This window comes from Ahaetulla prasina, chromosome 7 (assembly GCF_028640845.1).
Source record: "Ahaetulla prasina isolate Xishuangbanna chromosome 7, ASM2864084v1, whole genome shotgun sequence".
Lineage (NCBI taxonomy): Eukaryota > Metazoa > Chordata > Lepidosauria > Squamata > Colubridae > Ahaetulla > Ahaetulla prasina.
The window spans coordinates 82,984,201-83,109,815 of NC_080545.1; the positions used below are offsets into that span (position 1 = coordinate 82,984,201).

The following is a 125,615-nucleotide window of genomic DNA, read 5'->3' on the forward strand; positions in this document are numbered from 1 at the left end:
TTATTCCAAAACCTAATGGAACGACTCCTACAAGGTCTACCGGGAGTAGTTCCATATTTCGACGATGTACTAGTATCAGCAGAAAACTTGGAAGAATTAAGGGTCAAATTGCGGAAGGTTTTGGGCATTTTCAGGTCTGCGGGGTTTAAGGTTAAACTCAACAAATGCCAGATAGGAGTTGAATCTGTAGAATTCTTGGGTTACCGAATAGATAAGGAAGGCATCCACCCAACTGAGAGCAAAGTGCGAGCCATTAGAAAGGCCCCAACCCCAAAAAACAAAACGGAATTACAAGCATTTTTGGGGCTTGTAAACTTCTATGCGGTATTTTTAAAAAATAAGGCAATGGTAGCCGAACCGCTACATAAACTGCTAGCGAAAAAATCTGTTTGGACTTGGGGCAGGGTTGAGGCTAAGGCATTCGAAGGCGTTAAGAATCTCTTATCTAGCGATAGCCTTCTAATTCAGTACAATGGGACGTTGCCATTAGTACTAGTTTGTGATGCATCACCCTACGGGGTAGGGGCTGTCCTCAGCCACAGGTTACCGAACGGTTCAGAAGCCCCTATCGCATATTTTTCCCGCACGATGTCCGCAGCGGAAAGGAACTATAGCCAACTAGACCGGGAAGCCCTGGCTATAGTTTCTGGGGTTAAAAAATTCCACGAGTACCTGTTTGGGTGGCAATTTGAAATAGTCACAGACCACAGACCTTTATTGGGACTCTTGGCGGGGGACCGTCCAACACCGGTTGCATTATCACCCAGGCTGACCCATTGGACTATTTTCCTGGCAGCATATTCGTACAAACTGTCTCACCAACCGGGCAAAGATTTGGGACATGCGGACGCTTTAAGTAGATGCCCGTTGCCAGAGACTATCGAAGACCCGACCCCAGGGACGCCCGTCTTGTTAATTGACTCTTTGGACTCTGGCCCAGTCATATCTACGGAAGTGACTAGGGCATCTTACAAAGACATTGTCGTAAGAACTGTGATCGGTTGGGTGCAGAGGGGATGGCCCACTGCACCAAGGGATCGTTTCAAAGAATTTACAAAAAAGCGTTCGGAACTGTCGGTACAAGGGGGTTGTCTGTTATCCGGAGAAATTACGAGGGCATGTGTTGGAACTATTGCATGTGGGCCACCCGGGGATTGTGAGGATGAAGAGCCTAGCGAGAAGTTACGTGTGGTGGCCACAAATGGATAAAGACATTAGCGACCGGGTAGGGAAATGCCAAGCATGTCAAGAATCAAGGCCACTACCCCCAACAGCCCCCATAAGGGATTGGGAGAAACCCCAGGGTCCTTGGTCCAGGATCCATATAGATTTTGCCGGGCCATTCCATGGGCAGACCTTCTTAATTGTGGTAGATGCCTACTCGAAGTGGTTAGAAATTTTACTCATGAAAACCACAACAGCGGAAGCTGTAATCACAGTATTGAGGCATCTATTTATGACACACGGGTTGCCCAACACTCTAGTGTCCGATAATGGCCCACAATTCACGGCCACCCAGTTTGAGGGGTACTTGGCAGAAGAGGGCATCCGACATGTCCTCTCGGTGCCTTTCCGGCGACGAACGGACTTGCAGAACGTTTCATATGCAGTGCCAAGGAAGCGCTATCTAGAATTAGCCCAGGAGATTGGCAATCCAAAATTGATACCTTCCTGGCAGTCCAACATAGAACTCCCTGTGTGACCACCGGCCGCAGCCCATCGGAGTTACTAATGGGTAGAAGACTCCGGTGCCCCCTAGATCGGTTAAACCCAACATACTCCCCTGATGGGTACCAAAACACAAAGGGAAGAACCAGAACAATGTCAACAGGTGACCCGGTATGGGCACATAACTATAGTGAGGGCCCAGCGTGGCTAAAGGGAACAATTGTAGGAGTGACGGGCCCAAAGTCATACATAGTGGACACGGGGGATGGCCACATAGATCAATTACGAAAAAGAATACAAAACAATCCAGAAACCAAACAGCCAGACCCTGACTACCCAATATTTGAACCAACAGCTAACTCAACCCTGAGGCGATCGGAGGACTTAGCTGAGTCTGAAGAAGTCCAGCGATGCCAACCGGCTCCTCCAGAGGACAGCAGGGACGACTCTGCCAATAATCCAGGGCCGGATGGCCCAGAGGAGGAGCTGGGAGGAACAAACAGTCCCTCCAACCAGCTCGACTCACTTCCAGGGAATGAATTGAGCAGGTCAGAAAGAGTTAGGAGACCTGTCTACCTGCGTGACTACATGGAAAAATAACATGCAAATGTTATGCAAAAAAAACTATGTAAATATGGTACAATGTGTTCTGGGAGGGGAAGAGTGTAATGTATTTGAATTTCAGGAGGGAAATTTGGGCGGGAAATTGCACGTTGCTGATTGGCTGATGCCTCAGCCAAAATACTATTTAAAGAGGGGTTTTGCCTGTTGGCTTTTGCTGGGATCACAATAAACCAAAGAGCTGTTGTCACTTGTATCGTCTCCTGCCTCTTTATTGCCCGAACTTAACAGTTCTCATCGGTTTGGGCAAACTGGTTGTTAAATTACGCACTCTCCGCTATCAAAGTGGAACAATGTGGTGTGCTGCAATGGAGAAACAGACAATGGAGCGGCTGACTCAAGGAGAGCAGAAGGCCGCTTTCTCTCCTCCTTCTTTTGTGCCGGCCGCTCTGCTCCCCATTTCTCCATTGCAGTGCAGTGCCCAGGATCCACTTTGATTTGGGGGGGAGTAATTTAACAACCAGTTCACCCAGGGTCAGGTTGGCCATCGCGGTAGACTCGTCCTGCATGTGCAGCCAAACTGGAGGACAGGGATGGACCATGCCTCCCACGACAGCCAACCTGATCCTGGGTGAACTGGTTGTTAAATTATTCGAATCCCACCACTGATTCAAATATTAGGTAGGCTGAAGTATGTGTGAATGCAGCCAATCAACAGATGTTTCCTTCTCTTCCCATTATTTGTTTTTTATATTTTACTAGCTGGACGCCTGTGCTTCGCTATGAAACTATGTGCTTGGGCTTGATAAACTGACACTTGCAGCCTGAAGCTTAATGTAGAATGTGTAACTCCGTAGTATCAGAGTGTGCTAATATAATGCAACTGGCAGATGGAACAGAGGGGAAGGGGGAGTAGAATGTCCCAGCCCACAACATCCACCGGTATTTATCTGGCTAGCATCCTGTCAGTGTGTGAGAGAGTTGAGGGGTGTTGGGAAACTCGAACTATGTTTGCTGTGTGAGCAAGAAGGAGACAGGAAGGAGGCTGGGCGTGGCTTAGCTCAACTATTCTGTAGTAAAGCTGCTTGCTGCTGTGAAAGTAAAACTGAAAGTGAAACTCCTCTGCTTGTGTTCTGCATTTCAAACAGATTTCTTTTGAGGAGGGGAGGGGGAGTAGAACTCCTTAGCATCAGAGTGTGTTAATAATAAAATAGGAAATACTAATGCTCTGATGGTCATTTCGAAAAACACTTTCTTAGTGAGCACCTAGAAGCCAAGAGGAACATATGTAGCAAATTTCAAGTTTGTAGGCTTTACGGTTCTGTAGATTTCGTGATAAATGCATCAGTGCTTTTCACTTTTACATATATAGATTTATTTGTATCCTGCCTTTATCATTTTTACAAATGACTCAAGGCAGCGGAGGCAGATATCCACACCGTCCTCCTCCTATTTATTTATTTATTTTATTTATTATATTTGTATACCGCCCATCTCCCGAAGGACTCAGGGCGGTTCACAGCCAATAAAACAACAGAAAATATATAATACATATAAAACAGCAAAAAGAATAGAAAATTAATTCAATTATGGCCTAAAACTTTTAAATACAAATTTAAAACCCCGTTTAAAACCCCTGATTTAAAACCCAATTTAAAACTACGTTCACGCTAGTCCTGCTCTTCGAAACAGCAACGTCTTCAGCTCGCGGCGGAAGGACCTGAGGTCAGGGAGTTGATGAAGCCCCAGAGGGAGCTCGTTCCAGAGGGTAGGAGCCCCCACAGAGAAGGCCCTCCCCCTGGAGGTCGCCAGCCGACATTGTTTAGCTGACGATATCCGAAGGAGGCCCTCTCTGTGAGAGTGCACTGGTCGGTGAGAGGCTAATGGTGGCAGTAGGCGGTCCCATAAATATCCCGGCCCTAAGCCATGGAGCGCTTTAAAGGTGATAACAAGTACCTTGAAGTGAACCCGGAAGACCACCGGGAGCCAGTGCAGATTATGCAGGAGGGGTGTTATATGGGAGCCACAAGGAGCTCCCTCTATTACAATCTATTTGCCCCACAACAACAACCCTTTGAAATGGATTGGGTTGAGAGAGAGAGTCACTGGCCCAAAATCATCCAGCTGGCTTTCATGGCTAACGCACAACTAGAAATCACAGTCTCCCAGTTTCTAGCCTGGTGCCTTAACCACTAGAAGCAACTGGCTCTATTATAACCTATTGCTATTGATATAAACTATGACATTCATCCAGGATTGATAGAACTGTAGTGCCTATTGTTGATTTTTCATTAATTTGTATTTCTTTTCTAAAGTAGCAGTTGAAGAGGCCTTGTTAATTCACAACTTGGTTGTTATGTATTCTAGCATTTTCCAATGTTGTATGATTTTTAATTTGGCTGTTAAGATTAAATAAATAATGAGTACTTTATTTTTAAGCTCATGATTTGATCTTGTAAATAAATAAAGTAAACCTAGCTCTGGAGACATTATGCCCCTTTTTTGACAACCTCTTCAACACTTAGATATTAGAATAGAATAGAATAGAATAGAATAGAATAGAATAGAATAGAATAGAATAGAATAGAATAGAATAGAATTTTTTATTGGCCAAGTGTGATTGGACACACAAGGAATTTGTCTTTGGTGCATATGGTCTCAGTGTACAGAAAAGAAAAGATACATTCATCAAGAATCGTAAGGTACAACACTTAATGATAGTGATAGGGTACAAATAAGCAATCAGGAAACAATCAATGTCAATATAAATCATAACGATACAAGCCACAGTCATAAGTGGGAGGAGATGGGTGATGGGAACGATGAGAAGATTAATAGTAGTGCAGACTTATAAATAGTCTGACAATGTTGAGGGAATTATTTGTTTAACAGAAAAACTGGGGAAAAACTGTTCTTGTGTCTAGTTCTTCTGCTGTGCAGTGTTCTATAGCGTCATTTTGAGGGTAGGAGTTGAAACAGTTTATGTCCAGGATGTGAGGGCTCATATATTTATTTCACATAAATAATCTATAAAAGCCTGTAACTTATACAAGAAGGAAGAAATATATTTCTATGGCTTCATTGATTTGATTGTTAAGGCTGTTCGTTGGCCAAATTTTCCTATATGCAATCATTTTTTTTCATGCTAGCTCCCCATAATCATACATTGAAGACATCTGCTTAGTGTCCAGAATTTAAAGGACAGACAGATAATGAAATATTTAAAATGTCTAGTTCATTATTAGAAATAGGAAAGGAAGCTATATGTAATGTAGATAAGAAGACTCCGGTCAAATCCGTTTGTAAGAAAATATGCTTACAAAACACTTTCTTTGACAGCATTGTTAAGCGGGTGGGAGGCTGATCTGGATTAATTTTGTAAACCAAAGAAACTGCAAAACAAGGCAAGTTATATAATGCATTATTTGTGTCGATATTTTACTGAAAAATACTACCATCTTTTTAAGTGATCCATACTGGCACAATGGTTAGAACGCAGTATTGCAGGCTGACTCTGCCTGATGCAAGGAGCTTGATCCTGACTGACTCAAAATTGACTCAGCCTTCCATCATTCTGAGGTCGGTAAAATAAGGACCCAGATTGTTGGGGGCACCGCTTAGAGAATGCTGTATAAGTCTAAGTGCTATTGCTTAAAAAAAAATCTAGTATACTTTGTTAATTTACTACCATCAGATTTCCAGAATTAATGATAGCATTTGGAATTAATGTCATTAAATTTAATAGGTTTTAAGTTAGCCAACACGGATTCTAATTGTACTGCTCATGAGTCACTTAACCTGAATGTTTCTACCATATAACATAATAATACTAAAGTACAACATTAAAACCAGGGATGTCCACAAATATGGTCAAAACATCCAGATGATGGTCCCAATCAAACAATCAAAGGCCCACTAGTTTTTATGTATATTGTGGCAAGCTTCAATCACACTGTTGAGGCTCCTATTTTGATCACACTCTGCAGCCCTTTCCCCAATTAAAATAAAATTAAAATGAATACCCTTGATTAGAATAAAACAGTAAAGCTGGATAGTGATAAATTATCTAACAATTCTAAAAGCACAAATGCAAGTTTCTTTGTATTTGCAGTGCATGTCCATCAAAAGAACAACCACATTCTTTATTAACTTTTGAAAAAATGAACACTATCCCTTGATCCTAATTAAGAAATTATTCCTCGGAAACAAAATGGCAGGCAGCCTAATCTGCATCAACTATGATGGGAAGGGAGGGGATCTTATTTGTTTCTCATGGAAAACCCCCTCTGTGTTTTGCTCCAAAGCTGCTAATACTTAAGAAGTGGGGGGAAGGTAGCAGGCATGAATTCCCAGCAGAAAAAAATGGTATTGTGTATTAAAACTCCCATGAAACATTTCCAGGTTGTTTATGTGAAATTGGATAGAATGGCTGCTTTTGATATAATAGTCTGCAGGCAGTTTTAGGAATGGGTGTAAAAACACATCTTGTATTCAGAAGGGAACTTGGAGGAAAACCAAGTGTTGGAATACATGTTAGAATGTATTTTGTATTGCAGTAACTACAGAATCATTCAGCCAGTAGATGGCAGTGTTTAGTTTGCATCTATAGTTATAATCTATGGTTCTGTTTGTTCTGAGGAGAGTTTCCTGTTTCCTGTTACAGTTATATACTTGAGCAGTAAAGGACATGGTGACTGTATTCTTTGTTTGCTCTGTGGTGCTTTATAGAAACAGCAAGAACAAGATATGTGCACAAATACCTGACCAATTTAGACAGGATCTAAAGCAGGGGTGTCAAACTCGCATCGTCACGGCAGTGTCACATGATGTATTGGGACTTCCCTCCCCCCTTTGCTAAACTGGGTGGGGGTGGGGCCAGCATGTGACACATCCGGCCCGCGGGCTGCGAGTTTGACACTCCTGATCTAAAGAAATGCTTTCCTAAATTGAAGAGCCCCTGTTTGGGATTTACCTGACAGGCCTTACAAAATAGAAAACCACCATGTTCCGAGACAACCAAGGACCCACCTTGCAATTCAATCCTGAACTACAAATATTCTCTTTTATCAGTAGCACAAGCTGCATTGTTAGATTTCCTGCAATGCCCAACACAGCATCTCTGTGGGCATTATGGGAAATTTGAATGGTTTCTTAGTGGCTGTCCACTCTCTGTGGATGGGTCTCTATGCCATTGCATGTTGTTGGAACTCTATAACTCTAATTGGTGGTAACTAAATCAAGAAATAAAAATGAAACACAGGAGCGGCTGAAAGATAATTCCAGTTGTAGTACCCATGGAGGAAGTTAATTTTTTTATCGCAATATAATTTTCTTAATCTGAAAGAAAGAATTTCCTTCCTGTGCTCTGGGATTGAAGCAGAGGTCTTTATTGTTGTGTCTATGGAGATTCTCAATTATCCAGGTCATGGCTTTTCCAAAGGTGGTTTTTCCAAAAGGCAACTGGATTTTCTTGTCTTTTTTTTTTCTTTGAAAATGTTTCTCTTCTCACCTAAGAAGCTTCTTCAGTTCAGTTCTGAAGACGCTTCTTGGATGAGAAGTGAAACATTTTCAAAGGAGGGGGGGGAGTAAGTTGCCTTTTGGAAAAACCACCTTTGGGACAGTTGTGTTAAGGTTTGTGGTTTATGTGTACGAAGTTGGAAGACTTCCCAAGTTACGGGCGCATCAATTCTTAGATAGACCCCCTCTGGTGTTGACAATGGGGAAATCCTGATTCAATTCACTTGTCCGCACGGATGAATTTGTCTCAGTTACTGTTACTTAATCCAATCTACTTTACAGAGATTAGGTTATGAGGATAAATGAAAGAAGACACCAGGTGTGCTCTGAAAAGAAAGGTGGTGTGTTATATTTATGCTGATGGATGATGCTTAGATGGGATGTTTGCAATTACGGCTTTATGACTATATAATTGTTCTTATAGTATTGTTTACTATGAGTATTATATTTTCCTATGTCTTTTATTACTGTAAACTGCTGATTGCTTTGGGATTCTCAATAGAATTGCAATCAATCTATGAAGAAGGTACAATGTAGTAATATTTTTCATTAGCAAATTATATTTACAGATTAATTTTGAAGGAACAGAGACCCTTCCCCAACTTTGGTATCTCCAAACACATGGATTTTAGCTCCCAAAATTTTCAGCAAGCATTGCCATAGAACTGCACAGGTGGAGCGGCCCTAGATTTGGAAAGGAGAAGTAGATTGCAGTGGTTAAGACACCAAGTGGTACCAAAGATCAGGTTTTACTCCATGGAAGTTCCCAGGGTAAATGTTGACTAGTTATAGGGTACTTGAGCTGTTGTTCCAGGAATTAAAGAAAGGAATCTTATGCCCAATAGAAAAATGAATAATAAATGGGGCACTGGATTTGGATAGGAAACTGAGTAGGCTTATATAAGTTCCTCTTTTTCATCCCGACTTACCTTATGAGCAGGAATGGTTTTAACATGAATTGTTGGCGTGTTTGATATTGATAGCATTTATCGTTTCTCTGAATTAAATGGGACTGCAGAGTATAAATCAGAATGTAAGAGCTGAAGACTTCAGTTTCAAGCAGACATCATGGCTATAACATCTCACCTAATGCTGGGTTTTGCTTCCTTCTCACCCTTTTCCCTGCTTTTTGTAAGTATTTGCTCGGTGAAACATTCGAGAGAATTCGAGATCCTTCGTAATCCTATGCATCATTTTGATTGGTCCTCATAAAAGTTTTGCTGAACTGCATCTTCTGCGTTTGAATCACGAAGAGGCATATAGTCAAGATCACACGCCAATGTAAATAGAACAAAAGTTGAACTTACCACCACCATTTTTGTAACAGAGATAAGGGAACCGCCAAACATTCCCCAAACCAATGATTTCTCCTGCCACAGACAGCACGTATTCCAGCTTGTTGTTCCAGTGATCCCGATCTAGTGTTTGATTCCCTGCTTCTTTTTTCTTTGTTTCTCCAGTGAGTTGTGCGTGTATTTCTCCATTGATCACTGCCCCGGGAACTGTGTAATCCATTCCACCTTCAAAAGACCAGTGCTGTTTTTTGCCCTCCCGCTGTTATGCTTACAACAATCAAATTCAAGCTGGAAGAAAAAGTGAGAAACAAACTCAGGGGTTTGCTCAAGAGTTCACAGCCCAGTTGACTTGCTGACAGCAGCTGGAAATGTTGATGTTCCTTGTGCACAAGATGTACCCACCATCTTCACCGAGGTAGGAGGTGTTTACTTTGGATTCAAAGAACACTGACAGCTTAATTTTTAAGAGACTTCTTTCAAAATGTTCTGGTTCCTCACAGCGCATCTTTTCAGCCAACGAAATTTTGTACACCACTGGTATTTTTATTTACTCTCTTAATTTATTTCACTTGAACCAACAATCCAGTGAAAACACTGCAAACACTGTTTACTTTAGTTTAGTCATCCCAAAAGTTGATAAGTTCAGATGCAGTTTTGGACCATAATGTGTCACTAGTATTGGACCTTCCTTACTTTCTCAGATCCATTTTGTAGTCATCAAATGCCCTCACTTGGGGTTTACCCTAATGTTTGTTATATTATGATTAAAGGTTAAATCTTTTAGCCCAATTATCCATATTAGCTTTTGTTTTATATTAAGGACCTCTCTGGAAGCCCAGCTGCTTTAAAAGGAGTTAAATAAGGAGAGGTCTTTTCAGTGGTGGCACCCTAGTTATGAGTCAAATACCTTCTTCAATTGGTTTCAGTGCACTCATTTTGGGGTTTTTTTCAACATTAGACAATTTCTACATTTCCCGGTCTTAGCAGAAACCCTTCCAGTTTTGGTTTTCAAATGCTTTTCAATGATATTTTAATAGTATTTTTGATAGTTTTTGCTTTCTATATACCAATAGTATTTTTTGTTTCTTTGTTTCAGGATGTTGGAAAGTATCCTTGGGAAAAGACTTAAAATGAATGAAAGTTAACATTACTTTTTCAACACGTATGAGCCTGTGAAATGAACTGACCATCACAGGAACTACCTAGGAGTTCTTATGTGTTCATTCACAAAGCAGAGTCCATTTTTATCCTGTTTAAGATGCTTTACTTTAAAATTAAAATAATTCCATCTATAGACAATATGCCATCCCAATCCTCCATCTAATTAAAATGAGACACATGCCAAGTTTGCTTTCTTTGAGTATAGCTATCTGAGAAGGACAAATATATTTACCTAACTTTTCTGGAAAGCTGAATCCCTGATTATACAAGAAGCAATGGGTGGAAACTAATCAAGGAGAGAAGCAATTTAGGACTAAGGAGAAATTTCCTGACAGTTAGAACAATTAATCAGTGGAACAACTTGCCTCCAGAAGTTGCAAATGCTCCAACACTGGAAGTTTTTAAGAAGATGTTGGATAAACGTTTGTCTGAAGTGGTGTAGGATTTCCTGCCTAATCAAGGGGTTGGACTAGAAGACCTCCAAGGTCCCTTCCAACTCTGTCATTCTATTCTATTTATAGAAGAGTGTACCATTTTCATTTCATTTAAGGTCACAGACCAATGAAGATCCTATCTTAGATGCATGAAGTTTCTTTGACTCAGATATGCATATTCAGCATATGGACTTTATGACCAGAATGCTGCATCTTCCAACTGCACTTTTAATGTGTTTTTTTTAACTGTAGAGATTAGAATCAGCTTGATTAGAATCAGTTTATCAAAAAGGTTTTGGTGACAGCCCATTGTTTACATAGTAATTTATATCATCACCTTATGTTTAAAAAGGCCATTTATAATAGTCCTAAACCGTGGTCAAGATTTTCATTTCACACTTCTATTATTTCTGGTTGAATGTTCAGCTAGCACATATATTAAAAGCTGTCTTATGTTAGTTGCAAAACTCCAGATGACCACTGCATGGCACCGAAGAGTGAGTTTTCTAGAAATCTTTGCTAGAGGTTTGTCAGGGTGGTGGTGGTATCAGAGGTGGTATTCAGGAGGTTCTGACCAGTTCTGGAGAACCAGTTGAGAAATTTTGAGTAGTTTGGAGAATCGGTAAATACCACCTCTGACTGGCCCCACCCCATCTATTCTCTGCCTCCCGACTCCCAGCTGATCAGGAGGAAATGGGGATTTTGCAGTGACTTTCCCCTGGAGTGGGGTGGGAATGGAGATTTTACAGTATTCCCCTGCCATGCCCATCAAGCCATCCCCACCAAGCCATGCCTATAGAACTGGTATTAAAAAAAAATTGATCCCACCACTGGTGTGTGAGTGTGTGTGTGTTTCTTTTAGAGCCTAATGGGGAAAGAAGCGGGATTGTTCAAAACCCTCAAAGGAAGGTTTTGAAATCATAATGCTTCAATATGTCATGTCAGTTAGCATCTATATGGTAAATTCTATTGAATATGCTTGTTTTATATATTGATAAACTGATATTGGCTCCTCTTGCAGACAGTGAAAGAAAGAACACAATAAATTGTGTATTTTTGTAGAAGCCAGAAAGGCAGTGATGTGTGAATGCTATGGGTCCTGAGGGCACAAAGATAACCATCAAGTACCTAATAAGATTTAAGGCAGGGATCTCCAACCTTGGTCCCTTTAAGACTTGTGGACTTCAAGTTTTATATTACTTAGTTTTTAATTTTGGCCACTATTTATATACATTTTAGTTTTGTTTTTATTGTATATTTATTGTATCTTTTAAATTGGCTGTTAACCGCCCTGAGTCCTTCGGGAGAAGGGCGGTATACAAATGCAATAAATAAATAAATAAATAAATAAATAAATAAATAAATAAATAAATAAATGAATAAATGAATGAATAAATAAATAAATAAATAAATAAATAAATAAATAAACAAACAAACAAACTCCCCAAGTCCCTCAGCCAGCAAAGCTGGCTGAGGAACTCTGGGAGTTGAAGTCCACAAGTCTTAAAGGGACCAAGGTTGGAGACCCCTGATCTAGGGGGTTTCAGACTGATTGGTTTTAAGCAGAATAACTAATAAGTGATGGGAGCTGCAGATTAGTCTAAAGTACTGGGACTGTGTACTTGGTTTTATAAACTATACAAATCAGGCAGAAGTCCATTGTAGGTGCTACCCAGCAGGTCAGACTGATGTATGCAAATTCAGATTATATTCATTTTGCATGACATTCTTGTGTTGTCAAAGGTTGAAGACCCAGATAGGATTGGATATTTACGGTCAAACAGGATTGAGCTGCATGTACATATTTTTTCCATACCTAACCTTCACATACATGCCAAAATTGAGCAGAATATATATGTCCATTTGCTGCCTTTCCAGTGGTGGTTTCAGAAGGTTTTATGTGGTTCATTAAGGCGAAGTAGAAGCTTCCAATATGATTATGTGCCCCGTTTAGAGGAAGAGGATAATAGTAAAAATCAGCAAGTTGACCAATGGTCAATTTGCTTTTTTCACTAAGATATTGTGATTTCTTGATTTTGATACAGCATGACGCATGGACCTAGAAACTCAAGTTCACTAGAAACTTGGTGTCAAGCTTCCATTCAGGCTGCTATTTTTGGAATGTAACATAACACTAATGTACTTAATTTTTTTTAAATCTCTTTTGAAATTTTCTCATCAATTTCTCTTTTACCAAAAAATATTAGTTCTCAGGTTCTCAGAAGCTGTTTTTGCGGATAGATGCATTGATCTTTTATGAAAACCAGCATCTTATAAACTCACCAAGAGACAGGAAGGTAGAAGTGATGGGAATCTGTTCTACAATGCTCCCAACTTGGTGACCTTCTATAGTAGACCTCAATTTCTATCTTGCTATCTGGCATTGCTGATTTATAAGGTTTCACGGGGATATTGGAAATCGTATTTCAGCAACAGTACTGTTTTAGCCCAGTACAGCTTGGCGGTTGTATCCGATTGGGGGACATCATTTAAACATTACACACAATCTCTTCAGAAGTTTTTAGAGGTTCCTCTCCACTTTTGAACCATATTCCAAGGTTTAAGTATAAATATATTGAAAATGTTAATTAAGTTCTCCCTAAATCTTAAATTTTCCTATATCATATTGTCTGCCTTTCTATATGCAGGTAACTTTAGAAGTACATCAAAGTCTGGTTTGCATCCATGCCTTGACAGGTTCATCAGATGCCAAGCAATAAATCATGGGTAAGGAGTTCCATTAATCTATCCCTTCTGGAAATCTGGTTAAGAATAAAGATATCAGTCTAAAACAGAAATTAAACAGCATGCCATTGGCTGAGCACCCCCACCCCATCAGGACCAAAACCCTTTCAATTAATGTATTCTGTCAGACCAACAATCTTTGTGTACTTTGTGAAGAAAATCAAGATGCCTATGCCTACATCTTAAACAAATGCTACAGTTCAAACAGCTGCAAAAGTTGAGAAATACTTAGCCGAAGGAAGCATAGAGAAATACACTTACTTTACCAAGTGAAAATAGTTCAGCAACACCACACAAACACACCTGTCACTTCATGATTACATACATGTATGCCACAAAAGGTAAAAGTATGGAATTCTTTTGTTACCTTAAAAATGAGCTTCAGGGATCTAGCTGACTGGGGAAATGTGAAAGCAATCATAAAAAAAAAGGTGCTGGCTATTTAAAGCATTGAAGGTGGGGGGGACCAATTCTGCAATAGTGTAATTCTAGACTCTGCCCAACCCACATTCCTTCCTCCAAACACCCCCCCCCCAAAAGGGCTGTTCACTAAACTGCACAGGACTTTGGATGCTCCTTAATAGAAAAGTTGCTCTCGTCTTGTGGCTGCAATGTGTTTTTTGTGGTTTTTTGTTTTTTTTTGAAAACCCTATGCAGGAATGCAGGAACGTCCATCCTAATTTCTTTTCTCCTCTTCAGCCCTGGAAGTAACGTTCTTATGTCCCTGATTTCTAATCACCCAATTATGTATTAAGTATCGATCACAACATATTTAATGGGGAATCGTATTGTGAAAGCAAATACAGAAAGCTGAGGGTCACCCAAAAGAAATCAAAGGTTGTCCATGTGGCAATAGAGATTTGAGAGGAGACAAGCCATTTGTTACTGGCATTCTAAGAAAGCCTATAATAGTTTTAACCTTCATTCTCAAGGTCGGCATGTACAGGTAGTCCTCAATTTATGACAATTGAGCACAACATTTCTGTTATAACCAACATGTCTTAAGTGATTTTTGCCCCGTTTTATGACCTTGCTTGCCACAATTGTCAAGTGAATCACTGCAGTGTATCAAGGTTCCCACGGATACCCTAATTAAATCATGAATCTTGAGCCAAGCTTCAAAAGAAATCCAGTTATTTATTAGGAGCTTCATGTCTGCACGTTCCCAGGTGAAGCCAGCTCTGACCCAACTCTGACCTGACGTAATTTATGCTCCAATTATGACCCTGTCCCCCCACCGCCCCCAAGGTATGTCATCAATCACATTCACCAAGGGAGCAATTTCACAGGTTGTAGAAGTCACTCCCCTTCTACTGCTGTAGGTATCCCTCAGATACAGCCTTGAGGGAGATAAGTATGAAATGTGCATCTGTTTTTGGCTGCTGTGCAGTTTTGCCAGTTTCCCATCCCACCTGGCCTGTGGCAACTTGAGAGCAGGCCAGGGATGCTTTGCAAGTTGACACAGTGACAAAGTTACGAGCATGATTAAGTGAATCTGGCTTCCCCATTGACTTTGCTTGTCAGAAGGTTGCAAAAGGGGATCATATGTCCCTGGAACCTTGCAACTGTCATAAATATGAATCAGTTGCTACAAGTCTCAATTTTGATCATGTTATCATGGGCTGCTACAAAGGTTGTAATTGTGAAAAATGGTCATGAGTCATTTTGTTCAGTAGCTTTGCAACTTTGAAAGTCACTAAATGAACTGCTGTAAGTCAAGGACTACCTGTAGCTCAATCTTTAAGAAGACTTTAGCATTTGCACACAGGAAGATGGAGTATAAATTGACAAATATTTGTATGTAAAGATTGTCTGGCTTTTTATGAATTTATGACTATCCTTTGGAATATGGAGCCACATTGATGGTGGTCTTAAAATAAGCCATAGCTTTCCAAAATTACATAGGCATTTTATTTTCAGTCAATGCTGTCAGGCATAAGGGTTGGGCCCTTAGAATTTCATGATCATATTTTATGATAAATCACCTTCCTTTATCACAAATTAATATGGCTTCACATATTCAGACCTTAACCATAAGTTTCCAGAATACCTACTGTTTGAGAAATGAATGTAAGATGCATATAATTGGAAATAGATTATGTGTCTGAATATTTTCTGTAAAACCCGTATCTTTTATAGAATTAATATTTTAGTTGAGGTTTTCTAAATGATTAATCTAAATGACTGAGAATTGGTTACATATATTTTCATCTCTTAAAAAAATACCTAGTGGTATCCAAAACCTTCAGGAAATCTATTTTAGCAAATGTAACAGACTACCTGTTTTCCCCCGAAAATAAGACTGGGTCTTATATTCATTTTTGCTCCAAAAGACACAGTAGGGCTTATTTTCCAGTTATGTCTTAGTTTGGGGATCTATGGTACTAAATGTGTCCGCTTGGCTGACAATCTTAACTGGGGCTTATTTTGGGGGTTTGGCTTAATTACAAGCATCCTGAAAAATGATGCTAGCACTTATTTTTTGGTTGGGTCTTATTTTCGGGGAAACACGCTATTATTGAACATTCACTTAATGAATGGTTTATAAGTTGAGGATTTTCATGATCTCTTTTCAACTTATTTCATTTTCTTGAAGTAATATATTGACTTTAACAAGAAAAACTAGAGGAAAATCAGCTGAATAATAAAAAGCACGTTAAAGTTCTTTAAGTGAAATCAATGAAAATTGGATGGAATTCAGAAAGTGCAAAGGAAACATTTTTAGAAGTTGCAGTGTAGCATTTCATCTACACTGACCTCTGGTTACAGGTGGATCTGGGCTGTTGAAAAAATGTAGCTAGCAACAGTTCTGCAAGAAAGTGAGACATGAAAATAAATGAGAATCTTAAATATAAGAATATAAGCAGTGCCCACCAGTATCTTCATGGTCTTAGAGCCAGTCACATTGCCATCAAGGCCGTGATCTCCATGATTTACATGAATTGGTCCAACTTTTTAAAAAAGACAAAAAAATCAGCCAGGTCGACATCCAGCACATTTCATCAATGAGGTTCTACAAGAAACTACAGTCTATTTCAACAATAAGGTATTAAACCAGCCCTTCTAATTTTGCAAAATTAAGAAGTCTCATTGCCAGCTAACCCACCAGAATTAAAAGATCAAGAACTAAAATTTCTGAGCTGTATGAAAACATTGCATGCTGTATTGTGGTTATGGGGATGTCAGGACCTGCTTGATACCAATTCTACATTACATTGTTATGCTTTTAGATATGCCTATTGCTTAAGACAGTCAAGCAATTACTCTGTTAGGCACAATACAATAACCTATGATCTGTACAGTTTACCTTCCACATCTCAAAAATTCCAAATTCTGAATAAATAAATGTTGTTTCACTTGGGTGGATGTCAGGTAGTGCACCATAAGCCATAAGCTTACAGTAGTTTCACTCCCTAAATTCAACTAAAGCAATAACCCATCTGGTTTCAGTAGACAGTAGCCTTAGAATACTATGTCCAATAATTAACATTGCCGAGATGCTGCTAAATATTTCAATTTTTTCCTCTTCTGTTCAATAATATTCAATTCTTGGAGTCTGCCTAAACAAGCCCTGCAGTTCTCTTGCCAAAGTTTGTTCAGAAGTGGTTTGCCATTGCCTCCTTCCTAGGGCCGAAAGAAGCTGACTGGCCCAAGGATACCCAGCTGGCATTGTGCTTAAGAGACCTCATGGTCTCCCACTATCTAGCCTAATGCCTTAAGCATGTCACTAAGCTGGCTCTCATATTTCAAAAACGAATTATTTTTCTGTCCAACATGAATTCTGTACAACTTACAAAATTCATGGAATTCTTTGCCCAAAGCAGGCAAGAAATGGAGAGTAATATTTGTGTTTTCAGACTTTTATTGTGGATCTTTATTCTTCCTGTATGTTGAGCGTAATTACCTCCTAGCACAACCAGCTAATATACCCATCTATCATCTCCACTTTCTGACTTTATTTTTTTTTATTTGCATTTATATCCTTCGCCTTTCTCCGAAGACTCAGGGCGACTTACACTATGTCAAGCAATAGTCTTCATCCATTTGTATATTATATACAAAGTCAACTTATTGCCCCCAACAATCTGGGTCCTCATTTTACCTACCTTATAAAGGATGGAAGGCTGAGTCAACCTTGGGCCTGGTGGGGCTTGAACCTGCAGTAATTGCAAGCAGCTGCTGTTAATAACAGACTGTCTTACCAGTCTGAGCCACAGAGGCCCGTTAGCTCTACAGAGAAGATTGAAACATTGAATTTCTCTATTTTCCAAATTCTATTTCTGTAACTTTTTTTCTTGATGAAGATTATTCATAATTCATTTACCTCAGTACTGAAAGAATTGTAAGGATTATTTGTGCATAGATGCAATTTATGGACGTGAAACCTGCAATGCGAACGATCTCTTGGTTGCTCCTAAACTAGAAATGTGTGCTTTAAACACCAAACACAGGTAAAAAGAAAAGTAAGTGTTGTTTATGTGATACAGATGTTTGGTATGTGCTGGTTATGAGCAAAATAAGATATATTATTGTAATTAAAAGATAAGTGCAAAATATGCAAATTAATTGCATTTTAAATTCTTGGCTACTATCTCATTCGATGTTTAAAATCAAATATTAAAATATAGCTACAAAACTCCTTGTTCCATAGGTTAGTCTGTCAGTGAGAGAGAACAAGATAGAATCAGTATTCTTATATCCATTTCTACTGACCTGGTTAGACACAAACCGTAACAATCTTGGCACATTAAAACCTAGTAAGCAACAGCACTTGAATTTGTCTTATCTTTCTCCCCCATCATCTTTCACTTATTCCTTAATCACTAAAGTGCTCCTGTAGACACCTTGGGGCGTAAAGGGTGCATTTTGCACAACTTGCCATTTCTTTACTCCACCAGCCCTTTTAAGTTGTACAACCATTGCTTCCTCTTCCACACCTGAGCACTAGGACCAAAAATGTCAGATGCAAACTACCCCGTTCTATTTACAATGTTTAATATGTAAGCTTTGTGAAACGACTATCCATGTATGCTTGGCCATTATAGAATATCATGTAACAACAACCACCACCCCCCTTTACCTTCCTGGGTGCATCTGTGATCTTATCATATAAAATGACTAGTTTTGTCATCCCAACGGTATTTTATGGCATTCTTTATTCAACAGCAAGCAGGAAGCTCCGTGTTTCAGGGCAAGGAGGCACCGGTTAAACTTCACTGCTACTGCCAAATGTATGCATCCATCCAGCTTAGCTAAATTACTCTTTCCAAATCCTTTTAAAAGCAACTGCTTCTTGGAATATATCCAGTCAAAGGGAGCCCATGGGATCTGGCCCCATGGGTGATCTGTTCTGCTGGAAGGCCTTTTCCAATACTGAAGCAGAAACTGCCTTTTTGCAATTTAGTTTCATGTCCTATACTTTGGAATGAGAGCAAATAGATTGCAAGGGTCCCCCCACTCCCCGCATAACAATGCACAAAGTTCAATAGTAATATCGTATCCTTTTATCAAGACTAATATACCAAGTTTATATCATCTCCCTTCGCAGGACTCTTCAATTCATTCTCATTGTTTTCTTGAATCTCTTCCAAATGCTATTTTCCCCACTCTTTTGATGAAGCCATAGAAAAGAATTATCATCTCTCACCCCAGAATCAATTTTAACAGGACATATGGATTATGCAACAATCCTAAAAGTATTCGTGTGTGATATACACTCAAAAGGGTTTCTTGTACAGCTTTACAACCAATTCTAGAAAGCAGACTGCTATAGAGAAAAGAAAAGAGTACATGCAACACAATGGACCACCTAAGACCAAGCCAGTAAATCCATGGTCCGTGGGAATCCCACGGCTGGAGAGCAATTCCCTTGTGCTGATTACAGAAGATTGAAGGGACTGGCAGGCTGGTGCCGAAAGGATAGTTGGGGATTGGGGCGGGGAGGGACTAGCAGATGGACGAGAACTTAAGATTCTGTGTTCGCATTTCGCAGAATTTTTTTCCTTTCCGTTTCATAAGACACCGTAAGTGGCCTGCAAAATGTGAATAAGGTACAATTTCTCCAGTTCCCACAGTACTAGCAGAGTATATATCAGAGCTGCTGATTCAGTTCTACAGAGAAATTATTGAGTCTATCATTTGCACCTCTATAACTGTCTGGTTCGGTTCTGCAACCCAACAAGAAAAACACAGACTTCAGAGGATAATTAGAACTGCAGAAAAAAGAATTGCTACCAACCTGCCTTCCATTGAGGACCTGTATACTGCACGAATCAAGAAGAGGGCCGTGAAAATATTTACAGACCCCTCGCATCCTGGATATAAACTGTTTCAACTCCTACCCTCAAAATGACGCTATAGAGCACTGCACACCAGAACAACTAGACACAAGAATAGTTTTTTCCCGAAGGCCATCACTCTGCTAAACAAATAATTCCATCAACACTGTCAAACTATGTACTGAATCTGCACTATTAATCTTCTCATAGTTCCCATCACCAATCTCTTTCCACTTATGACTGTATGACTGTAACTTGTTGCTGGCAATCCTTATGATTTATATTGATATACTGACCATCAATTGTGTTGTAAATGTTGTACCTTGATGAAGGTATCTTTTCTTTTATGTACACTGAGAACATATGCACCAAGCCAAATTCCTTGTGTGTCCAATCACACTTGGCCAATAAAATTCTATTCTATTCTATTCTATTCTATTCTATTCTATTCTATTCTATTTTCATCTAAATGCAGAGAACTTCAGGATTGATAAATCCTGGTGGATGAAAGTCATCAATGATTGCTGGGGCCAATCGTGGAAAAGGAACACCACTCATGAGCTTCTTGGGGCATCCAAATAACCACTGCATGCCACAGGACCTTGTGAATAGAAAATTCACAAGGTCCTGTGGCATGCAGTGGCCACTTGAATGCCCCTCCACTCAATTCAGCCAAACACTTCTTTTCATGGTGGCTCACAAGATTGCAACACTCAGCTGACGATCAGCAGGCCTGCATTCAGGACTCGCTGCTGCAGGCCAGGATGAGTTCCCATCACGTGCTCCAGCTCCTGCAGACCCAGCAGTTTGAAAGCAGGTGACCAGTAGATTAATGGGTACCACTTCGGTGGGCAACTTCATGGGGACACAAAAGAGCTCCCAACTGGGTGTCCCCCAGGCAATAGCAAATCCTTTCACCATCGAAGTACTTCGGTGCTTCTGACATGAATGTATTAGTATCTTTCTTAGGTATTATGTGCATAAATATATTACAGTGGTGGCCAAAATTGTGGAAATCCTTTGGGAAAAGTGTATTTTTGAGGTTTGATGGCTAATAACACCACTTTTTTTTTTTTTTGAGTTTCAAGATAATCATATTCCACTGCTGGAATGGCCTGGGAGTAACCCAGACCTTAACCCAATTGAAAATCTATGGAGCCGACTAAAAAAACTTGTTAGTCAGCAATAAAACCCAGTTAATAGAAGCAATCATTCAATCAATCAATCTTGATTTCACATTACAACAGCTGCAGAACTAAGACTTGGTTCACTCCGTGGGAAGACATTGTAAGGCCATAATTCATGCTAAAGGTTACCCAATTAAGGATTAACTGACGTGATAATTTTTGTATCTCATTTTTTCTATGGTGATAATTTTGGTATATCTCGTTTTCTTCTATGTGTTTCACTTTTCTTCTTTATATTGTAACTGCTATTCTAATACCAAATCCTTCATAAAAGTTATTGCATTACATTCTTGATTAAATTATCTTTTAAGAAACCCAACAGATGATCATCATTAAGCATTGTTGGAGAACAGATTTCTTGCGCTACCTTGGTCACTTAAAGGAGGTCTAATACAATTCAAAGTCCTATTTTTAACAGAAACTTTAAAAAACAAAGCACAAAGATGAGGATGGGTTGGATAAATCAAACTATGTAAAAATGGTAAGAATCCAGCTCTGAAACAGACTGAAAAAGATTTTCAATGTCAAAAGGCTGTTGGACAAGGAAAGTAAGGAAAAGTAAAGGAAATTTGTAAATCTATATCCGTATTTGTTTTTGATGAGAGAAAAAGATAAATTCACCTTAATTTCTGTTGGCAAATGAAGACTATTTAACAAAGACTGGACAAGTAAATACTCAACCTCCTTCACTCAAATCTTCTGAATGCTTTTTTAAACATCAAATTGCCTATCTGGAATATCCCGGCATCAGGTCAAAATATGTTAGCTGGAGATCCCAATTATAATTTGGTACTTTTAACGTGTTGTTAAAAGGTATGGTGATATTGAAAATTAGTATTCTTTTTCTTTGTTCCCTTGTAAACCATTGTGTTTTCTTACCTTACAGCCACTGCCAGGAACATGTGAATTAAAGTTCAATTTGCATTAAAAAAGAAAAAAGAAAGACTACCAGGATTAATGCAGTAGAGGAACCTTGCAAATCTCTTTTCTTTTTTTCAAAATGTCAGCTGTAACCACTGACCTGCTGAATAGGTAAGCTATTTTTCAGTTTAATTTTAAAACAGAAGCACAAGTAACTTGCCTCTTTAGCATGTAATCAAAATATACAAGAAATGTGGCAGCAATTTTCCTTTTTTCAGAAGCCGCATGATCAAATGAAGGCACCCAGTAAAAACCACGAGCCTTACAACTGTAGGCCATTAGTGCAACTCCAAGCTTTGAAAATCTTCCTCTTGATCCCAGGTTTTGATTCTATTTATCGGAATCCTACGGAGGCTGAGGTCTACGCAGTGCCTCGTGACAGTGATGTTTACCAATGAACTCTGTAAATTCCAGGTGTAACAGAAGGGACACAAAACAGGCAAGGCAGAACACTACCATTTTTATATTTTAGAAAATCCCAACCCTTGCAGCTAAGAAGACTGGACGCTATAGTTACAACACATCTAGAGCTGTAGAAGAATGGAAACACAATAGATAAATGGGGGTGGGGGAGACACCACTATGGCTATTTTCAGCCATTTACTTACAGAAAACCCAGCATAAACTGGAACACAGCAAGGACGAAGAGGCCTTGCTAACCAAACATACCCCAATAGGAAAGTAGCACATGATTTCTTCTTTTTTTTTTACCTATTTAAAACACAGGTAGCAGGGGGAACAAGGATGTGGGGAGTAACTGCTAAGTTCCTTGTACTACAAGGAAGGAATGAAGTAAAAAAACCCAAGCCTGCAGGCAGGTTTTTGTTTAGTGAGCCTCTTTCTCTTTCTTTCTGTGCTGCTGGTAACCGTGGTAAGTATAAAAACAAAGAAAAATAATCTATTTATTTTGTAGAACAAGTCAGTAGTCCGAGACATAGAAAAAAGTAAAAACCAGTCCTTAAAAAAATGGGTTTACTAAAACAATTATTTGGGAATACTCTCCCCTCCCCCGCTTCCTCGGCCACCTATCTTCCAGAAAACAGAGGGGCAGGGAAGTTAAAGTGGATTTGTGGCCAAGTGAAGGCCTTTAAATTCATCAACAACTAAAGGCGAGGAAGCAAACCGCATCTTATGGACAGCCTATTGGTACTGCAAGACTAACTTGATGATGCTGGGGATACTGTGACTTAAGATTTTCACAGAAGACGTATCAGTGCAGAATCAAGAAAAAGCTGGGCTGCTTGCAACCCATTAGAAAAATCTCATGCACTCATGATATCCATGACCAGCTGCACCTTGCTTTAAACAATTTAGTGACAGTGTGTTGGTAAAGCTTAAGACAAGAGAAAAATAGCTACCAAAGCAGGAAGGAGTGCTTTGCCAAGGTAACATGCCTTAGCTCCGAATTCATTAATATGTGAGCTTTCCCCCAGAAGGATTATGATCCAAATTTCTTTGGGGTAAATACAAAGCCAACGTTTTTGAGATCTACATTTCTTCTGCTTCTAAAGAGCAGAAGAGAAAGGAGTTTTCTATCCTCCTGGGGTGTGGTGTTTAAAGCAGGTTCCGTAACATTGCCCCAATGACCTGAACAGGCTGAAGGAAAACCATCTCCTCTCAACCAACATGCCATTATGGGGCAACTCAGAGGGCTCAAGATTCTCCAGAGTGCTCTCAATTTAAACTGTCGAGGCAAAATATATATATACATATATATCCATGGGCCTCGTATCTGCTTAGTCTGAAGGCAGCAGCTACACTCAGCCTTCCGCAGGAAACATGGGGAGTAAAAATACTGACTGGGCCTTTGAACAAGATGATATCTGCATAGCTGGGCCAGTACCCCATTGCCTGTGACATCCGCTTCATGTAATGGAAGCCAGCTACGTATGGCCAGCTCCACCATAGGGCTGTATGTCTGCCAGAAGTGCAGCTTTCCAAGCGGTCGTGTTAGCTTCACACCTTCTTAGTGTTCCTTTTCCCTCAAGTCCTATCAAGACCAAGTAGCTGCTAACTTGTCTTCTTGAGGTCTTCCATGGGTAGCTTGTAGCTCAGCAGGAAGTGAGGTGGTGTTGGACTACCTCCTCCTTGCTTCTGTTTCTTTGCACAGTTAATACAGATATAATCTTCGCTTTCTGCCATTTCTGGTGAGACACCAACACAAACTTGATGAAACCATTCATCACAACCACCATCGCACTGCACCCAGTCTACCTGTAAGACACAATACACGCATGTTAGTTAAATTGCATGAGTTCATCATTTAGCAAACACCTTGGTTAGAGGTTGAGTGGATATTATTCAAGAATGAGCATGTAACAAAAAAAAAAAAAAGTATTAGATAACTGTCTATAGAGATTCTCAGTCATTCAGGTCTTGGTTGTCCCAAAGGTGCTTTTTCAAGGGGCAACAGAACTTTCTTGTTTTTCTTTGAAGCCGTTTCGTTTCTCATCCAAGAAGCTTCTTCAGAGCTTCTTGAATGAGAAGTGAAACGTCTTCAAAGAAAAACAAGAAAGCCCCATCACCTCTTGAAAAAGCACCTTCAGTATTGTATTAGATAACCTAAATATTAAGGGGAAAGTATCATGTATATATTTTATGTTTTCAGCATCAAAACTGTATTCCAAATCACTCATATACAAGTAAGTTTTAGAAAACATGAAAAATCCAGAGGAATACAAGATCCATACAAATATCAACTCTCTTACATTATAATGTATATTACCTGTGTCTTTAAATACATTTACGTATGTGCAGAATATCTGATGCTTTTAACAAATAATCTATGAATGAAAATTGTACCATTCTCAGCGAGATCTGACAAGTCATAATAGCAATGCTAGATATAGATACCCATTTAACAATGGGGGTAGCAGTACCTAAACCAGAGGTCTTCAAACTTGGCAGCTTTAAGACTTGTGGACTTCAACTCCCAGAATTCCGGGAGTTGAAGTCCACAAGTCTTAAAGCTGCCAAGTTTGAAGACCTCTGACCTAGACAAACATGTGTAGGACTTGGAAGCCATACGAGATTAATAGTTGGATGGAAGATCAAGAAATCCCAGGGTCAGAAGGGTAAAGTAGGCAGAGAGAACAGCTGGAAGAATGGAGTGACATTCCATATTATACATAATTTCGACATTTCCAGAGTCAATAGAAGTTGAGTGAGAGCCGGATGAGTTTAAGAAACATCAGATATATTTTAGATGGGAGGTTCCAGCTGGTTTAACAGTGAATTATAAAGGAAGAAAGTATTTTCTTAATACAATTTGTAAAGCACGAGATTTTTACACTAATGTATTAAAGATTGGGAATTCTTTATTAATAGATGTTAAGTTGAATGGTGAATAGATGGCGGAAAATGTGTAAGACAGAAGAAGGGGAGGGAGAATGTTTAGCTCTATTATATATGATTATGGTTAATTTTTGTAAATGATTTATTTTGCATATAAATGTGTAATTTTAGGGGTACTATTTGATATATTTGAGGTATAAAGGAATAGGAAGATGGAATATTGTTTAACTTTGGAGGATAGATAGTAAAATTTAGAAATTTGGATTAAATATTATATTTAAGAGATGGATGTAATGTTGTTATATGGCTAATTAGAATGTAATTGTTATAATAGATATATTTTGGATAAGTTATAGGTGTAATTTTAATAATGTTATTTGATATAAGTAAGGTAAAGTGAAGATTTTAATTATTACAATTGATATATTGGATATTTGTAATATTATTTGTTGTATATAAATGTTAAAGATGTGAAAAGATGGACTATTGTTTACCCTTGAAGGTTGGACAGAAAAATTAAAGAAATTAAGTTGGAAATATGAACTATTCTTGAGAGACTGCTTAAGGAAGAAAGACATTTTAGAAGAACCCTTGGTGAATATTGGAAGATGGAACGTTGTTTTGATATTGATTGATGAAGGTTGGATATTAAAAACTATGTACTTTATTCAAGAACAAACACTAACTCAATCAGAAATTTCTGAGAACTCTAGGAGTGGAATGGTCTGATATATAATGGATTGGAAGAAAAGTATCTTCTTTGTCTCTGGAAGGGGAGTGGAGGTTTTAAGGAGTGATTATGGATTATGATTTGTGCTATATTTTAATTTTTGTTGTTAGTTTTATACCCTGTATTCGGTTCTCGGAAGTCTCGGGGGGTGGGGGGAGGAAGGGGGAGGGGGGATGAGGGTAGAAAATGGATTGATAGTTAATGTACAAAGATGATTGAAGATGTATAATTAATGTAAGATCGGAGCTGCCTGGCTACCACTTCAGAATGATGGGAAAGAAGGAAGTAGAAGAGAGAAGGAGGTAGGAAAGAGAAGAGGAGGAAGAGGAAAGGAAGGAAGAGGGATAGAAGAGGGAGAAGAAAGGAGTAGGGAGGAAGGAGGAGAGGATGTAGATAAGAGAGGGGGAGGATGGTTGTGGAAAGTAGAAGAAGGTAGAGAAGGGAAGAGAGTTAAAGGAAGGGGGTGGTGACCGGGCAGGTCCGATTAATTGTATATGATGGTACATTAAATATGTTATTGGATATGTTATTGGATAAGAATGTTAAAATAAAACTTTTTTAAATAAAAAAAAAGAAGTTGAGTGAGAGCCAAAGCTATTTTACTCAAACACTTTTTTAAAAAAAAATTACATTGTTCATTTCCTATTTATCCTCACAACCTCAGAAAGAATCTGGGAGATAAAATGATCAGCCTTCTCTGTTCAAAGTGAAATCTATATTTTAACTGTAAACTGGAAAGAAATATAACACCTGAGGGGAAAATCTAGAGTTCAGGAAAGATCTAGATTCGGGAATAGATCAAAAAATTTGAGTTCCGTATCCAACAACTATAGGCCCTATCTAGGAATAAAGCTTAGCTGCTCCCAACCTGAAGAGACAATATGAGGCTACCTAGGCAAAAAACATGACTCATTGTAAAGTAATTTCATATAATGCTGATACAATCATGAATCCCTGCCAACGTGAACTCAAGAGAAATTAGCTTCATCATTAACCCACAGTGGTTGTAGGCCTACTGTAAAATTCTCATCCATGCTGAAAACAGTTTTTTTCCCCTTTTGCAGCTCTAATCTCAGGGTGTTTTTATTTCAACAAGTGCTTATAAGTCACTACTCAAAGGATACCTGGTTTTTTTTTTCTGTTTTAGTTTTTGTTTGCAAAAAGGTAGTAGATTAATGGCCACTATACATTGGCAGAACTGGGACAGAGAAGGAAATTCAAGTAGGTGGAAGTGTTAAAATGATAGCAGTTTGGGAAATATTCCAACAGATATCCAATTCCATTTTTTTTTTAAATTACATTTATATCCCGCCCTTCTCCGAAGACTCAGGGCGGCTTACAGTGTATAAGGCAATAGTCTCATTCTATTTCGAGACTTCTCATTCTATATTCGAGACAATGACGAATCCGCATATAGACGAGAGGTCGAACGACTAGCCTTGTGGTGCAACCAAAACAATCTGGAACTGAACACACTCAAAACTGTAGAAATGGTGGTAGACTTTAGGAAAAACCCTTCCATACTTCCACCTCTCACAATACTTGACAACACAGTATCAACAGTAGAAACCTTCAAATTTCTGGGTTCTATCATATCGCAAGATCTCAAATGGACAGCTAACATCAAAAACATCATTAAAAAAGGACAACAAAGAATGTTCTTTCTGCGCCAACTCAGTAAGCTCAAACTGCCCAAGGAGCTGCTGATCCAATTCTACAGAGGAATTATTGAGTCTGTCATTTGCACCTCTATAACTGTCTGGTTCGGTTCTGCAACCCAACAAGAAAAACACAGACTTCAGAGGATAATTAGAACTGCAGAAAAAATAATTGCTACCAACCTGCCTTCCATTGAGGACCTGTATACTGCACGAATCAAGAAGAGGGCCGTGAAAATATTTGCAGATCCCTCGCATCCTGGACATAAACTGTTTCAACTCCTACCCTCAAAATGACGCTATAGAGCACTGCACACCAGAACAACTAGACACAAGAACAGTTTTTTCCCGAAGGCCATCACTCTGCTAAACAAATAATTCCCTCAACACTGTCAGACTATTTACTGAATCTGCACTACTATTAATCGTTTCATAGTTCCCATCACCAATCTCTTTCCACTTATGACTGTATGACTATAACTTGTTGCTGGCAATCCTTATGATTTATATTGATATATTGACCATCAATTGTGTTGTAAATGTTGTACCTTGATGAACGTATCTTTTCTTTTATGTACACTGAGAGCATATGCACCAAGCGAAATTCCTTGTGTGTCCAATCACACTTGGCCAATAAAAAATTCTATTTGTATATTTACAAAGTCAACTTATTGCCCCCCCAACAATCTGGGTCCTCATTTTACCTACCTTATAAAGGATGGAAGGCTGAGTCAACCTTGGGCCGGGCTTGAACCTGCAGTAATTGCAGGCTGCTGTGTTTTAATAACAGGCTTCTTACAGCCTGAGCTACCACGGCTCAAATCAATTTTCTTGATTTCCTTGTGTGTCCAATCACACTTGGCCAATAAAAAATTCTATTCTATTCTATTCTATTCTATTCTATTCTATTCTATTCTATTCTATTCTATTCTATTCTATCCTATCCTATCCTATCCTATCCTATGATAATATGTTTTTAGCTCATTTGTAATATTGTACACCACTCAGAGTTGCTATGATGTTTTATAATCTTACAAATTTGATGGATGTGTGGATGCGTGTGCCTGCACATGTACACACAAGCTTTATAGGATAACTGCAGAGTTAGCATTCATAAAATTACTTTAGACATTTTGTTCATTATGACAAGTGAAAGCTCAAAGGCTTGCAAAATGAGGCCAGTTGTGCCTTTCCATTAGATAATCTTTTCAGGACAGACTGCACTCTCACTCCTAAAAGAAATTAGAGCAAAACATGTCACCAAATATCATTGATAAGCATACAAATTGGTACTTGATATTATGCATGTACAGATGAGACAGCTGTGCTTTTTATTCAATACATATGATATAGAGTTATGTTTGGAGACAAGGACTGAAGGGAAAAATGCAACTAAAAGTCAAGTATGGCCAAGGTGGTCATGATTAACAGATCCTTCGATGACTACCAAGTCAGATAAAACAACTCCTTTAATAAAGAACTTTAGAGCAGACAACTTCTCGAGCTCATTTCGGCTTAAATTTGGAGCATTGCTTGTTGCGGCTATCAAGAGCTACTTTTTTAACATCTTACTTTTTAAAGCACCTAGAACTTTTCCTTATTAAAAATTAGGGCATTAAATATCTTCATAATCTGGGTGAGAGAAACAGATTTAGACTCAGCCCCGGCAAGACTGAATACCTATGGGTACATACCCCCTCCTGGATCCAAAGATTCCACATCTTTAGCCTTGCTCATTGAGCCTCTAGCCCATTCAAAGCTGGCATGCAGTTTAGGGGTCTTCCTGTACCCCATTTCCTGTTTCATGCAGACCCATCTCGTGTACGAAGTACACTAATTTCTGAATCAGAAGCGCCTTGGCACAGTCACTCATGGTCTGGTCGCTTTGTGTGGATTACCATAACGCACTGTATATGAAGTCACCCTTGAAAACCATTTGGAAGCTACAGATAGTCCATAATGTGGCAACCCAGGTGGTTCTATATGCCCGTGTAACACATCTGCTTCCTGGCTATGCTGGTTGCCAGTATATGCCAAGTTTTTCTGCATAGCTAATCTTATCTGCATTTAGTATCGTACACTGCCCAGAGTCATTTTGAATTGGATGTCATTACAAATTTAATACTTTAAATTAAATTAAACCTTGAAGCTGGAGTACTAAGCAGTAAACTCCAATGACTGTTTTAAATTTATCATTCCAGGTCATCTCCTGAAATGAGTCATTCGGCATATATTATTATGCTTCCTTAGGGCTACGATTAAAGGGAGGACAAATTAAGCAATATGATTTCTTAAGTATAATAATAATATAGTTAGGACATAAGTATACATAACTGTCTTCTGCCATCTTTCCTGTGATTTGTAAAAAAAAAATCTACCAATCTCTTGGCGGTTGACAGCTTTGAATTGGACAAGCATTTAATAAAAAGGCATAAACTGGCAGTATATTTTAAATTAATTTCTACCACTATTTACAAAGTTTATACAAAATGAAATAACCAGTGCATTGTATATATTAATCTATCGTGTATGTGATTAGTTCATACAACAAAATGATTTAATTTCTTCAGAAAGTGCTTCTTAGTTTTCTGCAGTTAAGCCCTGCAGCAAAGTTCTGTCTTTTGCAGCATATGGAAATTTTTGCAGCAGCTTCAGTCCTTACGCAGGATTTACATTTCCCACAAAGGAACAGCTTTTGTTATTTGCTCACTTAAAAACAAAACTCTTCTCTTATTGGACAGTACACTTTTAATCTCCCTCATTCCCAAGCATGATAAAATATTATATTGCACATATGCATTAGCTATCTTTAAGGCATCGCCGATATAGAAGTAAATATATATCCAAAACTGATTTGTGGGAAGTTCCCTAAACAAAATCACAAAACTCCTGAGAGTACTGCTCTAAGCAGACTGTTTCTGACTGGAATCCATCGTTGTCACTATGCAAGCAGACCTGCAAAAATTTTCCAAAGAGGGGAAAATAATGAAATGTACTATAATCGAATCCGATCACTTCAAAAAACCTATGCAGGCTTACTACCAGGGAATAGAATAGAACAAGGCGTGTGGTTTCCTTCAACTGACTTAAAAGCTTTTGTGCAAGAATCTTTGGAAGATTAATTTTCTTTCATAAAGATAGCCATCTTAGGGATTTCAGTACGAAGGAATAGTATTGTAATAGAGAATTCTGGATTATCAGTAGGTTTCTTACAGCATCATCAGGGAAGCAGATGAGGCAATGGGAAAAAAAACTTATAAATGGAAGGGCAACAGACAAACTCACGATTTCTTTACTAATTGTCTACTGATGAGCAAAATCCAGTGGCCATGACCGAATCTGCTTTAGCAAAGTCTCATCAAATAGACATACTGAAACAGTAGACATTATCACTTAGGGGTGTACTTGCTTTTGTTGCCAGCAGTTTAGATATTAATGGCTGTGTGTTGCATTATTTTGAGGGGACAGCACATTTGTACTGTTATACAACCTGTATACTCACTACTTTACATTGTAGCCAAGTGTCATTTCTTCAGTGTTGTCACATGAAAAGATATACTTAAATATTTACAAAATATGAGGGGGTGTACTCACTTCTGTGACATACTGTATATACCAGCATCATCACAGCAGAGTGATCAGTTACGTGTGCTTCTAGTCTGTACTGGTTGCCAAGTTTGCTTCGGGCCCCAATTTCAAGTTGCTGGTTTTAATCTTTAAAAACTTTCACAGCCTGGGGCTGGGTTATCTGAATGAATACCACTCCCTAACTGTATTTCCCCATCTCAACGGGCTTGATAAAAGAAGGCATGCTTTGGTATCTGCTAGTAGGGATCTATGCTTAGCAGGTTCCAGGAGGCAGGCCTTCTCTAGCATGGCGCCTACCGTTTGTAACATCTCCACCCCCTGAAGTTAGGTTAGATGTTCATGAAGTCCCTCAAGGCCTGGCTTTGTAATTAGGCCTAGATTCCAGGAGAACAGTGAAATCTTAACAATGGTTCCATCACTGTAGTTGATGTTCATTCTCTCCTGGTAGTGTGTGTATTTTTTTTAATAGCACTTAGCAATAGCACTTAGACTTATATACCGCTTCACAGTGCTTTTACAGCCTTCTCTAAGCCGTTTACAGAATCTTCATATTGCCCCCAACAATCTGGGTCCCCATTTTACGCACCTCAGAAGGATGGAAGGCTGAGTCCACCTTGAGCCTGCTGAGATTCGATCTGCCAAACTGCTGGCAGCCGGCTAACCACCGCAGCACCGTGGCACATAATGACTGTTTTATGTTTTTAAATAATGATTCTTCCTGTGTATTTATTATTTTAATTGTGTTGCATGCTCCCCAGAGGCATATTTTGTGAGACAGGGAGCCATATAAATTTGATGGATAAATAAATCATAAATTCCCTTGTCAAAGAACAGACATGTTATTGGGTTTGTATTTTGACCTTTTAAATAAAGCACGGCAAAAACTTTCAAAGATACAGCCCTGGAGTCTGAAGCAATGATCTCTGAAAACATCAATCAAGGTGACCCACCTTGTCCTTGCACGGCCTCTGACAGTTTTGTGCGGCACACACTGCATTTTCATCATCTGACTCTTCTGCTCCTGACCAGTCGTACTTGGAGGGGATGTCCAAAACTTTCTTCTCCCTCTTTTTTTCAGTGCACTCTTTCACCAGCTCTACCTTCGTTGCAGCCACTTTCTCACGCTTCTTCTTTCGTTCTTCTTCTTTAGCCAGCTTTTTGGCTAGTTTGTTCAGCTCCTTTGTCTTGTCCATTGTTAGTTTTAACTTCTTTTTCTTTGGTTTCTCCAACTTCTTCAGCTCTTTAGACTTCTGCTTCATGTCGCCAAAGAATTGCTCTGCTTTCTCTAGTTTGCGCTTCCTTTTTCTCTCCGAAGCATCTCTTCCCCGGGTTTTTAATGGCTTCTCATCCATGCTCTCATCCTTCAAGAAATAAAAGATGTTGATAATTGCCAGATTATCCCCTTGTGTATCATAAAAGCAATATGAAGAAGCTAGTTTCCATAAGCACACAGCACTTCACTTCCAGTGAGTGAATAAACTCATTAACAGGAGAAAAGAGGCAAAAGTAAATAATAATCACAATGCTAATTTAAAGTCTAAGGTGGCAGGCTCTATTTTGGAACCAAATGGGTGTTAAATAACTTGTAAGATAATATATATATATATATATATCCCAAGCTAGTAATCTGCTTTCTTGGAAAGAGCCAATCAGAAGGATTGGAATGTAAAGCAAGTCATCATTTGCAAAAAGGAGTTCTAGACATATTTCTTCTTCCTCTGTCTCAAAAATGAATTATTTTCAGGAGGCTGAATTTGACCATTTCACTTTCAATATCTAGGAGATCATGAGTTCAAGTCCTTCCCTAGCCATGAAAGTCAGCTAGGTGACGTTGGGCCAGTCACTTTCTCTCAGCCCAAATGCCATACAGGGTTATTGTTGGAGGAAAAATAGGAGGAGGAAGGTTTGCTGAATATGTTTGACACCATATATTTGTAAAAATAATAAAGGCAGGATATACATATATGTACATCTTACAATAACAGAGCCTTAGACCTTGGGTTTCCTCTGCAAATGGCAATCAACAAGCTTTTTGCTGCATTTGAGTAGGAATGACCCCACATTCCTGGCACTTGAAATAGGGACAGGATATTTTTGCATCAAATTATAAGATGCTTACCCAGGATGCTCCTGATTTTCAAGCAAAAATATGTGGTACAATGTTCCATTGTATGGATTCAGTGAGAATTTTTTTTAAAAAAGGAGTAAATAAGAGTGGAAGGGCAGATGCAATGAGCTGATAGGGGCTTTAAGGAAGACCTTGGTAAGGAAACAAATCCTGAACAGTAAATTAGAAGGAGGCAGTCCAAGAAAGAGATGAAATAGCAGCAGTGCTCTCTGCAATACCATTTTGCAAAAATTAATTTTACATGTGACTTTGCTATTTTATGATAGAAAAAGCCTATCTTTACCTCCATGATATGAAGAAATCTATCTTCAGAGGGTGGATGCGTGGCCTGCAAAATCCGCCAGATGTGCTGAGTTTCATCAAGGGATACTTCTAAGATATCTCCTATCATCATTAGATCTTCTAGCTGTGATTTGGCTCCAGAAGAGAGTTCAAGCACAGGAGGTTCTAAACTGCGAGGAACTAAAGGGCTTTTACGGGGTTGCTTTCTTGGGGTATTGGAACCTTTCAAAAAGAAGCACAAAGGAAAAAAAACATGTTTAAGACTAAAGGGTAGAAAACAAACAAATAACATGAAATGTAAAAAAGACTAAAGTTTTGATTTCTTAAAAAATTCAATTACCCAATTTCCCAGTAGTTGATGGTCTCTTTGTCATTAATTATAGAAAGGCATGACATAAGTCGTTTGGATGGTTTAAGACTCTAAAGTAACTCAGAATCTATAGTTAATTGTTACCCAGGTGCCACTAAGCACTTATTTGGAGTACACAACCTAAGACCCCAGAGATACATACTATTTCTGAAATCTTCGAAAGTTGCAGTTACAGTTACAGAAATAGAACAGTGATTAAATACTAGTTCTAATCATGTTTCAAAAATGATTTGAAAGAAGCTTGGGCAATCACCTATTATTCATTAATAGCCACACTGTTTTTCAGATTTTAATGTCAGTTTTAAAAAAAAGATACCATTGCTTTAAGAATCATTTTAACTCATCAAGAAAGCTACATTTTTTGCAGGTTTATGTAGAAGCCTGAGAAAATACACAACTGTAGTACTTAATAATAGAGAGCATTGTGCTCATATGGCCTCCAAAATATACTACAAAGCAAATGTCTGGAATATTACATCCTGTCTGTCTGTCTACCTATCTGCAAATGAAGTTAACCAAATCTAGTTTTCATTTTGGCCTCACCAAATTTTTTTATTTATTTTTTTTAGAATAGAATTCTTTATTGGCCAAGTGTGATTGGACACACAAGGAATTTGTCTTGGTGCATATGCTCTCGGTGTACATAAAAGAAAAGATACATTTGTCAAGAATCATAAGGTACAACACTTAATGATAGTCATAGGGAACAAACAAGTAAGTAAATCTTAAGAATACCAGCAACAAGGTTACAGTCATATAGTCATAAGTGGGAGGAAATGGGTGATAGGAACGATGAGAAGATTAATAGTAATGCAGTAATAGTAATAGTAATGCAGACAGTGTTGAGGGAATTATTTGTTTAGAAGCGATGGCATTCGGGGGAAAACTGTCCTTGTGTCTAGTTGTTCTGGTGTGCAATGCCATATAGCGTCGTTTTGAGAGTAGGAGTTGAAACAGTTTATGTCCAGGCAGGTTGGTAGTAATTGTTTTTGGCCCCAGAGTGCTTTATTTATTAATTTAATTTATAAACTGCTTAGAGAATTTTTGGTGAATTGAGCAGCTTATAAATTGCAGTAACAAATAAACAGCACGTAGATATAATTGCAGGGGGGGAAAGAATTACCTTGAGAACAGCTTTTTGAAGCTGATGAATATGCATGTTCAGCACAGAAAGAGGGAGCCGTCCACATATGTGTTACTACTTCTTCAGATTTGATTGGAATTTCCTCATCACAGAAGAGGTTAGGCTCCAGACTGCTAGAAGACTTTACACTGGCATTGTCCTAAAGAAAAGTACAGCAGAAACATAAGATTATGGAACGGGATCTAATCATTTTAATACAACCTGCCACAGATATGTGAACAGAATTACATTGAATGCGGGTAAAACCAGTTATTTTCTTTCAGTTCCTACAGTAATACATGGGCAAAGATAGTTATAGCGGAATGAAAAAGATTATGCATTTTGCTTTTCTAAAAATGTAAAGTCTGCACTAACTTTTTTTTTTTTTTTAAAAATCAAAATTTCCCAAGAGGCTCTTGATCATCTCATTGTATCAAACAACTTTACAATATATGATTGTAAAGTTTGTTACTGGTGAAGTCTCACTGAGGGAATAAAACAATTATTAACAATAGTGAACACAGAAATGTTATTGCAAGACTTACCTTTATATCATAGCCATATGCTTCCCTAATGTCTTCATCTGAATCCGTCTCCTCATCATCATAATCCATAGTCTGTCGAGGAGATGAAGATACACTACTCGTAGCCCGATTAAACCCAGATTGCTGAAAACTAGTCAAATGACCCTTTGTGAAGAAAAACACTGAGTTAAAAAAGCATCCGGTAAAACTTGTACAATGCAATAAAAGTTACTTCAGCTGATTAACAGAGTTGCAAATCAGATTACAAGAAACTTATTATTTGCTTTAAAATTATATTTCTAACAATAAAAGTTGAAATTTCATTTCTAAGCATCTAAGACACAACTATAAATACTCTCTCCTTTGTTCAGATGCTGAGAACACCATCATTGCTTCTTCACTTTTATAATCATTGTCTGTAATATATGTGGATGCTGGTAATTGATACAGTACCTGAAAATATTAGCATTTTCTAGACACCGAAGGCATCAAACAAAAACAAACATGTATCATCAGTAAGAACGTTTAATAATCATTTGGGATTTATTTATTTATATTTATTAGATGCTAATAAATAACTTCCAACAAAGAAAAACAATTAAATCCTTTTGAAAGTATCTTTTTACATAATTTTTGCTAGGAAGCAAGCAGAAATCTCAAAATAAGATGTATTCTCTGCAATACATAGCAAAGGAAAGCATACAGAAGAAATTGGCAATATGTCGCTACTCTATAATTGCTGGGACTGCATATTCTAACAGCTCTAACCAAGGAAATTAATGGCAAAAAATGCTAGGAGCTGCATTCAGTACCTGAAAGGTCACAGATCACTGGAACAAAAATGAATGTAAGTGTAAAGAGATGCAAGTCCCAAAGAGATAGTTACAGTAGGAAAAAAGAATACCCAATAAGAAAACAATGTCACTTAACTCCTAGAAGTACAATTCCCGAGTGATAAAAATCTACTGTATTCATGTTTGAAAAGCTGTGCTTGTAAGATTTTGGAATTTCCTGCATTGGAATATAACTATTTGTTCCTAAGTCTTTGTAAAGTGCAACGCCCCTGCTAATTAATGTGTATTCAGTTATGTTCTAAAAAACAACAACTGTGTTTTGGTCATTTGGACTGGTTTAAGAACTCAATACAAAACATTAACTTTTAAGTTTCAGAAGGGGAGCATTCAAATCAAACTGGGGTGACAGGGTTCAAGCAATAAGATCATTATCCACAGGGGCGAATTGTTACATGCACCCAAGAAATGAACGAATACCTGTAAATCAGGATTGGCAGCCGCCTTCTGGAGCTCCGCGCTGATTATCTTCTCTGTTTTCTCACGTGCCGCCTGTTCTACCATACGCTGACTCAACACAGAAAGTTTGGCCAATGCAGAAGATAGTTCATCAGTGGCCAGGGCTTGCCGTGCTCGGTCTTGCCAGCTCATAGCTCGCTCTGTCAGGCACTGCAATGCTTCCCCCTCTGGCAACCGTACCGGGAGTTTTTGCAAGGACACTAGTAGGGATAAAATAGTCTCAAGACGAGGCCTTCGAGATCGCATGCAAAGTGGACACAAGAACTTGACTTCTTTGGCAGGCCAGCTGGAGCCCTTCTTTTGGGAGCTTGTTTTGGGAAGGGTCACGCAAGTGCTATGAAACCAGTCTTTGCAGAGTTCACACTGTAGCATGAATCCACTGGCCGTCTTGCGGCAGATGCAGAACTTGATTTCTTCTATGCGATCCACCATCGTCATCTTGGCCAGGTTGGCCTCCCTGAGGGCGTGCATGGCTTCAACCTCTTTCTGTTCCCGGTCTTTGAAGACAGCCACCTTTTCAGAGGGGGGAATAGTAGAGAACCACTCAATGAGTTTCATTGGCAAGATTCACATTCCTAGACTAGTCCAGCATTGTTTTTATATATACATGGTATAAATGAATGAACAGAATACTTCTTCCAAGCTGCAACCTTTTAAAATATCTAATATAGCAATAGCAATGGCACTTAGGCTTATATACCGCTTCACAGTGCTTTACAGCCCTCTCTAAGCAGTTTATGGAGTCAGCCTATTCCCCCCAACAATCTGGGTCCTTAATTTACCGACCTTGGAAGGATGCAAGGCTGAGTTAACCTTGAGCCTGCTGAGGCTCAAATTTAAAAAATGACTTGTGAAAAATGATCATATGTGGAATCTAAAATCATTAACATTTTCAATAGAATACAGGTAGTACTCAACTTACAACAGTTCATTCAGTGACCATTTGAAATTATGGCACTGAAAAAAGTGACTTATGTCCATTTCTCACACTTATGACCATTGTAGCATCCCCATAGTCACATTATTTACATTTGGATGCTTGGCAACTGGTTCGTATTTATGACGGTTGCAGTGTCTTGGGGTCATGTGATCACCTTTAGGGACCTTCTGACAAGCAAAGTCAATGGGGAAGCCAAATTCACTTAACAACATGTTACTAAGTTAACCACTGCAGTGACTCACTTAACAAATGTGGCAAGAAAAGATGTAAAATGGAGCAAAACTCACTTAACAATTTTCTCACTTAGCAACATAAATTTTGGGCTCAACTGTGGTCATAAATTGAGGACTACCTGTATCATCTTTAATTACCACCTGAAACTTACTTAACATAACATAACATAACAACAGAGTTGGAAGGGACCTTGGAGGCCTTCTAGCCCAACCCCCTGCCCAGGCAGGAAACCCTACACCATCTCATCTACTTATGAAGGTTTAATCTGGCTTCCATATTTAAAAGGTTCATAAACAGAATTCTGCTGCAGAAAAAAGTCTTTTCCATCAACCTAACTTCATCCATCATGAGTCAAGAAACGTAAGGGGGCTTTCAGAGATGGTTGTACAGTACTAGCAGTTTCATACCACTTGATGTGAATGACAACTTACAAGTTGATAATCACAACCTGCCAATCTACCTGCCAGACAGATACAGACCTAAAATCAATACCTTCAGGAGAAAAAGATGCTGCTTGTCATATTGACACACAGAGAAATAACCTAGTAATTCCCTCAGAGACAGACTGCTTGAATTATTCTTTCTCAACAAAAAAAAGGAAACAGATGGAGAGAAACTGGAGAAAGAAGCAGGAGAAAATCAGGAGGGTCTCTTCGGCTTCCCAGGAGCCTCAGAATTACTGGGAGTTCCAGGAAATCCAAACGTAATTGGGAAAAAAAGGAAATATCTGGTTTGGGAAACCGCAGGATGCGTTGCATTAGGTTTAATCTTTGAATTATTGTTCGGTGATAAACTCCCCTGGTTCTATTTTCTGCATAAAATAGGGAAAGTTTTACTCGTGTAACTACTATATTTCTGTAGAATGTATTCTCCAATCTCTGTCTCTTTTTTAAAGGTTTTTTTTTCCCAAATATTTTTTAGCATTTGTAGCAGACTGCTGCCATCTTGTGATATGCCTGGGACATACCTTTTCCATTTTAGTTTGGATTGTCTCTTCTTTAATAGGGAAGCTTTGCATCTTAATATCTAAACCTACCAAGAGTTATCAGTTACAGAGCCAGGAACTTCCATTATTATATATAATACCATATATGATATGATATAAATATATATAGAGAGAGGTGGCTATGAAGACCCAGAGGGCTTCTTAGAGTGTCCACCATTTTTGCCTATGGGCTCAACCCTTCTATTATATCAGTTTTATGTAAAGTAGGACTATAAGAGCTGTTTTAGAATGCATAAGACTATGAATGATCCTCAAACCATTTGAGCCTTTAAAAAAAGGATGTGGCTTTTTGAATTAATTTCTTGAAAAATGAAGCTACATTATTTCTGGGATCTTTGCAAATTTCAGAACACTCTCCCAAACCATTTTCAAAATTTAGCCCTACATGTTAGATGTACCTTAAATAATAACCTGGCTAAGCTATTCTGCAGCATCTATAACTGCTCACACAGTGCCAGATCCCAAAGCATTTTCAGATGACACATTTGTTCACAGTGGTACTCCAGCAAGAACATGTGATAATTCCAAATCTCAGACTTCAATTGACCATCAAGGCTTTCACCTTCTCTAGACTATAGGTCAGTTAACACAGTAATATGTAACTGCTCATTGTGTCCAAACAGATTTAGGATTTCCAAAAGCTTCTTGGTATTGACTGAAAAAGATACAGAGCTCTGTGTCATCAGTATGATCATCTCTCCAGTTGAGTTTTGCCTACTAATTAAATTATGGTGCTATAAATCTTAATGTCCCCATTTTTAATCTCTTTTGCTGAGTCCTATAGGTGGGCTTTGGTGAGTTGTCAGATATTTCACAATTATGCTAGCTATAAATTTAAAGCTACAAAGAAAAATCAATTTGTGGTCAGTAGATTCTGTAATTATTCCAAAATGATCTGCACAACTGCAATGTTTATTCTGTGCTCAAGAGTAAAGGTTTAGCAGGATGTTCAGCAAAGAATGACATTTTGAAAACTGAAGAAAGTATAAAATAGGTTTTAGGGTTCAAAAATATGGTCTATTATAATATCAATAAACTATGCAGGTAGTCCTCAAGTTATGAATGTAATGGAGCCTGTCCATTCCATTCATACCTCGATGATTCGTGGGAGTGAATTTCATATCTCGAATGAGATCACTCCCTGCTTTTGGCCACGCATTAATGCATGGGCGAATGTGTGAACAAATGCACATGAGGTATCTCAGGGTGGGGAAGGCCCCGGGGGGCCTAGTGATGGAACAGGCTCCCAAGGCCTCCCCAATCCACTAACATACTTCATGCTTCCCCTTCCCTGCTGTGCTGGACTCACTTACCTTGCAAAGATCTGTCTCCTCTCTGCTGCAGTTTCTTTCCCTTTGAGTCAATGGAAGCTCCTGGACACAAAAACTGTTTGTGGTGCATGTCTCTTACTCCTCCCCTCCCCCAACTCCTTTCCATCACCACCAGGACACTTTTCACACAGATGGAGACTTGACAGAGACTGGAAGCTTCATCTGTGTAAAAATGGGATTTTTGAAAACAGAAGAATTTGGCCCATTTTGAAATGCCCCACAGGCACCTATGAGATATTTGAAAAAAGAGGAATTTGTCCCGTTTTCAAAGGCCTCATAAGCACCTATGGGGCATTTCAAAACAGAATGAATCCCTCCATTTTCAAAGGCCCCTTTCAGTCCACGTCAGGGCGAAAACAGGCACCGCAAACACTTTTCGCACTGAGAATGAAAATTTCTGGGGTCCGTGAAACTCTTTTGCAGTCTGCAAACGAGGATGGGTACCTGAACTTGCACGATAGGAGCTTCCATCAACTCTCCTCTCCCTCAAAAGCAAAGAAAATGCTGCAGAGAAGAGACAGATCTTATAAGGTAAGTGAGTCTGGCGTGGCAGGATGGAAGGGGGAAGCAATTGTGGAGACTGAGGGCAGGGGGAATAGGGCACGGGCGAACAACTGCCGTGGTACTGCAACATTCGTAATTTTGGGACTTGCTCATAAACACTAGGGGATGTCTATCTCGTAACTTCAAACGGGCGCTAAATGAATGCTCGGAACTTGGGGATTACCAATACTAGTCACATATAAATCAGTAACTAGAATGACGGCATGGATGGGCAATTCCAAATGTTATCTTGAAGGATGAGATGTTATCTCTAATATCCAATTTAAAAGTATAATACCACTGAATATTCAAAGTATGAAAATGCTAATAACTAAATAAAGTATAGGATGCTTACTTTTAATAATGGTTGCAAACCTAAGAGATGCGTTGTTAGTTGCCTCTAGGAGCTGACTACAACTTGATGACACATAAACAAAAATCAAACTTTAAAAATTTGCATGTGTAAAATGCAATTCTTAGCAGTTTCTTATCAATAAGAATTCAAAAATTATAATTGATAGTTATAAAAAATTAAGACTAATAATTATAGCATAAGCACACATGGGTCCCATTTTTTAAAAAAAAATAGAACTTATGACAAGGTAAACCCTGAAAATTCTGTCTTTTTACCAATAGAATTATCACCAAATAGTTAACTCCAATCGAACTCTAGTGAATACCTTTCAATGGCTCCATCTTCCCAACAGAGTGGGGAAAAAAATCACTCTGACATCTAATGGGGCTTCTATTACAATACATGCATTCTAATAGCTATTAGTTCATCCTGTAAAATCTGGATTCTCTGGTCTGGACCTCCAACGAGTTGACAAAATTTTACTTCAGATTCCCCAAATAATGGACCAAATCTGTTGCTTCAGAAACTTCTACATATATAATTGATATTAATTGTTTAAGTCCAGAGTTATGTTATCTGCATCAATTTACTATAAACTAACAGCAAATATATAGAAGCATCACTTCGTCATTACATAAATGAAGTAATTACATCAATGCAATTCTGCTTTAATAGATGTTTGTATTTAATAGAAAGCCTATCCTCCAAGAGGTCCATTAAATCAAGATTTAATGCCTGTTCTAGAAGTAACAGGCTTTTAGATTCACAGTAAAGTAAAATATACCGGAGCTTCCTACTGGAAAAAAAGAGTAACCAAAAGAATATAGGCCCTCACCACAGCTGCAGTATCCCTGTATTCTTCTACTCCATCTTCTAATTCACTCAAGGATTCCATGTCAAGATCTTTTTCCTTTTCCTTCTCTATCAACTCCTTTACTCTTTTCCGTCTGTTCTTACTGTTTCCATATACACCAATGTCAGTTCGTGGGCTAAGAACCTATTAATAACAACAACAAAAACAAAAAAGATCAGGCATAAAAGTGTTTTTACAAAACCTTAAAATTCTGTAAGGCAATTTTTGTTAGAACTCAGGCATAGCCACAATTCAATGGGATCTGGGTTACACTAATTTTAGAAGGATTTTTACAGACTGTTTATCAGATGAATTCAAACTGAGACGGTTTTGGTTTCAGTCAAAACAGCAAGCCTTCCTAAAAGCAATCTGCTTATACAATAATGAAATTCTATACAGGTAATTCTCAACTTACAAACCTAATTGGGACCAGAACTTCCACTGCTAAGCAAGGAAATTGACTTGCGCCTGATCTTACAATCTCTTTTTTCTGCAGTTGTTAAGCGAATCATTGCAGCTAAGTGAATCACACGGTGTAAAGCAAATCCAGCTTCTTACTTTGCCTGTGGGAAGTTGGCTGGGAAGGCCACATGACCCTGGGATGCTGCAGCCATTGTAAACACATGCCAGTTTGCCAATTGCCTGAATTTTGATCATGTAACTGTGGGGATGCTGCAAATGATTGCTCATAAGTCACTTTTTTCTCTGTTTTACGAACTTTGAACAGTTGCTAAAAGAATGGTTGTAGGATGAGGACTACCTGTATCCCTATGCAAAACTGCTGTTTTTTTTAAACTCTTAACTTACGTTTTAAGGCTACATCAATCACTTGCACACACAAAAAAGATCATCAGCAACCATTAAAATATTATAACTTGCTTCTCTGGATCCCAGTACCTGTTTTCCCAACTAACCTGTAAAAGTGTGTAGCTTGAATTCTTCTTCAGAAAAGTTCGGCCTGTGCGTTCCCTCCATGCACGGGCTGCTGCTACCTGTGAGTCAACTTGGGGCAGTGCATCAAGACGGACAGGTATGAGGCGACCTTTTGCAGACAGATTCTCAAGTTGCTCTAGATACGCATAATTACTTCCATTCTGCGTGGATTAAAAAAAAATCATTTTCATCTATGCTCTCTCATAGTAGATCAAAAGTAAATGATCACAACTTACAACGTGATTTTAATCGCTGCATTATTTTAAACCATATGTTGGTCTTCAATGTAGCTACTACCCAGACAGCCAATGATAAAATATGTTAACATGGTAAAACATCCCAATAAACACGAATGCAAGAATAGAGCAAGAGAATACAATTACTGCAGAAGAAAACTTTCTATTTTAACAAAGGGCATGGGAAATTAATGAGGGGTTTTATCCAAAATACATTTTTAAATGGAGTTGTGTGTTATTAGAGAAGTCTCTTAATTAGTAGATGGCTTTATTTTAAAAAAATTCAGATTCAGCAGTTATCCCCACTATGAGTACCTGTAATTAAATTTTAAGTTTAACTACAATCTGAGCCAGAACCCTCACTTTATGCGAAACAAGTAAATTTTGCAGCAAGAAGCAGCAAGAGAGTATCACAATGTTATTATTTCTTTATAATGGAAGGCAGTATCTGAACACTTGCTGAACTGTTTGGAATTAAACATACTTGAATGGCCTCCACTTTGGCTGTCCAATCTCGAGCACGCTGCAAGGCTTCTCTCAATGCCAGAATGTTGGGCAAGTAAGCTGGAATATTCTTTGCTTCGTTCACAATACTTTCCAGAGCGGCAATACTTTGTCGAGGTCTAAGAGCAGAGAGGAAAAAAGCCATTACAATCTTATTTCCTGGTCCAAATCAAAAATAAAAATTCAGTTATAAAACAGGATTAATACCATGCAGCGAACACCTCAGCTACATCAGGAATAATGCTAATCTCGTATATCATTTTATTTAATGACTTTGTGGCATATAATCAAAAGGAATTAAGCTAAAGCTAAAAATTTCACAAATAATTCAACTGGGCTGAAGCACTCATGGTAAGAGTCACTGGGATTATTCAGTTTTCAAAAGCTGAGGAAGGCCAAAACAGGAAGGTCAGATGTTTCTAATTTTAGGGGGAGACTGGAATAGAAGAATGTCACAACTGATAGTATTTCCAAAGATGTAAGAGTTGAGCAAATTGACTCCAGATGGAAAAACTGGTCCTGCATATATCTAGATATCAAGCAATACAGGACTTTATAGATCATGATTACAATCTGGAATTAGTTTTGGGAGCCAGGTTGTGTCCAGAGTACCAGTGTAATACGATCCAAACATTGGTGACAAATGCTACTCCTGCTAAAGAAGGCAGAGCATTTAGGATTGGTTTCATCTTATGAGTAGTCTAAAAAGCGAACGCCACATACAGCACATTGCATTGATCCAGATAAGTGGTAAAAAAAAAAAGGCATGACCCGTTAAGAAGTCATCAATATGAATTTATTTTACAGACATCTATGAGGCTGCCCTATTCTACCCTCAGAGGCACTCCATCAAGGCTGAAAATAATTTGCTCAATTGGATCAATAAGTTTAAGACAGATAAGAACTTCTCAAGCAAATATTCTATCCAATCTACAGTAACTCAAGAGTCTGGAATGAAAACATATGAACTTGATTGCAAAAGACTTTCCTAACACCATATTCAGAAAGGCTCAGCAATGTAAGCTTTTCAAAGATGCTGATTTCATTAATAAACAAAATATCCATTAGATTCCCCTCCCTTTATGGATTTTATCCAAAGAAAATTGTGGGCCATATTTTTTGGCAGGAGGCCTTTGAAATACCCTCAACTCTTGACAGACCCATAAAGACAGTGAACAAAACACCCCTCACCTTGCTTGAAGGCAGACTTTGGCTTTTTCCTCCCACCTCTCTGAAACTGTAAGCACCTCCTGCAATTCAGCCATGGCTTTCTCCACTGCATGGTGTGGTGCCAGGCCCACTCCTGAGTCTATCAGTTTCTTCATCAAATCCAAGGTGACTCTCTGAGGGTCTGAAAGGGTCACCCGCACTTCATCCAGCCAACGTGCCTGTTGCAGCTCTTGCTTCAGACGAGGTAATTCTGGAAGTTCCACATAGAGCCCGGAGCCCATGTCTAGCAGCATCTGCAGCTTGGATGAGTCTGGGACCTCATCCATCATGGCCTCTTGGGCACGCTCATGAAACTCTTCCACATCATCCAACAGGTTCTTTAAAAGGATTTAGAACAAAGCCGCCATTCAGGACAGTGATGGAGGTAGTTAACAGACATTAAAGGAATACCTGAATGTTAAGCTAGGCTTGTTGGAGGCGGACAAATTTTTTTTTAGCATTCTTTAAACAATTCTTGCAGCAAATAATATCAAATCAACTATTCACAGTAATGGAAATCGCTTTCTTGATGGTTTTGAAGGGACCTAGAAACAAAATATTCACTTGCTTCAAAGTACTTCAAAATCTTAAAATGTTTTACTGAAATTAAAACTAAAATGTTGTCAAGAGTTTTGAATGGACTAATTTATAAAATTTCATTTGAAGAAGTATTTCTATAGCAATTTTTATCTCTATCCAAATGCAGCCTTCTTCAGAAACTCACCTTTACTTGTCGAGCCTGAGTGATAACACACGGAAGACTGAACAACTGTTGAACAAAAGCCTTCAGTTCTTCTACAGTCAGTTTAGTCCGTGTCCTTCCACTGTCTGAACTCAGTCTATTATATAAAAGAGAATAGTGTAAATAAAATAGTAACATTTCCTGTTACTAATTTTATATTTTTTTTACTTTAAAGCTTCAATAAGATTCATAAACTTTTAAAAAAATACTAGTTTCAGAAGTATCCATCAAAATTGATGCTGAAAAGATTTAACAATTTTTAGTAGAAAAAAATTAAGAAAGCTTAATCAAAGTTGACATTCGTCTTAATGGCCAGAATGGCTTAGAGGTAATAGTTAAAGAAACGTTCTTCCCATAGAGAGACAGTCCTTGGGTTATGGCCATTTATTTATTAACTATTCAAAAGTTGTCATAGCATTGAACAAATGGTACTTTCGATGTAGCATCCCCAGCTGGCTCCTGATAACAACATCACAAGCTGGCTGCAGACATGTGATTGTGATTTCCAACATTTTCTGCCGGCTTCCAACAATCAAGGTCAATGGAGAAGCAGGCAGGAAGTTGGAAGTCGAGGTCACATGAGATCCTCACTTGACGATGGTAACTAGGGTGTCGGCAATTGATGTTGCTAAGCACCGTGGTCATGTGACAATTTACCTAGTGATGGAAATTCCATTCCAAATTGCCCTCATAAACTGAGGACTACTTGTATATTTGACTGGACATTTCTGTTATTGTTAGAAGCTCTTCTCTGGATGGACCATTCAGTGAAGTTAGACAAGTGTCATGAAAGAAAAGATTTCTTAATTGAAAAACTCTTATTACAGATTTTCATCTTGATTAATGCCTTTGTCGAATAGGCTGTGTTATTCCTCTCTCACACAAATGTTTATAATTTAATACTTTAGTTTTGTTATTAATTCTCTATTGCAGTACAACATTAATACTAAATATATGAGAAGAGATAAAAATGTACAGAAAGATTAATCAGTTTTAGCTTAAATCAGCACCATGTTCGCATATTGAAGGTATTTCAAGTCAAGGCATCATGTAGGAGAAGTCGCTTGAAGTTCTGATGGTGAGATATTAGGTTTCCCTAAATAATCTTGACAAGGGGCAGATTCAATAATAGGAAATCCACCTTCCCTTTAGTTGCATGTTAAAAACTGGCTAAAAATAATTAATACTGCAACTCCCAAATACCAATACTGCAATAAATTTCTTAATTAAATACATTTGTATTTTAAATAGGCACACATTAAAACATTGCACAAGTTCTTCAATTTGCTCACTCTTATTTTTTTTTTCAGAGCACAACTCAGACAATTGTAAATAGCTCTTCAATTTTTTTTAAACTTCTGGCAATGTATCAGCTGATGTGTTCCACTTGAAAAGAGTCCATTTGGCAAAGTGCAATTTATTATTTTATGAAAGGGCCGTGAACATTTCACGTGGCTGGTCTTAAAATTACGTGCCTGCTCATACCTGTGCTTTTGTTTTTTGCTCAAAAGCAGCTGGGCTACTGAAGCACAAGTCTCTGCCTCCTTCACGGCATCCCTAAGCTTACGGAAGAGGTCATTCTCTGGATATTTCCTGTCTTCAGCATCTTCTAACATTACTTTAAGCTCAATCACATCTGAAAAAAAATTGGCTGTAAAGTCATTTGCTCTAATACAGATTTTATAGAATGCCCTAAAGACAAGTGCTATTTTAAAAAAAAAAACATATATTACGGTAATCTCCCTCAAAGAACCAAACATTAATATGGGGGGGGGGCGCTATGTATCTCCTTCTTTACTGATTCTAGAGTACTGTATAGAGGTTTTCTGATTAAGACTTTTTTTGAGATTTTAATATCTGTGCATATGGCTTTGCTTAACGTAAATTTGAACTACATTGGACTGTTGGACACCACTTAGCCTAACATTCTTGAAATTCATGTATGATTATAAGTTTGAAATAAACCTTTTATTTCATCAATATTTAAGACTTAAAAGGATCGTATGCATGCTAAATTTATTTAATTTTTCATCTTTCCCATCTTCCAAGGAACTCAGGATAGCATTTATCAATGTAATTTTAATAATGTTAAATTTAGCTTTCTTAAACATTGTGTATAATAAAAATACACACAGACCATATATTATATTTTTATTATATATCAAAGGTAAAGATTTCCCCTGTACAATCGTGTCTCACTCGGGGGAGGGGGAGTTGCTCATCTCCATTTCTTAGTTGAAGGAGCCGGCATTGTCTGAAGACATTTCTGTGGTCATGTGGCCAGGGTGACTATATGCAGAGGGGCACAGAATGCTGTTATTATATATTATTATCTATTAAATGAAAACTGTTATACAGGTAGTCCTCAGTCGGTGAACACTTGTTCAATGACAGCTTAAAGTTGTAACAGCACTGAACAAGGATACTTATTCCTCATAGTAGTAGCTTTTACAGTCTCCCCATGGTCATGCAATCATAATTCAGGCACTTGGCAACCAGCTTGGAATTACAAAGTGAACTGGTGGTTCACTTTCATGTTTCTTTGCCTTCCAAATTTGGGTTTGGAACAGTGGAATCCTTATGCCAAAACATTTCAATCTACCATCCAAAACTTTCCTGAATAAGTCCCATGGTCATGTGATCGCTATTTGCTAGCTTCACTACCAGCTACCAACAAGCAGCCAGTAGGCAGTTTGCAACTGGTGATCAGGCAGAATTCACCTAATGAGAGCAAGTTGAATTCCCACAACTGTTACTATAAGTCAGTGGGCTCACGGGATGTTCTGCTTTACAACTGCATCAACTTAAGTGTTGGAGCTGCTGGTCTCACTTGCCACTGTTAAGTGAGGATTACTTGCATTTTATTATGTATGTTGTAATCTGTCTAGATTTCAGATGGATGAGGTGATAAAATTTCACAGATTTCTACTGTACATGACTGGTTTTTTTCCATGCCTCCGTATTTTATATACTCATCTGCATGCTTCTTTATGGTTGGGTTAGAACAGGGGTGTCAAACTCGATTTCATTGAGGGCCGCATCAGAGTTGTGTTTGACCTTGGGGGTGGCCAGAGGGGCGTGGCCAGCTCAATGTCACTCATCTTGGGGGCACCTGTGGTGGCCAAGTGCTAAGGCAGGACTTTGCTCAGACCCTCCCTCCCTCCCTCCCTCTCCCAATGGAAAATAGGAAACATTTCTTCTTTTGTTTTGCTTTTAGTTTGTTTTGCTAGCCCTCTGCCAGTGAAAATGGGGCCCAGGAGGGCTGTGCATGGCCCTCCTAAGCTTCATTTTCGCTGGCAGAGGCACAGCGGGCCGATCCTTTGCTGTTTCCAGATCTGGCCCATGGGCCAGATCTAAGCATCCCACGGGCCGGATCCGGGCCACGGGCCTTGAGTTTGACACCCCTGGTTAGAACAAACTGACTGAGCACTGAACAGCTATTCAATACAGAATACAAGTGTTTCTGCTCCTTAAGTAACATTCTAGATATTATATCACATGAACACTGAGGAAATAATTTTCTTAAATAATTGGTTCAACTTCCATGTTTCACCTTCCAAATTTGGGGGTTGGAAACGCGATATCGTTAAGCTGCAACATTTTAATTTACTATCCAGGATTTCCCTGAACAAGTTTTTCCAGGAAACAAAACTGCATCTCACCTTTTTTGTGGTTGAGATTGGCAGAAAGCGCATCTGTCACCCTGCTGACCCAAGTATCGTACGATTGTGCTCTGACTTTCACTCCGTATAGCAAAGAAGGGAAGTCTTCCAGTGGATATCGGTATCTAGAAGGAAACAAGAGCTTTCAAACAACTTGCAATGCTCAGTCAGGAAGAAGTGGGACAGATGTGTTACCGTTCTGAAGTTGGTCACAATCAAACAAAAAAAGGATTCTTTGATTTTAATAGAAAAGTGTGTCCTATTTTAAAGACAGGGAGTGTTTTAAGAGCAACACAGGGAAATCATACCTTAGACACTTCTTCTGCATAGGGCACGAACACAAATCATTTGGATGATACAAGCAAACAAGTCGCTCGGGATTACAGGAACATGTAAGGGCAGACAAGAAACAGGTGGTCCTGCAGGCTGCGCACTGCCGCTCATCATCTGGTACCAGCTCGAACACTTCCTCTTCTGACATCAGCACTCCCTGTAGTAACAATAGGCAAGATCTGATAAAGATCTTAAACCAAGAATTGCGAATCTTCCCTAACATCTTCTTTGCTCAGCCCCAACCCCTTCAGAATCCCCCTAAACTCACCATCTGCATAACACACTCCCTTAAGCGCGCCTCCTCTTCTGTCATGAGAGTCATTTCCTTGCAGACCATGGCAGCCAGCCCAACATCCAAACACTCGGGATCTGCGGCCATCTTGAAGATTAGTTCCTCGTGAGAGAACACACAATGACGTCTCAGGCGTCGATAATGGTTTACGCACTGCCGTCCAATTGGAAGCTAGAAAAGCAAGGAACACAAGAGCTTTTGATTTAGAACCATGTTCCAGTTAGATTGCCGACCTATTTTTCTTCCTGGCCTGAGAAACAGGAAATTAAAAAGACAAACAGAAAAACAGATAAAATGGTACTAACTAAAGAAGTGGGACATTACGTCAGGCACCGTGCAGTGCAATATCCAAGGATAATGTTTCTAGAGGTCATGCCGACTAAAACCCTTAAATGAAATGAAAAATAATGACAAGGAAAATGGTTGAGGGATTGGGTGCAGGAAATGGATTTCAAGAGTAATTTCATCTTAACAAGTCTGAAATTGCCAATCTCCAATCAACCTTTCCTGACTGTAGCTATATTCTTTCTTTATCAGTTCAGCAAAAAAAGCTACACTGCAGTAAGCAAGAATAAATGCAACAAGACCCCAGCTCTTTATATTATCCTAAGGAACCTAATCCAAAATTAATGGATTATAGTAATTTCAAAATTAAGTACACAATTATTTAAATATTTTAAATATTAAAATAAATAAAAAAATTGAAATAAAAAAATAAAAATTTTTAAAGTGGCTCCTACCTACATCTTGGCTCAGGAGACAAGAAACCCCACCCCAGCCCCTTGCTCTGTTTTAGCCTTCTGGAAAAGACTTAAAACCTTCTTCTTCTTCTTCTTGTGCCATATCTGTCATCAGACGTTGGCGATCCTGTTGGCGATCCTATTTTATCAACAGCTGTACGAAAAAGTGCTACTCAGTTTTGTCCAAACCCGTCCCTTAAGAGTTTGAAGCAATGATGTTCTTCTTCTGCCTGGACTTAAAACCTGGCTATGCCAAATGGCATTGGGTCTTAAAGGACATACTGCTGCCTGAAGATGGTTAGTGCACTAACAGAAAAGATTTGCTACCTCTCTCCTCCAAACCCTTGTTTTTAAGTTTATTTTAATTTTTATAATTTAATCTATTTTATATTTATAATCACTGAATATTTGTTTTATCTTGATGTAAGGCGCTCAAAGTCACCTGAGCCATGAAATGAATGGCAAATAAATCTGATGCATATAAAGGCCAATACCAGCTAAAGACTGGCAGCTATGATTTCATATTGTTGTATATATAATAATACCCTACACAAAAATCTAAAAGCCACTGAAGTAATAGATTTCATTTTTAAATCAGTGATATAGTAATACGGTATTGTTTTAATAAACATGCAGGGCAACAAGTTTGTTCATTCAGTAACATACCTACAGACTGCATATTATTTAATAGATAGTCAATGTTACATCTTAAAAATGATTTCATAAAATGAGAACTTTATTCATCATAATTAGAAATAAACTCATTCTGCAAGCTATTTCATATTTTATTTCTGCACACTTGTCAAATGCAAGGATAGTGCATAAGATGCCTCTTCTGTACATTATTTTGGTGAATATAGTATATCTTTCTCACTTCAAGCAGCACAAAAGTAGAACTATTTGTTCCAACTCTGTTAATCTGTTAATCAGAATAACTAATTCATATATTCTATAATAAAATGCATGAACTTCAGTTTAGAACCAATAAATTATTAGTGAACATATCTCTATTTATCCAAAGTGCATAGGATTTAACTTTCAAATGGATGGTGTAATCTCCACATACCCGTCCCAATATTACACCTCACAGCTGCTAGAAATGTTGCAAGATTTCAAATTCCTAGGTTTTGGACTGAAGAGAATATTACTTTAAAACTGCTTTTGATCATTCCATCACCTGTAAATATTTATGAGAATATTATGACTGGGAAGTATGAAGAGTGTGAGGTGTACAAAGGAGCCAAATGAGTACCACAAAGATGTAAAACTTTTCATAAATTTTCATGTCGAATTATTATTATAATTGGCTGCCTAGTTCACACTAGCATCAAAAAACTAAATGGAAACTAATTAACAAACCAATTAACAAATTGTTAAAATACTATCCAATGCAATCTATTTACAGACTAGTTTGTTGTTTTAAGTTTGGCCAAAGTATCTTTCCGATGAGCTCTATTTAATTTCCCTTTACTAAAGTATCATCAATATGACATCATTTTTTATTGTCCAGGAAAATTATTAGTAATAATCTAGGTTATGCCAGGTGCATACAAACCCAGTCAGCAGTGCAAAAGTTCACAGCTTCAGCAAAATTGTAGCCTTGATTAAATCCAGAATGATAGGCACGGGGAAAAGTCACAACAAATTCACCAGCACACTGATTGGTCCGGTACACCTAAATACAAGAAATTTTAAAAAATGAAGCGTATGTATATGTATATGTATATAAACATTGCACAATTAACAATCTTCCAAAGCAGAATAAAACAACCAGCTAAACTGTCCTTGGTTCTTAGAAAAAGGAAATGGTAGTTGACTACACGTCACTACTTTTATAATTATACTCATTTACCCAGAAAGAAGATAAAAATAAGCTGGGAATTGCATATCTTGGGTGGCAACAGGCCACCAGAAGCAAATCACCAGTTTGTCTGATGACAAACTGATGAATCGGCGCTTTGGGAGTGGTACTAACTACTGCAGCATTCATGTTACCAGCAGGCAAGACTTACCTTTTGGCAGCTCTTTATTCTGAATGACTGTAAGATGTTTTCTAAATGTTAGATTTAGCATTTAACCTGTGCTTGAACTTTTCCTATATCACATGCACATCATCCCTTCCTGTACTTCCTCAAGGACTTCAGAGACTTTATTCAACAAGCAACTACTTCAACTGGCACAGAATATAAAAGAGATTCCATTTCATTTTTACATGTAGTTTGAATCCCATCCTACAGTTTTCTTTAAAAAAAAATCTTCTATCTAGAAGTTAAATCCTACTTAAAAGGTTAAAAGCTTTTAGAATGCAGCATATGTTATTTTGTCTTAACAAAGAGCAGAGAAACTGTTGATAAAATGCAAAATAGATTTGAATACCATTTAGCAACACTTTTTAATTCCAGAATATGCCCATTTTAAAACAAGACTGATGCTCATATATCTGTTATGTGCCCATGTTTCTGAAATATTAAACACATTGTTTTTTAAAAGACTTCAATTATAGCAATTTACTGTACAGTGCAGGATACTGAGCCAATTTATAAACGAATCAGCATCACTTGTGTGAATTGTAACTTCTACAAAACTGAACTGCAACTTTTATGTAGAATACTGCATGATCACAACAGCCACACTTACATAATTGAAAATGAAAGGTAACACCTCAGCTACAAGCGTTCCTTTAAATATTTATACCCTACATTTCTGCTAAAAAGATTCACAGTAGGTAACTAATCTCCAACATGCAGCCATACAAAAAAAAATCTAGTCACGAGAGGTACAAAACTCAAGAATATTTTCCATCATCTAGGCAAACCTAAACTGATTTTAAAAATCTTAATGAGCAAGCAGTCTTATATGGAGTGAGATGATTCCTCAATTACAGTGGTACTTAAAACATTTGAAATCTTTTGAATTTTCCATATTCTTGCATAAATATGACTTAAAATATCTCTTTTCCACACACGATAAAATTTGGTAAGAGAAACCAATTAAACAAATGAATCAAATACATGCTTGTTCATTTATTCATGGAATGGTCCAAAGCTTTATCTAGTTTTAGGAACCAAGTAAAGTGTACCATGCCAATTCAGTCTTTATATAAAGGAAGCATGCAGAATAAACCCTCAATATACTAATTGGGGAAATGGGTAACTGCCAAAGTAGAATCTAGAATATATTTTAGACTTAGGCAGGATGACAAATGCAATTTTAGGCACACATTGGAAGCATGTATGAACCAATTTTGCCTGTTGCATGGAAAATCTACTATATTTAGAGTTCACTTTAGTATTATGGCCAGGTCCATCCACTCTAAAGACAGGTGACCTATTATTTTTCAAAGAGGAATGAACAAAGTGTATTTAGATTCTGACCATTAAGGGCACTACAGATAACAGCACTGAAAGGCAGAATGGCTCAGAAAACCAACAATTAAGAATATCCATGGGTGGATCTACAAAGACGCTATCTGATACACGGAATGTGAAAATAAACTGAAATGTTTTAAGAATTTATCTTCTAACTTATTCTGCAAGGTATAAATTGTTAAACTTACAAAAAGAGAAAGAATCTGCAATGCATTTACTTACAGGCACACCATGTTCCATGAGAATATTGGGGTTCATGATAGTGACTAACTGATGCAAAAGGTCAGGCTGTGTCTCAAACAGCTCCGGAGCCAGTTCTCGCATAACCTCCTCTAGTTGTTCTGCTGCATGGGAAGGCACTCCATACCAGGTCTTTGGTTCCCCCCTATGATCCATTATCCAAAACAAAACATATGGTATAAAATATGTTCTATTGAAACTTCCAATTATAATCAACAAATGCAAGCAAATATATTTCAAAAGCAGTGCTGCAACCTGGCCAAAAACAAGATACTTCAGGCCAAGAGTTGACAACTTGCTCATTAGCTTCCTGCATGGACAATAGTTTTCCGTAACTCAACTACACAGCAACCAAATTACATAAAACAATAAAAAGTAATTATTCAATTTACAGTATTTACTCTGCACATCTAAAAGTGGAAAAGAAACTTTATCATTCCAATGTATTTGAAATATTTCCCAGCATGTTTTATTATTTATTTTTATAGACCATCAATAGCTTTAATATAAAGCATAATCCGATGTATCCCCTCTTTTGTGTTAGATTGGACTAAATGCCAGTGATGAGCAAACTGTGGAGATCTTGGAGGTTATAATTAAACTACAAATAGAAGGTCAGAGGCCACCCTTCCTGGCATATAGGAAGCTGTGGGACATAGGAATATATGTAAGACCTATCTACTATTCCTAGCCATTTTCACAAATCATACTTAAGAATATGAACATTTGCAAATCAGTTATAAGATGGGAGCCCAACTGTGGATCAAATTTAATTTCTAATCTAATTTCCTTTCTTACTGATTTTTCTACAACATACATTTTTAAGCGCTAGCTTAAAAATGAACTTCCCCCAGGACTTCGCCAACTTCTGGACCTTCGAACCTTTCGCCGTGAGCTGAAGACATATTTATTCATCCGTGCAGGACTGGCATAGGATTTTAGATTTTATCTGGTTTTAATTTTAGTGGTTTCATTGTTTTAAAGATATTTTAATTTGGGCCAAATTGAATAAGTTTTTTAAATATTATTTTATTCTGTATTTATTTTGTTGTTCTGTTTTTATCTGGCTGTAAACCGCCCTGAGTCCTTCGGGAGAAGGTCGGTATAAAAATTTGATTACATAAATAAATTGATTAAATAAATAAATATAACTATATATGTTTTTTGAGAACACATGTCCACTCCCACACTATATTCATACCCTTGAGGCAAATGCCTATTCTTCAATGCTATGCAAAGAACTGATTTACACTTTGCTGGAAAAAAGAAGAAACAATGCCAATCCTCATCACTGTTATTATGAGAAGCATATCACACACTCCATACCAATGCAGGTAATTGATGGAATAGCTCCAGTGATCTTCAATGTGCCAACAGAAAGAAGAAAAGCACATTCCCACATAAAGCCAAGGCACTTTCATGCCAGAAATGTCAGCATTGATGTGTGCAAGGACAGACTGGTCCAGGACTGGCATGTTATTAAGATTCCAACCAGAAAGAGCATATTCCTGTCAACAAAACAAAATCCATAAAAGAAGTGACCAGGAAGAAATCAGCATGCTGCTCAAAATCACAAATATTTTTAGCATTTATACTTTGTGGCTATGCCACAATGTACTGCCTCACTCCAAATCACGGGTGTCAAACTCGCTGCGTCACATTGCTGTCACGTGACATATGTTTTTTTCCCTTCACGGAGCTGGGGCGGGTCTGGCCTGCATGTGACACATCTGGCTGCCAGTTTGACATCCCTGCTCTAAATTTTCTCTTCTGCGTTTAGTACCCAACTCCATATTATTGAATATGGCATTCAATAAGCCATATAAGTACAGTATATCCTGTTTGAACTTTCTATCCTCCACCACGTAGTGGCACTATCAGTCTAACACTACTTACTTGGCCACAGTATGGAATCCAAAGCAAAATTACCACTTCCAACATCCTTGCATGTTAATTACATTGAATTTATCCCCAATAAGTGAGTACCCCTAAAAGCCCACATCTATGGTCTGAAAATTCTGCTCAGCACTCAGCACTATGCAATATAGGACAGGCACATCATTCAATCCTCATAGGATCCCAGCATGCTAAGGACAGATGCAATTACAGCTGACAGAATAATAGGGAGAACATTAAACATCTTATCTCTTCTCAATTTTGGGGAAAAATTAAATGCATTAAAATAGTGCCTTCTAGCATGCAAACTACATCAAAGTTATATATCCTGGCCACACCTCCTCTTCTGGCATTAGCTTGTGCCTCCCATCCTTTACAGGAAAGCCACTTCCAAAATCTTTGGATGAGATATCAGCTCCGTATTCCACAATTACATCCTCTTCAATGCTGCTCACAAGTCGCCAAAATTCCTTCTCCACCAATTCTGTAGGAACCATCTAAAAAGCCCAAGAGAAAACTATCAACAGGAGCTCAGGTTTTGAAGTCTGCAAGATATAGTAGGTCTGCAAGTGCGTATAACTTAACTGGTATAAGTTTTCTTAGCACACATTTAAATTGTTTACATTTTAATGCAGGGATAGTATTCATAACTGATAAAAAGAGATGTAAAGAAAGCATCAGTATATTTTCTTTGGGCTTTAGGCAATCTTAATGAAATTTGTCCTATTGTAATTTGGCCTATTTTTCACACAGGGCAATTGAAAATACAAGTTGAATTCTATGCTGTTATTTTAACTTTAAAATTGGAGCAACAGTTTGATTCAATGCTTAAGTTACTGGACTACAAATTATGACTTCCTTAGGCAAAAGAGCTGGCTGGTTGACTTTGGGCGAGTTACTCTCTTTCAGGTTAACCGACCTTAAAAAGTTATGGTTGCTATGGCAAAAAGAAGGGGAAAGAAGTTTTACATACGCTGTTTCAACTTGAACAAAATAAAGGTGGGATATGAATCTCGTGATAACACCAACAACAAGTTCATAAGATAGATAAGTAGGAGTTAGGAAGAACTCGGCTGGGACAAGTTTTCTTAAGGTGGTCACATTCAAAGTTTGATGACGCTACGGTAATGCTGATTGGAATTTAAAGAAAAAGGTTTTGTGCATACTGTATAAAAATATGTCAATTGGAGAGAACTACAGTACCTCAAATTTTATTTTACATGACCACACCAATGAGCTCTGATACTCCTGGCCATTAACAATATATAATCCACACTGCTCTGAAAAACTCAATTTCCCTTTTCTAATTTCTATAAAACTAATATAATTCTAAAAGATAACTAAAAGCATTTTAAGTTATAAAAATACATTCAATTGTCAAATAAATTATTCATAAAACTTTCTACAATCTGCAGAATTTGAGGGAGTCACTTGCAAGAAAGTTGGACCACATCATGCCAAATGTTAACATACCTCTCAGTACAAAAGGACACACACATATATAACCTGCTGTCATGAAGATATTAACAATGACCCACTTACATGGACTGGCATATTGAAATAATCCGACTTGAAATTGTCTGCCATCTCACCAAAGCTTTGGAGGCTGTACTCTCGAACAGCTTGTTCAAATCCAAAGGCTTCCCGTGGTTTGCTACACTCCTAGAAGAAAAAAGTAGCATTTATTATGGAATCAATCAATTACGGCAGACAATCAATCTTTTCCTCACCAAGTTTTGAGAAAAAGAAAGTTTTCAGTTACTTTCTACAGATGAAATAGTTCTAGACTGGGATTTAAGGAAGAGGGGCCAACTAGAATATCTAAGAGATAGGCGTGTTTTTCAAAATCTGAAGCTTGCATTTACTGTGGTGCATTATAGAAAGAATATGAAAATTAAGAAACAAACTGAGTTGGATTGTGAGTTTTAAAAAGACACAAAGATCTGCCATAGTCATTCATCAACATGAGTTGCAGCTTCCTTAGCATAATCTATATCTAAACTAAGCTCAAAAGTTTTTTTCAGCTACAAGATCTCTAAGTCTTATTACTTACTATTTTGCATTCTGCAAATTATTTTGCAGAAGCCCCTTCTAATAGAAAAAAACATAAAAATAATCCAGCAAATGCTACATATAGCCATAATTAGCAGAGATTTCCTTGTGTACATGTGTGTACATGCATTGTGCTATGTTGCATATGTTAGAAAAACTGTACCTCAGCAACACATTTGGGACATCTCCAGTCACCTTTGGGAACATCAGGCAAAGGAGGTATTAAGCAAAAAGTGTGGTAGCTGTCATCACACCCATCACACAGCAGCAATTTATCCTCATTGTTTCCCCGACCACAAAACAAGCAGACGTATAAATCAACCTGGAGAAAAGTAAAGTTCTTGTAATCTCATGACACTTATATATAATCCGACAGTTGTTACGTAAACATATTTCTATCCTTCATGCCACAGGACAGTTTCCAAAACTTAAAGGGGAAAACATCTGGTTCTCTACAGTGGACAATGAGGGATGGAGTTGTACATCTGCACCAACTCCCATACCAATTCTAAATAAATCACAAATCTACTTCCTAGGCAAACAGAAGAAAATAGGTGCAGAAAATGGAGAGTTGCTACTGAGATCAGAGACAGAAAGATACACAATAGAGTTTTAGTCTGAGTAAAAATTGGACTTCAAAAACTATAGGCTGAGCTACAAATCTTAATAATGGACTACTATTCACAAACACAGCAATGGATATTACTTCCCTAATTTTCAAACAACTATAATAAAATGTAGGCATTTTATTTTCTTATTCCTTTACCTATATCTTCATAGCCTAGACAAGCAGCAACATATCTGCTCTGTCCCCCCACGTCAATCCGGGAGGCATGTGAAATGACTCAATTAGCCAGCAATTTAGTCCACGGCAGCCATCAGCTCTGGCAGCAAACCAGCGGGCATCTGCCAAGGTTTTCTTTTATCTTTCTGGATGCTGGCGTGTCAGAAGCTCGTTACTGGAGCAAACCAGGAAGTAGGAACAAAACAGCAATCCAAGCCAATAGTTTAGCTCAAGTTTTCTCCATTCAATTGATTTGTTTGTCACGAAGTAGTATAGCAGCCCCTCCTGCTTTTATACCCTGTGGGGTGTGGCTCCGTGACTCAGCACTTTCTAGGCCTGCCCCACCCCTGCTTCTGTTGTTCCCGCCTCTCTTGTCTACGAAACCTGGGATCTAACCAGGACTAATTGTCCACAGCTGGGTCTGGGAGCATTGCCTGGGGGGGGGGGGAGATACAGGAGACAGAGGCCTCGTTACTTCCTCCACCTGGCCTTCCTCTGGCTCCTGGAACTGAGCCAGAGAGGCCGGCTCTATGGAGGAGAGCCCTGACGGCCCTTCCCCCTCACTCTCTGAGTCACTCTCTGGCAGGGGGCCAGGCCCAGGGTGGGGTGGGGGCTGGAGCCACAACAATATCTGACATGTTGTAAAGCAAACTTACAAAGTTGACAGATAGTGCTCCTTTCCGCTGCCTCATCTGCATACCAAAAGCTTCAGATCTGGTACCTTTGCGTCTCCGAGGAACATCATCTGAAAAAGAGAATGCATAAATCATAAACCACAAAAGAATTCAGAAATCGGGAATACAGCAGGCAACAGAAGCAAAACATTAGATGTATTGTTTGACTATATGAAGCAATAGACATAAGACACATTAGTCACATGACTGCAAGAAAGGGCTACAGCACAGCTGTTCACAAAACATTTTGCCAAGGGAATCTAAAACAGTTTCTCAAAGATTCATGTCTTTCATCTTACAAAATTCATATATTTTTAAAAAATGGAAGTCAGAAGAATATGAGTAGGACAGAACTCTAGGTTTTTTTTCCATTGTATTATTTAATGTGGGGGTAACTGCACAAACCAGACCTATTTTTTATTGCAAAGCTGGAAATCAGACCAAAGCATACAAATCTATTCCCAGAAACGTGTTTCTAAAATGGATTGAGAAAAGCCAATCCAGATATACAATTGCAGAAGTTCTTTTTGGTCAGCAGTTGCTAGATTCACAAGTAGAATATCCTAAGCACCCACAACCCTACATCAGGAGAATACTTTTTACCTAATCCTTCCCAACTAAATTTAACTTGAATGTACAGTAATGTATCTTTTCCAACTCCAATTAACTCTTAAATTACTAGTTCATTCACAATTTTATGCCTATAGAGTGGTGTGGTGGCTTAGAGGAGGAGCTCTTGCCTCACAATCAGGAGGCTGTGAGTTCTATCCTACGTAGAGGCAGATATTTCTCTCTCTGGCTCCGATGAGAATATATCTGCTGAATATAACTCCGCACTGGCGACAGGAAAGACATCCGGCCAGTAAACACTCAGCTCCATTCAATTGCCCAGACTGAATGCCTGAATTGCCCACACCAAGGGACTATGGGGTCATTAAAAGGAGATGATGATTCACAATTTTATGCCTATGTAATGCCATTCTATGCATATGTAAATGCTTATTTTAACAGATACCCCATTATTTTGTTAAACCAAGAATACGGAATTTATCAGAGGCCACAACACTATTTGGGTAGGTTAAAAGTCTCACAATAATTCATTTTGCATTTGCTCCAAATGACAACTAATTACATACACACAACTGTGTAATATCCAGTATTTACAACACTAAATGAAGCTAAGCAGACAAACATTTTACATTATTAAGACTGAAAATAACAATCATTTTGTTCACTTGTTTCTTTATTAAATTTATTGGCTGCCCATCTTACCATAGAGTAACTCTGGACAGCTTACATAATTAAAGTATGTCTTTACATTAAAACATAAATAAATTAAAATAAAACATTAAAATCTAAGGACTTGTGAGAAGGGTGGGGAAGAGGTGGGATCTGTTGTTACTCGATCAACTACCTCCACTGTGCTGTTTCCCCATTTGGAGCCCTAGGCCAAGTGCCAAAGCCACATCTTGAGCACTTACAAAAGGACAGAAGGGTTGGGGCTAACCTCATATTGTTCCAGAGGGCAAGAGCAATAGCAGAGAAGGCCCTCCTCCTGGATCCTGCCAGTCGGAATGACTGGGCTGATGGGATCTGCAGCATGCGTCCTCTACCGGCACAAGTGGGAGGAGCCACTCATAACATTACACCAGTTGTTAAGAATTAAATGAATGGTGGTAAAATTCTGCATTACCAATAATAAAAAGTCAACGGTTAATTTGAATTGCAATCTTACCTTCCTTTTCCTTTGTCCCCAACGTCAATCCCATCATCTTTGGTCCTGCTCCAAATATCTGAAGCTTCTTCAATTCAGTATTTCTACTCACCTCTCCTCCCTCTGCCTAAAGACAAGATTACATAAATTCACCATTACTATTTAGGCTGAAAGTAATTACTTTCTATGCTGGATGACTAAAAATTATGAGCTGGATCAAATTCAACTTTCACAGATATCTTTCTCAAGAACAAGGCTAGGCCCTTCAAAGGATAAACATTTTAATTTCTACCACTATCTTCAACATGTTTCAGACTAATGATACAAATTACCCTTCTTGGAATGGCATCCAAACTTTAGATAATTAAATGGCATACTTCTATATAGAGAGACCATTTACTATGCATTTTAAAATGAACTTTCCCCAACCAGTTAGGAAAAAAGATATGGTATTTATTAAAAGAAAAAGTTGAAACAAATAAGAATACATTTTTTAATATTGCATTTACTGTCATTTGTATCCTACTAATTTGCTTTAGACCCAAAAGTATTTATATTCTATTATGTACCTCATCAGCAAATATACAATTATCTACAGCCCATAATAAGAATCAGCTGTTCTACTTCTTCTCACTGATAAGATATTCTAACATACAATGCTTTATACTTCCAATAACTGCTCTCTTCTGCACAAGTTAAATATTTTAAACAGACTGTCTAAATAAATGTTTAACATATCATATTCTTTAAAAAAATGCTGAAAATCTTGGTGGTGAAAATATCATGTAACATGTGGAGTACTGGAAGACAATAGAAACTGAGACTCAGAAAAATCAGATTAAAATGATTTCCTTTTACCTTATCTATTTATTATTTATTTATTTATTAATTAGATTTTTATACCGCCCTTCTCCCGAAGGACTCAGGGCAGTTCACAGCCAGATAAAATAGACAATAATATAAATACAATATAAAATACTAATTAAAAAACTTATTTAATTTGGCCTAAATTAAACTAAATTTAAAATCATAAAAACCATTTAAAAATTAAAAACCATAAAAAATCTAAAATCCTATGCCAGTCCTGCGCGAGTGAACAAATAGGTCTTCAGCTCGCGGCGAAAGGTTCTGATTTTTTTAAACTAGTAACTATTTAAAAGAAAAAGATTCAAAGCCTGTTTTGATGAAAACCAAAGAAAGAATTCTATTAGGAACTACAAATTTCACATCCAGATATTACAAACAGAAATTCTCAAACATAGACAGAATTGTTTGCCTGGTTCTTAACATTTTGAAATGATTTTATAATTCTATCCATTCCACAAGCCAAGTATTTCTGAAAACATTTGTTTAATTTTGTTCTGAATATTCAAATCACATGAAATATAACAAAAGAGCTAGTAACTAGGTCATTTTTTGTTGTGGCTAGGGCTGCCTCTCCAAGTTTTCTATCTACACAATTCAATGTTAACTGATGATAGCAAGGTCACAACCTGACTACTTCTGTTCTACAACAATCCCAATTAAAGCTAATTAGTGACAGCAACTGTGTTTTAAGGAGGAGATGGAAAAAATGGTACAAAGATTACTGGGGAAGTATCCTGTTATTTTAATTATACTCTTCCCAGTAGGGGGTGGGGTTACTGATGCTTATTTTGACTGCTTGTTTGAATTGTCTGTAAAGGTACAAGGGCAGATGTCCCTTAAAACTATCAACATTTTACTATTAAAGCTACATAAATACAACTGAAATTATTTTGGATGTTTCATACACTTTTCCAATTTGGGGAAAATGGCCATTCAAATGCTAGAACAAAAATGATCTCTTTCAGCCTTAACCAACACAATGTAAAGGGCGCACAGCTTTAAAGGACATTTCTCAAAACAAACACATTATAAAATTCAGATTTAAAGAATTGAAAAGATTTTTAAAAATATATTTTTAGCCTTAACCTCAAAGGAAAACTTAAGCAGAATCTGGGGAAAACCACTCTAATCTACAAAAGTATGCCAAGGGGAATTGTCTACCTAATTTAAATATCCAATTCCAAAAACAGCTGCAAAACAAGATGAACCTTGAGAATTGGATAGGAAGCAAACAGACCTATAATGAAAGAGTTTTGCCCTTCTCAAGGAAGTAAACAAGGGAAAAATACAAAACATCAAAATCAGTTCTTCTTAGAAATTTGAATGAAATATTGCCAATAATTGTAGGACTCTTAAAGCATTAAGTTCATAGTTTGTGGTTTGCCCAACTTTATTCCCTTTTTGTCTGATCCTTCTATTGTTCCTACACATACAACTGTTGTGTTTGAGTAACTCAGCTGCACATCAGTTTTTAGTTTTAAGAATTGTAGGAAAGGGACCTTGTGGCCAAAGCTACACACAACTTTTCTCTTGGGCTTCTTTGAGTCAAATAGGAAGAGAATGGAATTTAAATAATTATTGGTAGCACATAATTCTGATGAAAAGTCTCCTAACTCACATGGGAGAAAATAGTTATTTTACTAAAGTCTGGGGAAATTATATAGAAGAGTCAGACACTGTCTAGAAAATACTTCTTGCTGCCAGCATTTTCCTACTTTAATTGACAAAATGTTCTACTACTATTCAAACTAAAAATTTGAATAGTCTGAATAGAGTCGGAGTAGAACCCCAAACTTGTCTTTTATTTATGCTGATATTGCATAAGCATACACACATACACGTTTGTGTATATACAGATTATACACACACACACACACACACACAGAGCAAACTTAGAAATAACACAGTTGTGTATGTGTTTTGATGCCATTCAAATGTTTTGATGCCATTCAAAAAACATATTGTTATAAGGTACCAGTAGATATCTCATAACACAGTATGTTTAGACTAAGTTTGAGATGTCTAACTTGCCTAAGCCCCCTAAGTTTATTTTAAAGGAGAAAATCAAACTTCCCAGCTTATAGTTTGAACCGCATGCTATACCAGATTATGCTCATGCAAAGTTCAACAGCTATCACAAATAAAATCTGTTGGTTTTTTTTTTAATAGGTTTATCAACTGAAGAACTATTAATTAGATTATACTGCATTTTTATCTAACATACTCTCACTTTGAAAAGTCTCACTGTGGTCTCCTTGCACAAATCTTACGACCAGATAAAAGCCACAGCATTTTTAATGCTTCTGTACTACACTAAACTTAAAGGCAGTCTATCTACGGTGGCCAATAGCCTGAGTACCTGGGACTTCACACGTCTGGTTCTTTTCAGCACAACATTCATTCTTGCACCCTGTTTTGGAGGAGACTGAGCATCAACAGCAACTTCCTCAACTTCCACTTTTTCTTTAAGATCCAAGTTTGGCTTTTGGATGCCCTACAGAACCACAACACAAAAGGACAACAAATTGATTGGATCTGGGATGTCACCCTGGTTTCAAACTGTACATAGCTACTGGGAGAAAAAGGCCTGCCAATAGTGACACATTACATATGTCGTTTGGACAGATTCACCCATAAAATAAGCAGATTTTCCAAATGCTTTTATTTAGCCAAAAAAAGAGAACACCTTCAAGTTTGACTTTCTTTCAACAGTGTTTTCATCTTATCTAGCTAAAGAGATACAAACAGAGACCAAAAAACCCAGATAATATGGTTCTCATTAACAAGACATTTTAAGTAAGGTAAATGCACATTAGACATTTCAACCTAGTACAGGTAGTCCATGACCTATGACCACAATTGAGCCCAAAATTTCTGTTGCTAATGAGTCATTTGTTAAGTGAGTTTTGCCTCATTTTCCAACCTTTCTTGCCACTTTAAGTGACTCGCTACAGTTGTTAAGTTAGTAATACGGCTGTTAATTGAATCTGGCTTCCCCATTGAATTTGCTTGTCGGAAGGTTGCGAAAAGTGATCATGTGAATGTGACCGTCATAAATATGAGTCAGTTGTCAAGCACCTGGGATTTGGATCACATGGACATAGGGATGCTACAGTGATCGTGTGAAAAACGGTTGTGTCACTTTTCAGTGCCACTTTAACTTTGAACGGTCCCTAAATGAACTGTTGTAAGACAAGGATACTTAAAAAAGTGTATAACTCTCACCATAAGGCTGATACCAGACTGGAAAAGTTCATAAGGATATAAGATCCGTTCATAGTGTGCCTTCAACAGTGAACCTGTTGCTTTTCCTGGTAAATAACCCAATCGGCTTGCCACTTTAGACCATTTCTTCTCTTTAGTGACAATTTCAAATCCTCCTTTGCTGGCAACAATCTAAAACAAAGGTTAAACACAATGTGGCTGCAGATTTCTACAGATCAAGATTGGATACAAAGAAAGCATCTGTGATATAAAACAACAAACATTATTTAAGCAATCTAGACATTTTCTTCCTCCAAAATGTTTCTTATATGCATATGTAAATAACTAGCTAAGCAGTTTGCACATCTGCCATTTAGCCACACAAGAACCTGAAACTTCAGTTTGATTAGTCATGTTCTGAAACACATTAATTTGACTCGCAATTATCTAATTCAGAAAATCTGGAATTCGTACGAAAGTTTATGTCAAGAGCCTTAAAGCAGCAAAGTAGAGCACATATATAGATCTTTCAAGATGAAGTTTGTCATCATTATTTGGTAAAAATAATGAGTTGGGGTTTTTTGTTCCCTTCCACTCACTCTTTCTGGTTTAAACAACCAAAAGATTGTGAAGGCAGACCTTGAAAAAAGTGAAAACATAGCTAATTACAAAGAAACTAATTTTAAAATAGAGGACTTATTTAAAACTTTTTTAAACAAGTAGAAGGTGCAACAGTAACAATGTATCATGTACTAGGCAGGGAATAGAAGACCTTTATAGGAGCAGGAAGGTGAAATGTTGCTTTAGGACAGTGCTTCTCAATTATTTTCTGTCATGCCCCCCTAGGAAGAAGAAAACATTTTTCGCGCCCCCCCCCCGCACAACTGTAAATAGTATCATTAGCTTGTTATGACAGTGTTTGCCGAGGTCAAATGCGCCCCCCTTTACGGAGCCTCGCGCCCCCCCTGGGGGGCCCACCCCACTATTTGAGAAGCACTGCTTTAGGAGAATCTTGGACAAAGATTTGATCAATAATAAACAGTACTAATTAACTTAGGCAGACTATTGCACTATAATGAAGATTTAACACTTTTAAAAGGAATCCTAAAGAAGTTAATTATTTTGGAAAGTTTTCGATATATTAATTTCACAGTAAACTAACAAAAATGACTTCTCAAAAATCTCAACATATCTCTTACTCTTCCCATCCAGTCATTCCTTAATTTCTCAAATGAATTACAATGGTGTATCACTTATTTGAAGACTGCTTGAAATATTATTATATAATGATTTAAAGATTAAAACAATGTTTTATAGCTTGATGATACAGAATATTACATGCACAAAAAATCTTTGCTGCTTTAGATAAAAATAATGTAGTTCTTATTACAAGAATGCTCTGGTGTATGTTTCAGACTATATCTTGGCCTAACATGAATACTTTTTTTACAAAAGAGTTATGCACCCTTTACAGTGGAAAAGCTAGTTCAAATATCTATCATTTGGCTACCAAACCGCTACAGATTCCCCACTTACCTTGCTCAGTGAATAAAGATCTAATATTTTTCTTTCTACTACTGGAATTTTCAGTGCAGACCCTTGAAGTTCCCAGAATTTTGCTAGGTGATCTAAGAAATCCAGCTTCACTCTAGTCATTGCCTATTAATCAAACCAGCAAAAGGTATCATATAAATTTGCAAAAGTTCTCTGTCCACAAAAACAAATGGAAACAACAGAACAGAGCCCATTTCAGCTGTTTCAGGCAAACTTTTGAATATCATACTTATGGAGTTGCTATGAATTCTGCAAGGGGGGTGTCTTAAAATATAATAAATGAATACATTCCATACTTTAATGAAGGCTGAAAACAGCAGGGGAAATCATTAAAGAATTATAGAAACAGACAGGTATATCCAGGTATACCAAAAATTGTATAACATTCTCATACTTCAAGTTCCTCTTGATGTTGCTTCCTTTTGCCTGGGGGAGGGGGATGATTAAGGGCAATTATTCAAATTATCTTAAATCAAAGCTGTGATTAATCCTAATAATGATTAGCTGGAAATCTACTTTAAAGGACGCTTGTTTAAAACAAGTCATAGTTGTAATAAATCCATGTTTATTGATCCCAAATAAGACAAAATAAAAATAAAAGCAAATACTGGCAAGACTGGAAGAAGAGCAAAATAATACATTATAACCTCTCAATCTTAAACTATATTTTAATATTAAGTCTGAACCAGCTTCATCTTCCATAGATACTCATTAGTATGGAATTAGTCATTACCAATATTAAGTTCTACCAAAATCCATGAAACATGAGTGCTGATCAGCTCTTCCCTCCTGTGATCTCTACTGCATAATGCAGAAGAGATAAGATACACTAATTAGCTACACTACCTCAACTGCTTTAGGTTAATATATTCCTGTAGATTCCCCCTGCAGTATAAAAAATCATAACCAGGCCCTTGTGTTATATTCTAAACCATGAAGGGCTGCAAAGCAAAACTATCAAGAATGCAATGGTTAAATAATGAATACTTTTATGCTTTCCTCCTGTCATAATAAGGAGTTTCCAAGAGAGCCACTGGCACTGACAAAAGAACCCGGATAGAAATTAGTTCTAGTAAACTGTTATTTTTACTAGAGCATCAGAAAGTTATTGAATTTGTGTACTTATAAAACAAAATTTCTACCAAATAAATATTGGGAGAGTTATTTTATGTAATTATATCAATACAATATAAGAAACTGTGTGGGCTTTTCAGGTCATTCATCGAACCATCTAACCAAAAAATTCTAATACTGATGACTAGACACTTACCTCCAGTTCATTCAAGCGCTGCACCCGTGGAGTAAAACGAAAGTTTTGCACATCACATGCAAAAGGAGGCTGCCAATCCTAAGCGGGTAAAGGAAAGCCACATTTGAAATATAAGCCTTCAATAAAACAACAAACACAACTCATGTATTCTTTTTTTTTACTTTTTACTTTTGAATAATTTACAAGCATTCCATGAAAAACTGAAAATATTTCAGGTAGAAAGAGTATTACAAAATGAGTAAGTTTTCATACAATTTATTATATATGCCTTAATCCTAGCAACTCCAGAACTCATAGACAGTAGATTAATACAACACAGAAAAGAATACAAAATTATTAGAACAAAGCTAGGATTCACTATGTTGCAATTTAGAATCTGACTTTCTTGAACTTTAACTTGATTGTTTTGGGCATGATACAGTTTGGCCAAAAATAAAGTATTTGTATTGTTCTGGATTTTGATGGAGAGAATTTTCAGAGGAATTTTTCATGATAAGTAGAACAAGGGTAGTGTATTTTACCCTCTCCAACTCCTCTTCCACATGACCAGCGCACCAATACACCACACTTCAAACACGGCACACTCCACTGGTTCATCTGTCCCCTCACCACTTCCCCAGGCCCTTCCTTTGCTGCTGCCTTGTTTGATCAAAAATATTTGACTTCCTGTTTCCCATCCTGGAACACCTATCCCCCAGAAAATGTTTTTCAGGTCCATGTCTAGACAGAATAATGTACCTCTCTCCATACCTGAACTTTGCAAATTTGCCCATTCTATACATAGATCAGTGCACTGAATTGTTTGCATGTCCCTAATCAAAAAAGTGTTACAAATGTTGACCCAAATTACAAATCTATAAATATTCTAAAAATGGCACATCACTCAGCAGCTGCTCACTTCTTTGTAAACCCACTTTCTCTCATACAACTAAAGAAGCGATTGCTACTTTTCATTACTGTTTTTAAAAAAGCATTGTATTTCTCTCCAACTAAATGTATTTGTAATTATGCAATGAGTTAGAATGCAGCCAGCTATACTGAATATAGAATGACAGTTTATGTTAAACGTTTAATATGAATCAGAACATCTGTTATTCATCACTAGTTACTACTTTTTAAGCTGTTATTTGACAATGTAATCTATTCATTATGCAGGTGTTAAATAAGTTAAAATGAGACATTTAAACTGAATAAGACTGGGAATGATAATGTTTCATTCCAACAGATACTTTAATCTGATGTACTTGACATGATCCAAAAATAAGCATTCCTTCAAGTAATATGTCACAAGGCCAAATACATGACTTCCATAGCTTTGAACACAAAGCTAATGAAAAAAACCCACCAGAGATACAGATGTAATGGCTGTTTTTTCCTGCATGGCTTAGACCTCATTCCAAAGATTTTTTCACTTGTTATTGTAGCTGATCTATGTTAAATATCTTTTTATACCTTAAAAGCAATCTGCTTTGCAAACTGAAGCCTAAAACTCTTCTATCAACATCAATTAAATTCCTGGTTATGACAACTCTTAATAACTAAGTGACAAAGAAAAAAGCTGGCAAGTGCGATGACTTATAATTGTTTTTCCCATTATCCTTTGGATTCTTGGAGTAGAAGACAGAAAAGAGGGGGAAAGGAGCTGATCACATCGCTTTGGAGTTAAAAAGAGCCAGGTGAATAAAACTGCTACTGCACAGAAAAGGAAGCAAAGATGGAAGCCTTGATCTAGACTGACCTTGGGTGATGAAGGGGAGTGTATTAGGTACTAGAAAAGAGTTATTCAGGACTATGCATTCTAATCTCTTTTAAGGAGATTTTCTTCAAATTAACAGTTTAACCTACAAGAGCCCTTTAAACATACACCAGAAAAAGAATCAGGAGTATTTTTAAATATTTACAACCAAGAAAACCAGTACAGAGAGAGAGAGAGACACACACAGAGAGAGAGAGAGAGAAAGCTACTGGGGCTGTACACGAACACAGTACAATAGGGACTATGTAGTTCTAGACAAAGAGATACAAAGCAAAATTATTTCCATGGAGAACCCAGGGCGATACAAGAGACAAATGCGGTGTTGTTGTTTTTTTCATGGAGGCCAGGATACAGTTTAAAAGCCAGAGCTTTCTACCCTGGATTGACAGAATTTTAGCTCTCCCACACCACTTCATAAGACCAACACCGACTGCAACTCAAAATCCCTGCCCTCCCGATAAATTTAAGCCATCTGGTTAGACTTGATCACAAGAGACGGTATTTTAAACATCACCCATTAAGTCTCTCTCTCTCTCTCTCTCTCTCTCCTTCCCCTTCTCTGCCTCCTTCGCCTGCCTTACATTGTTCCTCCGTTCTCACTTCGTTCTCGCTTCTCCGAAAAAACCGTTTCAAAGGAGGCTTATTATTAGCGGGGCTTGTAAGCGAAGTTAACCCTGAAATCAACAGAAGGGTGGTGGTTGTTTTTTTTCCCCCTCCCCTCTTTCAGCGTCGGCCCATCGTGACAGAGACGCCATTGCTGCAAAAGATCAAAGACCTTCGGAAAAAGTCCGGGGGGGAAAAAAAAAACCTTAGAGAAAAAGGCCCCGATCTCCTTTCGCTCAGCCCCATCCGAATTAAAGAGGAGAGCGGCCATTTGGGGAGGGGGGGAGCAGGGAGGGAAGAAGGGGAAGCAACTTCTTCAAAGAGCGAAGCCCGAGGATACCCCGAGACCTTCTCCATCCCTCCCCCGCAGGCCCGGCGGTACCTTGGGCGGCCTGATCTTGCAGATGCCCGTTTTCTCAGCCAAGGGTCGGATGCGGCCGATGAAGCCGAGGGGGTTGCTGAACTCCTCCCAGCTGGGCTCGAAGACGGGGCACTCGGGCGGAGGCACGAATTCCGCCACGTAGTGCGGCCCATCGAGGCCGTCGTCGTCCCCCGACATGGCGTCGGCGCCGTCGTCCCTGCCGCCGCTGCCTCAGGACCCGGACGAGAAAGGAGCTCGGCTGGCGGGGAGGGGAGTGGAGAGAGAGGGGAAGGAGAAGGCGAAACCGCTCAAAGATGGACCAGGGGGCGGAGGGACATCCCGGTACCCAGCGAGGAGCAAAGGCGATCCCGACCGACGGGCAACCGAATCCTTCGAAGGCGAGGCCGCAGCTCCCTCAAGGCCGGTCCAGGCCTTTCTCTCTCTCCCGTTTGTTTTTGTTCGCCGCCCCCCCGCAAGGATTTGTGCTGCTTTGCGTGTGTGTATGTTTTTTTTTTCTCCTTTTCCTTTTCCTCCCCTTCTTGAGGCTCAGCGGAAGTGACGCGTCTCAATTAAATCCCCCCCCTCCTTTCTCGCGGAAGCGACTAAATCATATCCTTCCGCTGATCTTGTTTTAAAATATAAACACAGACAGAGAGAGGTAGATATAGTCCCGGCTCTGTTGTTGTTTTTAACCGCTCTCGGTCTTGAAGCGCTCCTTTCTTTCTCTCGCTCGGCGTTATCCGCTTTAGCGCCTCATCCGACCAAGCTGAGGGGGAGCCCCGGCAAAACGCTACGAAGATAACCGAGGGCGCTGAGGGACTTAGTCGCCGAGCGAGGGTGGGTGTGGGAGTAAGTAGTGAGGTGGGGAGGGATGGGGGAGGAAAGTATGTATGCGTGCGCGCAGGTCTTTCTTTCGGAGGAGTCGTTCTACCACAAGAACTTCCGGTGCCGAAAGCTCGTTTTCCCCCTCACCCCGCCTTTCGGGCTCTGTGTGAATAGATTGTGCCCCGCCCCTTTCCGTGCAATCTTTGCAGGCCGCGAGCTGACCGTCGCGCGCTCCTCTCTCACAAGACTATCCCTTCAGTTAAGCCTCGCATTCCGCTCCCATCCGGCCGACAAAGAGAAAATCCGGACTCCGCCCACTTAACAAGTCCCACCAGCCTCGCCAAAGTACAGTACCGAAGTCCCCCATAGGCCCCGCCCATCCTGTCTCCACAGTAACCGTCCGCCCCTCCTTTCCCCCCCCACCCCCATTAAAAAAAACACGGCCACCGTAGAGGCCTGGCCCCCCTCACAGTCCCTCAACGTACTTCCTCGGGAGATCTGCTGTTGTCGGGTCCCCGAGAGAAGAGGGGGCTGTTTTTTTTTTCTTTTGCAAAACTGTAATTAGCATTCCCTCAGCATCTTGGAACTTCATGCCATAAAACAACTTGTACAGCTGAAGAGAATATTCGTGCAAGATAATTGGTTAATTGTATCCTGGGATGGTTACCTTTGTTTTCCTCTCTGCTGCTGAAAAAATGGGGTGTCTGTGGCTCACCTGTTTTCTTTTGGTGGCTCAAAAAGTAGGGCCAGACCTGGACCTTCTAGCTGCTGTTCTGTTGTAGTTACATTATATTATAAAATGACGTTATAAACGACATTCATTATAAATGATGGTCCTTTATTTCACAATAAAGTGCAGTTTGGTTCAATATAATTGTCTTGGTTTTTCCTTTGTGGGGAAAAAAATTAGCCTTATGAACCCCTTTCACATTTGCCCTTTATTTTTTATAATATATTTATTTTTATGAACCCTTCAGATTTGTGCTTTGGGGGTTTTTTCCCAATAAAATATGGTTACTTGTAGCCACAATACTATTTACCTGCATCTTAAATAGTAGAAAACTACATTAATGTGAAATTGGTGCCCCTGTTAACTGATCTCTATCCTGCCTCGATTCCAAGTCACTGCCAGTCACCTGCCAGCTCTTTTAAGGTCATGGATATACCTCTTGGGACATCCTCAAATGTATTGGAATAAGGGGGAAAAGTTGCTTGTAACTTTAAGACAACTGAGGATTACTTTTCTCTATATTACTCGTGGTAAGAAAACATTGTGCAGACACAAGGAAAAAAAACATGCCCTTGACTTGCAAGTGAGGAAAAGATTTTGGTCACTACTTAGTTGGAAGAACAACAGGACTGCAGGCTACACCAGGAAAGGAAAACAACAGAAGCAACAGCAAACCCTTTTGTATTGTAGGAAGTGAGCATCCACCCCTCTCCTAGAAGAATTAAATATTTTCAGAAATATTAAAAAGGCAGAATATATTTCCCTGGATGAGAAATGAAGAAACATGTTTTAAAGACAGCAGCTCCCACCTTCCTGCCTCCCCCACTACCTTTGTCAAAAGGCCAGAGGCAGAAACCCAATTCCCCCCCCCACCTTTGTCAATGGACCATCATCTGCAACACAATAGGACCCATCTAGCAATAGAAACTCACCATATGGCACCTGGGAAGATTACATCAGCCAGCAAGGCTAGCTAAGACGCCCACCCCCTGGGAGTCTGAAGACCAGTCAGGATACTCTTCCTGTGCCCAGGAAGTTCAAATCCATAAAACCAAGGCATGTTCAGCATCTCACCCTTTTCTATTCAGGAACTCAAACCATGTGATCCTGTCCACCATTAAACAATCTTTCCAAGCAGTCTCCATGTTTCCAGTGTCTTTTTCCCCACTTGGAACTGAACCCAGATGGACATTTCTTCCAACAGTATCTTTGGCCCAAAATCTGTATAGATGTGTCCATGAAGGAGTTGAGCTTCATTCAAAGGAGATTTCATTTCTATCCTGAAAAGGATTCTTTGAGGGAGAAATGCCAAATTCTTTCTTATGTTGAGTGCCTTCAAATCTAGAAGGGGTACTATTGTTTCAAATAATGTAAAACACTTTTGAGGTGCTTTCTTGAAGTAATCTCTAAATCCGTGAAACAAAGCCTAAATTTCCTGCCATTTCATATCAGCTTCAGACAGATGGAGACATTGCAATGACTTTCATTTCTTAAACAACAATAAAGGAAATTTTCAAGCAACTGATTGCTCTATTTATTGTTATGCTTTTTTCTACTAAGAAGATCGGGCTAAGTTAAAACCAAATTTTCAGAAATCAAGCCCTTTCTTCTGGAAGCTGGTATCACTTCCAGGAAGGGTCCATTCCATAGTACTACAATTTGGCTTTGGGCAATGAAATAAAAATATTTTCTACATGATTATTAAAAATTTATTTAAGGATTTATAAACTGCCAACATTGCTTATAGAACAATTAGCAGAAAAATAGTATTACAGTATAATACTGTATATTACAATATTACAAAGTAGAAGTAATGTCAATTACAAAATCTAAAATGCAGGTAATAAATATGGAATAATAAAATCTGTGTTTACTTATACAGAATTTCTCTGCTTTATAGGAGAAGTAATACTACTAACATAATTGCTAAAAATCTTTAGTTACAAGTAACCTTGACTACTTAACCTGTTGCCAATTTGACAAACCTGTTTAGGACACTAATTGGTTAATGTGTTCAAAGATAGTTACACAACCTATAAGATTTCATATTAAGCACATGCCTGCCCAGTGGTTCTTAATATCTATTTTTAATCAAAAGGGTTAAACTATATAGTTGACAAACAAAAATTTGTCAAACTCATGAACTGGTACATATTACTTCTCATATTTTGGTGGAGTCCTGGAAATACATGTAAATTATATTATAATTGAGCCTATCTAGATGGCTCAGTGGCTAAGACGCTGAGCTTGTTGATTAGGAAGGTCAGTTCAGCAGTTCGAAACCCTAGTATAGGTCCCCTGCATGAGCAGGGGGTTGGACTAGACCTCCAGGGTCCCTTCCAACTGTGTTACCATTATTATATAAATACGTCAAATCTGATCTTCAAGGGATTCCCACATGAAAATAAACTGTGATAACTAGTAATATTAAAATAGCACAATACATCTCATAATTTAGTATTTTTAAAAGGTTTTAATCTGATCCCTGCACCAGGAAGAATTTAACTTCTGCATGGAAACACAAAATTAAATTCTATTTACTACTCCTAAATCACAGGATAAAAAGCAATTGGTGGGTAGTCCACTGTTGCTTATCTTTAGATAATATTGTGCCACGAGCTTTTTGTTAGTGCAACAAAGCGAATAAGGGTCTTTTTCAGGAAATAAGTAATACACCAAATATGTACTAGTTGGTACAGAGGAATGGTAGGCAGCCTTAAGGAGACCTCGTGTTTTCGACTATGTGACTGCACTAAAACCACCCGTGCTTTCCGTTCATCCAACCGGTTTAGGTCTTTCATCCCGTTGCCAAAATGATCCAAGGAAATTCTTCACATGTGTATCGACTCTAATTACTCTTTAGCTTTCATTATTGTACCAGCAGAGGTGTAGTAGAAAAGCCACGATGAGTAGAGAGTTGTGATTGGCCAAAATATCGGGCCTCGTTTATTTCTTTCCTCCTGATTGGAGAACTTTCAGAGCCTGTTGTTTGATTTTGGGCTTTCCGTTGAGAGCAGCAGGAGCAGCGGCGGCAGCTTGAACGGCAGAGTTAGCGGCGCGTAGAAGAGGCGTACAAACTTCTGGTTCCGAATGGGATCGAGAAGGGTGTGTGTTACGGGTTTGCACGGCGTTCTGGTAGGATAAGGGAGAAAACAGCGTAGCTTCTGGTTGCTTTCGTCCTTTTCTTTTTTTGACGTTAAACCAGAAGTATCCCGTTCAAGGGGTTGGAAGACCCAGACACTCTCTCCACCAAGTAGACCTCCAGGCTATATGCGTGCTTCGTTTTTTATTTCCAGTTCTTATTAAAAATGACGGTTTTGATGTTGGGTTTGAGCTAGGGGTCAGATTCCTTTTCAGTAAGTAACCTTCAGTAACCTTCCCTCAATAGCCAAACTCACAAAAGTATTGGGTGAAACTGCACATTTTATCACTTTTCAGAAGCAATTTACTAGCAATGAATCTTCCATTACTTGTTGGACTTACACATCCTTTCAGCCCCCTACCTCACTCTAGCTTATCTTGAATATAACTGCCCCCCTTAACTTTGTTTATACTATGCATTGGATAGCCATACTTTTGGCATGTGACACAAGCCTCTTCCACACTATTAGCTGTAATAATTATTCTAGTACGTGGTAAGAGCCCAAAAAATTAGGTTGAGAAACCATGGTTCAATTCAGGTTACAGTGTTGCCTAAGCATAGCCATTGTCAGGGGGTTTTTCCCTAAAAGTAAACCCTTTAACATTGTGGGCTGTCTGTTCTCCAGTACTGTTACTAATACCTTGCTAGTTTGAATGGAATAGATTATAGAAGATGATTAGGGAGGTTATAGTTATGGGCCCTCTATTTAGGCAGACTACAGGTGTATGTGAGTTCTTAAGGGTTAGGAAACTGCGTATTTGATAGGATTTAAATATGAAATGGACACTCTTTATCTTTGTGAAACGGCAAACTCTACAGGACTGTAGGGAATAACTTGCTTTGGGTCTTCTGACCCATCCAGTTCAATATCGTCCTTAATTTTCAAAAGCACAAGAGGTGGGGCTAAACTTTGCAAAGAATGTGTGTGCCCTTTATGCAGAAACAAACTACATTACCCTCTGCTTATACTAGAAAGTAGGGATTGCTTCCTACAAAGATTGATATACCAACATATAAAGCACTGCTGCAATTATCCTCCATTTTATTTTCTAAGAATGTCTCCAAGATATCTCTGGGTTTCAAGCGCATTGTTGAACGGGTTAGGGTTTGCAGCATATTAGTTTCTCACACTTAAAAAAGGAACCTGAAGGGAATGCAAATTGTAATTCTAGAATAAGACAACTGGATGCAGTAAGCACCAACAAATATGCTGGGAACACGCTAACTTGTAAATGCTGTCTTGGAGGTCCAGAGATAGAACAATAGATGCATATGGTTATTAACATGGACTGGTGAGAGATTCTGGTTGTTTAATTTGAGTAAAAATTAAATTTGTGTATAGTTTGTTTAATTTTACGGTGATTGATGTGCACATGTGATTGATGTGAAACCATATGTTACAATATATGAAGTTTCTTGTGAGTATAGCTTTGGAATATATTGTGTTCATTGAAAAGCTGTATTGATGAGGAATTGGCTTTATGTACCAAGGTATTCTTATTGAATATATTCCAGACCTGAAATTTTGCATTTAAAAGTGGGCTAAATAAATCTGCCAGAAACCATTAAGTGGATTATGGGAAGGTGGTGGAAATGTATGTTGAATAATTGAGGTTCACTGGAGAATTAATGAAGCTGAAAAGAGGAACTAAATTTAATTGGAATACAAACAATTTTTTTCCATACAATTTGAACAGTAAATATGAATTGAACTTTGCTTGCGTGAGTGAAGTTCTTAAATTAAAGATTTCAGTGGATTGTTTGTTTTAATAGATTGGAACATTTTAATAAAGTTAAATGTTAATGGAAGAGCTGCAATAATACAAACATTATTGTCATATCCATATTGTTTCAATCATTGTTGCTTAACTACAAGTAAGCCGCATTTGATTCTGTCCACAAAAGACTTTCATCCATAAACCATGCCTTTCAAACCACAATACTTCATAGAGCATGCTAAGACAAACCAAAGAAACCACATAGCTGCATTATATGAACCAAGCCATAATTCTACAGCAGGTGTTACAAATAAACCTAAGATAACTTAAATGACCAGCTTTTAGAGCTGTTACAGATCAGAGCTGAATTGGACTAATTTATTTTGAATCTACAGTATTCCGTGAGCTATCCCATTTTTATTGAGGTGGATTACACCTGCCATTGGTATAAATCATCTGCTTAAGTTCTTTATTGTGGCATAAAGGGACAGATTGTGAAAAAAGGTCTAAGAAATGTTTTCGTTTTCTGATCTTTTTGGATAAAGGCCAAATGGTGAGAGATGTTTTATGGCTCAGTAATTCAATATATTAAATGCATTGCAGATGGTGAGAAGACGCGCCATGGCTACTTCTCCAAGAACACCTTGCAAAAAGTAAGTCAAAGAATTAGATGCTGATTTCAAATGTTTTTTGTTGTTTTCCTTTTCATTTATCTCAAGAGTAAGAACCTTGCAAAGCATGATTCATAGACCTCCCAGCATCCCATTTTTAGTTTTCAAAGCAACATACTCGGGAATAGGCAAAACTGAAAATTTGGGCCTTTGTTGGGAGTTTATGAATTTGTTGTTTTAGACGTGATACCCTTTTCAATGTCAGACCATTGTTTCTCTTTGGGTGCTTAAAACTGCATATAATATAATTAACAAAATAATTAATTAATAATTAATTAAAACAAATTACAGTAGAGTTTAATCATGGCCCATTGAAGAGATGTCATGATGTATTTGTTGTCCCTATAGACCAAGGCCAGAAACATTCTTGCCCCAATATAGCTTTTGGATCAGTGCAGGGGTGAAATGTAAAATTTGTTACTGTGGGCGTGGCTTGGTGGGGAGGGGGATGTGACTGGGTGGGCGTGGCCAATTTTTTTTTTTTACTTTGAAAATCTTTTTTTTTTTTTTTTGGCAACCTCTTCGACTGAAGAGCTTGTAGAAAAAATGTTTTTAAAAGGCTCCTCGGACGATCTCAGCTGAGTTGCCTGATCATCAGAGGCTTTTCTTTTCTTTTAAAGGCTTTTTTTTTTTTTTTTTTGCCTTTAAAAGAAAACAAAAGCCTCTGACGATCAGGGAACTCAGCTGGGATCGTCCGAGGAGCCTTTTAAAAGAATTTTTTCTACAACCTCTTCCGGTTGAAGAGGTTTTAAAAGCCTCTGACGATCCCAGCTGAGCCACGCGATCATTAGAGGCTTTTTTTTTTTTTTTTACTTTTAAAAGCATTTTTTCTGGCCGAAGAAATAATGCTTTTAAAAGTTAAAAAAACAAAACCCTCTGATGATTGCGTGGCTCAGCTGGGCATGGGAGGGGGCAGGGATTTTTGCTACCAGTTCTCCGAACCATCCACTGCTATTGCTACCGGATCGGGCAATCCGGTCCAAACCGAGAGCATTTCACCCCTGGATCAGTGTAAGTAAAACCTACAACTACCACCCAGAGAAATGTTTTGAATACAGAGGTTTGTACTCTGTATATAAATGTCAGCTGTGCCTGGTAGCAACCAGCAATGGACTCACAAGAGTAAACAGATTGCATTCTTTCATTAAGGTGCATAGTTTACCTAATTTCTACCCTTTTCAAAATTAAATGAAAATAAATGCTCTCAAAAGTCCTTATTGAACAGAACAATCCTAATCTGGATTGTAGGCAGGAATCCTGTTTCAGGGACCACTCCCAGTTTTATAATACCTTTCCACTCAGTGTCCCACATGGGTCTAAGATCACATGCAAGTATAGGGCTAAAAGGCTTTTAGTAATGTTAACTCTTCTTTTGGCATTTAATAATGTTTTCCAGATCAAGCACTCCATGTGCTGCTTCCAAGGGGGCTCTGCTTCCTTCACCTCAGCAAAATGATTCTACCCCTCTTCCTTCAATCAATGAGCGTCTGGCCTACCTTCGTCCCTCTCGGGAGCTGCTGGAGTACTATCGAAAGAAGGTTGCAGAATTCGATGAAGAGCATGAAGGGCTGGTCAAACGGTTGGAGACATACAAAGCATCTTATGATGAACAGGTAAGAAAAAGGGAGTGATAATCTACCAAGTGATGAATGATCTGGAAAGCCACATAAGGAAGCCTCAAGGCTTACTCCTTTGTCCTTTTCTGTAATGCCGTCGTGATACTTTTATGGATTTGAATTTTCTGCCAAAGCTACATAGAAGGCATTTTCGCTGAAAAGTATTAAAGAGAAATATGAATTATCTGGAGCTTGGTTCCATACATTATATTTATCTGAATCCTCATACTTTTTTAAAAAAAAACTTTTAAATCACTGATAGTGAAAGAAACCTTTATCCACCTTAGTTTTTATAATAATCAATAATCATTCTCCTGCTTCCACCTTTCTTTTTCATGCAGAGTCTTAACAGGAGAATGCATTCTAGTCTGACCTAAATTAAGCCAAAACTGTATTTCACTTTTTAAAATATCTAATTTTGGGTGGTGTGGAGGTGGCTTTAAAAAGCAAGCAGGATGAAAAGAATGGTTTTCATTGCATAATTATGCTTTTTCTCAATAGATGTGGTATCAAAAAGGTTCAAAGTGCTCTGTACGTGCGTGTGTGTACACATGCTTACATGTGTGCATTGTGTTAGTAAATTCTAAGATACTATGGAACATTAAGTAATTGATAACTTCCGAGCTGAGGTAGTGCAGTGGTCAGAGAAGCAGGCTACTTCAACTGACTGCAAGCTGCAGTTTGGCAGTTCATATCTCACTGGGTCAAAGTTGACTCAGCTTTCCATCCTTCCGAGGTGGGTAAAATAAGGACCCAAATTGATGGGGACAATATGCTGACTTTGTAAACCACTTAGAGAGGGCTGTAAAACCACTATATTATGTAAGTGCTATTGCTATTGTTGCTGCTCTATTATTCCCTATTTTATGACTCTCTACTCACATTGGGAGAAAAAGGAAAAAACAGATAATTCTGGGAGGTGCAAGGAAGTGTTGCTTTTCTTTAGGATGCTGACTTTCCCAGGAAGAAAAGGAGGCCCCCAGAAAAGTGAGAGGCCAGTTGAACAAGTTTCTCCATACAAGTAAGGAAAGAATATGAAGCAAGATTTCATGGCCCAGTCCCTCCCTGGCATATCCTGCTAGGAAGGGTATCCATGTGGGGATAGGATAGGATAGGATAGGATAGGATAGGATAGGATAGGATAGGATAGAATAGAATAGAATAGAATAGAATAGAATAGAATAGAATAGAATAACAGAGTTGAAAGGGACCTTGGAGGTCTTTTAGTCCAACCCCCTGCTTAGGCAGGAAACCCTACACCATTTCAGACAAATGGTTATCCAACATCTTCTTAAAAACTTCCAGTGTTGGAGCACCCACAACTTCTGGAGGCAAGTTGTTCTATTGATTAATTGTTCTAACTGTCGGGAAATTTCTCCTTAGTTCTAAGAAGAACTAAGCATATTCACATATGCTTCTCTCCTTGATTAGTTTCCACCCATTGCTTGTTGTCCTGCCCTCGGGTGCTTTGGAGAATAGCTTGACTCCCTCTTATATATATTTTAGTTGTAGAGTATACTCCTTAAGAATGGGAGACAGCAGTTGTGTTCCGAGGACCATGGCAGTTCTATAGTCATATTCAAAGCATTTTTATCATCTCTTTATTCATTTACTGATCTTTGATTCAACTAAGCCAATATCATAGCTATTATTCTGGCTCGCAGTAGTTCTGTTAGGTCTAAGTAGAGCTATTCCCTAGTCTATTCCTTAAAAGTGTTTTTATTGAAGAAGCCGAATGTAGATAAGAGAATAAACCAGCCAATTTATAGTTCGAGAGTTTGATGTGATATGCTAAGAGAAAAGAAAGTGGAACTAAATTAGAAAATAGGACAAACATTAGAAACGTGGAGGAAAGTAATTATTGTAATAGGGCTAAGAGAGGCTTGGACAGTTTGCTTAAAAGCTACTTGAACTTCCATTGACGCTTGAAGTCTCGAAGACCATTCTCAGCATACAGAAAAGATGGTAAGCATGAAGAAAACACTTGTTACAATTTGCAGAACTTGATTAAGCAGTTTCTTGACAGGCTAAATGCTAGCATTCTGCCAAGAAGTTGCCTTGGGTATGAGATGGAACGTGGTCTTGAGAAAACTTGTGTTCTACTTTTGTTTCGGCTGCCAGGGGATTGATAATATTTTTCTCTCTGCAGCACAAGTTACAATGGGAAGTGCGTCAGCGAGAAGAAGAAATTGCAGAACTGCAGAAGGCTTTGAGTGACGTGCAAATGTTCCTTTTTCAAGAAAGGGAGCATGTGCTGCGCCTTTATTCTGAAAACGATCGACTGAAAATCAGGTTTGTGGCCTGGTCTGGAAGACTGAAAAATGGCAAGAGATTGATGGGATTTATAGATTTGAAATATATTGGAATTTTGCAAAAAATAAGATGTATGTGAATGGAATGCAGATGAGAGCAATTTGCTTCTTCCATACTTTTTTATTTTATGACATAGGAATATAACTGGTACTTGCTTCTTTTAGGGGAAAAGTTCTATGACAAAGATGGAGACTGTCAATGAGCGAGTGAACTTACAAAACCTTTCATCCCTCTGCTGTTTCCTTGTGAAAAACTGCAAATAAAGCTTCTCTTGTTTCACTGTAATATAATTTGAACTACAGTACAGATAGTCCTTGACTTACAAGCAATTCATTTAGTGACCATTCAAAATTAGAACGGCACTGAAAAAAGTGACTTATAACCGTTTTTCACAGTTACAATTTTTGCAGCATCCTCATGATCACATGTATTCAGATATTTGGCAACTGGTTCATATTTATGACCGTTGCTGTGTTTCAATCGTGTGATCCCCTTTGGCAACCTTCTGGGAAGCAAAATCAATGCAGAAGCCGGATTCATTTAACAACCGGGTAACTAATTTATCAACTGCAGTGATTCACTTAACAGTAGGGGCAAGAAAGGCTGTAAAATAATGCAAAACTCACATAACAAATGTCTCACTTAACAACCGAAATTTTGGACTCCGTTGTGGTCTTAGGTTGGGGACTACCTGTACAGTATATATCGGTGTAGGATCCCAAATATATTATTTTTCTCTTGCCTAAAATATTCGATAGAAATGTTGAAAATAAATACATCTAATTGAGCAAGAGAGGTATCTGTTTTGTTCAATTTTTTTTAAAAAAATTTTTTATTTGCATTTATATCCCGCCCTTCTCCGAAGACTCAGGGCGGCTTACACTATGTTAAGCAGTAGTCTTCATCCATTTGTATATTATATACAAAGTCAACTTATTGCCCCCAACAATCTGGGTCCTCATTTTACCTACCTTATAAAGGATGGAAGGCTGAGTCAACCTTGGGCCTGGTGGGACTTGAACCTGCAGTAATTGCAAGCAGCTGTGTTAATAACAGACTGTCTTACCAGTCTGAGCCACCAGAGGCCCTGTTAATTAATAGACTATTAATCAAAAATCCCCCACCCCCCCAAAAAAAGGGCCAGGGAATCCATTTCATAAAAATAATTTCCAAGAAATTGTATCAGATCCTCAAAATTCTTTCTTGCCTTTGTGTTTGAACAAAAAAACCCAAACCCCAATAACCTCATTTACATATGAACAGTTCAAATTTATCAACTTTACACTGTTGCAAGTCAAGCACAGAGGACTTCTTCCATTGTTGTGGGATGTTACTTTTTTCAGTCCCCTGATAGGAATTTTAGAATTACCATATCTGGACTGATACGGGTCTCAGGAGTTATGCTGGTACATTTCTACTTATATACATGTCTTGGTACTAAAATAGAACTTCCTCTTCTAAAGCATAATAATTTAAGAGTCTAGTTTTAAGCAGCCTCTATTTTATAAAATAATTTGCTAACATTGCCTCCTGGTGGCTAAAGATTCAAGTTCACATTCTTAGTAATAAGATGCTACTCAAATTTCTATTCATTCTTTCTGAAATAGAAGACATTTAGAGAAATTTAGAGTGCAGAGAAGAGCAACAGAGATGATTAGGGGACTGGAGGCTAGAACATATGAAGAACTGTTACAGGAACTGGGTATGTCTAGTTTAATAAAAAGAAGGACTAGGGGAGACATGATAGCTGTGTTCCAATATCTCAGGGGCTGCTACAAAAAAGAGGGAGTCGGGCTGTTCTCCAAAGCACCTGAGGGTAGAACAAGAAGCAATGGGTGGAAACTGATCAAGGAAAGAAGCAACTTAGAACTAAGGAGAAATTTCCTGACAGAACAATTAATAAGTGGAATGACTTGCCTGCAGAAGTTGTGAATGCTCCAACACTGGAAATTTTTAAGAAAATGTTGGATAACCATCTGTCTGAGATGGTGTAGGTTTCCTGTCTGGGCAGGGGGTTGGACTAGAAGGCCTCCAAGGTCCCTTCCAACTCTGTTGTTGTTGTTGTTGTTGTTATTAAATAATATCTTCAGTAGGGGAAATATTACATTTAAAACACAGTGTTTCCAACCATTAGTTTGCCATAAAGTTTTTGTGAAGACTTAAAAGTGGTTAGATTCTACAAGAAAGAAAACTTCTAGAGTATGTAAAATGGTTTTCAGAGATTTAGGTGAACTTCGAAGTCAACAGAAATAAATTGCATTATTTTCAGTGCACAGGGATTTAGAGGACAGAAAATTAATTGCTTTATTTTCAATCTACAGAGAATTAGATGACAGAAAGAAGATTCAACATCTTTTGGCTTTATTAGGAACAGATGAGGGTGAAATTACCTATTTTCACCAAGAACCCCCAAATAAGGTAAGAACCATCAATTAACCTAGATATTTTTACTGCATTTGTTTTATTTTATAAAATACATTACTTGCATTACTGATTATGGTTTATTAAAAAGATTTAAATAATTGTATAAAATGTAACTGCAGCAAGGTATATTTTTTAAAAGGCAGCAAAATATATTCAAGGAATTGCAATATATTTTTGGAATGAAAAGTACCTTTTAGTTCTCAGAAAAAGAGCCGGATATATATTTTATATATAGCAGTTTTTCTGCGCATGCGCAAAATGGAGGCTTTGTGATTTCTCGGAGAAATGGTGGCTTAGAAATCCTGTGAAATGAGGCGCCTGGACTTGTCGCCAGGTCAGTTCTGCCCCCTGACCCGATGTTCGAGTGTCTCAGCGACCGAATGAGACCTTTGGGTCTCGGGAAAAACCTTCGGTCGCTGAGAATTGAGTCGGGGAGGCGAGCGGCGTATGGCGGCATCCATTTTGGGCGCGTGGGGCGGCGTCTTAGCCTAGCCAGTCCCGTCCTAGCCAGTTCCGGTCCACCCCGGCTGCAACGAAAGGCCGGGGGCTTAAGTCCGCAACGTAAGGTCTGCTGTTGGCTGGGGGCTTCCTGGTTGTGGGCTTCCTGGCTGGGGGCTTCCTGGCGACGGCGGTTCTCATCAGGCTTTTCCATCGGCGCGTGGAGGCGGCGTTTTCGATCTGGCCTGCCCCAGCGTCCCGGCCTGCATCGGCGTTCCGGCTTAGCATCCTGGCCCGGCCTGTTCCAGCTTGCCCCAGCCTGCCTTAGCTGTTTCGGCTTGGATTTTGTCTGCTGCCGGGTGGCTTTTTGGCGGAGGCAGCTGTCCATTGTGACTGGTATCTTCCCAGCTGAGTAGTCACCTATCGGTGGGGGGTGGTGGTTTCTCCTACAGTCGATAAGGTCTTCCATCACCAGCTGGGATTTTCCAATGGCGGCGGCTACGATTTTCCAGCGACGACAGTTCCTTCTGCGGCGTTTCTAGCCGCCTTGGCCGTTTTCTGTTGACTTCTGGAATTCTTGGCTGCCCGGACAATTTTGACCTTGCCTGAGGACGTTGGTGGGGAGGATAGAGATGGATGTAATCTCGGGGACGAAATCTGGCTGAAATGTGCCGGAATGCCTAAGATGGGGCTGCGCCATGTGGAGGGATGGATTGATGGAGGTGACAACGGAACTGGAGGGACGAGGGAGATACATTCTGTGGGCTACGTCAACTCCTATTATGGTCCGGGTCATAGAGGTCCTGTGTGCTTTGAAGTGGTCTGCGATTGTCATCTATCAGACTATTTATTTTATTCGACTATTGCCAGGGCTTTGCCTTGGAAGACTGATTGTCGAACTTTTTTCCATCTTGCACCAGGCCCTAAATGGACTTAATTAAGCTGAGATAGTTTTTTGTCATCTTTACTGAGCAGGGTCAATGCCACCTTTTGCCGCCGATTTTCTATGAGATATTCACCTTCCGAACTTCTTTGCTTGCGAGATTCCCCCACCTCGCAAGAATGGCCCTCCACGTTATCGAGGGCCTGCCTTAATGAAGGGTCTTGGGACCCAGAGAGGTGGCATGCGTCTAAGAAGAATCTTTGGGGGTTTTTAAATAAGTTTTTAACTAAGGGTTTTTTAAAGGGCGGGAGGGTAAGGACGGGTGGGGGGGGATACCCGTCGGGGAGGGTGCCAGGTCCAATGTGTGTTCGCAGTGTTACGGTAACAGGCCCGAAGGTGACGGGGGAGGTTTCTGTTCCAGTCTATCAGGGTTGTTCTATCAATACGGTAAGCGGGAGAGGCAGATATGGCAGAAGGGGGGGGTCAAATCAGGTTTCGGGGGTACGCCCTCGCTATTTGAGAGCGATCGCGTGCTCCGGCCCCCCAGACTTTTTCCGTTCCCCGAGTGGCCAGAGTACTCAGGACTTGGGCCTCCGGCCGATGTTATGCAATGCAAGGTCCGTGGTTAACAAAGCCCCCCTGATTTCAGATCTAATTCAGGAGGGGACCACGGACGTTATGGGCATTACGGAGACCTGGTTGGGCACGGAAGGGGGGGTCCCCCTAGTGGAGATGTGCCCACCAGGTTTCCGAGCATTCCATCAGCCAAGGCCCAAGGTAGGGGTGGGGGGGTGGCGGTCATTATCAAGGAAAGCCTGGAACCGAGGGAGACCACTGTGCCTCATATAGCTGGTTGTGAATCCCTCTATGTTAAGTGGGATCGTAGGACTCAGGTGGGCTTGTACCTGGTTCCGTGCTGCGTGACAACAGCCCTGCCCGAGCTGTTAGAGCTGCTGGCCGGGTTGGCAGTTGAAACCCCTAGACTGTTAGTCATGGGGGATTTCAACCTGCCATCAACTGGCGCGGCATCCTCGACGGCTTGGGAGTTCATGGCTTCCATGACGGCCATGGACCTGACTCAATTTGTGGATGGCCCTACTCACATCGGGGGAGGCACTCTAGATCTGATTTTTGTCTCTGGCCAGTGGGCGAATGATCTGATTTCAAAAGATTTAGTTATCGAACCTTTGTCATCAGATCATTCTCTTCTTCGTCTGGACTTTCAAACCGCTACTCACCACCGCAGGGAGACCGAACCAATGCGTTGGTTCTGTCCCAGGCGCCTGATGGACCCAGAGAGGTTCCTGACGGAGCTTGGGCCATTTCCTGAGAACCTGGCCTGACTGAAGAACTAGTCGCGGCCTGGGAACAGGCCGCGGCTGGAGCTTTGGACCGTGTCGTGCCTTTGCGGCCTCTGACCCGGCGCATGTCTCAACCAGCTCCTTGGTTCTCCAAGGAGCTGAGGGAGATGAAACGCCGGAGAAGATGCCTAGAGAGTGTCTGGAGATCCAGCCGTTCTGAGGCTGACCGGACACTAGTTAGGTCCTATAGTAGGACCTACCTAGTGGCAATGAGGGATGCGAAGCGGCCTATGTCTCTACCCTCATTGTGTCGGCAGATAACTGCCCGGCCGCCCTGTTTCGGGTGACCCGCTTTCTCCTTCAACAGGAGGGGCGGGAGGACCCATTACAAGGGCGTGCCGAGGAGTTTAACGGTTATCTATACAATAAAATCGTTCAGCTTCGGGACGGATTGGATCAAAATTGGGTAGATCCAGGCGAGAGTTTCGAGACCCGTCTTGTTGAGACTGTTTGGGATGGTTTTGACCCTGTGACTCCCGAGGACATGGACAGGTTGCTGGGAAGGTTGAATGCCACCACATGTTTACTGGACCCGTGCCCCTCCTGGTTGGTGCTGGCCACTCAGGAGGTGACACGAGGCTGGCTCCGGGGAATTACAAATGCTTCTTTGTGGGAGGAGGTCTTTCCCGCTGCCTTGAAAGAGGCGGTGGTGAGACCTCTCCTCAAGAAGCCTTCCCTGGACCCAGCTGTTTTAGGAAATTATCGTCCAGTCTCCAACCTTCGTTTTACGGCGAAGGTTGTAGAGAGTGCGGTGGCATGTCAACTAACCCAGTACCTGGATGAAACCGTCTATCTAGACCCGTTCCAGTCCGGCTTCCGGCCCGGATACAGTACGGAGACGGCTTTGGTCACGTTGGTGGATGATCTCTGGAGGGCCAGGGATAAGGGTTACTCCTCTGCCCTGGTCCTATTAGACCTCTCAGCGGCTTTCGATACCATCGACCATGGTATCCTGCTGCGCCAGTTGGAGGGTTTTTTGTTTGTTTGTTTGTTTACATTTATATCCCACCCTTCTCCGAAGACTCAGGGTGGCTTACAGTGTGTAAGGCAATAGTCTCATTCTATTTTTATATTTACAAAGTCAACTTATTGCCCCCCCCCAACAATCTGGGTCCTCATTTTACCTACCTTATAAAGGATGGAAGGCTGAGTCAACATTGGACCTGGTGGGACTAGAACCTGCAGTAATTGCAGGCAGCTATGTTTTAATAACAGGCTTCTTACAGCCTGAGCCACAGAGTTGGGAGTGGGAGGCACTGTTTATCGGTGGTTCTCCTCCTACCTCTCTGACCAGACGCAGACGGTGTTGACAGGGGGGGCAGAGATCGACCCCGAGGCGCCTCATGTGTGGGGTGCCACAGGGGTCGATTCTCTCGCCTCTCCTGTTCAACATCTATATGAAGCCGCTGGGTGAGATCATCAGTGGTTTTGGGGTGAGATACCAACTGTACACTGATGATACGCAGCTGTACTTTTCCACCCCAGGCCACCCCAACGAAGCTATCGAAGTACTGTCCCGATGTCTGGAAGCCGTACGGGTCTGGATGGGGAGGAACAGGCTCAAGCTCAATCCCTCCAAGACGGAGTGGCTGTGGATGCCAGCACCCCGGTACAGTCAGCTGCAGCCGCGGCTGACTGTTGGGGGCGAGTCATTGGCCCCGATGGAAAGGGTGCGCAACTTGGGCGTTCTCCTGGATGGGCGGTTGTCGTTTGAAGATCACCTGACGACCGTCTCCAGGAGAGCTTTTTATCAGGTTCGCCTGATTCGCCAGTTGCGCCCCTTCCTGGACCGGGATGCCCTATGCACAGTCACTCATGCTCTCGTTACTTCTCGCTTGGATTACTGCAATGCTCTCTACATGGGGCTCCCCTTGAAGAGCACTCGGAGGCTCCAGTTAGTCCAGAATGCAGCTGCGCGGGTGATAGAGGGAGCTGTTCGGAGCTCCCATGTAACACCCATCCTGCGCAGACTGCACTGGCTACCTGTTGTCTTCCGGGTGCGCTTCAAGGTATTGGTTACCACCTTTAAAGCGCTCCATGGCTTAGGACCGGGATATTTACGGGACCGCCTACTGCCATCTTGTATCTCCCAGCGACCAGTGCGTTCTCACAGAGAGGGACTCCTTAGGGTGCCATCAGCCAAGCAATGTCGACTGGCAGCCCCCAGGGGAAGAGCCTTCTCTGTGGGGCACCTACCTCTGGAACGAGCTTCCCCCTGGACTTCGACAAATACCTGACCTTCGGACCTTTCGCCGCGAACTTAAGACTTATTTGTTTCGTCTTGCTGGACTGGCTTGAATTTTAATTTTAATTTTTAGCTGATTTTATGGGGTTTTAATTTTATATTAACTTTTAGTGTTACTTGTATTTTAATATTAGGCCAAATTTAATAAGTTTTTTAATGTTTGTTTTTAATATTGTATGTATTGCTGTATTTTTATTCTGGCTGTAAACCGCCCTGAGTCCTTCGGGAGAAGGGCGGTATACAAATTAAAATATTATTATTATTATTATTATTATTATTATTATTATTATTATTATTATTATTATTATTATTATTATTATTATTATTATTATTATTATTATAATAAACATAATCACGTGCATAAATTTTCAGGCAAAAGCTAATGGAAGTCAAATAAATTGAAGTTTTAATGAAATAGATGAATTTGTGCCTCATAGGCCTAAGCCCAGCACTTTCCCAAGTGGCAGTTCCAGAAAACCTTGTATGTCAAAGTTGGTCAATCTGTAATTAAAGTCAAGTTGTTAAAAGTAAATAATTATATAGGTCAGCTTTCATAGGAATGACTTAATGATAGAGACGGTTTAGCTGTGCTACTTACATTAACTATACATGGTAAAGACAGCATCGCTCAGTTTTGTCATGATTTGATCAGTGTGTTAACAAGTACAACTAAATTCCAGTTTTGCCACAAGTATTCTGAGCAAACTTGGATCTCTAATCTAGAGATCATACTGCAAGCTAGTATAATATTACCAGTTGGGAAGTATATGCAGTCAGAGGCAAATCAGTTTGTTAAATGAGTCATAGTGGCACATTAGAGTGTAGTACTGCAGGCTACTTCTGCTAACTGCAATTTGGTAGTTCAAATCTCACCAGACTCAAGGTTGACTCAGCCTTCCATCCTTCCAAGGTGGGTAAAATGAAGACCCAGATTGTTGGGGGTATTATGCTGATTCTGTAAATCGCTTAGAGAGGGGCTGTAAAGCAGTATATAAGTCTTAAGTGCTATTGTTATTAAATGTGCAAGGAAACTGGCAAATGCTGACTGAAACGTTTGGGAAATGCACTACAGCATTTTATTGGCGGAGAAGTGAGCAGAGACCAGATTTTTTTCTTCTTCAATAGATTATTGAAAAATTAATTTCAAAAAAGAAAGTTTATATTTGTTGATCTAGAGCAGGGGTAGTCAACCTTTTCATACCTACTGCCCACTTTTGTATCTCTGTTAGTAGTAAAACTTTCTAATTGCCCACCGGTTCCACAGTAATACGCCGTGTATCGTCGTCTGTGCATGCCTCTCCCGCATCGTGGATTGGGTTGTGGGGGGCGCCGGCTACCAGCTCTGCTTGTCTGTTACAGCTGGGTGGTGGTGGGGGAGATGCGCGAGCTATTCTGGGATGAGGCTCTTTTGTTTGCAGTCGCATTATAGCGCCATTTAGTTTCACTTACGTAACGTGAACTAAACTTATGCACGGGTGATACAAATAGTATATACAGTGTTCAGTAATTTAAATTGTCATGGGGAATTTTATGAAAACCTAATGAAATTTTTTTAAAATAATGCTATGAAATTTTTTTAAAAAGTCAAATTAAAAAAAGGAAAGTGCTTTAGTATTGGACAAAACCCCTACCGCCCACCCATGAAAGCTGGAATGCCCACTAGTGGGCAGTAGGGACCAGGTTGACTACCACTGATTTAGAGAAAAGACATGCTAAAGTGAATAGACATGGAGTGTTCTATGCAAAGTTGGTTGAAGTTGGAGGTTGGTTGGTGAAAGCTTTAAAAGGGAAATAAAGGGAAACATGAGGGAAATAAAGCATGCAAGAGAAAACAACGCATAGGTAATAAGCTTGACATTAAACAGTGTAAAGCAAAGTCGTGTGATGTCCCCCTGGTGGTTTAATATATTAATACATTAATAAAAATGTAGGCTTATTGTGATTTTAGACTTTTATCAGTTGGAAACATGACTGTACCTATCGCTCCAGATTAATGCCGCCTTGTTAGTTGAGACCTGAAGGATTTGCAGTAAATGTTAGATTATTTAACACATCAACTTCAATTGGAAAATTAATTTATAAAAGACCAGGGTAGTTGTGATTAATGGGGAAAATTAACTAGAGCAGGGGTCTCCAACTTTGGCAACTTTAAGCCCGGTGGACTTCAGCTCCCAGAATACCCCAGCCAGCTTTGCATAGCAAAGCTGGCTGGGGTATTCTGGGAGTTGAAGTCCACCGGGCTTAAAGTTGCCAAGGTTGGAGACCCTTGAACTAGAGCAAGTGGGTTAATTTGTGCATTTTGGTCAAAGAGGTAGGAAAATGTATGAAGAAACTTTAAGATACAAGCATAACACTAATAGCTGAAACTGAACTACAAGATCATTGTTATCTATATATTTTATTATTTATTATAATTACTGTGTCTAATGTGTATATGAAATACTTTGATAGAATAAAAAATGAGCAATGTTTTGGTTATTATAGGCCACTATACCTGAACTACCTGAACCTACTAAAAGAGATGCCCATGAAGAATCTGACAAATACACTTCCATAATAGGTCAGTGGAAAAATAAAAATTATTTTGAGTAAACATTAGAGATAACATAGGGTTTTATGGGAAAGATCTGACTCTATTAGACTTGAATAGTTAGCCTTCTCCTTTGCGGTACCCAATGGATGTGTTGAATGTTCATAGTAAGCGCATGGTTCCATTCTGTTCACTATTGTGGCTTTAAAATATTACCTCAAAGGAAACCTTTCAGTTTAATAAAATGAATGGGATAACATCTTGACACTTATTTTCTTTGTAGATTTTAAAAATAAAAGAGAGAAGGCTGAAAGTGCAAATAGATACCAAAGAGACAACCAAACACTTCTACTACAGGTAATTGGTAGGACTATGTGAAAAATTGTAGAATCACTATGCTGGTCTGGGTTTCGGTTCATCAAATCAAACTCAGGATCAGTTCTTCTAATACGGTCTTAAAGAATGTGCATATGATAATGAACGTGATACTTCATGGTGACGTTCCACTCCTCTTGCATTGGAGTCTTGATTGCACCCCAGTTAAACAGAATGTAGCGAAGGGCATTTTCATCTAGCCAGGTTTTGGTAATGGATGCCAGTCTTCCCTCTAATCTACCATTTCTTGGTGTACAAGTTTCATCTATTATAGACAGATCTGGTACTAAGGGCCTTAATCAGTTCCATTTCAGGTGTGTCTCCCCTGAGAAAAGTGGGAGGAAAGAGGAAGTGGTAGACGGTTTTCTTAGGCACCTAGGTTGAGTTTACTGTTTTACTGAACAAAAGATTGCAAAAGAGGTCACGCTAGAGACAGTGTTGTCAAGGAGAGAAGCAAAACAAGCTGAAATTAGTCAAGCCGTTCACCACAATGGAACCATTAGCAACCATTCTTCCCACTCAAAAAGCATTTTATATATATATATATATATATATATATATTTGTTTTCTGAGGTTTTCACGGGTGTTTGTATATAGGTCTTTGGTTGTTCGGGTTTTCTCCCGTGTAAAATTGGAAGTGTCTTGGCGACGTTTCGACGAAGTCTCATTCGTCATCTTCAGGCTTCAACCGTGCTTCTGGGAGCAATGTGTGATCGCAGCTGTTTCTTCCTTTTAACTGCTAGTGGGGTTTGAACTGATTGGGTGGGAGCTTGGCTGTGCTCTGATTGGATGGGGTTTTCTGTGCTCTGATTGGCTGGGGTGTGTCCTGTGTTGGTGGGGGCTTGGTTGTGCTCAGTCTGGTCTGTGCTGCAGGGGATTTGAGCTGGTGAGCTGCATAGCTGTTGTTTGGCTTTGTGGTGGTGCTACATCTTCATAGTGGGTCTGCTGCATGTATGGATTGGAGGGTTTGAAATGGCTAATGTTGCAGCTGCGGTCTGGCTTCTGGTCCTTGGTGGTGCTTCATGATCAGTGTGTTAACAAGTACAACTAAATTCCAGTTTTGCCACAAGTATTCTGAGCAAACTTGGATCTCTAATCTAGAGATCATACTGCAAGCTAGTATAATATTACCAGTTGGGAAGTATATGCAGTCTACTGACCCAGTCAGAAGCAAATCAGTTTGTTAAATGAGTCATAGTGGCACATTAGAGTGCAGTACTGCAGGCTACTTCTGCCGACTGCAATTTGGCAGTTCAAATCTCACCAGACTCAAGGTTGACTCAGCCTTCCATCCTTCCAAGGTGGGTAAAATGAAGACCCAGATTGTTGGGGGTATTATGCTGATTCTGTAAATCGCTTAGAGAGGGGCTGTAAAGCAGTATATAAATCTTAAGTGCTATTGCTATTAAATGTGCTAGGAAACTGGCAAATGCTGACTGAAACGTTTGGGAAATGCACTACAGCATTTTATTGGCGGAGAAGTGAGCAGAGACCAGATTTTTTTCTTCTTCAATAGATTATTGAAAAATTAATTTCAAAAAAGAAAGTTTATATTTGTTGATCTAGAGCAGGGGTAGTCAACCTTTTTATACCTACTGCCCACTTTTGTATCTCTGTTAGTAGTAAAACTTTCTAATTGCCCACCGGTTCCACAGTAATACGCCGTGTATCGTCGTCTGTGCATACCTCTCCCGCATCGTGGATTGGGTTGTGGGGGGCGCCGGCTACCAGCTCTGCTTGTCTGTTACAGCTGGGTGGTGGTGGGGGAGATGCGCGAGCTATTCTGGAATGAGGCTCTTTTGTTTGCAGTCGCACTATAGCGCCATTTAGTTTCACTTACGTAACGTGAACTAAATTTATGCACGGGTGATACAAATAGTATATACAGTGTTCAGTAATTTAAATTGTCATGGGGAATTTTATGAAAACCTAATGAAAATGTTTTTAAATAATGCTATGAAAAATTTTTAAAAAGTCAAATTAAAAAAAGGAAAGTGCTTTAGTATTGGACAAAACCCCTACTGCCCACCCATGAAAGCTGGAATGCCCACTAGTGGGCAGTAGGGACCAGGTTGACTACCACTGATTTAGAGAAAAGACATGCTAAAGTGAATAGACATGGAGTGTTCTATGCAAAGTTGGTTGAAGTTGGAGGTTGGTTGGTGAAAGCTTTAAAAGGGAAATAAAGGGAAACATGAGGGAAATAAAGCATGCAAGAGAAAACAACGCATAGGTAATAAGCTTGACATTAAACAGTGTAAAGCAAAGTCGTGTGATGTCCCCCTGGTGGTTTAATATATTAATACATTAATAAAAATGTATGCTTATTGTGATTTTAGACTTTTATCAGTTGGAAACATGACTGTACCTATCGCTCCAGATTAATGCCGCCTTGTTAGTTGAGACCTGAAGGATTTGCAGTAAATGTTAGATTATTTAACACATCAACTTCAATTGGAAAATTAATTTCAAAAAGAAAGTTTATATTTGTTGATCTAGAGCAGGGTAGTCAACCTTTTATACCTACTGCCCACCCATGAAAGCTGGAACGCCCACTAGTGGGCAGAAGGGACCAGGTTGACTACCACTGATTTAGAGAAAAGACATGCTAAAGTGAATAGACATGGAGTGTTCTATGCAAAGTTGGTTGAAGTTGGAGGTTGGTTGGTGAAAGCTTTAAAAGGAAAGTGCTTTAGTATTGGACAAAACCCTACCGCCCACCCATGAAAGCTGGAATGCCCACTAGTGGGCAGTAGGGACCAGGTTGACTACCACTGATTTAGAGAAAAGACATGCTAAAGTGAATAGACATGGAGTGTTCTATGCAAAGTTGGTTGAAGTTGGAGGTTGGTTGGTGAAAGCTTTAAAAGGAAAGTGCTTTAGTATTGGACAAAACCCTACTGCCCACCCATGAAAGCTGGAATGCCCACTAGTGGGCAGTAGGGACCAGGTTGACTACCACTGATTTAGAGAAAAGACATGCTAAAGTGAATAGACATGGAGTGTTCTATGCAAAGTTGGTTGAAGTTGGAGGTTGGTTGGTGAAAGCTTTAAAAGGAAAGTGCTTTAGTATTGGACAAAACCCCTACTGCCCACCCATGAAAGCTGGAATGCCCACTAGTGGGCAGTAGGGACCAGGTTGACTACCACTGATTTAGAGAAAAGACATGCTAAAGTGAATAGACATGGAGTGTTCTATGCAAAGTTGGTTGAAGTTGGAGGTTGGTTGGTGAAAGCTTTAAAAGGGAAATAAAGGGAAACATGAGGGAAATAAAGCATGCAAGAGAAAACAACGCATAGGTAATAAGCTTGACATTAAACAGTGTAAAGCAAAGTCGTGTGATGTCCCCCTGGTGGTTTAATATATTAATACATTAATAAAAATGTATGCTTATTGTGATTTTAGACTTTTATCAGTTGGAAACATGACTGTACCTATCGCTCCAGATTAATGCCGCCTTGTTAGTTGAGACCTGAAGGATTTGCAGTAAATGTTAGATTATTTAACACATCAACTTCAATTGGAAAATTAATTTATAAAAGACCGGGTAGTTGTGATTAATGGCGGATGGCACTTTCAGTAATCATTTTATCTTTGACATTCAATGGTTGGAAAAACAACTGTGATGCTTTTCTTTAAAAAAAAATACATAATGCTCCTCATAATCTTTCCAATAACCGTGGGTTGGACTTGGAGAGTCCAAATCACCCAGCCAGCTTTGCAAAGCAAAGCTGGCTGGGGTATTCTGGGAGTTGAAGTCCACCAGGCTTAAAGTTGCCAAGGTTGGAGACCCTTGAACTAGAGCAAGTAGGTTAATTTGTGCGTTTTGGTCAAAGAGGTAGGAAAATGTATGAAGAAAATTTAAGATACAAGCATAACACTAATAGCTGAAACTGAACTACAAGATCATTGTTATCTATATATTTTATTATTTATTATAATTACTGTGTCTAATGTGTATATGAAATACTTTGATAGAATAAAAAATGAGCAATGTTTTGGTTATTATAGGCCACTATACCTGAACTACCTGAACCTACTAAAAGAGATGCCCATGAAGAATCTGACAAATACACTTCAATAATAGGTCAGTGGAAAAATAAAAATTATTTTGAATAAACATTAGAGATAACATAGGGTTTTATGGGAAAGATCTGACTCTATTAGACTTGAATAGTTAGCCTTCTCCTTTGCGGTACCCAATGGATGTGTTGAATGTTCATAGTAAGCGCATGGTTCCATTCTGTTCACTATTGTGGCTTTAAAATATTACCTCAAAGGAAACCTTTCAGTTTAATAAAAATGTATGCTTATTGTGATTTTAGACTTTTATCAGTTGGAAACATGACTGTACCTATCGCTCCAGATTAATGCCGCCTTGTTAGTTGAGACCTGAAGGATTTGCAGTAAATGTTAGATTATTTAACACATCAACTTCAATTGGAAAATTAATTTATAAAAGACCGGGTAGTTGTGATTAATGGGGAAAATTAAACTTTAAGCCTGGTGGACTTCAGCTCAGAATACCCCAGCCAGCTTTGCAAAGCAAAGCTGGCTGGGGTATTCTGGGAGTTGAAGTCCACCAGGCTTAAAGTTGCCAAGGTTGGAGACCCTTGAACTAGAGCAAGTAGGTTAATTTGTGCGTTTTGGTCAAAGAGGTAGGAAAATGTATGAAGAAAATTTAAGATACAAGCATAACACTAATAGCTGAAACTGAACTACAAGATCATTGTTATCTATATATTTTATTATTTATTATAATTACTGTGTCTAATGTGTATATGAAATACTTTGATAGAATAAAAAATGAGCAATGTTTTGGTTATTATAGGCCACTATACCTGAACTACCTGAACCTACTAAAAGAGATGCCCATGAAGAATCTGACAAATACACTTCAATAATAGGTCAGTGGAAAAATAAAAATTATTTTGAATAAACATTAGAGATAACATAGGGTTTTATGGGAAAGATCTGACTCTATTAGACTTGAATAGTTAGCCTTCTCCTTTGCGGTACCCAATGGATGTGTTGAATGTTCATAGTAAGCGCATGGTTCCATTCTGTTCACTATTGTGGCTTTAAAATATTACCTCAAAGGAAACCTTTCAGTTTAATAAAATGAATGGGATAACATCTTGACACTTATTTTCTTTGTAGATTTTAAAAATAAAAGAGAGAAGGCTGAAAGTGCAAATAGATACCAAAGAGACAACCAAACACTTCTACTACAGGTAATTGGTAGGACTATGTGAAAAATTGTAGAATCACTATGCTGGTCTGGGTTTGGGTCTGCTTTCTGGGTGGATGTGCGGTGGTGACATCCTGTGTGGACCTTGTGAGTGGGTCTGGTGTCATTCCTCTAATCTACCATTTCTTGGTGTACAAGTTTCATCTATTATAGACAGATCTGGTACTAAGGGCCTTAATCAGTTCCATTTCAGGTGTGTCTCCCCTGAGAAAAGTGGGAGGAAAGAGGAAGTGGTAGACGGTTTTCTTAGGCACCTAGGTTGAGTTTACTGTTTTACTGAACAAAAGATTGCAAAAGAGGTCACGCTAGAGACAGTGTTGTCAAGGAGAGAAGCAAAACAAGCTGAAATTAGTCAAGCCGTTCACCACAATGGAACCATTAGCAACCATTCTTCCCACTCAAAAAGCATTTTATATATATATATATATATATATATATATTTGTTTTCTGAGGTTTTCACGGGTGTTTGTATATAGGTCTTTGGTTGTTCGGGTTTTCTCCCGTGTAAAATTGGAAGTGTCTTGGCGACGTTTCGACGAAGTCTCATTCGTCATCTTCAGGCTTCAGCTTCGTGCTTCTGGGAGCAATGTGTGATCGCAGCTGTTTCTTCCTTTTAACTGCTAGTGGGGGTTTGAACTGATTGGGTGGGAGCTTGGCTGTGCTCTGATTGGATGGGGGTTTTTCTGTGCTCTGATTGGCTGGGGGTGTGTCCTGTGTTGGTGGGGGCTTGGTTGTGCTCAGTCTGGTCTGTGCTGCAGGGATTTGAGCTGGTGAGCTGCATAGCTGTTGTTTGGCTTTGTGGTGGTGCTACATCTTCATAGTGGGTCTGCTGCATGAATGGATTGGAGGGTTTGAAATGGCTAATGTTGCAGCTGCGGTCTGGCTTCTGGTCCTTGGTGGTGCTTCATGATCAGTGTGGGTTTGGTTCATCAAATCAAACTCAGGATCAGTTCTTCTAATACGGTCTTAAAGAATGTGCATATGATAATGAACGTGATACTTCATGGTGACGTTCCACTCCTCTTGCATTGGAGTCTTGATTGCACCCCAGTTAAACAGAATGTAGCGAAGGGCATTTTCATCTAGCCAGGTTTTGGTAATGGATGCCAGTCTTCCCTCTAATCTACCATTTCTTGGTGTACAAGTTTCATCTATTATAGACAGATCTGGTATCCATCAAGAGAAATCTGACAAGGTAATAGCCCCAAGAGTTCTGTCTTTTCCTTTGACTGCCTGAAAGGAACAAGAATTGATGACTCAGGAGTCGTTTCTATACAGTTCTCTTCCTGGTCCAACACTTTAAAGTCAATATCATGTCCTGTGACTTTAAAGTGTTGGACCAGGGAAGAAGTTGGTTCCTCTTTCTCTCAAGAATTCATTCAAAAAAGAGGAACCAACTTCTTCCCTGGTCCAACACTTTAAAGTCACAGGACATGATATTGACTTTAAAAAGACCAGAACTATCGCCAAAACTGAACACTTTAACAACAGAATAATCAGAGAAGCCATTGAGATAGAAAAACGCCCACACAGCATGAACAAACGAGATGACACCTCCCGCCTACCAGCCATTTGGAAACCCGCTCTTATTGACAAACGAGTCCCTAACACGAGGAATGACACCAGACCCACACTCACAAGGTCCACACAGGATGTCACCACCGCACATCCACCCAGAAAGCAGACCCAAACCCACACTGATCATGAAGCACGACCAAGGACCAGAAGCCAGACCGCAGCTGCAACATTAGCCATTTCAAACCCTCCAATCCATACATGCAGCAGACTGACACCCACTATGAAGATGTAGCACCACCACAAAGCCAAACAACAGCTATGCAGCTCACCAGCTCAAATCCCCTGCAGCACAGACCAGACTGAGCACAACCAAGCCCCCACCAACACAGGACACACCCCAGCCAATCAGAGCACAGAAAAACCCCCATCCAATCAGAGCACAGCCAAGCTCCCACCCAATCAGTTCAAACCCCCACTAGCAGTTAAAAGGAAGAAACAGCTGCGATCACACATTGCTCCCAGAAGCACGAAGCTGAAGCCTGAAGATGACGAATGAGACTTCGTCGAAACGTCGCCAAGACACTTCCAATTTTACACGGGAGAAAACCCGAACAACCAAAGACCTATATATATAGATGCTGTCTTGGTTTTGCAATTGGAAGTTTTAAGAGATCTGCAGCCTTGAATGGCTCACTGGGGAAACTTCCAGATCTGGTATCCATCAAGAGAAATCTGACAAGGTAATAGCCCCAAGAGTTCTGTCTTTTTCCTTTGACTGCCTGAAAGGAACAAGAATTGATGACTCAGGAGTCGTTTCTATACAGTTCTCTTCCTGGTGATATTTCACTGTTTCATCAGAATTTAGGTATGCAGATGTATGTTCCCACGCCCTTACACACTAATCGGCTATCTGATCAAGTCACTCAGGGTTCATCTTAACATCATTTTATTCCCTAATGTTACTATATGTCACAATCATTGAAGGGGTTTTGAAGGGACCCCGCTTCTCTTCCAGGCGGGGCTCCTAGTACAATGTAACCTAACAGGTTTGCAATCTTTATTACAAGAGTGAGTTGTCTGCTGTAAACTACATTTTCCCCCCTTATTGTTCAGAGTATTGTGGCTGTGCAACTATTGAGACACATGAAGGGCGTGCAGTTGGAAGAAGGGAGAGCAACTCTGGGCATGTATGGTCCAAAGAAAGAGCAAGTGATTAATGGCGGATGGCACTTTCAGTAATCATTTTATCTTTGACATTCAATGGTTGGAAAAACAACTGTGATGCTTTTCTTTAAAAAAAAAATACATAATGCTCCCTCATAATCTTTCCAATAACCGTGGGTTGGACTTGGAGAGTCCAAATCACCCAGCCAGCTTCTGCACCTACAGGACAACTAGAATTTTCCTTTCTTCTAGTCCACAGGTGTCAAACTTGTGGCATCGCGTTGCCGTCACATGACATTTTGTGACTTTTTTCCCCTTCGCGGAGCTGGAGTGGGCATGGCCTGTATCTGATGCATCCGGCCCACGGGCCGCCAGTTTGACACCCCTGTTCTGGTCCGACACCTTAATTCACTACGTCAAACTGCCTAAAACCTGCAAACAAGAAGCTGTTTTGCAAGGGAAAGCTTTTATTTGCATTAGAGCATATTCTTTGATTTTTTTCTTTGTGGATTCAGGTGGAGTCTCTTCAGGCTCAACTAGAAGAGCAGACTAAGCTGTCAAAGGAACAGACTGAAGCACTGCTAGAAGATCGACGCATCCGTATCGAAGAAGCTCAGGTGCAGCATCAGAGGGATCAGGAAAAGATCAAAGAAATTACTGAAAAGTAGGTGTAAAAGACCAGTTGAGGTCACATACCAAAAGGAATTATATGTTGGGTGTTGTAAAAGCATTTTATTCTGTCCTGGACAAAATACCATTTTTAAAAATCTGATCTTTCTGATTTGAACCTCTCCTACAGTATGTGTGATCTAGATTGTTTTGTAAGTGATTACTTCTGGATAATGTTATTACTTGGGAAAGAGTCCATCATATTGTAATTGAGCCTAGCTGTTACATGGTTAATTAATTCCAAATTCAATCAACAAAATGATATTTGTTCTGTGATAAATCTTTGTCTAGCAATCCTGGAGAGCTGCAAATCAGGATAGAGTGTCTTAGATGACTAATCCAATTTGGGTTAGGATCCAGATCAGACTCACATCCAGAATACACATGGTGACACAGGAGCCATGCAGACATAAACTTAGGACACGCCGATATACTGAAGCTGTTGCTTCCTGTTCCACATCCCGATTCACCCTTATAGTGGAGTTAAAATATAAATTGGCCAATAACTCATTTAGTAATTTATTGTAATCTGCCTCTCTGCAGATACCATAAAGCTCAAACTTTGCTATATGAGAGTACCAGAGATTTTCTTCAGGTGAAGTTTGATGCACGAGCCAACGAGAAATCCTGGATGGCCGAGAAGGATACTCTGCTGAGGAAGATGGACAAGTGTAAATGTGCACACAAGCCGAGCAGGGTTTATAAGAATGGTAGTCCGGTCCAGGATCACATCAATCAGAGTTATGAAAGTAATCAAAGCTGGTGGGTTGCTAGCCCAGAGAAGCAGGACACTACCCTGGATGAATGGGGAAGTAGTCCTCGTCAGCAAAGTTTCACCAAGAGATCACCTCCCAGTGGGAAGGTTGAAGTTTTCAAGAGGAGAAAACCAAAAGTTGTCAGATGCGTTTTTCAAGAAGAGCAGAACATTCACAAAATATATGGAGCAGAGATTAAGGTAATAGCCATATTATTAATTTAACAATCGCAATGATTTACTTAACAACTGTGGCAAGAATAGTCATAAAATGAGGCGAAACTCACTTAACAAATTTCTCGTTTAGCGATGGAAATTTTGGACTCAATTGTGGTCATAAGCCGAGGACTATCTGTACTATACAACTTCAACACTGTGATGCCATGGTCCTGTCAGACCCAGAAGCCATCTTTTACATTTGGGCCTTCGGGCATGCCACATTTTCTTCTGCGGGAAAATGGGAAGGGGGATTATATAGAGTATGGGTGATATGTAGTCAAAATAGCATTCTTTTCTCAGAGAGTCAAGGACGCCTTGCCCTGGTACCTAGAGTCGGATGACTGGGAGGTGTCTCCAGTTTGGACTGGGTAATAGGACCATGTGATGGACATGTGGGTGCTGGGCAGGGACTTGAACTTTCACTTGGGTGGGGGAAACCTGGAAACTTTCAGATTCGGGTTTTCCCAGATGTGCCAATGTGACATCTTCAATAAACAGGAACTTTGAGGAAACTCATGCCTCGGAGTCTTCTTTCATTGGGGGTGTTACTTGGAACCCTGACAGGTTTATTGAAAAGATGTCATAAAAGTTTCTTGCCAGTCACTGTTTTCTCTTAATTATTTATTGATATTACCATTTCTGCACTTTCTTCCAGTTGCTTGGGTTGCTCAAATAAGTTTTTTTTTTTTTAATCTCACCTCCAGGTATTAAGAGAGCAGTTGACCCAGGAGCGGAAATTAGCAAACATGTTTCGAGAACAGTGCATTTCATTGGAAGAGGAATTATCTAAGACACGGGAAGAAGGAAATTTAGGTCAAGAAATGTTCAAGGTAAATGGCTTTTGCTGCTCTTGAGGGCAGCTTTGACTAAGTATGGTAACTCCTTCCTCTATCTTGCCGTAAGAACTGCTGACAAAGATCTGATGATTACACTATACTCTTAATGTTTTGCTTCCACATTTGTAGCAACGGTCAGAAAAGATGGGAAAGCGTCTTCAGCTAATGACCCGGCGCTATGAGGCACTGGAAAAAAGGCGTGCCATGGAGGTGGAAGGGTTTAAAAACGACATCAAACAATTCCAACAAAAGCTGCAGGATGTGGAAAAGCAACTTTTCAAGGTAGAAAAGGTTAAAATAACAATCAATTCCTCTGAAATAATGCGTTGAGACCAAATTTCCAAAGTTCAGAAACAATAATTAGCAGAATATATTTTTCAGTTTTGTTTTGTTTTTTATTTACATTTATATCCCGCCCTTCTCCGAAGACTCAGGGCGGCTTACATTGTGTAAGGCAATAGTCTCATCCTATTTGTATATTTATATACAAAGTCAACTTATTGCCCCCCCAACAATCTGGGTCCTCATTTTACCTACCTTATAAAGGATGGAAGGCTGAGTCAACCTTGGGCCTGATGGGACTCAAGCCTGCAGTAATTGCAGGCAGCTGTGTTTAATAACAGGCTAAGTTATTTAAGTGTGATTTTTACCAAGAGCCAGGTGATGTGGTGATTAAAAAGACTGGATTAGGAAGAAGAAAGTTCTAGTCCTCCCAGTATGGGGTGCTGTATCATCAGTGTGCTGATAACCAGTTATAAATTTTACCCTTGGTCAGCCGGGCAATACCATTTGGGTTCTGACCCATTGTCTTAAGTTGTGAGGAACTGGATCAGAAGAAACAAGCCATGACACAACCATAATGTGATGCAGTGGATCTGATTTTTATGCCCCCCAATCTGATGAGGTACCATCTTTGATTCTTGCCAAGGTAGAACTCTTCCACAAAGAGCTTATTCCAAACTTATCCTGGATTTAGGGCTCCTGTTTGAGGTGATAGCCATGACGGGGGTGGGAGGGTGTTGGTCATTGTATAGATTCATCTTCTGCACCAATTATATCATTCCTGGACCAAGAGGCCTTGCTCACATGCTCTGGACACTGCCTGGTTGGATTATGGCGACATTTTCTATGTGGGGCTACCCTTGAAGACCATCTAAAATTTACAACTTGCCAAAATACATCTACACATGCATGTCTGGGCACCCTTATTTTGTATTACACAATTGCTGTGAGCTACACTGGACACCATTATTGTTTTGAGTACAATTGAAGGTGCTCGTTACCACCTTTAAAGCTGTATGTGGTATAGCGTCAAGTTATTAATGGGATTGCTTCTCCCTGAGGATATCTACCCAAGGTTACACTTGGTTAGATTGGATGGGCACATTCCCGTTCCCTTAAATGTCATCTGGTGAGACCTAGGAAGTGTGCCTTCTCTGTGCCAACCCCTGCCCTATGCAATATCCTCCCCAGATCTCACAAGCCTTTACCTGTTAGCCTTCCAGATGGCCTTAAAAAGCTAGTTCTTTCTCCCAAACATTGAGTTAGAGAGTGGCTGCACCCCATTAATTGTTGGTTTCTGAAGGAGTGTTTTGTGGGGTTCTAGAAACTATCTTTTGATGGTGGTTCCATTATTTCTGGTTATATTTTTACTGCTGTTTTTGTGAGCCACCCAAAATTATTGTTCTTGAGATGGGCAACCACATATGTCTTTTTCAGTCCATCGGTTGATAAAATCCATTCAAAACTTTCTATATTCCGTTTCCAAAATCAAACTCTTCTTTCTTTGAAATTGTTTTTCTTTCTAGGTGGTAATGAACGTGGGACCCGACCAAGATCTTGCAATTCTGCATGAAGTTCGCCGAGGGAATAAGAGAACCAAAAAGCTACAAGGAGAACTTAAAAGCTTAAAATCAAAGATATATGGACTGGAGAACGACCTACGGGATTATTGATAACGATACGTCAGTGAGAATGAGCAGTGTTGATAAAGACCTGTCGCTGCAACAAACTTTTTTCCCACATTTATTTTTTTGAGTTACAAATGTGTAGCTTCACTGAGCATAACATACACTTTACATTCCAGGGCAGAAGAAACCAAATGAAACTTGTGTGAGACTTGAAAAGAAATTCCTTTTACCTTTTTGATGGAGTACCTCGATTTGGTCTCTGATATGTTGACACATATCTATGTTTAGACACAAAATCAAGCCAGAGATATTGGGTGATTGCTTTTGCAGTGCCTAGAAGAGATGTGATCTATAAGAACTTTTCATGGGCTATGCTATGCAGGGATCCCAAGAAAAGGGCTAGATGAGCTGTGTGTACCTTCTGTATCTTGGTTTATTATAGAGAAGAAAGGAATTTCTAAATGACTCTCAAACTAGGCAACATAGAATGGTTGATAGCAATATATATATAGAAAAGAGAATCTCTTATAGCGAGCCACAAGGCCATTATAAATCGAAACCAGTTCTTGGAATAAGTGCTTTCCTGAGTTCTCTACAGATTTCTAGCCTAATTTAAGGAGAAGCATAGATCAAGAGGAACTCTATTCATAAGTGACAGGACATAAGTGACAGTCTCAAACACAGATCTATCACCCAGGATAAAGTGTGTGTGTGTGTAGGGTTGCAGAGTGCACGAAAAGAAGAGTCGGACCTATTGAGCCTGAAACTTGTATCTGAATAAAATTGCATAGGGTTTAGTTACAATACAGATGCTTTCCAGCATGGGTCATTCTTCTCTTTTCACGAGTATAATTTTTGTTTTGCAGAAATCTTTCCGAACCCAGAAAAGAATTATGACGCATCTATTGTTTATACTCTGGTGTAGAACAATAAAACTTGCATTATAGCATTGTCTTGATGTATATTTTTTGGGTTGATCATTAACAATTACAGAGGTTTAATGTAAGCTAATAGCCTGCATTTAGGCTATCGATAGGCCATTTGATATTAATTTCCACATAAGGGGGGGAAAAAAGCTTTGGAACATTTTAAGGTAATTGTATACTTTGTTAATTCTCAATTATGCTTTCCCTGTGTACATACATGTATATATGCATAACAACATAACATAACATTTAACTTCTAGGGCAGGGCTGTCAAATTCACTGCCCGTGGGCCAGATGCATCATGTACTGGCCATGCCCACGCCCAGTTTAGTGAAGTGAAAAAAGTCCCGATACGTCACGTGACACCGCGGGTTTGACACCGCTGTTCTAGTCATCAGAGTAAAAAATAGCCTAAGAAATTAAGGCACAAGGTAAAAAAAGATGGCTAAATCTATTTCATACCAGCGTTCATTATATATCTCCATATTTCTTGTCATTGTATCCATTATACTAGCCCCTTCCCCATTTTGTCATTGCCTTTTATTCTTAAGGATCTGCTTCCAAACCCCTCTGCAAGATGCAAGTTCAGAGGAAGAGGGCGAGTTTGAGTTGGCAGTGGAAAGCACGGAGTTGAGTGTTGGTCAGAATCAGAGTTTGGAGAGCGCTTGGAACAGCCTCGGTAATCGGAAGAGCAACAGGCTGAGGCTGAATGAGGCAAGCCACAGCTGCAGTAAATTGACCTGGCAGAACGGAGCATCTCCTGTCCATTAGCAATGAGGACGAGGGAGTCCACACTTCCTGATCCAAGGACACAGGGCGGAGAGGAGACAGGCACAACAGCAGTCAGCTAGACCAGGGGTCTCCAACCTTGGCAACTTTAAGTCGGAAGGACTTCAACTCCCAGAATTCCAGCTTTGCTGGCTGGGGAATTCTGGGAGTAGAAGTCCTCCAGGCTTAAAAGTTGCCAAGGTTGAAGGTTGCCAAGGCAACTTTACTTCCTTTGAAGAGCTTAATAGTATTTTTCCAAATGTTAGGTGTAGATGCATCCCTTGCCCACACTGAAAACTGCAAGCCACTTCAAGAAAACCAAATCCATATTTAACGTTTCTCCAGATGTATTTTGTATGTCAGCCTTGCCATTTTTCAGTAGTCCCACAGTAATTATGTATTCCCTTTTATCTATTCTTTTTTCTTAAACACTAACTGAATTTCTATTTATTTTTCACCCGTATTGTCTATCCAGATTTCCTCATTTCAATTTCATTCCCAAACTTTTCATCACTTCCATTTTTAACTGCAATTCAACCAAATTGCTTACCCACTGACCATCGGGGTGGCCTGTCAGTTGCAAATGCAATGACTGGGTTATAAATGACTTTTTCTGAGGCTAGTGTAACTGAACTATCATTAAACGAATGGTCATACGTTGAAGAGTACCTGTAGTATCTGAAGATTTATATGACTACCTCTTGCTTTGGAGTACAAGTCTGCTTATGCCTTGATTCTTAATCTGCTTATTTTAAAACGCTGCTGAATGTAGGGCCAATCTGCTTCTCTACATAAATTTATCCCTAAAATCGGTACGGACAGCTATCCTGTTAATAATTTGTTTTGTTTTATTCCAATCACTACCTCAGTGATCAGAGTATGCAGGAAGCTGACAAAGCAAAAATACCATTAAACAACCTATATTTGTGTTTTGCCCTTGGAAAACTCCTAGATCAAATCTAATGTGGATGAAGTTGAAAGCTTTGCTTATACTATAAATATAATTGTAGATGTATTACATACTTGTCTGTACTGGCAATATAACTTCTGGATCATATTCTAAACAGGCTTCTACTGGTTTAACTATTATATGCAGCGAGTCTAACAGAACAGGTATATTTCCATTGTATTTTACATCCTGAACTATAGTTCAGATTTTCCAATTTTGTACTAAATTAGAATTGTCTTACTAAAATAGCCTGTGTAATGTCACTTAATATAATTTGCAGCATAAGCTTTTGAGAGGAAAAGTATCCAGTCCAATTGATAAGAATGGTAGAATACTGAGACTCAAGCAACATTAGATTGAAAAAATTTGAAATGAATACCAAAAGTTCAAATACATAAGCTTTGCATTGATATGTTGGAATGCTTAGAATAGTTCCAGGATATTGGAAAAACCACAGTGTCTCAGCATAAAATCAAAAGTAAGAACAATTAATTACACATAGTCCTCAACTTACAACCATTTGTTTAGTGGCCATTCAAAGTTACAACAGCACTGAAAAATGTTACTTATGACCATTTTTCATACTTATGACAGTTGCAGCATCCCCATGGTCATGTGATCAAAATGGGGATGCTTGGCAACTGGCGTATATTTATTTATTTATTTTATTGTTTTTTTTCTTTGCATACAATATGTGCTTAAAGAACAGTGTACTGTCTGGGTCAATTCGTTTATCTCCTACCTCTGTTGTCGAACCACTGATGAAATAAATCCCAAGTTTGAAAGTATTCTGTGTCTTCTTTTTCTTTTATCTTCAGTCCATTTCTGCACAGTCCAATATTTTTTTTAATTACATCTTCTTCTGTAGGTGTTTCCCAGGGGTAGGTTCTACTTAACTTTACTACCGATTTGTATCGTGCCCGCGCGCGGGCACTCTTCTGTGCATGCGCAAATCACTTTTGATGACGTTCGGGTCAGTGGGCAGAGCCTCTCACCGGTTTTACTACCGGTTCTATAGAACTGGTCCGAACCAGGGGCAGCTCACCACTGGTGTTTCCTCGCTTTTCCAATGTTGTGCAAATGCAATTTTTGCTGCTGTTAAAACATGCAATATCAAATATACATTCTCTTTGTCATATTTTTCTGGTATTATGCCTAACAAAAATAGTTCTGGCTTAAAACCTTTATGCTGTTTTAAGATTTTTTTCTAACCACATATGCATTTTCGCCCAAAATCTTTTTGCTTTTGGGCATGTCCACCACAGGTGATAGTATGTGCCCGGTTTTTTATTACATTTCCAACATTCGATGGACATATTTTAAAACATTTTTGCTAATCTCAGTGGTGGTAGGTGCCACTTATATGCTATATGCATCTTTTATATAAATGTTCTTTATAAGCGATTGCTATTGTCAATTTATAGTTTCTTTCCCAGAGCTTTTGCCAGCTGGCATGTATTTATGATAATGGCAGTGCCCAGGGTCAGGGGATCACCTGTTGCAACCTTTTAACCAGCAAAATCAATGGAGAAGCCACGTTCACCTAACAACCATGTTGCTAATATAACAACTGCGGTGATTCACTTAACAATGAGACAAAAAAGGTTGTAAATAGAGCAAAACTCAATAACTGTCTTGCTTATCAACATAAAAGTTAGGCTCAGTTGTGGTCATACCTGTATGTGCCATTAAGTCCCTGGTATGTGTCTCTTAGTGACCATATACTGTGCATTCAGAAAGTATTCAGACCAGTGGTGAAATCCGGCCGGATCTATCCGGCTCCCACGAACTGGTAGCACCGATGGTAGGAGGCTCCGCCCACCCGCCGGGACATCATTACGTCCCATTTTTTACCCTCTGTGCATGCGCAGAAGAGGCGCCCGCGCTCACACTCCCGAACCGGTAATGAAGGTAAGTGCATTTCACCGCTGAGTCAGACCCCCTTCACTTTTGTCAATTTTGTTACGCTGCAGCCTGATTCTACAGTTGTTGAAATTCTATTTTTTTTCCTCATTAATCTACATTTAGTACTTCATAACGACAAAGTGAAGACAGAATTTTACAAATGTCTATAAATTTATTAAAAAGAAAAACAACTGAAATATCACATTAGCATAAATATTCAGACCCTTTGCAACAACACATGAGATTTAGCTCTGGTGCCTCCCATTTGTCTTGATCATTGCTGACATGTTTCTACACCTTGAATGGAGTCGACCTGTGGTAAATTAAATCGATTGGACATGATTTCAAAAGGCACACGCCCCCCTATAGAAGGTGTCACAGCTGACAATGCATATTGTAGCAGAGCAGAAGTCATGAGGCCAAAGAAACTGTCTGCAGAGCTCAGAGACAGGATTATTGCAAGGCACAGATCTGGGGAAGCTACAATAAAATTTCTGCTGCATTGAAGGTTCCTAAGAGCACAGTGGCCTCCATAATTCTCAAATGGAAGAAGTTTGGCACAACTAGGACTCTTCCAAGAGCTGGTCACCCAGTCAAACTGAGCAATTGGGGGAGAAAGACCTCAGTAAGAGATGTGACCAAGAAACCAATGGTCAGTCTGACTGAGCTCCAGAGATCCTATGTGGAGATAAGACAGAGTTCCAGAAGGACAACCATGACAGCAGCCCTCCACCAATCTGGGTTTTATGGCAGAGAGGCAAGATGGAAGCCTCTCCTCCATGCAAAACACATGAAAGCCCGGCTAGAGTTTGTTCCTCACAGTCTGAGGGCCCTTCAGGCAGGGGTGAAATCCAGCAGGTTCTAACAGGTTCTGGAGAACCAGTAGTGGAAATTTTGAGTAGTTCAGAGAACCGGCAAATACCACCTCTGGCTGGCCCCAAAGTGGAGTGGGGAGATTTTGCAATATCCTTCCCCCAGGAGTGGGGAGGGAATGGGGATTTTGCATTATCCCTCCCCTGCCACGCCCACCAAGCCACACCATGCCCACCAAGCCACGCCCACAGAACCGGTAGTAAAAAAAATTGGATTTCACCACTGCCTTCAGGTACTTTTTTGCAAACTCCAAGCAGGCTTTTATATGCTTTGCATATTTCATTAGAAAGGCCATTTTTTTGCCTCTGGTATAAAAAAAACTTTTCTTTTGTCTTATAACTCTAGCGCTTTCTAATTTCACATTTAAATGGTGTCATCCATTAAAGTGTGCAATTTTCGGGACTAATAAAACTGTATCATTACAGAATGCACAGATAAACCATGAAATATGCAGTCATCCACAATGATGCCTGCCTGTTTAGACCACTGAAAAAGATAGCTCTGAAATCAGGGCAGATTGAACTATTAATTAATGGGTTTTAATCTCTATGCTAATTCACTACCTCCGGAATCACAGACAGCATGATTTAAATAGTTGGTAGGAAGCAATGGTGGAGAGTGATTATAATCTTGCTGGCCATATTCTGTAAACTTCTTGAATGTAATTCAGCTATCTGCAGGCTATGATCAAATAAGCCAAGATCCTGGCCACAACTGCTGGCCAGGCCTGTTTTTTATGTTATGTTGCATCTAATATAAAAAAATCCGTCCTATTTATTATTTTACTTATATATTTATGCCACATTCTCCAAACAGATCCTCCAGAGATATTAGATTACACCATGGAAAAAATTAACTAAGTAAGAAGTAACTCGCTGCAACCCTCTTTATTCCTACTGTAGTTTTCTTGACTGACCTGGGATTTTATCAGGGGTGAAATGCTCCCAGTTCGGACCGGATTATCCGATCCGGTAGCGATGGCAATGAGTAGTTTGGAGAACCAGTAGCAAAAATCCCTGCCTACCTCTCCCCTCCCACATGCCCCGCTGAGCCACTTATTATCAGAGGGTTTTTTTACTTTTAAAAGCATTTTTTTTCAGCCGAAAAAATGCTTTTAAAAGTTAAAAAAAAAAGCTTTAAAAGGCTCTGGTGATCCCAGCTGAGTTGCCTGATCATCACAGGCTTTTAAAACATTTTTCTACAACCTCTTTGGTGAAGAGGCTGTAAAAAAAAGCTTTAAAAGGCCCTGGTGATCAGGCAACTCAGCTGGGATTGTCAGACCCTTTCAAAACATTTTTTTCTACAACCTCTTTGGTGAAGAGGCTGTAAAAAAAAACTTTTAAAAGGCCCTGGTGATCCCAGCTGAGTTGCCTGATCATCACAGGCTTTTAAAAACATTTTTTCTACAACCTCTTCGGCTGAACAGTAACAAATTTTACACTTCACCCCTGGATTTTATGCAAACCACCATGCATTGGACAGATTGTCTAGAGCAGGGGTGTCAAAGTCAAGGCCCAGGGGCCGGATCCGGCCCATGGGGTACTTAGAAGTGGCCCGTGGAGCTGCCCTGGAAACAGCGAAGGACTGTCCCGCAGAGCCTCTGCCAGCGGAAATGGGCTCCTGAGCTCTGTTTTTGGCTGCCATGGCCTCTGGCAACCTCTGCCAGTGAAAACCCTCCTGAGCTCCATTTTCACTGGCAGAGGGTTACAGGAGGCCCTGGCAGCCGAAAACAGCTTGGGAGCCCATTTTCATTGGCAAAGGCACTGCAGGCCACCACAGGCACCATCGACAGGAGTGATTGCAAGCCATTAGCACCCCAGCCCCCTGAGGTCAAACACAACCCTGATGTGGCCCTTAATGAAATCGAGTTTCACACACACACACACACACACACACACACACACACACACACACACCATCTAGAGGAAAAAGAGACATCTCTAGTGCTGTTATAATATTCTGAAAACAAACACCAAGATACGATGACATTAAATCCAAGTTCAGCTGGCCTTTATGTAGATAATCTCTGCCTTCATTTTTGCAAAATCAACATCTGGAGTTGAATTATAGAAGTAATTTGCGGCTATTGTTTTCAGGCCCATCTGGATCTGACTGGCAATTGAAAGTCAAATGGATAGAGTTTCAGTCTGATGGCGAAGGCTCTCCTTATGTCCTCAAGAGTTTTAATAGCCTTTTTTGCCTAGGTCAGGGGTCTCCAACCTTGTCAACTTTAACTTTGCTGGCTGAGGAATTCTGGGAATTGAAGTCCACAAGTCTTAAAGTTGCCAAGGTTGAAAACAGTGGTGAAATCCAATTTTTTTACTACCAGTTCTGTGGGCGTGGCTTGGTGGGCGTGGTGTGGTGTGGTGTGGCTTGGTGGGCATGGCAGAGGAAGGATACTGCAAAATCTCCATTCCCACCCCACTCCAGGGGAAAGATACTGCAAAATCCCCATTCCCTTCCCATTCCTAGGGGAAGATATTGCAAAATCTCCATTCCCACCCCCTCTGGGGCCAGCCAGAGGTGGTATTTGCTAAAAAAATATAAGTTGCTGCTGAATGGTTTGAATTCTACTGATGGAACTTCTGTAGAGTTACAAAAATTCAGATGACCACTAGATGGCATCTAAGGCTTTATTTTCCTATTTTCTTACTGCCACCTATTGGTCATATGGATTTTTGCAGGTCATTTATGGTGACCCCAGATTCATGAAGTTCCTACAGACATTTTTTGTTGCTGCTGTTGCACAAATAAAACTACAATATCAATACACATTTTGCATTCTTTTTCTTCCATGGTCAATGTAGCTATTTATCTTACACGTATGCGTGTATGTATGTGTATTAGGACTGAGTATGATTTGAAAATGATTTAGAAATACTTCACACAAACCTTTTGGCTAATTTATTAAAATAAACTAACATTTTTCAAACTTCTGCCTCAGTGTGAAAAATGCTGCTGCTATGTTATGAAACAAAGTAGTATTAAATTTGCTTCTGGTATGTTCTGGTCATACCATTCTAATAGCTTCTAGATATCCCATCATGCAATTGCTAAATGCCACTAAATGAATAAAGGACTATAGGAGTTAAATTCTCCTAAAGCTAATATACTTTATATATGAATGAAGGTGAATATGCATGTCCCAGGACAATGTTGAATGATCCAATCTGGGTCTATCATCAGGTCCAGAGGTTTTGTCTTCCAAGCTTTTGAACTGGAGCCCATCTTCAGGGAACTTCTCTCTAGAAGTTCCCTGAAGATGGGCTCCAGCACATGTTCAACAGAGGTGAGTTTCAGCAGGTTCTGACCAGTTCTGGAGAACCGGTAGCAAAAATTTTGAGTAGTTCGAAGAACCGGTAGTAAAAACTTCTGACTGGCCCCACCCCCTTCTATTCTCTGGCTCCCAAGTCCCAGCTGATCAGGAGGAAATGGGGATTTTGCAGTAACCTTCCCCTGGATTGGGGAAGGAATGGAGATTTTACAATATCCGTCCCCTGGAGTGGGGTGGGAATGGAGTTTTTGCAGTATGCTTCCCTTGCCACGCCCACCAAGCCATGCCATGGCCACCAAGCCACACCCACAAAACCGGTATTAAATTAAATTTTTGGTGTTCAAAAGTTCAGAAGACAAAACCTTTGGTCTCGGTAACTGACCCAGATTGGGTCCTGCATCCTGCATACTGTCTACTGTAAACATGAAGCTCCATGAGTTCAGCTCTGGCAGACAATATGAACACAATCTGGATACCCACATCTGAGGATTTCCATTAAGGATGAAACCAGTCTGATGATGGCCTCTGATGATCAATGTATCTGATTTACATAAGCTTTATAAATCACTGGCTTTCTTTGGAATTACCATGATATGATATCTTCCACTTCTTATAGTCCATAGTAACTATTCAGAAGAAATCCCTCTTGTGTTTTGAGGGAGTTACTTACAGATGAGACTGAAGAACAAAGTTTTATATATCTATTAAATATACTATATAATATATATTTAGTAGGTATACTCTATATACTACTAAAATTCCCATGTCCATCTGATTGTCTGTAAACTTCTTGGGCAAAATGAAGCATCTTATGGCAACATTTTTTGAATCAGTATATCTCAAATGGTCTTAGTTACAGAATGCCCAAAATCCAAGACTCATGACTGTGGGATTGAAATATGGGAAACTTGTCACTGCTTCCGTACCGCAGTCAGCCACAATCGTGTTATTGTCATTTCCAAAACTCTCTGACAAGCTTCCTACATAGAGGAAGCTATCAGGAAGTTGGAAATTGCTTCTTCCCTCACTGCCTTTTTTGTCCATCCATGGTCAATCTATTTTTCTGCTTAGGTAAGGAAATGGTGACCCAATGAAGCATGGATTGTCTAGTTAGAACTAATGGTGAAAAGTACTCATAAGAAGCATCTGTGTGTGTTCACTTTTCCTATTAAGCAAAACAAAAGGAAGTGGAGATTATACAGCACACAGCTTCATATATGGTTCCTGGAAGTCCATTTATCACCAGCAGGTCAATCCCAGGGCTTAACCAACCCCTTAAACCAATGAGGAAATCCATTTTTTTTTACTACTGGTTCTGTGGGCGTGGCTTGGTGGGCATGGCAGGGGAAGGACACTGCAAAATCTCCATTCCCACCCTACTCCAGGGGAAGGATACTGCAAAATCCCCATTCTCTCCCCACTCCAGAGGAAGGATACTGCAAAATCTCCATTCCCTCCCCACTCCAGGGGAAGGATACTGCAAAATCCCCATTCTCTCCCCACTCCAGGTGAAGGATACTACAAAATCTCCATTCCCACTCCACTCCAGGGGAAGGATACTGCAAAATCTTCATTCTCTCCCCACTCCAAGGGAAGGTTACTGCAAAATCCCCATTCTCTCCCCACTCCTGGGGGAAGGATATTGCAAAATCTCCATTCCCACCCCACTCTGGGGCCAGCCAGAGCAGGCATTTGCCGGTTCTCCGAACTACTCAAAATTTCTGCAGTCAGTTCTCCAGAACCTGTCAGAACCTGCTGGATTTCACCCCTGCCTTAAACCCTTTTAATGACTTTACAGCCTTTTCTGACTATAGAACTCAAGATTTAAAATAATTTTCAAAACAGTAACTCAATCAATTCTGCCAGCAGCACCATCCCAGATAAATCAGAAATGTTAGCTTAGCTACTATGCTGTATCTCTGCACAACTACAATACCTCTGTGAGCCAATTACAAAAATGTAAAGTCATTATGAAAAAGTTGTCCACCCAGATCTACCATAAACCTTCTGTTAGAAACCTGTATAGTTCTACTCTGGCAATATTTTTTTTCTATATGGTACGAACTAATAAAGAACTTTGACTATATCTATATCATTTGTGGGCTGGGCCTGACATAAACTCTGGTTTGCCTCACTAATTAGACATGTGAGTGGTGCTTGCCTGGCAGCTTTAATGTTTGACAAATTAAGGGAAGCAATTGGTGGATTTCCTGCCAGGGAAAACAACCACCAACTGCTGGAGGAGGAGGTGAGTTTTGACAGAGGATTACACCCATCATCCTTCAGAATCTGATCCGCTCCTATTTTCCTGGGAAGCCCCTGCCTACCCTACAAAATCCCTTCTCTGTTCCTCGTGCTTGCTCAGTCTGTATCTCTTGCTCTCTGACTTTCTTGCATTCTCACGATGTCACTCACAGGTTTTTTCCTCTTTCACTCATCAGGTTTTCTCCTCTTCCACTCTCTCTCTCTCTGGTTCTTGTTTCTTCACTTGGTCTTCCCAACTTCCCTCAGTTGCTTGGTCTTTCGTTCTCTTGCTTGTCTGCCTTTCTCACATTCCCATGATCTCTTTCTTGCTCATTCTTTCTGTGTCCTACTTAACTCTTTGCTCAACAAGTGACTCAACCTTGAGGTGGTGAGAATCGAACTGCTGACAGTTGACAGTAGCCTGCAATACTGCATTGAAGTATATAGAATTCATGACTGAAAGGAGAGCTGTGGTGGCGCAGAGGTTAGAATGCAGTATTGCAGGCTACTGTCAACTGTCAGCAGTTCGATTCTCACCACCTCAAGGTTGAGTCACCCTTCCATCCTTCTGAGATCAGTAAAATGAGGACCCGGATTGTTGGGGCCAAGAGGCTGACTTGTAAACCACTTAGAAAGGGCTGTAAAGCACTGTGAAGCAGTATATAAGTCTATTGCTGTCGCTAATGAGCAATACTGTCTCCACTTCAGCCCACCATGCTCCATGATAAGAGCTATCCGTCCCTTTGCGCATTCTCTGTATGTGCCTACCTGTCTCACATGAAACAGTAGACCCTGAAGATAAGGAATCTAGCACTGACCACGTTACCTAGTTAGGTTAATGAAATGACTGCAAGAAAACAAGCAACCCCAGAGAGCACCAAGGACCCCTCATGTCAACCCTGAGCTACAAATATTCTCCTTTATTGATAAGGAATCTGAATAATGATTGATAAGGGCTTTGCAACATGCTAATTGAATCTTTTGCGGGTAGATGTCCAGATCCTGATCACTCCTGCTGATGGTCAGAATTTACTAAAGATTGGAGAGGAATGGGAACACATTCAGCAACTGAAAACTACCAATAGTAGCTGGAACAACCCCAGCTGCTGCCCTATTGTCATCAGAGCTGTCATGAAGCATAGCAAGATAGAAGACGTTAAAAGATGGGAAATGCTACTACTTTATATCATTGGATCAGGTTAGATCAGAGTTTCTCAATTGTGACAACTTGAAGAGGTGTGGACTTCAACTCCCAGAATTCCCCAGCCAGCTGTGCTGGCTGGGGAATTCTGGGAGTTGAAGTCCACACCTCTTCAAGTTGTCACAATTGAGAAACACTGGGTTAGATGGTCTCAGTGGTGAACTGGGAATGAGACAAAGCCTTAGAATCAGTCTTAAGGAGGATCTATCTTAAGGAAGTAAAGAGACATCTTCCAACCACAGAGGTGTGGATGAGATCTTCGTGAAAATTATTACTTTCCTTCAGGTCTTTTAGTCAATCATGCAATTAAGTATTAAAGAAGAAGGCTATTATACTGAATTGGACATGCTCTGACTTGATCTGACTGCTCCTATTTTAATGAATGCTTTATGTTAACATTTTCTATTTTGTGATTAACTGGGAAATGTTTTATGATGAAAAGCAGAATATATAAAAAATATATAATTAATGTAGATCAATGAAATCCAGTTTAAGTGGATTCAACTTAAAGCCCATATAAATTTGGAAAAGAAGTGAGTCATAAATTTGTTTAGAAATGGACACATGATAACCACAGGTATGGCCAACTAGCCTAAAAAGGTGCTACCTGATCCCTAAATTAAATGAAAAATAATGAAAATAAATATGCCCCAAATGTTAAAAATCTCAGTGTTCCTGCACAAAGCTCACAAGTTTTCAACAATTTTAATTTCATGATTTAACTTCTCATGTCATTGTGTGTTATTGTACAGTGTGCCTGTCATATGAGAAAAAAATTAATTGCTTTAATTCAGCTGCTAGAGTCAATCCTTTAAACCAAATAGCTACTTGTTTTTATTTGGGGGGTGTTTGGAAATTTCAGTGAAAAAATATGGTAGGTTCCCGCCTTCCTAACAATAGAGGAAGTCAGGTGGCCATTAAGAATAAAATTTCTTGCTCATTATCCAAATTCATTAGAGAATACTTGATTTAGGTCTGTTTTTCACGGTAGCCCCCAAAATATATAGACTTATCTCCCCACGTAATTATGACTTTGTAGAAAGATATTTTCCAAGGGACTTCAAAGAATAACAACCAGCCAAAGGTCAACCAAGAGAGCACAAAACAAATCTTTTGTTGACTGTCAGTCCTCAGTTCTGTTTTTTTTATTTCAAGAAGACAATAGACAATAGATAGATAGATAGATAGATAGATAGATAGATAGATAGATAGATAGATAGATAGATAGATAGATAGATAGATAGATAGATAGATAGATAGATAGATAGATAGAAAAATAGATGATTGATAGATATGATAGAAAGATAGATGATAAATAGATGCTAGAGAGATGCTAGATAGATATGATAGATAGATAGAAAGATAGATTGATAGATATGATATAGAAAGATAGATGCTAGATAGATGCTAGATATGATAGATAGAAAGATAGATAGATGATGATAGATAGATAGATAGATAGATAGATAGATAGATAGATAGATAGATAGATAGATAACAGACATAGATATAATATAGAAAGATAGAAAGATAGATGATAGCTAGACAGATGAATGATAGCTAGATAGATAGATAAATAGATATGATAGATAGATGATAGATATGATAGGTAGATAGATAGATAGATAGATAGATAGATAGATAGATAGATAGATAGATAGATAGATAGATAGATAGAAAGAAAGAAAAATAGATGATAGATAGATGATAGATATGATAGGAAGATAGATGATAGATATGATAGATAGATATGATAGAAAGATAGATGATAGATAGATGATAGATAGATATGATAGATAGAAAGATAGAAGATAGATAGATGATAGACAGATAGATATAGAAAGGTAGATGATAGATGATAGATAGATATGATAGATAGATAATAGATACAGATAGAAAGATAGATGATAGATGATAGATAGATGATAGATAGATAGAAAGATAGATGATAGATATGATAGATCGATAGATCGATAGATAGGTAGGTAGGTAGGTAGATAAATAGATAGATAGATGAGACTTTGTCGAAACGTCGCCAAGACACTTCCAATTTTATGCAGGACAAAACCCGAATAACCAAATACCTACATAGATAGATAGATAGATAGATAGATAGATAGATAGATAGATAGATAGATAGATAGATAGATAGACAGACAGACAGACAGACAGACAGACAGACAGACAGACAGACAGATGATAGGCTTTGGGCTTTGAACTTGAGCTTCCTGTTCCTGTTCCTGTGGCAAGGGCAAGTATCCTATTGGCTGTCAGACTCCCAAAGGGAGGGGGTCTTAGCTAAATGTGTAGGCTGTCTGTGTCCCAGGCTTGGTTGAATCTTGCTGGGTGATGTAATGAAGGGGCTTTGGCAATTCCTATTGTGGCTGAGGGCTAATCTTACCTTTGTTGGATCTTGGGTAAGGTCATTTGCTTATGAATAGACCTAGCCATCTCTTTATCTCTTAAGTGCTGACATCTGCTGTGGGCTATTAAGGAGGGTGGGGACTATTAAGAGTGAGTCTGCTTCCTGCCTCAAAAAAAAAACATGTTTCTCCATTTCTCATCCAGGGAAATATAATATTCTGCCTTTTTAATAACTCCTAGAATATTTCATTCTTCTAGAAGAGGGGTGGGTGCTAACCTTCTACACTTCCAAGAATATTTGGGCATTTTTAGAAATAGCTTGACCTAGGATGCTAATAATTTCCCAGCTGAAACTATAGTTAAATCTGTCCAAGTAATGCATAATAAAGCAATTTTCATCCTATCTTCTGACTGCTAGTTGGTGTTCGCAAATGCACTTTACTAGTCTGCTAAGGGAGCTTTATTATTTCAACACAACTGCTGGGTTGGTGCACCTTCTACCCTGGAGATATCCAGAGATATCTGGTCAGGGTTAGCTTATTTGTTGGACTGCCTCTGCCAAGTGAAATCCACTCATCCCGTCAGATCCAGCAGAAGAGGCATGTTATGGATTGTTAGATGAAAATTTGGGATCCCAATTCATGCAAGGACAAATCAGAATGAAATCCAGACATGCTATGTGGAAAAGAAATGATTTATTTATTCCCAAAAGCAGAGTTTGCTTCTGGGAATAACCACAAAGAAAATGAGGTACAGAGAGGTTGTTTTATAGGGGGACTGGTCCTTGGTATGGGCTTGAAAGATGTGGATACTTGCTGGTTCTAGTGTATTGTTGGAAGAAATATCCATCTGGGTTCAGTTCCAAGTGGGGACAAAGACACTGGAAACATGGAGGCTGCTTGGAAAGATGGTTTAATGGTGGCCAGGATCACATGGCTTGAGATCCTGAACAGAAAAGGGCTGAGATCCTGTGTGCTCCCTGGTTTTATGCTTTTTCTGAGCTTTGAACTTTCTGGGGCACAGGAAGAGTGTCCTGATTGGTTGTCAGACTGCCAGGGGGTGGGAGTCTTAGCTAACATTGTAGGTTGTCCCTCAAGCTTGCCTGAGCCTTGCTGGCTGATGTAATCTTCCCAGGTGCCATGTGGTGAGATGGGTAGAGGCTAATCCTATTGTTATGTTCTGGAAGTAACGAGGCTGGAGACCAGGGTAGTGACAACAGCTCTTTAATATAGGGTGAACCCAGCAACAGGCTGGGGGAAAAACCTCTCCTTTTATACAGTTCTGCTGGAGGCTTCGTCCAATCAGCAACGTGCTGATTTCCCGCTCAAATATTTAAAGGTACAAACATGAATACATAACACTCCTCCCCTCCCAGAAAACACTTTGCCTCTATTTACATTTTATTTACATGTCCTTATTCGACGTAGTCACGCAAATAACCTGGGCGTCTCCTAGTTCTTTCAGACCTGCGCGGTTCAGTTCTGGGTGGTGTTTTGAGCTGGTCGGAGGGTCTGTTTTCTCCTCCCAGCTCTTTCTCTAGGCCAACGGGCCCTGGATTATTTGCAGACTCTTTTTCTTGGCCATCCGGCCTTGGATTACTTTTGTGATTTTCCCTGCCGATTCCCTCGGGAACCTGATGGCGTCGCTGGACCTCCGGGACCTCAGCTAAGTCTTGCGCCTCCGGGTTATGGTCAGCTGTGGGTTCAAATAAGGATTGGTCACTATCTGTCTCGTTTGGTTCGGTTTGATCAGTTATTCGTTTCCTTATCTGATCTATGTGGCGCCTCCACACTCGGTTGTCTTGTAGCTCTACCAAATACGATTTTGGGCCGGTTGTCTTTATGATTTGTCCTGCGAGCCAACTAGGGCCGTCCCCATAGTTTCGGGCCCACACCCGGTCGCCTATGCCCATTTCCCTTGTTTTTTCTAGTTCCCCCTTGTAACCCTCTGGTGTGTAATGGGGATTCAAACGGTCAAGTGGGCACCGGAGTTTCCGTCCCATCAACAATTCGGCTGGGCTTCTGCCTGTAGCCGTGCTTGGGGTTCTGTGCTGAACGGCCAGAAAGAAATCTATCTTTGTTTGCCAGTCACCTGGCTTGAGCCTGACACGCCTCCTTAGCGCCCGGACGGAACGCCTGCAAGGCCATTCGACGCAGGGTGGAAAGGCGCAGAGAGGGCATGTCGGATGCCCTCCTCTGCCAGGTATTCTTCAAACTGGGCTGCCGTGAATTGCGGCCCATTGTCGGACACCAGAGTGTCCGGCAACCCGTGAGTTGCGAATAGGTGGCGCAGGGCTGCGATTACTGCTTCGGCCGTAGTGGATTTCATGAGTATGATCTCCAACCATTTGGAGAATGCATCCACAACCACTAGGAACGTTTGGCCGTGGAACGGGCCAGCAAAATCAATGTGGATTCTTGACCAGGGCCCTTGGGGTTTTTCCCATTCCTGACTGGGGCCGTTGGGGTAGAGGTCTGGACTCTTGGCAAGCCTGGCATTTCCCTACCCTCTCAGCAATCTCTGCGTCCATGAGTGGCCACCACACATAGCTTCTAGCTAACCCTTCATCCTTACGATCCCTGGGTGACCTCGTGGAGGAGGTCCAATACCTTTCCCTTAATTTATCAGGAATTATTACACGATCACCCCATAACAGGCACCCCTTGAGCCGAGAGCTCATCGCTTTTTAACAAATTCTTTGAACTGCTCGCCCGGCGCAGCGGCCACCCTCTCTGTACCCAACCGAGTACAGTCCTTAACACAATGTCCCGGTATGATGCCCGAGCCACTTCCTTAGATGTGACTGGGCCAGAGTCCAAAGAGTCAATAAGTAGGACAGGCGTTCCCGGAGTGGGGTCTTGATCGCCCTGGTAGTGGGCATCGGCTTAACGCGCCTGCATGCCCCACTTCTTTTCCTGGTCGATGCTGCAGCTTGTACGAATAAGCGGCTAAGAATATAGTCCATCGGGTCAGGCGTGGCGAAAGTGCCACAGGCGTTGGGCGGTCGCCAGCCAGTATCCTAGTAGCGGTCTGTGGTCAGTCACGATTTCAAAATCCGCCCAAAGACATATTCGTGGAATTTTTAACCCCTGACACAATGGCTAGTGCTTCTTTATCTAATTGGCTGTAGTTCCTCTCTGGGAGGACATCGTTCTAGAGTAAAAGCTATAGGGGCTTCTGTGCCGTTTGAAGTCTATGGCTGAGTACAGCCCCCACCCCATAAGGGGAGGCATCGCAAACCAGCACTAGGGGTAATGAGTTGTGATATTGGACGAGCAGGCTATCACTTGAGAGCAGGTTCTTTACTGCTTCAAAAGCCCTATTTTCCGACTTTCCCCAAGACCAAACAGTATTTTTTCCTAAGAGCCTATGCAGCGGTTCCGCAACGGTTGCTTTGTTCTTTAAAAAGACCGCGTAAAAATTCACCAACCCCAGGAATGCCTGCAGCTCTGCTTTGTTTTTGGGCGCTGGAGCCTTCCTAATTGCCTTGACCTTGCTCTCAGTAGGGTGAATTCCTTTCTTGTCTATCCGGTAGCCCAAGAAATCGACGGATTCGACCCCTATCTGGCATTTGTTTGCCTTGACTTTTAATCCGGCTGTCCGGAAAATGCCCAAAACCTTTCTTAACCGCTCCCCCAATTCCTCTATGTTTTCCCCTGAAATTAGGACATCATCGAAGTAGGGGACTACCCCTGGGAGCCCCTGCAGTAGTCGTTCCATTAGGTTTTGGAACAGCCCTGGTGCCACACTGACCCCAAATTGCAATCGGGTGCACTTGAAGGCCCCCCTGTGCGTTACAATCGTTTGGGCTTCGGCTGTGCGGGCGTCTACGGGCAGTTGTTGGTAGGCTTGGGCCAAGTCTAACTTTGCAAAGACTTGCCCTTGCCCCAAAGAGTGCAATAAGTGTTGCACCACGGAACCGGTAAGCGCTTTTCTGTAAGGCTTTGTTAAGCGTCGCCTTGTAGTCAGCGCAAATTCTAATTGACCCGTCCGGCTTTATTGGGTGACGATTGGCGTCTCCCACTTTGCGTGATCGACTGGCACCAAAATCCCTGATTAATGAGCTTATCTAGCTCCTTATCGATTTTTGGTTTTAGGGCAAAGGACTCTCCTCGCCTTAAGCCTAATGGGGCTACCTGGGGTCTAAGTTGAAGGAAATAGGGGTCCCTTGTACTTGCCCAGGCAGTCCTTGAAGACATCTTCGAACTCGATAAAGAGAATGTCTTTCAGGTTACAGTCACTTCTGTAGATGCCAGTCACTCCCATGCCCAGGGCACGAAACCAGTCTAGTCCCAACAGACTGGGCAGGGTTCCTTCGACGATCGTGATGGGCAGGGTCTTCTTGTGTGGACCGTACTCGACGCGGACGGAGGTGGTCCCTCGAACAGGGATGCGATTCCCTTGGTAGTCGTGGACTCGTAGCCGTTGTGCTTGCAGGTGGCGCTTCGCGACGGACGGCAGCGACTTCGCCAAAGTGTCCCAGGACATGATGGTGATCGCTGACCCCGTGTCTACTTCGAGCCGGCACCGTACTCCCTCTATTTTTGGTTTGGTGAAGATCTTCTTCTCCACTCGGGTCGAGGCGCGGCCTATGACCACAGTTGTTTGGTTGGAATCCGCGCCTTTTTTGTTTGAGCCAATCGCGGGTCGCCTTGCCGATTCCGCGCTCTGATTGGCCGATTTGAATTTTCGGCGGAAGGTTGGGCCGCTCGACAAACTTGAGCTAGGTGCCCTTTCTTCCCACACCGCATGTCGCGTCCTTAAACTTGCAGCGTTGCGCTGGTGTTGACCACCGCAGCTTCCGCATTCGCCTCTGTCCCTTTGTCGCGTTTCTCGGTTCGGCAGACCCTTCCTCATCTTCACCGCCGGATTCGGTCTGAACCTCCTCCTGGTGCACCGGGTTGCCTTCGCGCCGCCTTTGGTGGGACAGGCTTCTGCAGTGTCTCCGCCGCTTGGGTGGACATTTCATGTGCTCTGGCTTCGCCCAGAGCGTGGCCAGCGTTAGGTTGCTCTTTGCTAGCAGCCGCCGCCGCAAACGGATGTCTTTGACGCCGGATGAGTTGCTCGAGGAGCACCTCGCCCAGGTCGCGGTATCCGCAGTCCTTGGACGCTTTTCTTAGGGCGCCATGTAGTCACCGATGGTTTCGCCTCCATCTGCCTTCGCTCTCCGAATTCAAACCGCCGCACGTATTTGGACGGCGTTGGTGCGAAGTGGTTTTTTAGTAAAGTCTGTAGAGTTGGCCATGACACCGACTGCAACGGCGTTGGCTCTGCCAGGGCTTCCGCGATATCGATGACCTCCGGACCACAGTGGCTTAAGAAATAAGCCCTTTTCGGTTATCTGGAACTCCTTGCAGTTCGTTGGCTTCTAGAAAGCTTTCGAAACGGGTCATATACGTTCCCCATTTCTCTTTAGCCGGGTCAAACGGTGCGGGCGGAGTGTAACTGGCCATCTCCGCTTTTCTGCCCTGAGTTTGCTGGGTTCGGGTCTATCGTGCTTCAGCTCGGTTCTGGTTCTCCTTAGCCTCGAGATCCCACCTTCGTCGCCAATGTTATGTTCTGGAAGTAACGAGGCTGGAGACCAGGGTAGTGACAACAGCTCTTTAATATAGGGTGAACCCAGCAACAGGCTGGGGGAAAAACCTCTCCTTTTATACAGTTCTGCTGGAGGCTTCGTCCAATCAGCAACGTGCTGATTTCCCGCTCAAATATTTAAAGGTACAAACATGAATACATAACACCTATCATGTCCTGAGGACCATGTCTTAATCCCATCACCCTGGAGCTGAAGGTCTTCTGTGTTGTAGATAAGATGTCTTTTGTCTTTCTGGGGCTATTAACAAAGGTGGGGGCCGCTTTCCAAGAGCATGTTTCTCCTTTTCTCATCCAGGAAGGTATAATATTCTGCTTTTTAAAATATTTCCTAGAATATTTCATTCTTCTAGGAGGGGGGTGGGTGCTAAATTCCTACAGTATGACACTTGAGGGAGTGGATGTGCTGATTTTAATGTGTGGTGTTTGAGTGGTTAACAGCATTCCATTTGCCTTTGGCGTCTAGTCATGCCAGTCACATGACCACAGAGCCATCTTTGGACAGCACTGACTCTTCGGCTTTGAAACGGAGATGAGCACCGCCCCCTAGAGTCAGGAACAACTAGCATATATGTGCGAAGGGAATCTTTATTTTTACCTTTACTTGATTGGTGTGTGTGTGTGTGTGTGTGTGTGTGTGTGTGTGTGTGTGTGTGTGTGTGTTGGTTCTAGTGTGTGACTCTGTCAAAAGATCAATCTTAAATGTCCTTCTTTGTGCCTATCTGCTTGTCTTTGTTATGTTGTGGGTTTGGGGAAGTGTGGCTGAGCAGATCCTTTGTCTGGTTAATTACTTTTATCTAGATAATAGGCTTTACTATTTATCAATTGATTGTTTAGCAGAGATGTGCTTTCCGTGATTTTTACAGTAATCTTTGTTCAAATATACCTATTTGATT

At 39.8% G+C, this 125,615-nt stretch overlaps 3 protein-coding genes across 4 annotated transcripts in view; 1 reads left to right on the plus strand and 2 right to left on the minus strand.

Annotated features, from left to right (window-relative positions):
* LOC131201698 (sodium- and chloride-dependent GABA transporter 2-like) overlaps positions 1 to 9,261 on the minus strand; it is a 90,621-nt gene extending 81,360 nt beyond the window's left edge. The window contains exon 1 of the mRNA XM_058189798.1: positions 9,054 to 9,261. Coding sequence (XP_058045781.1) covers positions 9,054 to 9,261 — 208 coding nt within the window. The remainder of the gene's footprint in view (positions 1 to 9,053) is intronic.
* Positions 9,262 to 22,212: 12,951 nt separating this feature from the next.
* On the minus strand, positions 22,213 to 72,525 carry KDM5A (lysine demethylase 5A). 2 transcript variants are annotated; one of them, XM_058190744.1, is made up of 28 exons: positions 71,052 to 72,525; positions 68,311 to 68,388; positions 67,023 to 67,145; positions 65,508 to 65,678; positions 64,642 to 64,776; positions 61,437 to 61,542; positions 59,684 to 59,772; positions 58,407 to 58,565; positions 57,734 to 57,853; positions 56,530 to 56,688; positions 55,622 to 55,803; positions 54,278 to 54,440; positions 52,243 to 52,362; positions 49,924 to 50,118; positions 49,631 to 49,812; positions 49,323 to 49,447; positions 47,146 to 47,296; positions 45,643 to 45,757; positions 44,901 to 45,256; positions 43,690 to 43,828; positions 42,951 to 43,130; positions 42,019 to 42,180; positions 36,736 to 37,287; positions 35,486 to 35,629; positions 34,941 to 35,100; positions 33,449 to 33,669; positions 31,988 to 32,398; positions 22,213 to 23,981 (listed from the first exon to the last, which is right to left on the minus strand). In XM_058190744.1, the coding sequence occupies exons 1-28, from the start codon at positions 71,226 to 71,228 to the stop codon at positions 23,778 to 23,780; spliced, it is 5,079 nt and encodes a 1,692-aa protein (XP_058046727.1). In that variant the 5' UTR covers positions 71,229 to 72,525; the 3' UTR covers positions 22,213 to 23,777. The 2 variants fall into 2 exon arrangements, with proteins under 2 accessions (XP_058046727.1, XP_058046728.1); XM_058190745.1 differs by lacking the exon at positions 64,642 to 64,776 and having other exon boundaries at positions 71,052 to 72,523.
* A 3,072-nt stretch (positions 72,526 to 75,597) lies between these two features.
* CCDC77 (coiled-coil domain containing 77) lies at positions 75,598 to 105,718 on the plus strand. The gene is made up of 12 exons (XM_058191626.1): positions 75,598 to 75,690; positions 78,049 to 78,098; positions 79,513 to 79,729; positions 81,882 to 82,024; positions 84,367 to 84,463; positions 91,881 to 91,956; positions 92,210 to 92,283; positions 100,751 to 100,899; positions 101,448 to 101,859; positions 102,582 to 102,707; positions 102,843 to 102,995; positions 104,522 to 105,718. Exons 1-12 carry the CDS (start codon positions 75,676 to 75,678, stop codon positions 104,666 to 104,668), a joined length of 1,659 nt encoding a protein of 552 aa, XP_058047609.1. The 5' UTR covers positions 75,598 to 75,675; the 3' UTR covers positions 104,669 to 105,718.
* Positions 105,719 to 125,615: the final 19,897 nt, after the last annotated feature.

Coding starts and splice junctions, on each gene's coding strand:
- KDM5A (XM_058190744.1), bottom strand. CDS start 71,228: ATGTCGGGGGACGACGACGGCCTCGATGGGCCGCACTACGTGGCGGAA. Junction 45,758..47,145: donor AGCAAAAAACAAAAGCACAG/GTATGAGCAGGC, acceptor TTTATATAATAG/ACTGAGTTCAGACAGTGGAA. Junction 23,982..31,987: donor AGAGGCCGTGCAAGGACAAG/GTGGGTCACCTT, acceptor TGTGTCTTACAG/GTAGACTGGGTGCAGTGCGA.
- CCDC77 (XM_058191626.1), top strand. Junction 91,957..92,209: donor CAAATACACTTCCATAATAG/GTCAGTGGAAAA, acceptor TTTTCTTTGTAG/ATTTTAAAAATAAAAGAGAG. Junction 102,996..104,521: donor TGGAAAAGCAACTTTTCAAG/GTAGAAAAGGTT, acceptor TTTTCTTTCTAG/GTGGTAATGAACGTGGGACC.